The sequence below is a fragment of the Impatiens glandulifera genome, chromosome 2, assembly GCF_907164915.1.
Source record: "Impatiens glandulifera chromosome 2, dImpGla2.1, whole genome shotgun sequence".
In the NCBI taxonomy this organism is placed as follows: Eukaryota; Viridiplantae; Streptophyta; class Magnoliopsida; order Ericales; family Balsaminaceae; genus Impatiens; species Impatiens glandulifera.
The window spans coordinates 49,039,755-49,183,933 of NC_061863.1; the positions used below are offsets into that span (position 1 = coordinate 49,039,755).

The following is a 144,179-nucleotide window of genomic DNA, read 5'->3' on the forward strand; positions in this document are numbered from 1 at the left end:
CCTCTCTCTCTAAACCATCATTCTTTCACCTACACCATATCCTTTAAAGTCAAAGGGCAAATTAGTCTTCTAATTTTAAAACCAATTTTTTCCTAGTTTTTTTTATAAAAAAAGGTTTTTAGGATAAAACCAATATAAAACCCAAAAAAACAATTTTCTCAAACATGTCCTAAATCTGATAAAGAGATTAACAGCTAGTACTATATATATATATATATATATATATATATATATATATATATATATATATATATATATATATATATATATATATATATATATATATATATATATATATATATATATATATATATATATATATATATATATATATATATATATATATATATATATATATATATATATATATATATATATATATATATATATATATATATATATATATATATATATATATATATATATATATATATATATATATATATATAAATAATTAATTAATTTAAATGGTCATTGTCAAAATTGAATCAAATGTTATATATAATCAAGACAAAAAAAAATGCAAATTAATTAATAGTCAAACAAATAAGTTAATAACATAATCCCTCATCTATCTTGTTTGATCGACACCAATGAGAGGTTATAACTCTCTTCTTTTTTTTTTCTAAATCAAAGGCACAACAAAGTGCAACATCATTTGAAAATGCACACATTCTAGACAGCTCTCAACTATATAAAAAAAACACATGAAAAGTCTTAGAACAAATATGAAGAGCTTAGTTATGGCATGAGCTCATTATCCTCAATATGGGTCATGATTCATGAACCATCCATATCATCATGAAAAGAGGCTATATGACACACTTCTCCGAATTATATATATATATATATATATATATATATATTAAATAATGAATTATTTAAAAAGTAAGGTGATGATATTAAAAATATTATATGTTATCTAGGTAGCACGTCTTCATGAAACCAAAATATACTTCTATATTAAAGAAATTTTTATATATTTGAAATACTTAACTATTACACTATTTAAGATTGTTGATTTATTTTTATAAATTTATGTATTAATATATAATTGATATCACCAATAATTTTATATATAGAAGGTTATATATATATATATATATATATAATAAATTATATAAACGAATTTAAAATAATATTAGTTTAATTATTTAAAATGTTTAAGTTATATTATTATAAATGTCATGCGTTAATCAAATTTGAAGTTGATTTTAAAATATATAATGATATTAGCCTAGTTAGTTAAAGTGTTAAACTTATATCGTGAGGTTGCAAGTTTAAAACTTGTGTATATCACATTTTTTATTTAACTTTTTAAGCTTATGGGTGGGCGGGTCAACCCATAACCCGATCTAATTATCAATTTATTTTGACATATCTATCCAAATTAAGCCAAATTAAGCACAGTTCTCGACCCGACAATCTAAAAACTTTAAAAGTTAAACATTATTATATATATTTAGATTAGTATATAAAATGTTTAATAATGAATACAAAACTCTATTCTCACTTTCTTTTGAACCATAATTTATTCATATTTAAATTACAACATTATTACTGAATAAAATTTACAAACTTTTGATCTTTTTTTAAAAAATTATCTTCAACACACAAAATTTAAACTCACTAACTTTAACAACATTGTAGATCTGAAATACTTGTCTACATCATTTTCGTCTAACCAAATTAATTATATTTATATTAAGTAAAGTTGCTGATATAGGACGCATTTGATTCAGCGTTTGTTTAATAATTTGATATAATAATTTTACGTAATAAGCTAACAAAAAAATTATAATTAAATATATTTTGCGTTTAAACGCAATTTTATCTCTATCTCCTCTTCTGACGAATAAGCTGAGTATAAGTTGAATACTATTAAACGCAAATGAGAATAAGTTGAATAAACTAGAGCGAATAAGCTGAATTCTATCAAACGAAGGAACGAATAACCTGAATCAAATTTACCCATAGTCTTGTCTACCATCGTATCGCAATATCCTCCTTAGCCACCAATATTCTCACATTTAAAATGATGTAGTTTACTAACATTTCAACTAACTATAACAGTTATAAATTCATTAAGAACATTAAAATTAAATGATTTTAATTATATAAAAAAGACTTTAATAGGTGTGCAATCTCTTTCAAAGATGGTTTAACCTACACGTGGCGTCCTACTTGAGAGATGCAATGAATATACCAAATGATGAAAAAAAATAGCCGGTCTAATTATGCTCCTAATAGAGTCCGTAATCAAGTGTTTCGTCATAAGTGATTACATCTTGGAAATTATATCCAAAATGACCATTATCTCTTCCACATAACTTTTAATAATGGCATAAAATTTTACCTAACTTATATATTAATGAATCAATGTTAATTTTAATCTTGTTCAACATTTATTTTTCAGTCTAAAACCCATTTTACTCTTAAATCAGCACAAAATATTTGCTCATCAAATTTTGTTATTTATAAGGTATAGTTGTCTATACAATGATTAATCAATATCTTAAAATTTATTAATATGGTGTTTTTTTTTTATCATAAGTTATAGTATTTGATTATTTTTGGTAAAAAATATTTTTAAGAGAAATGAATGAGAGAGAACGAAGTGTTGAAAAAATAACAAATTTTATCTCTCTTCTTTCTCCTCACCTTTATCATTTTTTTCGCATATGATATGATGACACGTCATTCCCTCCCCGTTCATCCTCTCAAATTCTCTCCCCTTATCACTTCTTTTATTTAAAATGACATAATTAATAATTTTCATTAAGGTAGTTCAGTGATAAGAGTCGAATTAAGAGATCTAAATGTTACGTGTTCGATTCATTTAGAATCGTTTTGCGGGGTCATGGTCGTGGAAAAAAAAAATTAATAACTAGATGCTAAATCATTTATGGTAGTTGGGAAAAAAAATAAGCAAAGAGAGATAGATTAATAAATTAACCATATTATAAAATTAAAAAAGAAAATCTACATACCTAATTGGATGCTTGCTTACAGGAATTCCTATCTTTATTGAACTGGAATTTATCTCTCTCTAGGAAAAAGAAGAGATGGTATGAAGTTCGAGCTAGGTTCATGAATGATGAACATTATTAATTAAATAATTAATTAATGGTTTTGTAAATTAGTAGGTAATTGAGTTGAATAGAGCTCTATGAAAACGATGGGTTTTTTTAACTTATAAGGTGTGCATGCAGGTTGTGTGTTAATAAATCAATTAATAGACACAATTAGCCGTAGGTTTGGACTTTTTTTTTTTTTTTTTGTCTTTTTCATGATTGATGACAATTAGGTATACATGTTTTCTTATATTAGATTATAAAACCATCTCTTTGGTCCAATATTTTCTCAAATTGTAAAATTTTGCAAAAAAAAATGATTAAAAAATGTTAGATTTGGATAGTTGTGCAAAAAGAAAAATGTTATTAAGTACAACAAAACCAAATTAATTATGCCAATGTTTCTTTTGAGTAAATCATTACAATTGGAAACTTATTGTAAAACAATTTATATGACAAGAACAAAATTCATGCACTCATCTAATTTTCAATGTTCTATTGATAAAAATGTGTTATCACTACACTTTTATTTTAAGATTGTCTAATTTAAAATTTTGAACTCGTAAACTTATAAAAATAATTCTTTCAATAATAACCTAGACTTTCCAACTTTTGCACAAATAATTGGATAAAATAATTTATGAATACAAATCAAATAATATAAGAGTATGTTTAGATTAGAGTTGAAATTGAAATTGAAATTGAAATTGAAATTGAAATTGAAATTGAAATTGAAATTGAAATTGAAATTGAAATTGAAATTGAAATTGAAATTGAAATTAGCATTGTAATTCCAATTTCATTTGAATTGTCATTGAATTACGATTCAATTCCTATATTATGTTTGAAAACTATAGAATTGTAATTCAACCCCAATTTCTATGTTTGAAAAAAATATATTATAAAATTTTATTTTAAATGATAAAATAATAAGTTATTTTGTTTGAAAAACATAAAAAAAAATAATTTAAAATTTAGAATTACAATTCTAACCTAAAAAGAATAGAATTAAGAATTACAAAATTACAGTATATTGAATTTAATTGAAATTTTAATTCCAATTCTTAATTTTAAAGAGTCTACCAAATTTAAAAATTAGAATTTGACCATCGAATTTTAATATCAATTTCAAGCTTACCAAACACACCATAATTGAAGATAGCATCTCGTAGAAATATCACAAAAAAAACATTATAAGTTTTTTTTTTTACTTTTAACCATTTAATTCTCATTTCAAATATTTTTTTTTTCTATGGATGATAGATGCAGTCAAAATTTGTGCATTTACGATTAGTCAATGGAGAGTGTATGGTAAATAAGTGAAAATTGTATCTCACTTGTTTTTCATAACAAGTGACTGTTACTTACAGTATACTTTCGAATATAATTAACATTAAGTGTGTAATGCGTGCGTCAATCGTCGGTTGTTGAGATGTTTGGATATAACTAAAAACTCGGTTGGATTGAGCATTGACCCATATTCTGACTGGACTATTTTACTTGAAACAAATCGTAGTACATTCAGTGATCGCGGTCAACCGATGTGTTTACTCCACAACGCTATTATTATGACAGTAGAGAAAATCTACTCTGGAAAATCGTTAAAGGCAGTCAGTGAACTCATCAATCTTTAAGGATCTTCAAGCTCATTAACACTAAATTTTATGTTATGTTTATATGTTGCTTAATTTTTTTTACTTATTATTCATTGTTGCTCTCAAATGATTAATAATCTGAATTCAGATGTGTTTGGTGAAAAGATAAACCCTCGTATTTTTGTGTTGATTTTATCTTTATCATTTATATTATATTATATAAATTTTTTCGAAAAATAAAATCCCATTTATAATATTTATAGATGATCTTTAGGAACATACATATATAATTAACATGCATACTCAAAAGAATCAATATTTACTCAGATTGCGACCTATTTATGTTCTTTCTTTAATCGCTTTACATTATTGTACTTTCTTAGTCCACTTATATTTCATCACACCATTCACATGTTGCTTATGATGATTTGCGATTTGCGATTTGCTAAAGCCAAAGTCCTGTATATGGGTTTAGGGATTTAGATCTTTTGGAGGACCTCATAACTCGATAGCATGTACAATAAAAGTATTACTTGTTTTATTTTTAATTTTAAATCAGTTTATTTAGTTGATTAATTAGTTCATTTTGTTTTATGGTTATGGTAAACAACTAAGTTTAGGTTTTCAATTGGGATATTATTACTTGTTAAGAGATTCTATTACCTGCATTAATATTCAAAACATTAGCTCAAGAATAATTTTACTTTGTACTAAAATTAAAAAAAAAATTCACTTATAGTTTATAGCATAACAATATAAATATGGACGATCATTCAAAATTTTATGGATCCGCCAATACTTTCCCAAAAATATCTGATTTGTTGGTTATATTGCTGAACGTAGTTTTTATATTAAAATGTAAGGCCGAAATTGGATCGTTTTTCACCAAATGAGTTTGGAATTGTACATATGAGACTTGGTCGTTTTTCAACAAATGAGTTTGGAATTGTACATATGAGACTTGAATTATCACATTTAACAATTTGATATTTTGTCTAAAATAAACAAAAACTTTCCATCTTTTAATTTTAACATATCATTTTATTTTATTTTTCTTTTTTTAAAAAAAAATTAATTTGTCAAGTTTATAAATAAAAGTATATATTTAGAGACATTTTGAATTATTTTATTAGAGTAGATAGTACCTACTACGAATTTTAAATTATCGGAAATAGTTTGAGTGATGAGTAAAATAATGTTGATGTGAGGAAATATTTGGGAAAACTAGAATAGAGATATATTTGTTATTTATTTTTCACAAAATTTCGAAATGACATCACTTTTTATACCATTTGAACTTATTTTTGTTTTCAAAATTGAGTATATTTCGAGTTTCAAAATGTTGAAGCTTGATCCACAGGAAGCTCAAGAAACTCTTGAAATAGTAGAAGCTAATTTGAAGATCGCCTTTGGTACATAGAATTATTGCGTGAAACTGCGAGTGTAGGACAATTCACCTTGACTCGTTTACTTTTATCTATGTAGGGAGGAAAGAAACGTCTCTACTACAATTCTAGATATTCAAATATTGTACGTTCTAGATTAAATAGAGTAATATGAATTATTTTGTAGACATCAAAGAATAAGAAAAAACTCAATGAGACTCCTTCTTTCTTTAGAAATTTTTAAGCAGCACGATTCCTGTCCAATTTTTAATCCATTAATTTTATGGAATAGAATTTCAGGAGGTTCCATTTTTCTTAATTGGGTTCTCGGCATCTAGATAATATGTAGGAACATAAAGAAGTTACAATAAAATATGTAAAAAGAAAATAAATAAATAAATAAATCAAATTGCGGAAAGCTTATGTTTTTTGTCTAAAAGAATGTGTGAAAAGAATTGAGAAAATTAAAAAATTAGAGTGTTATTCTTTTTATATAAATGTGATAAATTAATTTTAAAAATAAATACTAGTATATACTAATGTTAATATATATATATATATATATATATAACTAAAATTATAGTAGTTAGAGCTTTCATATGTCAACATTAAAAATTTGAACCAACAAAAAAATATATCTTTTAGGGCTATATATATATTTATTCATGAGAATGATGACCTTATTTGATCCTTATTTTTATTTATTTATAATTTTGTTCAAAAGAAACTTTGTTTGTTAAAGACAAGTGGTTTAAATTTTAATTGGTTTATTTGTTAAAATGCCTTTTAGTATTTAGAATTTAAATTTAATTAAGATGAAATGCAATTTGATGATTATTACTGGTAGTGATGTAATAGAGATAATTTTTTGTAAAAGGTATAAAAATTAAAGCTAATGAAAAACCCACATAAAAAAGAAGTCTTATTGGAAATGAATTCATTATCTTTCTCAATTTACAAAAGGGAAGCAGTACTATATGCCAACTTGTTGGGATGATGTTCATATGTCTCAATCATCAATCTGACATACCTTCACAGTGAAGTAAACTCACTCATTCTCCCCTTATAGCAACAATTATAGATATCATCTTTTAGCACCCAAAATTGAATCTAATAAGCTTCCCTAAGTTCAAAGCTGAAGTAGATGTTGCAAATACCAAACAATTAAAGAATATCATTTCAAAGTTAAAACAAAAATATTCACATATGTACAATTTGAAGTTCATCTTCAAAGCTAAAATGTAGGAGACAGCCAGCCCTGGTAGAAAATCAATAAATAATAATCCCCATAAAAAAATTACCAGTCTTCTTGGTTTATAATCAGTATCAGAAGCGGAAGAACCTCTTCTTTTTCTTCTTCATCTTCTTCTCCATGTAATCCATCAGTTCTTGTTGCCTAACCACCGCATCATCAAGAGCCTGCATTTGTACACAAAAAAACATTTTCAAAAAAACCCAAGTTTAAATTTTGAATCATATTTCCATTTCATTTCATTTTACCTTCTTAGTTGATGAAAGCTGCTGCTCCAAAACATCAACACGGTTTAGAGCTTCATTAAGCATCTCCTCTTTCTCAACAGGCATTGAAGCAGTTTTGTTGCTAAGAACATTCGCCCTTTCCTCCAATTCAGCCATTCGTTTAAGAACTGTGAAATAATCATCGCTGGAGATTATGGCAGAATTAGGAGGGGCTGGCAATCTATAAGGATTATGATGATTAGAATCCATGCCAAACATGTTTGAACCGGAACAGAGAGCAGGATCCATGAATTTCCTTGGCATATTTCGGGTCAAACGAACCATTGTCACAAAACCCATTACAATTGTCAACACCCCATTGAAGAGATGATTGCTTATTCCTTGAGATGGCTTGCAATGATCATCTTCTCTACCCAACATCATACCTGTTTTCATATATTTTAATTAGCCTCAATACAATATTAATTGGTTAATTGTGCATTTAGGAGACAGACCCTTTGGAGAGGCTAGTTTCTGTTTCCAATTTGTATCTACAGATTTGTCAACCATGGGAGGGATATATTTGTGATTCTCAATTGAACCACCAGCCTGCAGAGTGTACAAATAATACCCTCTTCAGAATTTTTATTTATGTTTTGAAAATTTATAAGTTTGTATTAGTAGTAGTAACCTACAGCTTCTTTACAGACTGGAGATAGATGATTATCAGATACCCTTCCTGAAGGGGAAGAATCACTTCTCTTTAGAACCTACATTATTTAGTAAATTATAATTAATTGAATTCGAACAAGGAATTAGAAGTTAGTGCTAGCTTTTTTATTCTTACATCTTGACAAATTGTCTTCTCGTCGTCGTTGATGGCAACCATAATCTTGGTTGAACATTTATGTTCACCATTTTCAACCATCTGTCATAAAGTTTTTGGCTCACTCTTTTTGGAAATATGTCAAAAAAAAAGTTAAAATATGAAGCGATTATAGAAGTAGAACCTTCATGATCTCAGGATCATTCCACGGTCCCTTGTCAGAACGAAGGCAGCCACCTTTGTCGGCACATGTGCATGTACCACCCAAGAAATCTGGTAGCTCACTGGAGCCAGATAAATTGCAATAAAATGTTTGATCTGATTTAAATAACTATTTATTAACAATTCATACCTAGCATCTATTACTTCAAGCAATTTGGCCTGATATTTGTTGCTAAGAACCTATGTAAATATAACCAGTTAATGATGATATCATTTAATTTGGGCAAATTGAGATGAAAGTATAGATAAGACCTGAATCTTTGCTGTTGTTTTTGGGTCCAAGAACGATTTAACAGTATTCCACAATAGCCTAAAGCCAGAGCCTGCGTTAATGATGTACATCCGGCACAGAGTCTGCAAATTGTTAAGATCATCATTCATTCATTCATTCAAATGTCTAAACCCCTTTATTTATTAACATGTACCTCAGGGTAACAATCGCCATCGATCTTTTGTAGAGACTGAATAAGTTCTCTAGCGGTTTTGCTGAATTGTTTGAATCCCTGTAAGTTTTATATAAGAAGATAATTAATATTAAGACAAGAGAGGGGCGATTAGTTGAACCAAAACCACATACCACTCCTTGAACATCAAGAATAGTCGTGCTTTGATCAATGTGTTTCTTGGCTGCAATTGAGCATGCTGGGAATTTATAGACAAAAGTTCTTTCAAATTCCTTGACATGGTATCTCACATAACGCTCCATAGTTGTGACTTGCAGAAGCTTGACTGCATCAATCTTCCCCAATCTTTCAATGTAAATAGGCCGTCCATCCTTATCTACTCCGTGATGTCCATGTGGATAGTGTTCCAGCACCTCATTGATTTCCTTAAAATCAAAATCCTATAAAAGAAATCAACAGTTAAGAAATATCAATTGTCTCCTGTCCTGTTTATCAGCGCCAGATTCCTTGCAATACCTCCATGACTGTGTCAGCACCAAATTCTTTCCTCCATCGAATCATATCTGTCCACATTTGCTTTGTTTTCTCCAAATCAAATTTCCTAGCCTTCAAAAACCTGAGAAACCAATTTAAACAATAATTCTCAATATCAAATGGAAGATATTGAAGGATTAAGGTACCTTAGCATCATATGATAATCGTCATTCTTTGAAGGTAGTAATTCGTCCAAGATAAGAGATTGACGAAAGGCATCTACAGCTTGTAACTCCTCAGCGTCACGCTCATCTTCATAGGAAACAGACATAACTCTGCTATGTCTCCTACCTCTTTTTGTCAAAGAATGTTTGAATTTGCTTGAGGCATTGATTGCCTTTTGCTTAAGAGACCCAAGTCTCGTCTTCCTATCATCGTCATAATGCTCAATATCATGCTTTGAAAGTCCTGCATCCAAAAGAATACAACTCTCAAAAACATAGGAAAAACCGATAATATATTTGGTCCGTCCAGAACAAGAACATACCCGTCTTTGCAGTATTCTCAATTGTTCCAAGTCCAGGTCCAGGTCCAGGTCCAGGTCCAGACATATTTGGTCTCTACAAAGTTATTAAAACAGGTCAAGGTATGGGTAATTTGACAGATAATTTTTTTTTAACAATGTTCTAAATTTGGACAGAGATTTCCAAAATCAGGGATAAGAGAAGGGAGAATCATTAAGCTCAAATATTCCTATAGTATTCAGCGAATCTTGTAAAAGAAAAGGTTCCGTGAAAGAGAAAATCAAGAATTGAGGAGAAAGGGATTGATTGATTGATTGATTACCTGAAAAAAGAAAGAATGTCGTCGGAGTAAAAGAGAGAAGGAGAGAGGGGGTTGAGGTTTTATATGAAGAAAGTTATCCCCTCCGAATTTGCGGCCTCGAACACGAGTTATGGGCTTGAAATAGCGGTGATGATGATGATGATGATGATAACAGATCCCGCGAATTTAGGTCTTGAGAGAAACGCGATGAAGGGATTTGATCCGATGTTATTAACTCGGTCTTTTCAATCGCAAAGCCACCATGAATGATAATACCATAAACCCAGAGAAAAAGTTCGCGCGAAATCGAAGCCACTCCGTTCAAAATCAAAATCAAAATCAAAATCAAAATCTCTGTTATTTATTACTCAAATTTTAAGCCCAAACAAGGAGAGAGATCCGGGTTTGCGATTGCGATTGCGATTGCGATTGCGTTTTCAATAAACAAAAAAAAGTTATTATTATTATTTTAATTTATATAACATTGTATTCAATTCAATTTAATATTTTAATTGAGAATACAATTTAATATTTTAATTGAGAATTCAATTTATAATTTGTGATCTATTGAATACAGATTCTTGCATTGAGTTATTATTATTTAGGCATCAATTATTAGTTGCAATATAATTGTATATATTTTTAAAATTGTCACCATATGAGTTGGTTTAGCGGTTTAATCTTCGTTAAACTAATTAATTCAATCGTTAAGTTATATTTAACATTTTTTATTTTAACGTGGGATTTATCATGACACTCTACTTTCATTCTAGTTAGGTTTATTAAAAAAACCTTACATCATTCAATTTTAATAGTTTACTCAATTTTTCTTCCACCATTACATAATAAGATGGATAAACATTTGATCAACCTTATTTTGCCATACATGCCTATAAAAAAAATTATTCAAACTCAATCAAGATATGTCTTGAACATATAAACCTAAATAAATTAAAATATGAGACATTAAAAGTTTATTTTTTTTTAGAATCAAGAGTCTTGTCCAAGATACATTATAGAAATTAGGAAGATTCTCGTGCGATACACACGGATACAAATATATTGTTACAACGTTCTCGCGTTCATCAAATTTGGTGTTGAATTTAAAATATAAAGTATTATTAGCCTAATTAATTATAGGTTTCGTTATATTTATTTTGTTAGGTTGCGAGTTCGAAACATACCTATAACATTTTTATTTTTAACCGTTTTAAGTTTATGGGCGGGTCAACCAGAATTCGACCCAAATATCCATTTACTCTCACAGTCTCCATATATATCCAAATTAACTACAACTCTCGACCCGACAATTCGAACACTTTCAAAATTAAGCATCATTATGTATATATAGATTAGGAATGAGAGTATTTTCCAAAAATATTTATTTAGTCTTTTTAATATAGGCTAGCTTTTCCTTTACCAAATTCATTGTTGGAAGTCACCAAATTCATTTTAAATACTAAAACTTTTTAATTGTTATGAAGAAGTTCAAACTCATACATAGTATTATAATCTCCTCCAATTATATTGCAGTTTGTGCACTTATTTATTGTCTTCAACTTGAACATTTTTTTTTCTTTAGACTTGTTATATATCTTATTCTTCCTTTATTCTCAAAGCTTCCTCTTCTTCATTTTTCTTAATTTTTTCTTTCAAATAATAGATCACGCCTTCAAGCGCGATCTCATGTTGCTCGCTCTTCAATAATTGTTCTGCTATTTCAGCCGGAGTTGCCATAGCCATCTCCAATACAAAGTTCACGTCGTCGAATAAAGGATGTTCGATCAAGCCTAAGTAATTCTTAGCTAGAATTTGGAATCCACAAAATGTGCAATAAGACATGTGGACGTGCAAGTCCATTCGCCCAGGTCGTAATAGAGCTAGGTCCAACCGATCTTTGTGATTTGTAGTGAAAATGATGATCCGCTCGTCCCCACAACTCGACCATAGTCCATCAACAAAATTTAGAATACCCGACAATGTTACCTAAACAAAACAAAAGAAAATGAAAAAAATAACTCTTAAGAATTTGTGATATATAAAAGAGATAGGGGAGGAGGCTGACTTGGTTGGTCTTGTGGTGCTTAACTATGTTAATAGTCTGAGCCTGAGTGGATTGAATCGCCTTCATCATCCTCTGATCGGCCTTCCTATCCTCCACATCAAGGCTACAATCGATATCCTCCACAACCAGAATCGACTTGTTCGCTGTCGAAATCAACAGTCTCCTCAGATCCGAATTACCATGAATAGAGGTCAGCTCAAGATCATAGATATCAAAATTCAGGTAATTCGCAATCGCAGCGATCAAGCTGGTTTTTCCAGTGCCGGGAGGACCATAAAGCAAGTATCCTCTCTTCCAAGCCTTCCCTACCGTCCTGTAAAACTCCTTCCTCCTGATGAACATATCCAGATCTTCGATTATCATCTTCTTCATGTCTCCATCCATGGCTAATGTATCAAAAGTTGCAGGATGCACCAGATTAACCCCGGTCCAGGGACTACCATCGCTCGAGAATCTTCTGGTGTCGTGATTGCCGAGAGTAAAAATCTTGAGATTCTTCCTCTGTTCGTTGAGTTTTCGGGATTCTTCAAGGAGGAACGGGAAGTAGGAATCGAACACTAACTGTTTGTGTTTCTTATTGAAAACGAGTCTATAATATCTAATTCGACTCGATGATTTCCCCTCTTGCGTGACCTGCCTCCATTTGAATTTTGCGCCGTTGAAATAATCCAACATCTTCCGATTCTCCGCCATTGAGGTGTAGATATTGGTGTCCTTTTCGGGCATGGTGACTCTGAAAGTTGAGGTGGATTGGAAGATCTTAGAGCCTAAATAGATTTCAGCTGCCTTGTAGAGCTGATTGAAGCCAAAGCCGTCGAGTTCTTCGATGATTAGTGTGATTTCGGAGGAGATTGATTTGTAGATTGTTGCGATGCCTAACCTGAGATAATAGCGGAGTTCGTGTGGGATTAGGTCACGGGAAATGGAGCGGATGAGGACGACAGTGGCAGCAACAGAGGCTGCCGTGGAAATGGCATTCTGCAGAGAAAGCTGGAGTTTGATGTCGGAGAACATGGTGAGATAACTGATTTCTTCAACATATATATTAATAATGGAGAGGGCGGCGGCTGTTTATGGATTGGAGGAGAAGAAGAAGGACAAATGCAAAAGGTTGCATTAATTCAATTTAACAAGTATTTATAAACAAGACTTTTTAACTTTACATGTCTTCATTGCTTCACTTTTGTCTTTTGTTTCTTTGTTTGTGGAGTTGGTAATATTTCAATAAATATATAAAAAAACAAAAATATCATATTTAACCTTTAAATTTCAACATGGCGAAAACATTTGTGCTTGGTTCGGCGAATTTTAAGGATTCTTTTGCGCTGAAAAATGTTTTTTCTTCCCCATTTCTTCCTTAGCCTGCAGAGACCATTGTTCGTCTCTTCCACTCAGTGTCGAAAATGGCATGCCTTCAAATTCGAAAACCCTTCTCTATGAACAAGTTTGTCTCTTCCTCTCTGTATTGCAAAAATAACAAGTTTATTTTTTATTTTTCAGGAGGATATCATTCTTGGATATGCATCCAAGTCTGTCGAAAACATTTAAAGATAAGTTAGGTTTATCGGCCATGTTCGGGACTTTTTTCATAGATTTGGTTGTTAGATTACATTGTTAAGGTTTATATTATTTTGATACTACTTTTTTTTTGGGTTGTTTTGACGCCAAACATGGCATTGTTATGTTGAAAATAGTCCATAAAAATTTCCGAGACATTTTTCATGTTTAAATTAACTTTTGTTCCAATTCTTTATGGAATGCAGATTTATGAAAAACTCCCGAACATGTTATGTTAATATAAACTTGAATTTCAAACCTGTAGTCCATAAACAATTCCTAAACATGGTTATGTTCGGGACTTTTTTCATGTTCAAAATAACTTTTGTTCCAGTTCTACATTCCACATGAAAAATTTCCGAACATGGCTTTTTTATGTTAATATAAACTTGAATTTAAAACCTGCATTTTATAAAAAATTCCAAAACATGGCAATTTTTCTGGATATTTTTTATGTTAAAAAATATCAGTTTTCAGTTCTAAAATTCATACTAAGCGCCTCATAAGGGCATGTTCAGTGCCTCATAAGGCCATGTTCGGGACATTTTTTATGTTAAAAAAACTTCAACTTTTCAGTTCTAAAATCCATTACAAAGTCTCGAACATGACCATGTTCGAGACTTTTTTATGTTCAAATAAACTTGAATTTCAATTCTAAAATTCATTAAAAAGTCAACCCTCTAACGTTTTTGTTGGAACAACTTAAATATGTCTTGAGTGTAGAAGCTTTGAAATTGCCTTTAACATCATAGTCACTAACAATTGGTATAAGAGAATTAAACGATTGAAAATCCTATTTATCTTATTTCTCAATATTCTTCAATAAAGTCTTATCATATTGCTCCACGAATTGTTTGAGGGATGTTTTGAAGTGGACAAAGTTATCAAAAAAACATTCATACTTTCACTCCATTGAGATGTAAATATTCTTGCCCAAAATTTGTCTTTCAATTAAACATGTATCAATTTTCATCTTTCCAAAAATAAAGAATTCAACCAATCATTATCTTCTAGCTGAAATATTCTATTAGTCTCGTCCAATCATTTTTGCATTGTTGAATACAATGTTTTCAGCATTTCTTTATTAGTTTAAATTCAGAATGACTTCCAAATTTTGTAGGAAGTTTATTCATGATATGCCACAAATAAAACGACAATGAGATTTAGAAAATACTTCTCAATTGCAATTGTCATGGACAGACATTGGTATATGATTATGGCATTTGGAGCTCGACCAAGCATACATGTCAACCAAGTTGTGAACAACCAAATGAAAGACTCTGAATCTTCACTTGACAATAAGCCACATCCAAATAAAATGGATTGACCATGATGATTGACCCCGAAAAATGGTGCAAAGGGCATGTCATAGGAATTAGTCAAATAAGTTATATCTAAAGTGATAACATCAATGAAATACTCATAGGCACCTGCACATTCCATCTGCCCAAAATATGTTTCTAATTCGGGGTTCCTCATCCAAATAAAGCAAGTAGAATAGTTAAAGTTCCTAGTTTGTATTCTTAAAAATAACTACTAAGTGCTTCAGCATTCTCACTCCTAACCTCAACTTTTGAGCTTCCGTAATGTAATTTCTATATGTTCTTTCATCAAAAGATATGTTATGATACCCTCCAATTTCCACTACAAATGATTGAAAACTTTTGGCAAAAGTTATTATAGCTTCATCATTTAAATACAATTTTCTCTTTGCATTTTCGTCTATTACTTTGTAGGATTTAATATGTCGTATCTTCACAGGGCTTAATGTATGGTTGTGCACAAGACATACACTTGTTATCACAAAATTCCCTTCATTCTGAATGACTACATTAATCTTAGCTTTACCGGTTGTCTTAATTGTAAGTCTAGGTTGTAAAATATTTTTGGACATCAATGCTTTCATACCACTTTTGGCACAAATAATGATAAAGTATTTATGTTTACTATCTTCACCATTTTTGGTCCCTACTTTTCAAATGCCGAATCCAGTTGATTGGGCATGTGATTTATAAAATTTACGAACTTCTTCTTAGGAGAAAAATGTCATTCAAACATTGAGAATTTGACTGCGAAAAGGTCATTCCTAATTAGTTTGAACTGAAAAATAAAAGATTTATTTAAATAATCAACTATCTTATTTAAATAAATTTAAAAAATAAGTTTTTTTGAAAGTTTTCCTAATGGCCATATTTGAGACATTTTAATGAAATTTAGAACTGAAAAATATGTATTTTTGAACATAAAAAGTCTTGAATATGGCCATGCTCGGGACTTTTTAATGGAATTTAGAATTGAAAATTTGAAGTTCTTTTGAACATTAAAAATGTCCCGAACATGGCCTTATGAGGCGCTAAAATGACTGTATGAGGCACTGAACATGCCCTTATGAGGCGCTGAACATGGATTTTAGAACTGAAAAATTAAAGTTTTTTTTAATATAAAATGTCCCAAACATGGCCTTATGAGGCATTGAACATGCCCTTATGAGGCTCTAAATATGGATTCAGAACTGAAAAAAATGAAGTTTTTTAACATAAAAAATATCCTAAACATGGCCTTAAGAGGCGTTGAACATGCCCTAATGAGGTATTAAACATGGATTTTATAACTTAAAAGTTGAAGTTTTTTTAACATAAAAAATGTCTTGAACATGGCCTTATGAGGCGCTTAACATGCCCTTATGAGGCGTTGAACATGCCCTTATGAGGCACTAAACATGAATTTTTGAACTGAAATTCAAGTTTATTTGAAGCCTAGAGGTGCAAATAACCAACTTTATATGTATTATCAACCTTTGTATAACTCTAGATCTGCCTTCATGGACGATGAAAATGAAAGGTTTGTGCATTTATTTTATACAATACTTTAGTTTATCTTCTATTTTGTAAAATTATTTAGACGGAGAATAATAGATATTAATTGTTTTTTTCAATTGGAATGACTATAAATTAGTTATAAACCATGGAGGAACACTCCATAAGAGTCTTGAAGCAACAAAATATGTTAATGGGTCTAAATTTGTTACATACGTAACATATTTGGATACATTTAACTATTTAAAAATAACTAATATTGCTTTCAAGCTTAGCTTAACTCATATTTTATTGTGCACCAGGTCTTAGTTTATTGGCGGGACTTATGGAAATCAATGACGACACAGACATATTATCAATATGTTCAGTGTTGAATGAGTACAAACAAATTTAACTCTATATGATTCTTCAACTAGGAAACCTTTATATTGTGACAAGAAAACTGATGTTATATTTGGAATCAATTATACCAAGTCAATTGCCAAATGATGGTGATGGTGAAGGTGAAGAAGACGATTCGACATATGAGCCATTTAATGAAGGATTTGTTGATGAAGAAATTGATGATATGAGTAATGATTCGGATCATGGAAGCTTTGAATATGAGGTAGGAGGTGAAGATATAGATTATGATCATTTCGATTTGGAGAAATTGAATCATGAACCAATTCGAAAATCTACTAGAAGTCTAACTTAAATTTCAAATGATAATAAAAATAGGTTTATATATGGAATGACGTTTAAGTCAAAAGAAGATGTGAAAATGGCTAAAAAAAATATAGTTGTGATTAAAAATTGGTTTTGAGGTTAAACGTTACTAGTAATAAAAGAATTCAAGTTATATGTAATAAGGGTAAATGTTCTTGGATCATGTAGGTTAGTAGGGACAAAACTTATGAGACTTGGATGATCAAGATCATTCAATCAGAACATACTTGTTATACTAATAACAAGATTGACTTAGTTACTGCTCAATTTATTACATCAAAATTGAGAGCAAAATTAAGATTAATCTGTCAACGACACTTAGAGTTCTCAAGGAATTATGCAAGACATAACTAAATGCTAAAGTAACTCTCTCGAAGGTTGCTAGAGCTAAAAAAACTTATCTTGTAAAAAATTAAAGATGACAGTTTAAAAAAGTATCAAATGTTATTTGACTATGTGGAGACACAAAAATCTAGAAATTTTAGTTCAACTCAATAGTTGAAGTTAAAGAGAGATGAAGACACAAATGAGGTACATTTTTAGAGAATTTATATGTGTTTTGATGCAAGCAAAAATGTTTGTTGTCGGTGCAGGCTTATTATAGGAGTTGACGGTTGAAAGGGTCATTTGTTGTCTACAATTGACCGAGATGGAAATAATCACTTTTACCCTATCGCATGAGTGGTGGTAGAAACAGAGAGTACAAACTCATGAAGATGATTTTTTTTTATCTTCTATCCAAAGATATTTGATCGATTTTCATTGATAATGTTGGATTGACTATAATGTCTAATATGCAAAATGTATTATTGTTGGTAATTATTTAGATATAAATTTTGTTTTTATATATTTAGTTAATTATTTATTTTTTAAATGTTTCTTATTATTGTAGAGACTACTAGTTGTTGTCCAAGATATTTTTCCAAGAGTTGAGCACATATTTTGTGCAAGGCATTGATATGTCAATTGGTCTAGAAGATTTAGAGGTGGTGATTTTAAGATGCATTTTTGGAATTGTGCAAATTTTACATTTCTAGAAGAATTGGATGCCAATATTCGAAAGTTGGATACGTTAATGGAGGGTGCTACAAAAAAATTTATTTCAGTATTAGAAAAGGCTTGGACAAAGGTTTTTCAACTTGAGACAAGAAAATGTGATAGCATTGAGAACAACATGTGCAGAAGTTTTAATTCAACCATTCTTGTTGCTAGGGAGGCCCTTATTTGCACGATGTTAGAAATGATTAAAAACGCATCATAAAGATGAGAAATGAAAATCTTATATCAGTTCGTAAGTGACCTCACAACATCTCACCTCGTGCGAAAAATTACTCGAATTGAGTAAATCACAATATCATAATGGTCATGTGAATTTTTGTGGCGGTTCTGGTTATGAAGTAACCCAAGGAGATTATAGGCATACAATTGATCATTTGGAAGAAAAATATCCTCGTAAACGGTGGAATATCAATGGCATTTCATGTGCAGATGTTGTTAAGGCAATTATTGATTGTAATAATAACTCATTGGAGGATTACGTTTCTCATTGGTACAAAAAAAAATATGCATATCTCAAAGCATATTCATCTAACATAAATCCTTTAAGGGGGCCAACTCTTGGAACAGTGATATATATATATATATAATGATGCTTAATTTTTAAAGTGTCCGGATTGTCGGGTCGGGAGCTGTGGATAATTTGAATATATATGTGAGAGTAAATGGATACTTGAGTCGGATTGTGGGTTGACCCGCCCATAAACTTAATATGGTTAAAAATGTTATAGATATGGTTTGAACTTGCAACATAATAAAACAAGTATAACCCTTTAACCAACTAGACTAATAACACTCTATGTTATAAATTCAACACCAAATTTGATGAACGCGGGATATTTTAAAAATATAATTTCAACTTTTTAACTAACTAATCTATATATATATATAACGATGCTTAATTTTTAAAATTTCGGATTGCCGAGTCGAGAGCTGTGGTTAATTTGGATATATATGTGAGAGTAAATGATACTTGAGTCGAATTGTGGGTTGACCCGCTCATAAATTTAAAACGGTTAAAAATAAAATTAAAAATACTATAGATATTTTTTTACCGTAATATTTTTTCACGGTTTTTTATATTATTACTCGTGCAAATGCACGGAATACATGCTAGTTCAATTAAATAATCTTCATTCAAAAGTAGGAAAGTAAACTTGAAGACCGAAAAAGAATAGAAGACGACCCTGAAGAACCGAAGTCACAAGAAAAGATGGCTAAGAGAGGAATTATGATGCATTGTTCTATTTGTGAACAAGAAGGTCACAACAATTTTTTTTTATCAAACTAGAGATAATGCAGGTTATCAAAATGCATGTTAATATTTTTTTTGTTATTAATGTATATAAGATGTAACCACAGAAAATGAATGTTCGTGTAACTATATCCATAGAAATGAATGATAATGTAACTATATCATCACATACCACATAAATTGAAGATGACATAAATATATCAATACAAATTTTATTAGTAGGTATAGATAGTACTACTACATCCACACAAATTTTATTAGTAGGTACGACAAATGCAACTACATTTAAATTGAAGAATAATATAAGATATAAAACTTTGTTTAATATATGCATTCGTAACATGTATTCGTAACACATCTTTAATAGATGGAAGTGGAATTGAAAGAGGGAGAGGAAATGAATTCATTGTAGTTTGTGCAAACGAGTTACAACATGGTATCAGGCCTCCGAGCCTAATGTGGATAGGTAGAGAAGCATTGTCAACTCGACAATTACAAGAACAAGTAATTGAGAGGAAAATACAATTATAAGAAAAGGTGAAACAAAGAAAAAAAATAGTTGAAATGTGGGTTGATTTAATGAGCATGTTTAATTTTAGTGAAAACAATGTTAACTTTAATTTCAATGGTTATGAATTTTTTGAGTTTAAGTTCATTAGAAACAATGTTTTTGGTTATGATAATTTTGAAACAATGTTTAAGTTCATGAAACAATATAAATGGAATGGGTGGTTATATGGTTGGTTGTATGGAAAATGGTTGGTTTTCTTTTTGTGCTTTGGTTATATGGTTGAATTGTAGTATTATTTTGGTCAATTAAGTTATGTGTATATGATTGTAAAATTGTTAGGTGGTTATGTTAATTGCTCAAACAAGCTCTTAATAATGGCAATATGATTTTTAGTTATTTGAATTAATTAGATAGGAATAATCCTCTCCACCATGAATTTGCATATATATATATATAGAAATTATTTTAATAAATAAATTATATCATCATTTTGTACTATAGGTTCAAGCTTTGTTTAATCTTCTAAGTGAATTGAACATATCTGTGCATAATAATCAATTAATTAGTTAGTCATATCTTTCTCTTTAGTTAGAATAAGTTAAAGTGAGGAAATAGTATATTTGTAGTTCTTATTAGATTTGATTATGCACTTAATAATTAATATGTTATCACAATTATTAACTATAAAAATAAATAATTGTGACAATTTAAAGTATATGGGGCAAACTATTAATTTAAAGAAGGTTGGTTAAAGTCGTACAATAACAACAAAATTTAGACAATTGTATTACAAAATAAATATCTAAACGAAGTTTTGATAGTTTATAACTTATAACACTTTAATCAAATACACAACACATAAAAAAAGATAAAAATATTTGACAAAGTTTATCTTCACTTCAATCTTCAATGTGTTATTTGCATATTCTAATTGATTTATTTTATCCAATATTGCTTGCAACCCATACTCTAATTCTTTAACTCTAGTCTATAACATCTTTAGTTAATTGATTTGTTTCATCTCATTGATTTGATTTTCGTGCTTTATTATCAAGTCAAAGTATACACATCCAGTATCATTCTAAAAACAAATGAATTACAAACGACTATTAAATTCAATAATTAGAGCATCCATAGAATTGTAATAAAAATGAGATTAATCAAAAATGTATTTACCTTGTCATTAGAACATCCATAGAATTTATTGCCAAACCCTTGTTCTTTCTTGATTGTGCATATTAGACTTTTCAATCCACAATAATAAAAAACATTGCGAAATGTGAAAAAAACATTGCGAAATGTGGAAAAAGACATAAATTGCATTGACGAATTAGTTGATTTGATTGTCTTAGATAGATCTTTAACCGAAAAAAATAAAAATATCATAAACATTAATGGTCAAGTATATTTTTTGCATTTGCACATTAATAATAAGACTAAAGTAGCCTATATAAAATAATATATATTTGCATTTGCACTGATATAAATGGAGGTGAAGTATGATGAAATCTGTCATAAAACTTTAAAAATAGATAAACAACCGGACACCCGAAATGATTCAGTCACATCCCGCTGATTTTTGTCATCGAGTTGACGAGGATCTGGTGCACTAATTTGTGGTTTTAAGATTCCATCCTCTGATTCATCAGCTCCTATTCCTAAAAAAATGAAAAAACTTACATCTTTCTTCGATCCATGATTCACTTTTACCAGTAACTAAACTTAGTGAATGAACACACTAGATCCACATCCACATCTTAATGGGGAATAATGTTTCAAAATGACTTGTAATGGAAAATAAAACAACTGAGGAATAGATGGAAGAGAACCTTGGACCCCGGAGATACGAAGTGGAGGAGAGGAAGGCGCTCCAAATAAGTGATAGGAGAGGAAGGCGCTCCAAATAAGTGATAGAAAATGGCTAGAAACATTTATTTGACTACCGACTCATTGAGAAACTCAGAAGAAATAAGAAAACAAACTATTCTAAAAAGAAGAAGCTAAAATTGAAGTGCAAAAATTGGATACGTAATGAAGGACGAAAAGATGTTTGTCTTTTTGAAAAATGATTATTATTACTTATGTACGTACGAAATATCACCTATGGCTTTTCCTTTGAAGCACCTATTACTGGAATCAGAACCTAGAAAAATTTCAATCAGGTTAGTATGATAATATTATGCAGTGTAGTAATCTATAGATGCTTAAAGATTACTCATATCTGTAAGAAATATATAGGTAAATCTGATTGGTCGTGGAAGAAGAACCGTAGATGAAGAGAATAGTCGATGAAGAAGAACAGTCGGCCATGTTGGTTGGATGCTGGATTGAATATCAATGGAAAAAAGAAAAAAAAGAAGAAGTAAGTATTGAGGTTTTATTTATTAAAAAATATAATAAGGAAAAAAATTAATTAACTTTAAATAAGTAACAAAATTTAGTAAGGTTATAAATATAACCTAAATAAGGTAAAAAGTTCTTTAAATGACCCAATATTATAAGTAAAAAGTTTTTAAATGACCAAAATATTATGAGAGTCCTCAATTTAATTTATTCATCTTAATTTTAAAATTTTTAATTTGTTCCAACTTGTATCCAACCAAATGTTTCCAGAATTAATTAACCAATGGGTGGAGATCAATCGTGGTGTTCAAGGCAGGATATATTAAATTGATTTTTTTTAGAGGAGTGATATGGATAACATCATCTCATTTGTTGAAAAAAAAAGGAAAAAATGGAAGAGGAAGAGAAGAAATAAATTTTTATTTTTGTTAGTCAATTAAATTGTGTCACGTCATTCTTCTTTATTCTTTTTTCAAATTTTCTTCCCCAATCATTTCTTTTTTTAAAATTCATTCAACTGAAATTAAATTCAACCCAATCAAAACTTAACTTAAATCAAATTAACTTATATATCAAAATTAATATTTTGAATTTGGTATAAGATTGTTCAAACCAATATATGCTGGATTAAACATAGTCTCTAATGGTTTTTAAGATAAATAATTTTTTTTATGCTAAGTTAAAAGTCTATCATCACATCCTTACATTAAGTTTAAACCTACTATAATTCTAATTTCTTGTTCTAAGAAAGATTATTTATTTAACACATCATTAAAATCTACACCTTACTTAATAAAGTCTTAAAAAAGTTAGTAAAGCCTTCAAAAAGTATATGAGTATTGAGTTCAAATATGTTGTTTCAGATTTGTGTTCCACTGTGTATCACTTTTATAAAAATTGGTCATTTTAAAAAATGAGTCAAAAGTAACGAAGAGAATTAAAAATCAACTTATTTTGTAAAGGTGGTAAATAGTGGAACACAAAATCTAGAAGAGTAGATTTGATCCATGATTATTATAATATGAAAACATTAAAAGCCTGATTTTAGGGCTCGTCATTGAAACTTAAATGACATTCAATTTCTTTCTATTACATGCATCATTATCAAATTAGACTAATATATATTAGACTAATATATATGATCATGAATACAGTTTTTACATTCCTTTTTATTATAAATATTAAAACTTTTTATTTTATTTTTATTTAGAAAACCAATAATCCCAATCATAACCCCACCTCACAAAAGTTACTAAACTCAAACAAATATATTCCTCCACTTTGCTTCTCATTACTCATTGAGTATCACCAATTGTAATATTGCTACTAGTGCACTTAGTGTCCCCAACTTGGGCATCTAATTTTCTTTTGAGTTCATTCTCTTCTTCTTCCTCCTTTATTCTCATAACTTCCTTCTTTTCATTTTCCATAATTTTATATTTCAAGAAATGGACTACCCCTTCAAGAGCTATCTCGGGATTTTCGCTCTTCAGCAATTGCTCTGCGACTTCAGCTGGAGTTGCCATAGCCATCTCCAACACAGAGTTTACATTGTCGAATAGAGAGTGTTCGGTCAAACCTAAGTAATTCTTAGCTAGGGTTTGAAATCCACCAAATGTACAATAAGACATGTGGACGTGTAAGTCCATTCTGCCGGGTCGTAATAGAGCTAAATCCAACCGATCTTTGTGGTTTGTCGTGAAGATGATGATCCGTTCATCCCCACAACTAGACCATAATCCGTCAATAAAATTTAGAATGCCCGATAATGTTACCTGAAAGAAAGAAAAAATACTATAAAATCATTTGATTAAACATATTCTAAATACATCTAACTTAACTATTTTTCAAAGGTGTTCTTTATTACTACAATAGTTCTTGGGAGATACCAGCATTATAAACTCCTTTTAATCAAGATGTTATTTTAATATAGTTGAATCTAAAATGAAAGTCCTAGCTAGAGTAACTGTCAGAGAGTTTTGGATCCTCATTCTTCTATTCTTATTCTATGTCTTTCATTCATATATGTAAATAATATTTGTTATATTTGTTTTTTCTAATGAAATTTCATTTTTTTTTACATAATTAATAGATTGTTAAACCATTTTGAGTTAGGGGCGTTAACAGTTATGTTCGGGTCGGTTTGAGAAAACAATTTTAATTTATTGCTCGATTCGCTTTAATCGGTTACAAAGTCGATTTTGTCAGTACGATCTATTTTATTTGTTCGTCCATAATTATTATTAAATAATATAGTTATACATAAATTTTATTTTGAAAAACAAATATCAAATATTTGCTTAAAAAATAAAAAACAACAATATATATTATAATTTAAAGTAACACAAATATGGTCAATAAATGAAAATAAATGGATTTGGATCTAAATTTAAATTTAAATTTAGACAATGAAAAATATTAATAAGTTAATAAATATATATTTAATTAAATTATAAAATACTTATTCTAACAAATATTTTCAAATAATATTAAGACTAACAATACACTAAGGCCTGGTTTGATTTTGGTTATTTAACACGTGACTTGTCATTTATGCTGGGGAGAGAAATAAAAAAAAAAGTATATTAAATAAAATTTATATGCTGGGGAGAGAAATAAAAAAAAAAGTATATTAAATAAAATTTGAAAAATGGTCATATTCAGGAAAATAACATGGTTAGGTTGAAATAAATCCCGAACATATAAAATGGTGATGTTCGAAAAAATGACTTTGTTATGTTGAAAATAAATTCATAAAAAGTCGTCAGAGAAAATGACTATATTTAAAAAAATGGTCTTATTATTATGTTGAAAATAATCCATAAAAAAATCTAAAATATAGGCATGTTCAAAAAAATAACCATATTTGAATAGAATGCGGTTGTTAGGTTGAAAAAATATATATATAAAAAGTTTATAACATTGTCATTTTTTTTACAATTTAATAATTTTTTTTAGACATTGTTTTATTATTTCTTTTATGAAAATTTATATAATTTTTGTAATATTTTTTGTTGTTTAAATTATTTATATTTAAATAACTCATAAAAATCAAACATCATTTCATTCGTTCCCCTTCTATCAAATCACTTAATTAGTTAATTAAAATATTAAAATATTTTTTATTTTATTTTATATATAATTATTTTATAAAAAAAATATTCTAACTCCTCAAAATATAATTTTCTTTTTCTTTGACCTACCGAACCAACTCTAAAGTTTCCAATATATATTTATTTTTGTAATAAACTTTTTAATAAATTTTTCTAAAAAGTTATATTTAAAAACAGAAAATAAAAGAAAGAGATAGACTGACCTGGTTGGTTTTGTCGTGCTTAACTATGTTAATAGTCTGAGCCTGAGTGGACTGGATCGCCTTCATCATCCTCTGATCGGCCTTCCTATCCTCAAGATCAAGGCTGCAATCGATATCCTCCACAACCAGAATCGACTTGTTCGCCGTCGAAATCAACAGCCTCCTCAGATCCGAATTATCATGAATAGAGGTTAGCTCGAGATCATAGATATCAAAATTCAGGTAATTCGCAATCGCAGCGATCAAGCTCGATTTCCCGGTGCCGGGAGGACCATACAGCAAGTATCCTCTCTTCCAAGCCTTCCCTACCGTCCTATAAAACTCCTTCCTCCTGATGAACATATCAAGATCTTCAATTATCATCTTCTTCATATCTCCATCCATCGCTAATGTATCAAAAGTTGCAGGATGCACCAGATTAACGCCGGTCCAGGGACTACCATCGCTCGAGAATCTTCTGGTGTCGTGACCGAGAGTAAAAATCTTGAGATTCTTCCTCTGTTCGTTGAATTTGCGCGATTCTTCAAGGACGAACGGGAAGTAGGAATCGAACACTAACTGTTTGTGTTTCTTATTGAAAACAAGTCTATAATACCTAATTCGAATTTTGTGCACCTCTTGCGTGACCTGCCTCCATTTGAATTTTGCGCCGTTGAAATAATCCACCATCTTCTGATTCTCCGCCATTGAGGTGTAGATATTGGTGTCCTTCTCGGGCATGGTGACTCTGAAAGTTGAGGTGGATTGGAAGATCTTAGATCCTAAATAGATTTCAGCTGCCTTGTAGAGCTGATTGATGCCAAAACCGTCGAGTTCTTCGACGATGAGTGTGATTTCGGAGGAGATTGATTTGTAGATTGTTTTGATGCCTAATTTGAGATAATGGCGGACTTCCCATGGGATTAGGTCACGCGAAATCGAGCGGATGAGGACGACAGTAGCAGCAACAGAGGCTGCCGTGGAAATCGCTTTCTGCAGAGATGGCTGGAAATTCACGTCGGAGAACATGGTATCAGTCTTCTTCAACTTTTTCAGACAGAGTGGTTAGGGTTTATAAATAATTGGATTATGAGAACATGATTCAGTTTAACAAATATAAATATATATATATAAAAAAAGATTTAGAATATAAGATATATAATATAATATATATATATATATATATGTATATATATATTTATATTTATATAAAAGATATTATATAGTATAGTATTAACTATTTATTTTATTTTTATTTTTTTAATTTAAAGGTGATATAGAAGAAAAGAATTAAAGTGTTACATTATAGTTTTAATTTATAGGCTTAGATTAATTTAAGAAAAAATTACAATGTGGTAAGAAAGTTATTTAATTTCTTTAAACAGTATACTAGGGTTTCCAAATGGATAATCCATCATATTTCTTTATTTAGTTTAAATTAATTATTTTTTTAACAAATATAAGTTATTTTCTATTAATATTATTTCTTTAACAAATATAGGATATTTCTCATTAAAAAATTTAGAAAGATTTTTTTTTTTTTTAGTTTACACGGTTAAAAATATAAATTCAATATTATATATAAAATTACTATTATTTAAATGAATAAATTTTGATTTTTAAAAAAGAATTTAATGCAAATTTAATGTAAATATAAATTTGTAAATACATCAAATATCTAAAATTCTATAATAAAAATAATATAAGTTTAAAAAACATTAATTATTTGAAAAACACTTCAAAAATATAAGACCAGTCAAATAAATTAACAATGTAGAATAAAGTCTAAACATAATTTCAAACAATAAATTTTGTACCAAATTTATCAATAAAATTATATAAAGTTGTATGGGTATATTACTTATTATTATGCTTGTTTTTTTCACTATTTATTAAGTTCGGATAGAGATTTTTTTAAAAATCTAAAGGGAGAAAAAAAAAATGATTGATAATGATTTTAAGAAAGTAATGATTATTTTTAGTAAAAAAATTTAAATAGTATTGATATATATAAATAAAATAAAAAATAATAATTTAAAATAAAGAATATTTTAATATTTTGGTTCATAAAATAAGTGATATAATTGTTGTGAAGTGATTGATTGAAAATTTGATTTTCGTTGAATTTTTTAAAAAAACTCAAAGAGAATAAGGCTACAGATTGTATTAAAAGATAATAATTAAAATAATTAATAAAAAAAATTAACATAAAAACACAATTAAAAATTACATATTTAAATTATTTGATTTTAAATCAAATAAACATTTTTATTTCTTATTAGAACTTTGATTTGTTTCGAGTATTGAAAATACTTATATATTTTGTTAGGGCTTGTTCTCTTTTCTCTTTGGGTTTTTAAAAAACTCAACCCAGATCAATTTTCCAATCAACCACTCTTCAACAATCACATCACTCATTTCATTAACCAAAATACCAAAATACTCTTTATTTTAAATTATTATTTATTATTTTACTTATATATATCAATACTCTTTTAAGTCTTTTTATAAAAAATAATCATTATCTTCTCAAAATCATTAACAATCATTATTTTTTTCTCCTTTTACGTTTTTTAAAAAAAAAAAACAATTCGAATACGGCCTTAAAGATTTGAATCATCATAACTCAGGTAAAAAACACAATTAAGTATATATTCATCTAACTCCACCAAAATATATATATTTATAAAAATTTGACAAGATAGTTAGAAAAAAAATATAGCATAGACTTGGTATAAATAGTAAAATATGTGTTATCTCACCATCATGTTAAAATAAAAATAACATAAAAATATATAAATATTAAAAAATATTTCATATTCATCATTACAAACTATACAGGAATCACCATATACATGTGAAATAAAAAACTTAAATACATTTCATTTTAAAAAATAATTAAGTCAATAAAATTAATATTATTATAATAGAAAATTACACCAATGTTAAAAAAATATTTAAAAATGATATATATTTAAATAAAAAATATGTGGTGATTGATATTTTTCTTTCTAAAATTGAGTCGATTTTAAAAGTATATATAGGGTGTTTAATTCTTGTTATTCTACAAATAAATTTAAAATACATATGAAAATAACTTTAAAATTTATATAACATCCTTATCTTTAGTTAAATGTATTTTAATTTTTTTTATTTAGTTTAAATATTTTTAAAATTTTCTATTTATTTATAAAATTAGTTTTATTAAATATTTATTATTTATTTCTTTAAATTTAGTCTTTTTAATCAATAATATGTCATGTTTTTGTATTTGTTTAAAACGGTTTTCATCAATTTTAATATATAAATCTTTTACAAAAAAATCTATTTTATAATTATTTTTATAATCTTCTAATATATAATAATCATATATTTTAAAATATTCTCTTCTTTTTAGACCGGCTTATTTGTCTAGTTCCTTATTTAAATTATTATAATTAGCTGGGAATCCTTATACAAATAATATATTAATGAACCATATATATATATATATATATATTTATATATATATATATATATATATATATATATATATATATATATATATATATTTATATATATATAAATAACAAAATAAAATAAAAATAATGAACAAATATAGATACCAAAATTAATATATTCTTATAATATAACAAGATATATATATTTTTTCTATTATTATTTTTTATTCCCTAATTTTCTTCTATATTTATAAATTATAGTATCAAATTAGTATTTTATATCTTCTTTGGCATACAACTTATTTTATTAAATCTTATATTATTGATTATTGGATCTTCCGACCACAACAAATCAGATCAAATGTAAAGACTAAACGAATAGGTTTAACATATTAATTAATCATTACTCATTAGAACTAGAGTTAGGGATACATGATCAATAAAATTTTAAAGAGTAAATATATATTGGTTACCTTTTAAATTAATATACAAGTTAAAATAATAATAGTGTATAAATTGGTATATCGTTCATAAAGTTGAATGTGTGTACACATGATTAATAAAATCACAATTAAGAGTTTGAAAAAAAAATATTCTTGTACCAATAAATTAACCAAAATATCAAATTTATAAAAGGTAATGAATCTTATATAAAATAGAAATAAAATTTAAAAAATTTAATAAAAAATTTGTATAATACATTAAAAAATAAGGTATATTATTAGTATACAATAACAAATAAAATAATGTTCAACAAAAAAGTTAAACTAAAAGTAATAGTTAATAAATAATATAAAAAATATAAATATAAATATAAATCAATTTTCTCATAAATAAAATAAACAAATAACAATAAAGTTAATAAAGAATTATGAGATAATAATTATCAAGATCAATTTTAAATAAAAACAAACTTTATTCATTAACCTAAAAGATATTATAATTTGACTTATTAATATTAAAAATAAATAAGTGTATTTGTCAAACAAATTTTAAAACTAACAAAGAAAAATTTAATATACAAATTAAATTCTATCATTATATTAGATTACTCAACTTCTTCTTTACAATTACCTAAACCTTCTTAGGGTAATTCGTCTTTAAACCATGAAAGTGTAAATATTTAAATGGTTCTTCGGTTCTAGTACGAAGATTGAACTTGTGTGCATAAATTATAGAAAACAATTAATATAAGAAATATGTATTTGTAACCAATAATCCGATTTTCGAAAGCATCAACATCAATATGGAAGTAGTGTTAGACTTGTATGTTAATTATTGTGATAATAATAATAAATTTTGATTTTTTTTATGATATATATATATTATTTGTCAACATTTTTCATATACATACGATTATAATAGTCACCACCAAGGCTATCAAAATCGAGAGTTTGCGTAGAATCGTTAACTAGTTGTAAACTCGTAAAATCTAGAGTTTACGTGAAATCGTAAGAGTTTAATTTGAGAAAATAATAATTATATATTATTAATATTTATATATATAATTAAGTATTTTGTACTTATCCAATTTTAAAAAATTATATATTTTAATATAAAAATAATTAAAAAATAATAATAAATAAATAACACTATAAAAATTATATTTACAAAATTAATTATATTAATTAATTAATTTAAATAAATAATAACTTTAATTTTTAATTTAATTAATATAAAATTGTTTTTTTAAGTAAAATCGTATAAAATCGTAAAATCGAAATTATTTATAAACTCGTAAAATCGTAAAATCTTATTATCATAAATTTAAAATCGTAAGAGTTTACCTATTTAAGAGTTTATTTAAAATCAGACTCGTTAACCATATGTGAAATTGTAAAATCGTTAGATTTTAAGAGTCAACTCGAGATTTTAACAGCCTTGGTCACCACGTTTATAAATATTTGTCTGATATTGTCTTCACAAAAATTGTCATTTAGGAGAAGTGAATAATTGATGAATCACTTGATAAATCATAAATAAGCATAAAAAAAATTATAATTATATTAATAATTCACTTTATATATATATATATATATATATATATATATATATATTATGTGAAAATTTTTAAATTATTTAATACATTTGTTCCAAATTACCGAACTTACATTATAATATGTTTCTTATAAATTTATATCTCAAAAAAATTATAATTAAGAAAATAATCAAATTAAAAGTTTTACTATTTAATCTGTAAATATCATCCATAAAACATACTTATCTCATATTTCTCTTTTAAACGGTATCTTAGATAAATTAAACGATAAAAACTCAATATGTATAATCTAATATATACTAAGCGAAAAAACAAAACAAATAAAAGAGTTTATATATGTCAATAGAAATTAAAGACAAAGAAACTTTATAGATTTGAGCCATTTTAATAAATGAGTTGGTTCAGCATTACAGTCTCACATCACATGTTTTGTATAGTGGCACCACAAATTTCTTTGGGTAGGATCACTCATTTCTTAAACCAACCATAGGATTGTATAAGTTGGTTCAGCATAATAGTCTCACATCACATTTTTGTATAATGGCGCCACAAATTTATTTGGGTAAGATAACTCATTTCTTAAACCAACCAACCATACATACACAATATCATTGAATCAAATAATCAATAATTGATACGAATTCAGACTCCTTTGGCAAACACCTAAAGACACAAATGCATTAATTTCTCCATATTAGGTATGCACGTATGCCATCTCTGTAGAATGTAAAAGCAAATGATATAGTAATATGTATTGAGAGGGCACTTGGATCTAATGTATACTAAGTGGAAAAACAAAACAAATAAATATTTATATTTCAATAAAATAAAGAAACTTTATAAATTTGAGCCCTTTTGACTATGGTACATCCATATGTAGTTAATAAAACAGAGCAATAGCCTAACAAAGATATGCATAATGGTATTGTAATTGTTCATGTAAAAATTGATACCAACCGCGCTACGTTACTGATTCAGACCACCATTGCAACAAACCCTTCGATAGCCATTTATTTCTTTTAGAAGAGCTATGACAAAACAATTACACATATTATAAAATTTTTGAAGTTAACATAAATCTATACTACCTGAAATAAGCATATTCAAGAAAGTTGAAGACAAACGTGGTCAATCAGATCATAGAGCTAATGATGGCCTCTAACCAGCAACAAAGTCTTTCAAAGAGTGTCTAGATATATCTGCAACGACAATCAACAATCAAATTCTAAAATCTTTGTATTTGATAATCAAATATTTATGGCATAGTTATCCAACGTGTCATCATATATATATATATATATATATATATATATATATATACCATAAGGGAAGAAATCACTCATTTCCTAAACAAACCATAGGATCAGACTCTAGATTTTGTGAACATGTACCTATACAAGTATAGAAAAAATTGTGTCGGCAACCTATGCTAATGGCTTGAATAAGTTGGTTCAACATAATAGTCTATCACATTTTTGTATAATGGTGTAACACATTTTAATCAATCTACATCTTCAAACTGTTCTCGTGGAAGACCACTAAAGGCTAGACATTTGTATAATGGTGTAACACATTTTTTAGGTAGGATCACTAATTCCTAATCCAACTATAGGATCAGGAAAACCCAAAAAAATGTTAGTTATAGATGTTGTGAACATTTACATATACAAACAACGAACCCTTAGAGAGCCATTGATCTATTTTGGAGGAGATGTGACAAAAAAATTACACATATTGTAAAACTTTTGAAGTCAACATAACACTATACTATTTAGCATATTCAAGAAGTAGTTAAAGACAAATGTGGTCAATATGATCGTTGAACTGATGATGACCTTCAACCAGCAACATTGGAAGAGTGTTTTATGTATCTACAAAGGCATTCAACAATCAAATTTTTAACTCTTTATATTTGATAATAAAATATTTATGGCATATCTATCCAACATGCCATCATATATCTAACATAAGAAAAGAAATTACTCATTTCATAAACCAACTATATGAACAGACAAACCACAAAAAGTGTCAACTCTAGATGTTAGAAAGACATCTAACTTCAGAGAATAAACATTCAGAAACAAATTTTAGACATCATCCCAACTTAGATGTTTAGTATCTGAATTTCACATATTCAATGCTACGAGAAATAGCAAAATGTCTATTAACCCTAAATCTGATAAGATAGAGAATGTGCGAAATGCAAGTCACTCGATTAGAATTAGCTCTTAGTTAGAAAATGTCTGAATTAGCTATTAGTTAGAAAATGTCTGAATTAGCTATTAGTTAGAAAATGTCTGAATTAGCTATTAGTTAGATTTCTTCTTAACATCTAGAGTTACACTTTTTTTTTTTTTTGGTTTATATATATATATATATATATATATATATATATATATATAATAAAATAAAAGATTATATATATTTTAATTTATTTAAAAAATAAATATTTTAAAAACAAATAACATCTCTCACCAAAAATTTATATATATTAATTTACCTTCCTAATTATTTTTTATTATTTTCTCTCTCATCTTATATATATATACATATAATTTTTATCTCAAATTCTCTCATGTCATTACTATATCTCAAATTCTCTTATATATAAGATGAGAGAGAAAATAAAAAAAAATTAATTAGGAAGGTAAATTAATATATATAAATTTTTGGTGAGAGATGTTATTTGTTTTTAAAATATTTATTTTTAAAATAAATTAAAATATATATAATCTTTTATTTTATTTTATTATATATATATATATATAAACCAAACCACAAAAAGTGTAACTCTGGATGTTAAGAAAACATTTAACTCAGAGCTAATTTAGAGAATAAAATAAACATTCAGAAATAAATTTTAGGCATCATTCCAACTTAGATACTTAGTATCTAATTTTCACATATTCAATGCTACTACGAGAAATAGCAAAATGTCTATTAACCCTAAATCTGATAAGATTGAGAATGTGCGAAATGCATCACTCCGTTCATAATATATGTATTTATTACTACTATAAATATAAACCTCATTCGTGTCGTGTGCGTTTGCCCTTTGCCGACTCATTTCTTTTCCGATAAATCAGCTTATTGTCGCCGTCCAGAATTCTAAATTTTGTCTACCCTGTTATTGTCGGTAAATAATATAAACCAGTTAAATTGTCTATCATGTTAGGATGAGAAATGAAAAGAGAGATTACTCTACCTATGTTATGAGTTTGATCAAGTTGAGAAAATGGTGGATGTCACTCTTCCGTTCCTTCTCATCATTCTTCTTCCTCGTCGTCTTCATCGCCATCGTCATCTCATCGGCGGAAGAAGACGATGCACTCACCGTCTACGATGTCCTGCAACAGTACAATTTTTTGGTAAGTCTTTTATCAAAACGTATAACATGATACAAGATCAATCAAAATGTGTACATTAAGGATACATGTAAGGATACTTGTAGGTACAATATTGAAGAGTAGTGAGAGACAGCGCAAAGAATGCCACATCATCTTGCCAATCGATTCCATCTACTTGCACAACCAGCAAATAAAAAAAATCGGAAACCAAAACCAGCAAAATCTATAAAATAATGCGGATTAATGTGGGAGGTATATATGTATAGATTATATAATAAGAGAAAAAATAAAAACGGAAAGAAAGATAAATTAGTAATAATAAAAGAAGAGATAAATTAATAAGTATGAAATAAAACTTAAATTAGTAATGACAAGAGAATTTAAGATAAAAATTGAAAAAATAGTAATTATGAAAGAAGAGATAAATTAGTAATTATGAAATAAGAGTTAAATTAGTAACTATATAAATTTTAGGTGAGAGATGTTATTTGTTTTTAAAATATTTATTTTTAAATAAATTAAAATATATATAATTTTTTATTTTATTAAAAAAAGTATAAAATTTATTTGTGTGATAATATGAAAAAAATTGTATTTATATAAAATTATTGATAAATGAGAATTATATTATAAATATTTTTACATACAAATAAAAGATATTTAATATTAAATATAAAATTATTAATAAGGTAATATATATTTTATATAATTTGTGTGAAAACATATATATTATATGAGAGATAAAATAAAATAAAAACTAAATAAGAATGATAAATTAATAAATATTGTAGGAGAGATAAATTAGTATTTATGGATATGTAATTATGATAGATTAGAGAAAATATGTAGAAACTCAAATTAATGTGGTGAGAGCTTGGATATCATCCTATTTTTTTTTTATTAAGCATCATTTTATATATATATATAAATAACAGGCAAATTAATAATTTACACAAAAATAGTATTATTTTTTTTTAGTAATTATTATATCATAATAACCTCATTAGCATGGGAAATTTGACGAAATGACTCTCATAATAGGGGTAGATGAGTCGGTGACCAGCGCATAATTTTAAATACGCTGGTGACCACTTCATATTTTTTTGACGAAATTGCCCATGTCGCGAGACGCAACCGCCGGATGCAATGTAAAAAGTCCACAATCGCGAGACGCAACCCCGGTTGCGAGAAGCAACCGTCATTCGCGAGACGCAAATTTATTTATTTTTTAATTTTTTTGGGTGGACTTATCAAAAATCAAAAATTCGTCTCGCGATTGCTAGTTGCGTCTCGCGAATGTCGGTTGGTTCTCGCGATTGTGAACTTTTCACAGGACATCCAATTGTGTCACACAACTGGCGATTGCGTCTCGCAACGGGGAAATTTTTGTCAAAAAAATATGAAGTGGTCAACAGTTCATTAAAAATTATGCGCTGGTCACCAGCTCATTTACCCCTATTATGAGGGTCATCTCGTCAAATTTCCCTATTAACATTACGATAATAATATAATTGTAAAATATTAATAATTATAAATAAAAATAAATAAACTAATCACTTCCCTATCACATATATAATAATTATTTTTTATATATAAATTTCTGAATTTAAACTTAATTTTGTATATACTAAAATGAAGATACAATAACGATTAATTATACATTATATATTTACAATGAGTTATTAATATATTGTATTGTTTTCAACTCTTATGTGGTCACTCATGGATGCTTTGTTTTTTTAACTTAAATTACTTATTTTTAAATAATTTATTTTCATTTAAAAAAGTTCGATTGAAAAAACAAGTTAACAAAGAAAAAAAAGACCAAAAAAACAAAGCACGAACGCAAACAAGACAAATGAAGAAATCTAAACAAACATGACAACTAAAAAAAATAAAGGCATAAAAAACAAATTACACCAAATATTAACTCTCTAGTCAATGTCTACACATTATTTCCTATAAAGATCGTCCAAGATATCAATGATGCACCCCGCTGAAATAGTCGATTTTCCACTTTGAATCTCCACTAAGGTGGTGATCAAATAACTTTGAAAAAATCTCACTAGACGAGTTTTTTTATTAAATATTCTTTTATTTCTTTCCATCCAAGCAATCCACCAAATAATGACCTATAAAGGAAACCATTTATTACTAAAAGACAACTAGCTATACAAATACGTTCAAGCTCCCAAAAGCTCACAAGTGTCTTTGACATAACATAATCAACCTTCAAAGAACACTAGAGTAAATTCTAAATAAGTCTCACTTAGTCATAGTAAAGAAAAATGTGTGGCGCGTTCTCCTAGTATTTTAAACACAAATGACATCGGCTAACCGAAATAATCCCCCTCTAGTACGAAGTCGATCATCTGTAAGGAGACCTCCATGTATAACACACCGTCCAAAAACGACATTTTAGATGGTGTTCTAGCGCTTCACAATGCATGCCAAGGATAATAAATTTCTGACTTAGTATCTTTTAAGTAATAACAAAGTTTAACGCTAAATGGTTCTTGATTGTTCTAGGCCATAGTGTCATCAATAGTGACATTCAAATATTTATCTTGAATTTGATTGAGCAGAACCCTAAGTAACAATGACTCATCGTAAACAAGTCTTCTTTGAAATATAATATTGGGTTGAAAATTACATCTCATGGTGTCAAACATCTCGTGAACTTACTTATCACTACATATGACAATTTCAAACAAACTTAGAAACGTCTTCGCTAAACATTTATCACCACACCATGAATCATGCCTGAAGCTAACCAATTTTTCACTACCAATTTTGAAGATCAATTTATCTTTAAGTCAATTTTTTTTAAAAAAGGACAAGGTTGGATCGGACAATTGTGGCTAATGTTTTTCCAAAATCCACAATCATATTTCCCTTGGACTTGTTTGGTGAAGCAACCAGACCCGTCATCACCATACTTATTTTTGATCACCTTAGCCCAAAGACTTTCTTTTAGTAGGTGCAAATGAGTTACGGGTTGGAGGCCTGATGTGGAGAGGTAGAGAAGCATTGTCAAGTCGACAATTACAAGAACAAGTAATTGAGAGGTAAAGACAATTAGAATAATAGTGAAACAGATAAAAAGAAATTTAAATAGTTAAAATGTGGGTTGACACTGGTAAAAAAATAACCTTTACCGACAGATATTACCGAAAGTTTTATAAAACTCTCCTAATTGATCCCGAGAGGAACAAATCTTTCGTTATTGAAAATAGATTCCGAGAGGGGTCTAAAACTTTCGGTTTTACTAATTAGTACCGAAAGTTCTACAAGAAACTTTCGGTTTTGACATTCCCAAAAATTCAAAAAAATTCTAAGTGTTTGGAGTTTGGTTAATTGCGAAGGTTATTCCAAAAACTTTCGGTTTTACCTTTCTTGAAATGTTTAAATACGAAGGTTTTCCATTAAACCGTCGGATTTGACTCATCCCAAAAAATTGAAAAAATATTCTAAGTTGGAGAATGATTAATTACGAAGGTTCTTTAAAGAACTTTCGGTTTTACCTTTTCCTGAAATTGTTAATTGTAAAGGTTTATCCTATAAATCTTCGATTTTGACTCATCCAAAAAAAGACAAAAAAATTTAAATCCCGTGATTCTTATTACCGAAGGTTTTTCAATAAACCTTCGGTTTTGAGAATAGTCAAAACCGAAGGTTTATTAAAAAACCTTCGGTAAATACCTTTATAAATACAAACCCTACCCCTTCTCTTTGGGATATCCCAAATTCTCTCTCCAAAGCACCCATATTTGGGTTGCTAATGTAGCAAACGCATAATTTTTTTTTCTTTTACATTTTAACCCTTCAATTTTTATTTTATCAATTTTATATATTAAACTTATTTATATAATTAATTTATATAATTAATTTATATAAGTTATTTATATTTTAATTTATATGTTTTTTTTTATTTATATGTTTTATTTGTTTATATTTTATTTTTTATCCTATATTTTATATTAAACTTATTTATATAATTATTAATTTAATTAATTTATATAATATATTTTATATAACATAAATTTATAATAATATTTTAAAAAACTATAATAATATTAAAAAATAAAATTACTTTAATATATATATATATATAATATTTTTAATAAATTTTTATAATTAATTTATATTTAAGTTTAAAATATTTGGATGATATTATAATATTGTGGTGTAATTTATAAGTTTGTAAAGTATATGGGTGATATTAAAAAGTTATAAAATTTGATGTAAGAAAGAATATTATAAGAATATTCTTTTGGGTTTGAGAATAGGTTTTTCGGTTGGAGAAAAATTACTGTTTGATGTGACATTTACACCAAAATGAGTTTAAAAATGGGTTTTTCGGTTGGAGATGGTCTTAGAACTTTGATTTGTTTCGACTTTCGAGTAATGAAAATACTTATATATTTTGTTAGGACTTGTTCTCTTTGGGTTTTTAAAAAACTCAACCCAAATTAATTTTCCAATCAATCACTCCTCAACAATCACATCACTCATTTCATTAACCAAAATATCCTTTATTTTAAATTATTATTTATTATTTTATTTATATAAATCAATAATTTTTTAAATCTTTTTACCAAAAATAATCATCATCTCCTTAAAATCATCACCAATCATTATTTTTTTCTCCCTCCTTAAAATCATCACCAATCATTATTTTTTTCTCCCTTTAGGATTTTTAAAAACCCGATCCGAATAAGGCCTTAAAGATTTGAATCATTGTAACTCAGATAAAAAAAAAAAACACAATTAAGTATATATTCATCTAACTCCACCAAAATATATATATTTATAAAAATTTGACAAGATAGTTAGAAAAAAATATAGCATAGGCTTGGTATAAATAGTAAAATATGTGTTAGCTCACCATCATATTAAAATAAAAATAACATAAAAATATATAAATATTAAAAAATATTTCATATTCATCATTACAAACTATACAGGAATCACCCTATACATGTGAAATAAAAAACTTAAATACATTTCATTTTAAAAAATAATTAAGTCAATAAAATTAATATTATTATAATAGAAAATTACACCAATGTTAAAAAAATATTTTAAAATGATATATATTTAAATAAAAAGGTGATTGATATTTTTCTTTCTAAAATTGAGTATATATATATATATATATATATGGTGTTTAATTCTTTTTATTCTATAAATAAATTTAAAATACATCTGAAAATAGCTTTAAAATTTATATAACATCCTTATCTTTTGTTAAATGTATTTTAATTTTTTTTATTTAGTTTAAATTTTTTCTTTTTATTTATAAAATTAATTTTATTATATATTTATAATTTATTTTTTAAAATTTAGGCTTTTTAATCAATAATATGTCATGTTTTTATATTTGCTTTAAACGATTTTCATCAATTTTAATATATATAAATCTTTTTAAAAAAATCTATTTTATAATTATTTTTATAATCTTCAAATATAATAATCTTATATTTTAAAATATTCTCTTCTTTTTAGACCGATTTATTTGCCTAGTTCTTATTTAAATTATTATAATTAACTGGAATCCTTGTTTACAAATAATATATTAATGAACCATATATATATATATATATATATATATATATATATATATATATATATATATATATATATATATATATATATATATATATATATATATATATATATATATAACAAAATATATATATAACAAAATAAAATAAAAATAATGAACAAATATAGATACCAAAATTAATATATTCTTATAATATACCAAGATATATATTTTTTTTCTATTATTATTTTGTATTCCCTAATTTTCTTCTATATTTATAAATTATAGTATCAAATTAGTATTTTATATCTTCTTTTGTCATACAACTTATTTTATTAAATCTTATATTATTGATTATTGGATCTTCCGACCACAACAAATCAGATCAAATATAAAGACTAAACGAATAGGTTTATCAAATTAGTTAACCATTACTCATTAGATAAACAGGCAAATTAATAATTTACACAAAAATAGTAATTTTTTAATTTTTTTTAGTAATTATTATATCATAATAACCTCATTAGCATGGAAAATTTGACGAGATGACCCTCAGGTAAATGAGCCGGTAACCAGTGCATAATTTTAAATGCGCTGGTGACCACTTCATATTTTATTTTGACGAAATTGTCCTTGTCACGAGACGCAACCGGATGCTATGTAAAAAGTCCACAATCGCGAGACGCAATCCCGCTTGCGAGAAGAACCGGCATTCACGAGACGCAAATTTATTTATTTTTGAATTTTTTTTGTGGACTTTTCAAAAAAATAAAAAATGGGTCTCGCGATAGCCGGTTGCGTCTCGCGAATGTCGGTTGCTTCTCGCAATTGTGAACTTTTCACAGGGCATCCAGTTGTGTCTCGCAACCGGCGGTTGCGTCTCGCAACGAGGGTATTTTTGAAAAAAAAAATGAAATGGTCACCAACGCATTTAAAATTATGCGCTGGTCACCAGCTCATTTACCCCTATTATGAGGGTAATCTCGTAAAATTTCCCTATTAGCATTATGATAATAATATAATTGTAAAATATTAATAATTATAAATAAAAATAAATAAACTAATCACTGCCATGTCACATATATAATAATTATTTTATATATATAAATTCCTGAATTTAAACTTAATTTTGTATATATTAAAATGAAGATTAATTAAACATTATATATTTACAATGAATTATTAAAATATTGTATTGTTTTCAACTCTTTTGTGGTCACTCATTGATTCTTTGTTTTTTTTAACTTAAATTATTTTTTTTTTAAATAATTTATTTTCATTCAAAAAAGTTCGCTTGAAAAAAACGAGAAGTTAACAATGAAAAAAAAGACAAAAAAAACAAAGCACCAACGCAAACAAGACAAATGAAGAAATCTAAACAAACATGACAACTAAAAAAATAAAGGCATAAAAAACAAATGACACCAAATATTAACTCTCTAGTCATTGTTAACACATTATTTCCTATGAAGATCGTCCAAGATATCAATGATGCACCCCGCTGAAATAGTCGATTTTCCACTTTGAATCTCCACTAAGGTGGTGATCAAATAACTTTGAAAAAATCTCACTAGACGAGTTTTTTTATTAAATATTCTTTTATTTCTTTCCATCCAAGCAATCCACCAAATAATGACCTATAAAGGAAACCATTTATTACTAAAAGACAACTAGCTATACAAATACGTTCAAGCTCCCAAAAGCTCACAAGTGTCTTTGACATAACATAATCAACCTTCAAAGAACACTAGAGTAAATTCTAAATAAGTCTCACTTAGTCATAGTAAAGAAAAATGTGTGGCGCGTTCTCCTAGTATTTTAAACACAAATGACATCGGCTAACCGAAATAATCCCCCTCTAGTACGAAGTCGATCATCTGTAAGGAGACCTCCATGTATAACACACCGTCCAAAAACGACATTTTAGATGGTGTTCTAGCGCTTCACAATGCATGCCAAGGATAATAAATTTCCGACTTAGTATCTTTTAAGTCATAACAAAGTTTAACGCTAAATGGTTCTTGATAGTTCTAGGCCATAGTGTCATCAATATTGGCATTCAAATATTTATCTTGAATTTGATTGAACAGAACCCTAAGTAACAACGACTCACCGTGAACAAGTCTCCTTTGAAATCTAATATTGGGTTGAAAATTACATCTCATGGTATCAAACACTTCGTGAACTTACTTGTCACTACATATGACAATTTCAAACAAACTTAGAAACGTCTTCACTAAACATTTATCACCATACCATGAATCATGCCTGAAGCTAACCAATTTTCCAAGATCAATTTATCTTTAAGTCAATTTTTGCAACAAAAAAAGGACACTGTTAGATCGGACAATTGTGGCTAACGGTTTTCCAAAATCCACAATCATATTGCCCTTGGACTTGTTTGGTGAACAAACTAGACCAGTCATCACCATACTTATTTTTGATCACCTTAGCCCAAAGACTTTCTTTTTTAATCGAATATCGCCGACACCGCATAAAAAGGAGATCGTTATTAAAAGACGAGATGTCCATAATTTCAAACCCTCCTTCCTTGATTCTCTTCTTGATCTACTCCACCGAATCAAATGTCTGATATGAGACTCTAGTGTAACTTATAAAAAAATTGCGCATAAGTCTCTCGATGTTAACTTCACGCTTCTTGGGATTCTGAAATAAATAATTAAAAAATGTTAATAAATTAAACTATAATCACCAAAAATCTACGCTTCAATTTATAATATTAAAATAATTATTTTTAATTTTAAATAAGTAAAATCAAAATAATTAACTCCATGGTCAAAACACATATTTTAAACAATTAATTAGAATTAATTAATGTGTTAATTAATCAAATTAATTAAGGGTTAAGGCCAAAATAAAAATATAAAATTATTTGGGATAAATGTTGTACCCATAATGTTTCAAATAATTTTAGAAAAATTAAAGGACAAAAATAAATAATTTTAATGAATTGTTGTATCTATTTGATCTAAAGAAAATTATTTATTTAAATCCTAAAAATATATCAAATAAATAAAATAAATTGGTAAAATATTTACCATATTTATTTTAATATTATGTGTATTTAAAAAGATCAAAATTAAAAATAAAAAGGGTGAAAGAAAAATCAATTTCAAATAAACCCTTAAGGTTTTAATAAAAAAATCAGTAATTCAGTGTAGCCAAAACCTAGAGGATTTGATGCAACAGGATTTACGGCCATCGAATGAACGCATGGTCTTCATCAAATGCGCTAGAGCGCTCTGCATATCCGGTTGTAACCGAAGGAGCGCACTTCCGGTTTACAGCGGAATAACTAGCGGAATAGCTAGCGGAACGCTAGCGATTGATAGACCGATGAGGGATCACCAACGAAATGCCAAAAACAGACGAAATGACGTTGTTTTTGGCTACGATCTTCTTCTTCATCGCGACGCCACGAGGATAAGCATGAAAGAGCTGTGAAGATTTTGGCTTTTTGGAACTCATCTATTTGTTGATGGTTTTGATTTATTCAAAGGTCAAAATGATCACTCTACGATGGTGATCATTCTCCCTACAATCGTAGGCCTCGTCACTGCCTACTCCGGCGAGTTGACTGAAGAACAGTCAAAATACCATAAATGTATGGTGGTTGATTGAACACGTGGTACATCAGGGCTTGAGAAGGTGAAGAGGCAACGATTTAGGTCAATCCCCCTCCCTAGATCGCCCCGAGTGATTGGCATTATCTTCTGGAACGTTGCTTCTTCACTTCGGAGTTTAGAGTGAGTTAAAAAAAACTTAATGAACCATTACTTTAATATCTATTAAACTAACCAACTTTTCTTAATTGCAAAAACCGAGTACGTTTAATTCGAGTAATAAGTCGCATGTTGTGTACAAGAACCATGTGGGCAACGTCTCATTTTACACAAGTCGAGAGGCAGAAGGTGCGTTTTATCATTTAATATGAAGTTTATAATTTTTTTCATTCTTACTATAATGTCTATTATTGAATTTGTACATGAGAGGACTACTGGACAAACCCCTAATTTTATTGTCCTATTTCTCCACACGCATACAAAAAACCAACTCTACATGATCTAACTCTAAAGGTCCCCGCTATTATTTCTGAGAAAGTTGTAAATCGTGTTTATAGGTTTAACTTGAAACCTATTTACATATGTATTAATCAAAATTTAATTTATGTTTGTAGTATGCATTGCGCACTACCATAGAATAAGATCCGAGTCAGAATGAGCTACAATTGACAGAGTACGCGTTCGAGTCTCAACGACATGGTAGAGTCATGGGTATGGGATCCGGCGTACATTCTACATCATTTAGAGAAGATGCTCGGGGAGTGCATCGAGTAGTCGGCGCACTTACACGCAGCAGTTACGCGATGAGAATTGGGCTCTATAGGAGGATGCAAAAAGAGCGTGAAGTTGAGAGACAACAGTCATGGGAGAGCGTGAAACTAATATACACAAGTTGAGGGAGTGGATGCACGACGAGTCGATGGAGCTGCACAGACAAATGGCCACGATATTATCCATGTTACCCAAATTATTGGTGATAGTATCAATAACGGTTTTTCAAATCTAGAGGCGTTATTGGTAATAGTATTAGTAACGACATTATCTTTAGAGAGTTGTTATATATATATATATCACAGTAATGGTATTACCTTTGGATAGTCGTTATCAGTAACGGTTAGTGGCGAATCCAAAGCCAGATTTCAACGGGTGCTTCAAAATTTATCAAGTATAATTTTTTTACTATACAGCACTTATATAAAAAAAATAAAAGTATAATTAATAATGATAATAATAAAGATACAAAATCACGTCGATACTAATAAAATATTTATCCTTTTACAATTCAACTACTACTAGATGTACAAACAAATTGAGACAATTGAGTTCTTCGGATTTTCATTTGTTGTAAAATTTGTTCGTTTTTAAGTATGGCAAAAATCTCCTTCTCGATGTATACTACCAAACTGTCGTTCAACCACTCATCACTCATTTTGTTATAATAAATTGTGATAATTTTGAGGGTAAAAATTTTTATTTTTATTTTCCAAAATGTGAATTGATGTTTAATTGGTTTTGATTATTTAAATAAAAAATAATATTGTATTTTTTATTTTTTAAAAACTTTTTTGTCCCATCATTTATTTTAAAATTAATGATAAAAAAAATTAATTTTTTGATTAATTCTAACAAATATGATTGATTTTGTTGATAAAATAAAAATTTTAATAATAAATATTAATCATTGAATCATTTAATTTATCAAGTAAAATATTGTTAATTTTATTTTTATTAAATTTAAATTTTAAATACAAAATAATGTTTTAATAAATAACTCATTTTTTTTATCAAACAAATATTTAAAAAAAATCCTAAATAAACCCAAGTTCAAACATGCCCTAAGTCCCACTCATGGACCACCATGTTTTATTTTATGTTTAATATTTTATTATTTAAAAAGTCGACATTTAATAAACCACCGCACATAAAAAGATTCCTCATCCTCATTTGCCACATGTCACTTGTCGAATATCATCTTTTCATCCACTTGATCATTTCAATCTCAAACAACTTCCTTTGAAACTCCGGCCCTTCGATTCGCCCTTGGTGACGGCTATAAATACAAGACCCGGCCCGTTACATCTATTAATATCAGTAACACGGTTATGATGTCGTTACAGATACTAATATATGTAATAATAACTTCAAATGTAGTCACGGATACTCTTTTGTATCAGTGATGGCAGTTTAGTGACGATGGTAACGAAAAATAAGATTGTTACTAAAACTGATCAGTAACGGTCTTTTCTAATTTTAGTGATGGCTTTAGCCATCGTTGATGCACATTTTCTACCAATGATCGTTGAGGATTAATCTATAATGAAACAATATATATTTTGACGAGGATAAACAAATTGCTTCTAATGATTATTTTTGAACAATGAGATCACATATGTGAGAGAGAAGTGGGGTCGCTTCGAAGAAATTGCACGACTCAATTCTAGACTCTCTTACGGAACCAGACACGTGTTCCATGGCCAAAACGGACACAACTATGAGAGTTTGACATGTATCAAAAAAATTATATGTGAAAATGTATAATCATTTACATAAAGGCAAAATAGTTCAAGGACATCGAGTTTACTAATTAGCTAGTAAATTATATGTTTTCACATAGGAATGTTCAAATGGTTACACCCAGGGGCGGAGCCACCCATGGGCTAGGGTGGGCTCCAGCCCCACCTAAATTAAAATCGTAAAAGAAAAATTGTTATATATGTGTTTGACATGTGAGTCTTAGCCCAGTTGGCTATGTTATTGAAATGTGAGTATGAGGTCAGGTGATCAAACCCTGGCCTCACCTTTAACTAATAGTGTTTTATATTTCTTAATTTTAAACTATTTTAAAAATTTATAAGAAAATATAAATTAATATTAATAAACAAGTTAAAATAAAGAATTTGATATCCCTACTCAAGAACTTAACAAATCTCCTAGAATTGATGTTGATGTAAGTTCTCTTAAACTTGATCCAACATTACGTATTCCGATATAGAAATATCTTTTTAATCAAAAGGATGAAATTAGACGAGCTTATATCAAGATGGGGTCATATCAACCTATTAAGGATGAGTACCCGCCGACCAAATTTGGAAATCAAAATCGACGGTTCCAAAGTCATTGGTTTAAGAAATTTACTTGGTTAGAATACTCTCCTTTGAAAGATGCTGCTTTTTGTTTTCCATGTTTCTTGTTTTAACATAAGCAACCCCCAAAACCTACATTTACAATAGATGGATTCAAATATTGAAAGCGAGTTAATGATGAGGATAAATGCTTTTTTGTTATGCATATAAGATATAATATTTCACCACATAATATGGCAGTTGAATATCTTGATAATCTAATGAATATCCTTGTCATATTGACAAAATACTAAATGCACAGTCTTCAGATGAAAAACAAAATAACAGATTACGGCTTACAACAATTATTGAAAGCACTCGGTGGCTTACTTTGCAAGCGTGTGCATTGAGAGGGCATGACGAGTTTCCATCTTCTAATAATCGTGGAAATTTTATTGAAAAAAAAGCGGAACATAGAAAGTTAAATCTGAGATGTAAGTTGGAGTCAGCCCCAGGTAATTTTTCATCCTGGCTCCGCCCCTGGTTACACCTACATCATGTGTAGCATTCAACTATTGAACATTTCACCGAATTAATCTTTCAATTTTCTTTAATGTGGGAGATTATTGAAATTTTAAATTAATTCATAAATTCCATTAATGAATAAAAATGAGAATTTAGGTACATAAAATCAAATAAAATTCAAACGAAATTCAAACGTGAATTAAAGTGTAAAATTTGATCCAAATGTATAATTTGAATTGATTAATTTGAATTAATTAATTTAAATTTGTTAATTATGTAATTAACATTTAATGGCTTGAAGAACAATTATTTCGGTGCAATTATCAAATTAAATATATTTAATTTTGTTAATTATTATGTAACTTTTATGAGATTATTGTTATCAATTTATTAGCAATATAGAAAATCATGCAACATGTCTTTTCTAATGAAGAGGAAATGTAAAGGGCAATGAATAGACAATCGAGGTCAGTCATTGGATCAATAATTAATGGTTAATTTTATTTATATGAAAATTTATCTTTTCAACAATATAAAACCCCTTATCTCTAATCAAAAATCTCACCACATCATTTTATCATTTCTCATTTTAAAAATCTAAAAGTTTTATCCTTATTTTATAAGTGTTTTTCGAGTTTTTCGCTTGATATTTTCCGTTGAAACCTAGATTTGTTGTACCTTAGGAGACAACTATTTACGATAAACTTCAGTACAAACGGAAGACGATGTAATTGTTTTAAGGGAAATGTGTTTAACACATACCTTAAATCAAGCCCTCTAAATGGTGATTTTATTTTCTGTAAATTATAGTTCATTTTTTTGTTGTAACATCGTATTTATATATTTTTGTAATTTTTTGGTGAACGACCAGGTTGGAAAAAAAATCAGAGAATATTTAAAACCAAAATAGGTCATTAAAGATTATTCAAAATGTCATTATCATGACGATGTCGGAAATTAAATCTGGAAAACTTGTGAGTTCGTGTGAAGACCTTATTATTCTACATGAAGATTTTGGAGTCAATTTATTGTTTTCCTATAATTATTATTTACTCTCATATTATATTTTATCATTTTGATTAAACAAATATTTCAATTAAATTGATCATTCATAAAAAAAAATATAAAAAAAATAATAGATTTTATTTTATTTTGTAAAATTGATATATATTTTCTTAGTAATAAAAATTGTTTTGTAAAATCACTATAGCTCACAGATAAAAATAAAAACTAATTGAAATTGAATTTAGCTATGTTTTAAATAATGTTTTCATGTATATAAGAGAGTAATGGCATGAGTATGTTAATTTTCCAAAATTCAAAAAACTAATAATAATTTAAATATATAGTTATAATAAGTTTTGGCTTCTCTAAGCTTGATTATACTTTTTTTTTTTTTTAAGCAACTCATTATTATGATAAAAGTCTTGCATATTCCAATAATACAATTTTTTTTTAAATAATGGAAAAAGATAAATAGACAAACTCAAATCTTAATTTCTTCTTCTTTACCGCAATTATTGTCTTCAACTTGACCATTTTTTTCTTTAAGTTTCTCATCTTCAACTTGGCAATCCTTTTCTTTAAGTTTCTCTTCTTCCTCCTTTCTTCTCATAGATTCATTCTCTTCATTTTGTGTGATCTTTTCTTCTAAGAATTTGATTAACCCTCTTAGCGCAATCTTAGAATCCTCGTTCTTCAGTAGTTGTTCCGCAATTTCAGCAGGAGTTGCCATAGCCTTCTCCAACAATGATTTCACATCATCAAACAAAACATGTTCACTCAAATCCAAATAATTTTTAGCAAGAATTTGAAATCCACAAAACGTGCAATATGACAAGTGGATGTGCAAGTCCATTCGACCCGGACGTAACAGAGCTTGGTCCAACCGTTCTTTGTGATTCGTGGTGAACACGATTATCCGCTCGTCCCCAGAACAACTTGACCATAACCCGTCAATGAAATTTAATAATCCCGATAATGTTACCTAAGAATAAAAGAAAAATCTATAATTTAAATTTCATTTCATTTATACTAAATAAATGCACTTAATTCAATTAGGTAAAAACATATATGAGCTTACTTGCTTTGTTTTGTCTTTCTTGACTATCTTTATGGTTTGAGGCGCTTCATTCGAGTTCACAACGCCTCGCTGATTGTCGTCTAGATCAAGGCTGCAATCGATATCTTCAACAACCAGAATCGATTTGTTAGCAGTCGAAATCAACAGTCTCCTCAAATCCGCATTATCTTGAATAGAGGTCAGCTCGAGATCATAGATATCAAAACTCAGATAATTCGCAATCGCAGCGATCAAGCTCGATTTTCCGGTGCCAGGAGGACCATAAAGCAAGTATCCTCTCTTCCAAGCCTTCCCCACAGTTCTATAAAACTCCTTCCTCCTTATGAACAAATTCAAATCTTCAATAATCATCTTCTTCATATCTTGATCCATCGCCAATTTCTCAAAAGTTGCAGGATGGTCCAAATTAACACCGGTCCAGGATTTACCATCGCCAGAGAATCTTCTCGAATTCTGGTTACCAAGAGTAAAGATCTTAAGGGTCTTCCTCTGTTCCTTAATTTTTCGAGATTCCTCAAGTAGAAATGGGAAATAAGAATCGAAGACCAACTGTTTGTGTCTTTTATTAAAAACAAGTGTGTAATAACTAGTACCCGTTTGCCATGAGGAGATATCTCCATCGGAACTGGACGATTGCCTCGATTTGGTCCTTGGCGTGAAATGTCTCCATTTGAATTTTGCGGCGTTGAAATAATCGAGCATCTCTTCATCCTCGGCCATTGAAGTGTAGATGTTGGAATCCTTGTCGGGCATGGTGATTCTGAAATTAGAGGTGGATTGGAAGATCTTAGAGCCTAAGTAGAGTTCAACGGCTTTGTAGAACTGATTGAAGCCAAGGCCATCGAGTTCTTCAATGATGAGGGTGATTTCGGATGAGATTGATTTGTAGATTGTTTTGATGCCTAGTTTTAGATAATAACGGACCTCGTCGGGGATTAAGTCACGGGAAATCGTTTGGATTAACACAACAGTAGCAGCAACCGAGGCTGCCGTGGAAATAGCTTTCTTCATAGAAGAAGATGAAGATGAAGGAGGAGGAATATTCATTTTGAAGTTGATGAATCAAAAACACAGACAGAATGATAATAATTCTATCCCAATTGCTAGTTATATGGGTTTAACTACCATAATTTTAGTGTTTTTTTTAAGCCAATAAACATTTGTTTCATATTTTAACCAAATAATTTTATTTTTTTAATTAATTTATTACATTTACACAAACAAAATTATTCAATATATTTTCACATATTACACATCTTTTAAGAATGTATTCGATAATTTTGATCGCGTATACTTAGAAAATACTTAATTTAGAACATAAATATGTCCAAATAACATGTGAAGTCGTTTTTAAGAAAAATAAATATAAAATTTTTCTCCATTTAAAAAAATTAAAATATTTCTTTAAATTACACATTTTTTTAGTTACCCAAACTAATTTTTAAAAAAAATTAAAAGGCGTAAATTTTAAAAATAATACTTAATTTTAAAAAATAGGTTCAAAATGTCTATAAATATCATTTAATATAAAAACGTGACAAATTAATTAAAAAAATAAAAATAATACATTAAAATAAGATAACACGTTTTTTCAATTTAAAAATGTATCAAATAATTAAAAATAATAGTTATTGACCAAATTCAAAGTTAAAGAATTTATATATATATATATAATTCTTAATTTCAAGTCTCTGGATTGAGCTTTCATTAATTTGAATATACACGTGAAAGTAAATATTTGGGTCGGTCATGACCTGAACATTCATAAACTTGAAAAATTAAATAAAAAATGTGATATACACAATTTCGATATCATAATATAAATTTAACATTTTAACATACTCGCTAATAAGAGTTTATATTATAAATTTAAATTTCAAAATTAATGAAGGTATGACATTTTTAACCATATAACTTTAACATTTTAAACAATTAAACTAATAATATTTTAAATTTGTTTATATAATTTAATATATATATATATATTCTCCTAATTATTTATATATATAACATTTCAATATATAATAAAAATAAGTCAAATTTGATTCTAAACTAAAAAGTGGCCATATAAATAATAAATAATTAAAAGTGAGGCCTTTGGGAAGTGAAAGAGACGGTGGGGGTGGGGGGACATTAATAATTAACAAAGACCTAGACTATTCTTCCTTTGTTTGTTACTTGCATGCTTCTAATGTCTTGGTCTTCCCTAATATTCAAATCACATTAATTTCCACATATTTTACTCTCTAATGAATGTAGACGCAAGAAAAAGGTTACTACTAATATTATTTAAATAACTTAATTATTTACAAAATAATGAAATGCGATAATTTTAAGTGATATTTTTTTAAAATAAAACGGTATTAATATATAATGTTAAAATAAATATTTAAAATATAAAATATTTTAATTAATGAATAAAATAACGTGATGAATAAGACGAGAATAAAATTATGTTTTTTGTTTTGGTTATTCAAATAACCTAAACCAAATAAGGCTTAATATTTGATTTTTTTTGGAATTAATGGAGAACTAGCATGACACCTCGCAGTCATGACACATCGCAGTCATGACACCTCGCAGTCATGGTCCCTGCTTAAACTCAAAGTGTTTTCAGATTGAATCGAACCCGTGATTTTTTTGTTTCTGAAACCGACTATTACCACTAGACTACCTCCTTTGGGTAATGTTGGTTATTTTATTCTCCCTTATTGATTTATTTTTATATTCTTCTACATAAAATTTAATATTTGCTATGCTGCCACTTTGTGACATACCATTTTTATATATCAAAATATTAAAATAAAATTCACATAAAACTCAAATATCTTGTTTGAAAAAAAATAAATTAATTTTAAGGGTTTGTTCCTAAGAAACACTTGTTTTATGAAAATAAATAAAAATAAATACTTTTAGGGTTTATTGATCAAAATACCCTTAAATTAATTTATTTTTACTCTCTTGGATAAATTAATTTTAAATAATTAAATAAAGAGTAATTTAATATTTTAAATAAAAATAGTTATTAAATGAATTAATTGATAGTTAAATTTTAGATAAAAATCTTTAAAAAAAACCTAAAACCTCAATAATCAAACAAGCTTGAAGAGTTAGTTTGATATTATGATTTTTTTTTTTTTTTTATCCAAAATTCAATGTCTGATTTCATTTCTTTAATCTCATCACTAATTTCATGAATCAAAATATTCTTTATTTAATTTTTTTCTCTCATTTATTTAAAGGGTAGAATGATCATTAAATTTTAAAAATTATTTTTTATTTAAATAAATCAAACAAAGAAAGAAAAACCCAAAATCAAATAAGCTAAGAAAAAGGCCATTGGTAAGAAAGGAAGCATTCTCAGAGGCATATTGGCTGATCTGATTTTTTTTTTAAATGTTGTTTTAGAGAATGAGCCCAATCCAACGGTACAAGCCCTTAAGAGTTCCAAAATCGGGCAGGGGGTGAAACAGCGGTTGTGGCACTAGGGTTTGCTAAGGTACAAGGCCTTAAACTATGTATTTATCTAAAAAAAAATGAAAAGGTATAAATTCAAGCCTAATAAAACGATATTACAATGTTTAAGCACATTTTTATTATAAACACAAAAATTAAATATTTATTTAGATAAATATTTAACTTTTAAATAAAGAGAACTCGCATAACATCTCAAAGTCATGATCACCGAGCTACCCTAATGTGTTAAATATGTACTTAGATGCTATATATATAAATAATTCGTACATATTTTTTTGTAAAATTTCTTATGTCGATTTGATTGAAATTTTCTTTTATTTAATTTTTTTTATAAGGAGTTAATTATCATTAATTCAAAAAAGAATTACATATGTAAAATTAATTTATAAATAATACAATATAACATCTAAACAATCAAAACGTTTAAATGATAATTTTAGAGAATAAATAATATATCAAATTTACAAAAATTAAAATTACAATAAAATAATCCAATAATCTTGCATTTTTTTAAACGAATTCATTTGATTTTTAAAAGAACGAGTGAGGAAATAGAGCAAACTAAACAAATCAATTTAACGGTGTCAGAAAAATCTCTACCAAATATTATGAGTGGCAATAAAAATTATTCTTGCTCGTGGTTGATAAACAATACAGAAAAAAGTTATGTCAAGTGACAATTGACTATGTATATATGGTCAAAAAAATAATGAAAAACTCATAAGAAACAAGTGATGATACTTGTAAGAGATCTTTAAATGGAAGATCAGTTCAAATAACTCATTATTGAACAAATGAGAAATAACTTCAAATTTGACAACTTCGTCACATTTACTTCTAACATTTACTTCTAAGAAGAGGATGAACACTTAAACTCAAGAAAATATTAAGCTAAATATAATGTCAAATCGAACCTCAAATATTAGTGGTGGTGGAAATAGAACAATGCACCCTCTCCAATGAGCCTTTTATCTTTTTTTAGAGTTTTTTTTTTCTTTTAGATTTATATATATTTTGGTGTGTACATCATAAACTCCTTAATTCAGAATAACAAAAAGAGACCACAATAATATCTAAACAATTGTGGTCAAGTGGTGAGAATCTTCTAGGGCATATTGAGTGTAGTTAAATTAGTTTCTATACATAAGGAACTCCGACCTAGATGGTGACATAATTATACCTTATAATACTCCAACTTTAAAATATACTCTTAATTTTTAAAACAAATTATCTAAATCTATATATAAACTTATTTTAATTTATCTCTAAGTAAATAACTTTCTTTATTTTTAAATGTATTTAAAGTTAGTCACTCCAATTTTAGTCTTTTAAACTTGTAAGTTGTAACACTACTTAATACTCAATTCGGTTTTCACGATTTGAATAAAAGATATTTCATAGTTTAGTATGCTAATTCCAAATAACCCATATAATAACTCATGTTCTTGAAACAAATTCAACTTTAAATTTTGCAAAATAAAATAAAAAAAAAATTCCAAATTGATTGTTGGGTTGTTGGCTGGCAATTCTCAATGACGCATGCAAACGGAAATATTGTTTTCATAGATATATGATGATGATATATAGTAATAGTATAGATGCTAATTGAGTTCCTGCATATATGCTTTCCATTATTATGAAGAAGAAGAAGAAGAAGTTGGACATCAAAATCACAACTTCTTCTACAACGACACCGAATCTGATTCTGTTTCCCATTTTCACTCTTTTTCTTTTTAATACAAGTAAAGGAAGAATAATAATAATAATAGATACATTTGTCATATATATAATTAACTTTTTTTACAAACAGGGTACAGGGCATAATTAACTACTAATAAAAAGTTGAAATTTATTAATTACTCTATTATAGACATGAGATGAGATTTGTGATTAATCTAAGGTTTAATTAACAGCCAAAGAATTCTCTTTGTTGACGGGCTATGAAATCCTCAACTTTCTGCTGAAACTCTTCGTTGCTCATCTCATCATCATCCTCTAGGCTAGGAACTTTCCGGCAAGTCTCCGACGTCAAAGTCCGGGTGAGACGACCGACAGGTTTCTGTCTGTTTAGTACTATTATGTTGTCTGATTGGCTACGTTCAATCTTCTTTCTTTCCTTGATCTCTGCCGCCGGAGCAATTTCATTAATGACCCCCCCTGTTTGATCTTTGATGATGGTGGTAGTCTGTTTATGCTGATGGAAATTTGAAATCTTGTGATTTCTCTTGACGTAATCATCGTAATAGTCGAGATTGGTAATCTTTTTATCTCCGGCGGCGGCGGAGGAGGAAGAGAAGGTGGCGTGGTCGCGGGAGATGAGAAAGAGGAGGAGGACGATGGCGTTTCCGATTAGGAAAACTGATCCGGGGGTGGGGGTGGTGAAGAGGGAAAGTGAGATTCCGGTGAAGTAGTCGGCGGAGATTCTGAAAGCGAGTGGTAATTGAGTGGTGAATCGGGAAACGACCATTATAAAGAGGAAAAGCTCGAAGAAACGGAATAAAGCTGCGATCTTGCGGAGACGGCGGTAGGTATATTGGATGGAGTTTGCTTTCTTCATCTTGATATTTGGTATGTTTAAGGATTCCATTAAAGTAAGAAAAATGAAAAGAATTGAAGATGGAGATGGAGATCACTCGAAAGGGAAGTGGTGAGGGAATGGGAATAGATCGGCGGCGGCGGCGGTGGCGGTGAAGATGAGTCGTTCGATGAGGAAGGAGATAGAGATGAGAACAGCCATTGTTGTCTGTGATATTAACATGGAGAAACAGAGAAAAACAGAGAAAGATAAAGATTAGAGAGAGAGAGAGCGGTTTGGTATTGGATAGAATTCCTTTTAGTTTTGGATTTTGAAGGGTACCGATATCTATTTATAGGACTGTCTGGTTCATAGTTTAATGGGATTCTTTTTGTCTTCAATTTTTTTTTTAATATTAAATCAAATGATTATTTTTTATTTTCAATTATGGAGAGCTTGTCTTAGTTGAACAAAAAAAAAATCTTGAAAAAACTAGTTAAAATTTGTGTAATTGAAAATTTAAATAATTTGTTTATATATATAATGGTAATAAGTATTAAGATTGAATAGAGTGTCTCAAGAGTCAAAGTTTGGAAGATGAAAGTATATTCGTTTTAATATTACATCTTATATTCTTTTTCATAATTATATTGTTTAAATTATTTATTAAATTAGTTTATTTAAAAAAAACTTTAAAAAACTATTATATATATAATTGAGTCTTTTTCTTCAATTCATTCTACACGTAGGTTATTTTGTGTTATTTAAAGATTGGGTAATTATCTAGGTATAGAATTAGATGAGTTTTTTTTTTAAAAAAAATTTAAATCCTATATTAAAAAGATGATCGATAAACTTAACGAAATATTCAACGAAAGCAGGTCCACGAATCCGACGTGGTCTGCAAGGTGTCCCCACGTCCTAAAAGTGCTCATTTCGGGTCCCGAAACCACTCATTTCGGGAAGAGAAAAAATATTTTTTTTTTACCGAAATAGCCGTTTAGGGTCCCGAACCACTCATTTCGGGTCCTGAAACCACTCATTTCGGGTTCCGAAACCACTCATTTCAGGTCCCGAAACGGTCATTCCGAGAAGGAAAAATATATATTTTTTTTTTCGAAATTGCCGTTTCGGGACATTTGAAAATTTTATCTCTCCTATCCACGTGTCATGTCAAGTTGATTCGTGAACTTACTTTCATTAATATTTTGTTGAGTTTATCATTTTTCGTATTAAAAAAATGTTATGATTTGATTTTATCTAAAAAAAAAAAAAAAAAAACTTTAAGTTGAAGTTGGTTGTGAGTTGTTTTATTTTATAAAATAATTACATAAAATATTTCTACCAACCAATATGTTTTTCATTTGTAATTTCAATATCAGTTTACATTATTTTTTTATTTAGGATAACAAAATGACACATCACAAATATATATTTATCTCTATTTTTTTTTCGCTCATTTGACCTTTTTATTTTAATCTCTTAGACTGACTTTTTCTACATAACAATCTTATTAGAGTTATTTTATATCTTCTACCCTAATTTAAATAACTGAATTTTAAACCATTAAAAAATAAATTATTTCTTAATAGAAAGAAAAGGAAAGAAAAAAGCTAGAATGGATGCAGACCTTTTTTTTATCTGAAAAATCTTCTTAAAGCAAATAACTTTGATCAATTTTTTTTTTACAGTCACTAACATTTATCTTTACCGACTTTTTTTATTAAAAAGTTGATGATAAAAAGTATGATCGATTTATTTATTGTTAACTTAATTAAAAAATGGTCATACCTAAGATAGAATATTTAAAATTCCTACTGTAATAAAGACATTGATATTGTTTATGACAAAGAATAAAGAGATGATGATGTTTGAGCTTGTTGAAGTAGTTCTCCCTTTGATTTTATTAGTTAAATTGTTTTCTTTTAAATACAAGATTTAGCAATCTGTGGGCTGTAACATTTGGTTGGGTGCTATATTTTATTATTATTGATGTTGTAATATTTTTTTTATAAATGCTTTTGCAAAGGTAAGACATTTTTTAAATTGATCTAATCACACAAATCAAGTTGTAATATAAACAATTAACATAAATTGAATTAAAACATTTCATATGAACTCAAGTATATTGATCATAATTCCCCTATACAAATCAAGCGCTTTCAAATCAAATCGAATCCAATATGAAATATTGTAAATATTAATTATCTCAAAAATAAATTTGAATGATTGAAAAAAAAAGTGCATTTCTCTTCTATTGAAAAGTTAGTAGATACTAGAAGTATTTGGGATCTAATTAAGGTTGGATGCCCTAATAAAAATGATTAGATTATTAACACATGATTAATAATTAAATCTTAGACAAGTACTTTAGGAGAAATATAATTATAATTAAGAATATTATTATGTTATATACCTTGATCTCCTTTTAGAAAATGGTTGTCCGAAAAGCAATAATTTCCCCCTTTTCGAACAGAAAAGTCTGAGGAAATATTCCAAATGAGAAATAAAATCTGAAAACTTTATTTGTTTAAAATAAATAAATAAATAATGGATAAGAAATATTCTTTGATTCTGAGCATTCATTCATGCACACGGCGGAACACGGTTGAATGAGTCGGAATTCCACTCCACAGTCCCCTCCTCTATCTCTCTCCTCTTTTATTATAGAATTAAGAACCATTCTTTTCTTTTTTTAATAATTCTGTCAATTTGATTCCAACTTTTAAATACAATCACGAACTTTTAACATTTTTTAATTTTAATTTTTTATAATGGTAGAGAAAGATTTTTTTTTTTTTTTTTTTTATAAATGTAGATTGAGTGGTCAATTATATATTTATAAAAAAATATACAAAATTATAAATATAAATCAAAAATTTTAAATGATATAATATAATAATAATAATAATAATAATAATAATAATAATCTATGTTTCAATTTCTTACTCGATCAAAAATATTAAAAAATTGTGATTAATATATGAGGGATGATACAAGAAGCGACATAAGGGGGAACGAAATGGTGAGCGAAGCCACCAGGTAGGTCAAATTTTAATTAATTTCATTTTCTTTTTCCACGTAGGATAATACCCCTCAATTCAAACTCCTCTCATTTCCTCTCAACCATTCTCTTTCTTCAATCTGGAAACGCTCAAAATTCTCTAAACAACCCTCTCTTCAAAAACTCACTCCGATCTCTGATCAACAACCATCTCTTCAATCTTCAATCTATCTCCTCCGCTAAAAATCACTCTCATTTCTGATTAACAACCTTCTCTTCAATCTTCATTCTATCTCCGCTAAAACTCACTACCATTTCCGCTCAAACCCACTCTCAAATCCGTTTAAACCCTAGCCTAAGTATCCGCTCAAACTCTAACCCTAAATATCCGCTCAAATAGAATCCGCTCAAACAATGACAGAGAAGAACAAAAACACTTTAGGTAAAAGGAAAAAGCCAGATAGAGATGCAGTATTAACTTCAGATAGAGATGAAAGGTAAGTTATCATTGTTGCACTATTTTCATTTACTGTGTCCCCTGTTCATTATGGATCTATTGCAGCGTTAACTGTCCCCTCTTGTTTAATCTTCATTGAATCAGTTCTTTATTTTTATATGATTAACTGTCGATATATCTATATCATTTTATGAAGCAGAGGTATTAGGAAATGATTAACTCTTTGTTTATGAAACAGAGGTATTAGGGAAATGATTAACTCTTTGTTTATGAAGTAGAGGTATTAGGAAATGATTAACTCTTTGTTTATGAAGCAGAGGTATTAGGAAATGATTAACTCTTTGTTTATGAAGTAGAGGTATATGATTAAATTTTTGAAATTTAGGTGAGCGGTATTAGGAAATGGAGAAGATAATAGAGTTATGATTAAAGCAACTGTTATGAAATAAGACAGGAAGAAAGACAGTTGATAAATATTAAGCTTAAATTGTTAATATTGTGTTGTCTTGTGTGTTAGACTATGTTGTCCTGTGTGTTAGACTATGTTGTCCTGTGTGTTATACTATGTTGTCATGTGTTTTTAGTTATGTTGTCATGTGTTTTTAGTTATGTTGTCCTATGTTGATTACAGTACTAATGTCTTCTTTATTATTTTGCAGAAGATTTAGTGGGGTGGTATATAACAGGAATAACAGGAAGGTTACTTGCTCTGACCCCTTAATAGTGCTTGCGAAGGCTGCTTCTAAATGCAAGACCACAACTCCAGCAAAAACAATACAACCTGCGAGAAGAAATACGATTCGGGTTAAAAGGAGCCCATAAACTTTTTCATTAAGAACCTACCCAAAAGGATTATACCATCTTGTTCGAGAGCTGACGGACTTACAGAAACAAGTTGTTAGGGATATAGGATTCGGCTCAATGCTCTCATTGAGCGTCTCTAAATGTCCCAAGAAATTGTCACTTCACCTCTTGAAAACTTTCAAACCCAACAAGAGTTGGTTGCCATTAAGCAACGGGGAGAGACTAAGAATAGACGAAGAGGATGTCTATAACGTTCTAAATCTCCCCCGAGGTGACATTGCAATCGAGGAGTCGATAGGGAAATATGAAGACTCCGAATCACCGGAATATATAAAAGTATTGAGGGCATGGAGGTCGAGATGGGTAGGGCAACCAAATAGAGGAGCTCCTTCAACAACAAGGATGCCAAATATTATTAAACAAAACCTATCCGCAGATGACAATTTCAAGCGTGATTTTGTCATCTATGTGGTATCGAGTTTTCTTTCCACCCATCAGAATAAATCTTGCAGGTAAACCTTAGTATTACACCATGTTGTCTTGTATTATACTATATTGTCCTGTGTACTACAATATGTTGTCCCGTGTATTACATTATGTTGTCCTGTGTATTTCATTGAGTTTTCAGTAGTGTTATACAATATTATCCCGTCTAATACTATTCTGTCCTGAAATTATGTTGTAGGTTCAAGATTTTGAAATCCCTGGTGAATGTTGATGAAATAAAGAATTTAAATTGGTGAAATTTTGTATACACCGAACTTATTGACAGTATAACAGAGTGGCAAGCGAAACCAACCTCGTACTTTACAGGGCCACTGACGTTCTTTATGGTAATGTAATTTTTTTGTAAACATCCAATTTAAACTAGTAAATACTAAACCTTTCATTTTTTCCTTCAGCTATGCTACATGGACAGAGTGTCAGAGTTCAGAACTAGACGAAAATACCACAGGATTTTCCCAATCCTGTCTTGCTGGAATGACGAGATGGTTAAAGAGAGAAATAGTGTGGAAAAGAAAAATGGGCAGTTCTGCCGAGGACGTATTATTGATAGGATTTCAATATGTGATACTGCTTCGGAGCACCAAACTAATGAAGGTGTCCCAACTGATCAAATGGCTGCTTGGGAAAGACTGTCCAAAGCAACAAATCAAATGGCGAGGGTTATACACGAGGTTGAAGATGTAGTGCAGCACTTGAGCACATTCTCTAACTCCTCTAAATCTGTCGGCGTGACTTTCATCCACGACAATTGTATCAAGCCCTTGAGCGAGGCTATAGAGAGGATAAAAGCCATGCACAATAGGTTCCAAGAACCATCTGAAAACTCAGAAGAAGCCGAAGAATTAGAAGAGCAATTCCATGATAACTGCACTGTGGGCCAGGAGGGAAAAAAAGAGGAGGACGTTAACATTGTTCATGAGGGGCAAAATGAGGAGGACGTTAACATTGTTCATGAGGGGCAAAATGAGGAGGACATTAACATTGTTCATGAGGGGCAAAATGAGGACGTTACCAATATCCAGGAGATGCAAAATGAGGAGGATGTTGATAATAGTGATGTAGATGAGGATTTTGATTACAATAATGAAAATGGTGATGGTGATGACGACGACGACAATGATGTTGAGGTTGATGATGACGACGATGATGATAATAATGATGAGGTTGATAATGACGATGAAGATGATGATGATGAGGAAATAAATGATAGTGGGAAGTCATTGGTAATGAGTGGAAACCCAATGATAATAGAGCCTATTTCAATGATATTGCCAACTCCCCAACGACCGAGGAGAGTCGTCACACTACCAACCCATTTGAGATCGCCTTATATTGTTGAGATGGAGGTTGAATTACCACACTTGAGAGTTAGGGACAAGGTATACGCGAACCTGGTATTCGCAGAAAAGACAGATCAAGAGGAGATTTTATACTTCAGCATTATGACTACTCTCAAACGCGGCACCCTAAAGACAATTCAGAAAGATAGTTGGCTGAATGCAGGGATAATCGATGCCTGGGCTCATGAAATGAATATCTGCGTCAAACACACTATAAAGCCAGGAGCACCTCGAAGCCGAGTTTTTTTCTCAACCATTCATAGTGTGAGTACTACACATGAACATTAAGTCTTTATATAATACTTTTTTTCTTGTCTAACATAAAAGTTCTTCAACAGGGTGCAACAAATTTGTCACAAAAGGACTATAATACTGTATTACTAAAGGAACTGACGGAGTTTGGATTAATGCTTGGAGACCTTGAAAGGGCTGAACTTGTAAGTATTTTGTCGTGTGTTTAATACGCTATTGTACTGTGTTTTGTACTGTGTTGTACAGTGTCTTACACTTTATTGTCCCTTGTCTTACATTAAACTATGTTGTCCTATGTTGTTACGGTGTGTTGTCACTATACTATGTTAACTTTATTGTGCTGTGATATTTGGATGCAGATTTTTCTACCCATAGGTTATGATTCTCATTTTTATTTGGTCGTTTACAATACGAAGTCGAACACAATGGATATCATTGACAATAGGCCACTCCCGAAGGGTATAGATATGGGTTCAAAGTACGCAGTATTGAAGACTATTGGATGCAAGTTTTTGAACTTTGTTGCGGATATGAAGTTGAGCATTTTTGACACACTCTTGAAATGCGTTGCGAGGCTATTGAAAATGACCTGGCAAGACGCAGGGAACTATAAGGATTGTGGAGTATTCTGTATGCTGCAGGGAACTATAGTATTGGTTTCTAGAACCGTTATAATTTTTGACACTAACGTTATTTCTAGAACCTGGTTTCTTCTTTTCTTTCTAAATGTAAAGTAATGATTTATTAAATTTCATTCATAAAGTAATGAATATAACATTTCTGTAATCGTTTTATTTTTCAATTAAATCGAAGTTAAAAAATAATTAAAACGAGAAATATATTATCCAAAACAAAGTTATCATTGGAAAACATATTATTAAGCAAAGTTATCTTCTGATGTTGTCCCCACATGAATTATCTTTGGGAAACATATAATCAGATACATGATGTAATTGACCCGACAACAATGAAGTAAATGATAGTTGAGTCGAGACTGGATGGGCGGTGAAGTGTTGATTCCATTCCTCTTGCGTTGATATTAGAGAAGGATTACTTGTTGCGGTAATATCTTAAAACAAAATAACAAACGAAGTATTAAAACATAGTGTAAAAAATAGGACAAGATAATGTAATACATAGGACAAGATAGTGTAATACATAGGATAACATAGTGTAATACATGGGACAACATGATGTAATACACGGGACAACATGGTATTGGACATAGGACGAAATAATTGTTGACACTAACCTTATTTCTAGGAACTGGTTTCTTCATTGCTTTCTCAATGGCAGACTGTTTCCGTTTTGTGGGTGGTCGCCCTCGAGCTCTTACCTTGACGGGCGAGTGGATAACTTTTTTGGTTAGTTCGGAATCCGTCGTACAATTTGGAGATATCTTGAACTTTTCTTTCATATCTTTCATCACTTCATCTAAAGCAGAACAATTAACTTGGGATTTGGATGCAAGTTGTTGAACCTCTAACATGATGGGAGTTAGATAGTTGTACCGATTTCTTTCAATTTCACACACATCCGAATCATAGATGTTGGTGAATATTTGGTAACTCTTCAGGTCTTTACGCCAACAGTCCAATATATAATATGCTGGCACCTGGTTCACTTTCATTCTATTCAAAACAGTCAATATATGCCCACAAAGCAATCCTCTAAACTCAAACATTTGACATTGACATTTCAAAGTAACCAACACTGAATTGTACTGTACTTTGTAGGAAAAATCACGCAAATGTTGTCCATTAATTCCAAGAATGCTCTCAAAAACTCCAAATACATAAGTTGTGCCATTGTATTCAATTATAGACGTGTCACAAAACATTAACCCTTTGATTCGTTCTGACACAACTTGAAGATGTCATTTGTGTAAACGCTTTGAAACTGCATTTCTAAAGAATAGCCACTTACAATTGGAATCACTGAATTAAAGACTGAAAATCCAGTTTGTTTTCAGTTTCTATGTTCTTCTTCAGTGCTCTATCAAATTGCTCAACAAACTGCTTCAGAGATATTGTCGAAGTAACATAATCATCGAAAAACGAATTGATGCTTTCACTTCTCTGGGATGTTGACATGCCTGCCCAGAAATGACATCTCACGTACACTGGAATCCACTTATGTCTTTCGATGTGCAAAGAGTTTAGCCAATCATTATTTTCCAAATGAAACTCATGTATCATTTTCTTCCAATTCTCTTCACACTCTTCAATTGTTATCGAGTTATAGACAATGTTATTCAACGCCTTCTTAATGCTTTTATATTCAGCGTGAGCACCAAATTTAGTAGGGAGCTTCTTCATTATATGCCAAAGACAATAACGATGTTGGGTGTTTGGAAAAACTATTTTAATGGCAATAGCCATCGATCGACATTGATCGGTAATTATTGCTTTTGGAGCACGTCCATGCATACACGTCAATCATGCCTTAAAAAGCCAAGTGAATGACGCCACATCCTCGCTAGATAATAAACCACATCCTAGCAAAATAGATTGGCCATGATGGTTAACTCCGACGAACGGAGCAAAAGGCATGTCATAACGGTTCGTCAGGTACGTTGTGTCAAAGGTCATTACATCAGAAAAGTAATCGTAAGAAGCCCTGCATCTTGCATCAGCCCAGAAAACATTCCTCATACGTGAGTCCTCGTCAAGATCAAAGGTGTAATGAAAATTTAAACATCTGTTTTGCATCTAGGAGAAATAATGAGAAACAGCTTCAGCATTGCCATTTCCTAACCTCGACCTCATAGCTTCTGAGATAAAATTCTGACATGTTCTCTCATCAAATTTCAAATTATCATACCCTTCAGCTTCAACTACAATTGATTGTAAACTTTTAGCCAATGTTATTCCAGCTTCATCGTTTAATTGCAATCTTCTCTGCGCACTTGGATCTAAAACCTTGTGAGATCTAATATGTCTAGAATTTGAAGGACTCAAAGGATGATTATGTTGAAGAATGACACTACTAATCTGAAAATCAAAATCATTCCTCACAACAATGTTGTTCCTGGCCTTACAATCGGTCTTGGTGGAAGGTCTAAGTTGAAATATATTCTTCCCCCTTGGCGTAAACGAACCACTTTTTGCACATCCAATAGAGAAAATTTTCTGTTTGCCATCTAGTCCATTCCTTGTTCCCAACTTTCGGACTCCAAAACCCATTGATTGTGCATACAATCTATAAAATTCTCGAAGGTCATTTTCAGAAACAAACGATATCCCAAACTTAGGAATTTTGTCTTAAGTACATTGAGATGATGGTTCATCCATAGAGCTACATAAGAATACAAAAAACAGAAATCAACACATGAACAATCACAAAACAACAGAAAAACGGGAATCTCTTGAAACAAACAATAAAACAATAAAACGCATTAAAATATAGTTTAAAACACGGAACAACATATTACAATAATACAAATGACAATAGAATATTAACATTTCGAGTAACTTAAATATTTACAACACATGACAACAACGTATACAAATACAGGACATCATAGTTTAGGACACGGGACATCATAGTATAAGACACGGGAAAACATAAAACAAAACAGAGGACAACACAAGCCAACAAAAATATTAACAGATTTACACAGGTTTTTAAAAACAACAGAATATTAACAGTCTAACTACATAAACAACAAAAAGATATACCTATTTATGTCCCCAATTGTTGGTAGGTTATTTTCAGAAATGAACGACATCCCAACATTGGGAATTTTGTCTTCGGTACATGGTGATGATGGTTCATCCATAGGACTACATAAGACAAAAAAGAGAAATCAGCACAAAGAATACATGAACAACATATTACAGTAATACATGACAACATATTTAATTAAATGCAGGAAGACATATTGGATAAAACGCATTAAAACGAAAAAAAATATAGTTTAAAACACTATTCAACATATTACAATAACACAAATGACATCAGAATATTAACATTTAGAGCAACTTCAATATTTACACGGGACATCATAGTTTAGGACACGGGACATCATAGTATAAGACACGGGACAACATAAAACAAAACAGAGGACAACACAAGCCAACAAAAATATTAACAGTTTTACACAGGTTTTTAAAAACAACAAAAATATTAACAATTTTATACAGGTTCTAGCTACATATTGGTTCCTACACATAACAATCACATAACAACAGAAAAACGTGAATCCAAGAAACAAACAGAAGAACAATAAAACAAAGAAAAAAGTAAGCTATGATGGCAGAGAAGATATACCATTAGAAGAAGAAGCTAATCGGACAGTCGGACAGTGACGAAGACGAATCTAAACAAAACGCAAGGAGAAGACGACGATGATGAAGACGAAACTAAAGAACGGAAGGGCGACGAAGATGAAGACGCAAGAACAGTAAGAAGTTAAACGACGAGGATGAAGACGAATCTAAAGAATGTAAGGAGAAGAAGCTAGACGGCGCGGATGAAGACGAATCTAAAGAATGGAAGGAGAAGATGATAAACAGCGTGCCGAGGGTGAAGAAAATGGAAGAAGAAGAATAAGGAGGGTTTTGTTTGATGAGCGGGAAATGATCTAAGGGTTTGCTAAAGAGGAGATGTAATTTTTTTCTCTTTCCTCTGTGGCATGCCAGGTGGCTTCGCTTCCCATTTCGTTCCCCCAATTCGTTCCCTATATCATTTCCCATATATATATATATATATATATTAATATATATATATATATATATATATATATATATATAAGTAAATAAATATTTTGGTAGGTCAGATTGACGGAAATAAAAGAAAATAATGTGAAACCATATCATTAGATGAAAAAAAAATATATCTTATTTTTTATCAAATCAAATTATCAATTTTTATTCTAAATTTTCTCCTAAAATCATTTCTCAAACTTAAAATAATATAAATACTTAAACAATTATGCTGATATATTTAATTTATCATAAATTTTGATAAGCATATGACACAATTTTTTAATTAATTAAACTAATAAGGTTGTATATTTTCAATTCAACTTAAAGTTTAATAAATGAAGGTTATAGAGTTGACATAATTTTAATTTTTTGTATTAGTTTTTTATAAAATGATTTTAAGACCTAAATTATATTTTATTATTTGGATAACACGTTATTTTATTTTATATTTATAATATATATATATATATATATATATATATATATATATATATATTAATTTATATATTTTTAGTAATGAGTATAAAATACTCAATTTTAGTTTGAATATTAGTTGATCGAAAATTTACCTATAATATATATATACAAACACACAAAATTAAAAATTAATTAATAATTATAAGTGATCTGAAAGTTAAAATATTTAAATTCATATTTGAGATAAGACTTATATATTAGTGCAAATTTGAAGGAATTGAGAGTGAAAATTAATAATGCATTTTCGAATGAGAATGGATGGTGCTACATGTAGATGGGAATCTATATATATATAATGATGCTTAATTTTTAAAGTGTCCGGATTGCCGGGTCGAGAGCTGTGGTTAATTTGGATACTTGGGTCGGATTGTGGGTTGACCCGTTTTTAAATTTAAAACGGTTAAAAATAAAATTAAAAATGCTAGAGGTATGTTTCGAACTTGCAACCTAACAAAACAAATACAACTCTTTAACCAACTAGGGTACAAAGACTTTATATTTTAAATTCAACACCAAATTTGATAAACACGGGACGTTTTAATATTAATTGCCGGGTCGAGAGCTGTGGTTAATTTGGATACTTGGGTCGGATTGTGGGTTGATCCGTTTTTAAATTTAAAACGGTTAAAAATAAAATTAAAAATGCTAGAGGTATGTTTCGAACTTGCAACCTAACAAAACAATTACAACTCTTTAACCAACTAGGCTACAAAGACTTTATATTTTAAATTCAACACCAAATTTGATAAACGCGGGACGTTTTAATATTAATATAAGTTCAACTTTTTAACTAACTAATCTATATATATATATAATGATGCTTAATTTTTAAAGTGTCCGGATTGCCGGGTCGAGAGCTGTGGTTAATTTGGATACTTGGGTCGGATTGTGGGTTGACCCGTTTTTAAATTTAAAACGGTTAAAAATAAAATTAAAAATGCTAGAGTTATGTTTCGAACTTGCAACCTAACAAAACAAGTACAACTCTTTAACCAACTAGGCTACAAAGACTTTATATTTTAAATTCAACACCAAATTTGATAAACGCGGGACGTTTTAATATTAATATAAGTTCAACTTTTTAACTAACTAATCTATATATATATAATGATGCTTAATTTTTAAAGTGTCCGGATTGCCGGGTCGAGAGCTGTGGTTAATTTGGATACTTGGGTCGGATTGTGGGTTGACCCGTTTTTAAATTTAAAACGGTTAAAAATAAAATTAAAAATGCTAGAGGTATGTTTCGAACTTGCAACCTAACAAAACAAATACAACTCTTTAACCAACTACGCTACAAAGACTTTATATTTTAAATTCAACACCAAATTTGATAAACGCGGGACATTTTAATATTAATATAAGTTCAACTTTTTAACTAACTAATCTATATATATATAATGATGCTTAATTTTTAAAGTGTCCGGATTGCCGGGTCGAGAGCTGTGTTTAATTTGGATACTTGGGTCGGATTGTGGGTTGACCCGTTTTTAAATTTAAAACGGTTAAAAATAAAATTAAAAATGCTAGAGGTATGTTTCAAACTTGCAACCTAACAAAACAAGTACAACTCTTTAACCAACTAAGCTACAAAGACTTTATATTTAAATTCAACGCCAAATTTGATAAACGCGGGACGTTTTAATATTAATATAAGTTCAACTTTTTAACTAACTAATATATAATGATGTTGAGTAAATGAATACTTGGTCAGGATTGCCATGTCGAGAGCTGTGGTTAATTTGGATACTTGGGTCGGATTGTGGGTTGACCCGTTTTTAAATTTAAAACGGTTAAAAATAAAATTAAAAATGCTAGAGGTATGTTTCAAACTTGCAACCTAACAAAACAAGTACAACTCTTTAACCAACTAGGCTACAAAAACTTTATATTTTAAATTTAACACCAAATTTGATAAACGCGGGACATTTTAATATTAATATAAGTTCAACTTTTTAACTAACTAATATATAATGATGTTGAGTAAATGGATACTTGGTTCGGATTGTGGGTTGACCCACCCATAATATTAAAACGGTTAAAAATAAAATTAAAAATGTTATCTGTAATTTTTTTCACGGTTTTTTATATTATTACTCGTGCAAATGCACGGGCTAAATGCTAGTTTGAAATAATAATAGTTTTATCTTTTGACAGACCTTGCCTAATTTATAAATATTTAAATATATACAAACCACCAATATAACCATTTTAACTTAATTTGAGTTGAATGTGGGTGTTATATTAATTTTATTTAATTAAAAAAATATAAATTAAAATATATACAGTAACATTATATACTATATATAAAAAAACATTTATATATTATATATTCATTATATATAATAAGAGATCAAAGAATACTTCTCTTCTAATTAATATGGATATATACATATTCTCTCATCATTAATATGTATATAAATATTCTCTCATAATATATTTTATTTATACATACTCTATTTATATATACATACTCCCATTTTTTCCTTTCCCTCACACGGGAAGGAGTAACAAAGTATTTTTATAAAAAAATAAAATTAAAATTAAAATTATTCCAATTTTACTCTCTTAAGCTTTATTTTCTTTGTTTTTTTTTAAATTCAATCAAAATCAATTTTTTAATTAATTATTTTACAATAATTACATCACTAATTTCATTAATCAAAATATTAAAATATTTTTTATTTTAAATTATTATTATTTATTTTATTTATATATATAAATATTTTTTAAGTTTTTTTATCAAAAATAATTATTATTTTCTCAAAATAATCACCAATAATTATTTTATTTTTTTTTATGTTTTTTTACTGCCGATCCAAACAATGAGAAAACAAAGGGATAAGAGGAAAGTTGAGAATAGAGAACCTAAATTCATATATATTGTTGCCTGTTTTGGAATTCATGTTCCCACCTATTAGAGGGCCAAAACAATAATTTTTTTTTTAAAAAAAAAAAAAATATTGTGTTGTGGACAGCATATCCAGATATTTAAGTATTTAGTTCTTATATTTATAAATATTATTTTTTATAACTATTAAAAAAATGATATGCACAGCACCTTTATATAATATTTATTTACTTAATTCGATAAAAAGAGAAAAAAAAATACAAGAAAAATAAAACTATTTTTTATCAAATATAAGTGTACAAAAGTATTATATATATCACTTCTCTAATTATTATATATATAACATTTTATTTATAATAAAAAATAATATCTCTATCTAAAATTAGAAAAAATATATCAAAAATATTATTTTTTTCATATTTATTTCTTAAAATATAATATTTATATAATATATATAATTATTTACTCATTTTCATTAATACATTTATAAAATTTCATATAATAAAATAAATTTATATATATATATATTCTTTTTTTTTATATATATATATACATATTTAAAAATATTTAAAAAGGATCAATTATTATATTAAATTAAAAGAGAAAAATTAAAAAAGAATAATATATCCTTTTCATTTCTTTTTTAATATATAATATTTATTTATATATATAATATACAATAAAATAATTATCTTTCATAAATAATATATATTTTATGTGCATATATATATATATATATATATATATATATATATATATATATATATATATTTATTTAAAAATAAAAAAATAAGATAAATAATGTTTTTTATTAATAATATTAAAAGCGAGAAAACAATATTTACTCACATTAATTATTAAAATAATATATATAATATTTAAATACATAAATTAATATGATTTAAAATATTTCAAAAAATTATATTTTGTAATATATCAAAATTTTCACCTACAACTTTATTTAAAAAATATTAGTTACTAAATTATTTATATATATAAAATAATTTTATTTATTAATTTTTAAAAAATTACTCATATTTATTGATATATATATTAAAATAATAAATAATATATATTATTATTATTTAATATGAAAATGATTATTTTATTAATTTTAAAAAAACTAATTACTCTTTTATCTATTTTTCCTTCTCTCCTTCTTTTCTGTAGGTGGCGGCTCAACGCCTTGTATATTAATATTTATCTCTCATAATATTTATCTACTTATTTTCTTTATCATTAATTGTATATTTATATTTGTTTCTCATAATACTTATGTATATACATGTATTTTCATCATTAATATTTATATATAATATATATTACATTTATACTGATTTTTCTTAATTAAAAAATAAATTAAAATATATACAACAATATTCTATAATATATATATATATATATATATATATATATATATATATATATATATCAAGACAATATACAACAATATTTTATAATATATATATATATATTCATCATTAATATTTATATATAATATATATTACAACTTTTCTCTTCAATATACATATTCTCTCATCATGTATATTTATATTTATCTCTCAAATATTTATATATATATATATATATATATATATATATATATAATTCCTATAAGAACTTAACACATACTTACCATATTAAGGTAAGATATTTATAAATATTCGTTCTATATTTATATTTATCTCTCAAATATTTATATATATATATATATAATTCCTATAAGAACTTAACACATACTTACCATATTAAGGTAAGATATATTTATAAATATTCGTTCTAAATATATATATATATATATATATATATATTATATATATATATTTTATTTATAATAAAAAAATAACATCTCTAACCATAATTAAAAAAATATATTAAAAATATTGTTTTTTCATATTTATAATTATTTATTCTTTTAAATATATATTTATAAAATTTCATATAAAAAAAAAATATTTATATATATATTTTTCTATTTTTTTTATATATACATATTAAAAAAAACAAGTTCAATTATTATATTAAATTAAAAGAGAGAAATTTAAGAAGAAGAATATATCCTTTTTATTTATTCTCTAATATATAATATTTATTTTTATATATAATATACAATAAAAAATTATCTTTAGTATGTTTTATTTATAATAAAAAAATAACATTTCTAACAATAATTAGAAAAAATATATAAAAATATTATTTTTTCATATTTATTTCTTAATATATAATATTTATAATTATTTACTCTTTTAAATATATATTATAAAATTTCATATAAAAAAAGAAATATATATATATATATATATATTTTTCTATTTTTTTCTATATACATATTTTAAAAAAACAAGCTCAATTATTATATTAAATTAAAAGAGAGAAATTCAAAAAGAATAATATATCCTTTTTATTTCTTTTTTAATATATAATATACAATAAAAAATTATCTGTTGTATATAAATTATATATATATATATATATATATATATATATATATATATTTATTTATTTAGAAATAAAAAATAAGATGAATAAAGTTTTTTTATCATTAATATAAAAAAAAAGTAAAAAAATAATATTTACTTGCATTAATTATTAAAATAATTTATTCAATTCATATATAAAAGAATAAACATAATTAATATATATTCAATTCATATATAATAATTAAATACAAAAATTAATAAGCTCTATAATTTTATTTAAAAAATATTAGTTATTAAATTATATATATATATATAATAAAAATATAATAATTTTATTTATTAATTTAAAAAAAAAAATCCTCATATTTATGGATATATATTAAAATAATAAATAGTATATATTTATTATGAAAATGACTATATTATTAATTTAAAAAAAAAACCTAGTTACTCTTTTATCTAATTTTCCTTCTTTCCTTATTTTCTTTAGGCGGCAGCTCAGAGACCTTCCTCTCTTCCATTGGCAACTATTCGTAACCCTAATTAGTCGATTTCAATTCTTACTCTTCTTCAACATATTTCTTTGCTCCCGTTCACAGATCTATACAGGCAAAAGATTCAGCAACACTGATTTTACCGCGTTTATCGATTCCAACCAGTTTAATCGCGACTTATCAGAAACAGAATGGCCGAAGAGGGATCAAAGAAGAAGAAAAGAATGTTGCTTCAGAAAGAGTCGGAGAAAGCTGAAAACCGTGGCGTTTGCTATTTGAGTAGGGTTCCTCCCCACATGAATCCTCTCAAGCTACGTCAGATTCTTTCTCCCTATGGAGAAATTCAAAGGATTTACCTCACTCCTGAAGGTCTTTCATGCTTAGACCATCTTTTTCTTTATCAAAGAAAGGAACTGTTTGCTATACATTTTTGATATACAATTTTGATTGAGTTTCTTGTGTTTATGATCTTTTCAGACCCTTCTGCTCAGCTTAAACGAAAAAAAGCTGGTGGATTTAGAGGACAAGAGTTCTCTGAAGGGTAATTCTTCGTGTAGCATGATTGTTTTGAATCAAACTGCTTAGTTAGTTCCTAATATTATAAATGTGACTTGTATATATGCAGGTGGGTTGAATTTTCTGATAAACGAATTGCGAAGAGAGTGGCTAACATGCTCAATGGAGAACAATTTGGTATAATATTGATTTCTACATTCTGATCCTTTTGTTTTTCGAACTTGAAACACATCTCATAAGTGTAAGAGAGGCGAGAATGAGTGATAATAGAAGCATGCTTAGCCATGTTGAAATGTGTCTTAATCTAATATTTCATATCTTCATTCATTATTTAGGTGGAAAGAAGAGGTCATCCTTTTACTATGATATTTGGAATATCAAGTATTTGAGTAAGTTCAAGTGGGATAATCTCACTGAAGAGATAGCTTACAAAAACGCAGAAAGAGAACAGAAGCTTGCTCTTGAATTATCTGCTGCAAAAAGAGAACGAGATTTGTACATGAGTAAAGTTGATCAGTCTCGTGCTCTTAGTTCTATAGATGAAAGATTAAAGAAGGTAAACAGATTGTTTCAGAAAAAAACATTCATTGTGATTACCATTTGTTAATTTATTTCTGCGTGTTCTGTATTGTATTGTATTTATATAGAGGCAAAAGGTGAAGAATGTGGAGAATCAATCAGAAGAAGAATTGCAACCAAGAAAGATGATTCGTCAATTCCCACAGACAAAACCGTTAGCCAATGATGGAGATGAGAAACCTAGCGGGTTCTCAAAGAGTGTTCTGGCTGGGGTGAGTGATACGAGTAACTAGCTAAATGTTTCTTTATTCTTAACTCTTGGTTATGTATCTTATCATATATATATATTTTGTAGATATTTTTTGGAGGCCAAGGTTCTTGATTACCAGACCAAGTATGATGACAGAAGATACAATCACTGTATTGCGGGCTATAGACATAGTCAAGGTTATAATACAATTTTGCTAGTTCCTGAATGTATACAACATTAAACTAAAATTGTATTTTTGTCTTCTGTTAGCTTCCATTTAGTTTATCTAAGATCTGCCCAGTTGAAATGGTTTCCATTGGACTTATAAAAGCTCATTGTTCTTCCCTTATATGCATTTTAGTTGTTTTGGTTTGTGTGCTGATGATTCGAATTTTTAGGTCAAATTTTCATAGAGACACTTAATGTCTTATTCCTTGAATTAATAATATTTGTGAAGGAAAACATGAAGCAGTTATTGTATGTTCACCTGTAGAATCATTATACATTTGTCTCTTAATGTATTTGAGCTGAACTAAGTTTATGTATATTAGGGCTTATTTAAAAAAAATAATGTTTTGCATTTGATTAATGATCTTAATGTTAAGCCATTCATAATTTTGTTTTAAAATTTTGTCCTCTAAGATAGTTTGTATTTTTTATTTGGAGGTATATTTGCCATTGAATTCTATATCTTCTCATTTGGTGTGGATGGTTTTGGATTGTATGAAAATTGTAATTTTTTGTTTAAATTGTAGTTTCATAAATAAATAAAAAATTATCATATTTTTGGTCTGTTTATAAATTTTATTGATGGGGGATAATTTTAATAATGTTTTTTTTTTTTGGACAAAAGGATCTAAAATATATTAATATAAAACAAGGAAAAAAATTTAGAATGATAAAAAGTATTCGAGTTAAACGTTGAATAGTCCCTGAAGATAGTCACTAAAAGTTTGAATATTAGACTATTTGGTTCCTGAACCAAAATAATATAACCCGTTAGTCTCTGCCGTCCAAAACTGTTAGTCAAAAGTTTTTTTACTGTTAAATAATGACCATTTTGCCCTTATCTTTTTTTAAATTAAAAACAAATTAAATTAAAACTTAACCCAAATCTATTCTAACCTAATCACAGTGCAAGCGATCAGGATTTAAAAACAAACTAAAGAGATCTCTAGTCGAACCCCTTCTCCCAAATCGGGATTTGAAGACGAATCCACAGTGCAAGCAATTGACGACGACCTGGGCGACTGAGGCAAGCGAACGAGCGACTGAGGCGAGCGACGGAATCCACAGTGCAGGCAGCGAGCGAACGAGCGACGAAATCTGCATTTTGCTGTTACAAAGCTCGTAACTGTTACAGAGCTCGTGGACCTGTACATCCTTATACCAGAGGCTGCTCCGTCATCGCTCGTTGTCGGAGGTAATTGATTATTTAGATTGTCTGTTTGTTTGTTAAATAAATCTGCATTTTGCTAGAACTGTTTGTTCAAGGTATAATGCGTTTATCTGTTAAGTATGATATCTTCATCTGTTGTCGAATTCATTCGGATCTTCATTTATGATGTTATAGTTTGTATTGTAAAGAGGGCCACAATAAACGAGGTTGTCAAGGGGCTCATATTAGAACTAATAGAAGACAAAGGGGAGGAACTTCTGTTCAAGTGGTGGGTTACTGTTAAATTAGGTCTTCTTGTTTCGTGTACTTGAACTTTAATTAATGTTATTTTTATCATGATGCAGGGTAGTGGGAGACAAGTGGTCATGGTCAAGTTGAAGGCTCTTCTTTTGGTGAAGACCACACATAACAAGGACCTTCGAGTTAGATGTTAGTTTAAAGGAGGTTTTTAACATCATAAATGAAGATCCGAATGAATTCGACAACAGATAAAGATATCATATTTAACAGATCATAAACGCATTCTACCTTGAATCAGTTCCAGCAAAATGCAGATTTACTTCAACAAACAAACAGACAATCTAAATAATCAATTACCTCCGGCAGCGAGTGATTGCGGAGCAGCTTCTGATATAAGAATGTACAGGTCCACGAGCTCTGTAACAGCAAAATGCATATTCCGTCGCTCGTTCGCTCGCCGCCTGCACCACTGTGGATTCCGTCGCTCGCCTCAGTCGCCCAGTCGAAGTCGCCCAGGTCGTCGTCAATCGCTTGCACTTTGGATTCGTCTTCAAATCCCGATTGGGAAGAAGGGGTTCGACTGACTTCGACGGGAGATCTCTTCGACTGTGGATTTAGGTTAGATTAAATTTAGTTAGTTATGTTTTAATTTAATTTAATTTGTTTTTAATTTAGAAAAAATGTAAAGACAAAATGGTCATTATTTAACGGTCAAAAGACTTTTGACTAACAGTTTTGGACGACAGGGACTAACGGTTCTATTATTTTGGTTCATGGACCAAATAATCTAATATCCAAACCTTCCGAGACTATTCAGCGCATTTAATTCAAAGTATTTTAATAGTTTAATTAATATATTGAATGATAAGTTTTGATAAATAATGATTAATTATTATTAAATAAAAAAATAAAAATGATCATATTTTGCTAAGTTTTCTTCCAATTTGGATAATATTAATTTTTTTTGAATTTAACAGTGTTTTCAATTGAAAGCTAATTTATTAATTTAAGAGAAGACAATGATTATAAAATAGAAAAAAAAATTAAATAATTAATTAATTGATATAAAAGTTTTATAGAAAATTAAATAAAAGTGAGACATTACTAACCTTTACAAAAATAATAATTATTATTATAAATTTTATGTAACTTAGATGCATTTAAAGTTTAAAAATATTATTTAATTATCAAATAAATAAGAAATCAAAATTAGCTTGATAATTGTAACACTTTTCCATACAATATTTATTTGTAAAAAAAAAATAGAATTAAGCAGAAAATTCAGCATAAGCTATACAAAACCCTAGGCTAGGGTTTGTATGACAAAATCATATTAATCCATTTTCTCATTTGTCTTCCTTCCTGCTCTTCAAAGTTCACTGCTTTCTCAGAGTCTCTCTCTACCGATCCTATGGTAGGTCAAATTGTTAATACTGATTAGTATGTTATTTCGCAAAAACCTTGAAACTTATCTTGTTTTCTGTTTGGTCACTTATCGTTTTCAGGCTCCAAAGAAAGAAAAGGCTCCGCCGCCGTCTTCCAAGCCCGCCAAATCTGGCGGTGGAAAGCAGAAGAAGAAGGTCAAGAATTCATCTTCTTTCCCTTGAATTTGCATTGCTTTTCGTTGTTTTTGCTTGCTTTGTTTTAATTCTACGAATTGTTGTTGTTAAAACTTGCAGAAGTGGAGCAAAGGAAAACAAAAGGAAAAGGTGAACAATATGGTGTTGTTTGATAAGGCTACGTACGATAAGCTTCTCGTTGAAGCCCCCAAGTTCAAGCTCGTTACTCCTTCCATTCTATCTGATCGTCTCAGGGTATGCAATTCTCTATTTTTCATGTTGGGTTTTGCTATTTCCTTGGTTGATTGATAGATTGAATGTGTTTCTTGGTGATAAATCAATGTGGGTAATTCTAAACTCATCTAAATCAAGCTCTTTTTCTGGTTTGTTTACAAGCAAAACTATTGGAATTCCATCATAAGCTACCCATAGCTTAAACTTTGATTTATTAGATTTGATTCAGGTTAGATTCATTAACGAGGAGTTTTCCATAAGTAACCTTAATGCAAAGTAAATTTGAGTTGTGCAATCTAACTTAGGGTTTAATTCCTTCAAATTGAGTTCAAAAAAGGTAATTATATGGGCTGGATTTCCAATTGGTTCGCCTCGAAAGATTAATCTGGATTGAATAATCACCTTGAAGTGTATCATCTAATAACAGAGATAAGCAAATGGGTTTATTCAGCCCAGTCTATACCAACAATAGTTTAGGTTTTAGTTCAAACACATCTTGTAAATGGTTAACTGAAACAAAATTCGAAGTTTTAATGTAAGTTGCAATGTTTAAAGATGTTAATTCTATAAGTCTGAAATTGTCTATCTTGTTTAGGGTGTGTTTACTGTGTTTGATTAAATTACAATTTCAAGTGTTGAATACCAATTGGTTCACCCTTAAGATTATGTTAGGTTGGATAATCATCTTGTAGTGTATGTATGATCTAATCAAAGAGTTGAACAAAATCCAATGTTCTAATGTAAGCTGCAATGTTTAAATATGTTAATTCTTTAAACTTGATACATTTTCAATATTCTTTTCTCCCTACGAAGAAGACTGGCATGTTGCAATGAACACAATCTAATTAGTTCACTCATTGAGAAAACTAGCGTAAATTAGTTTCTTTGAGCTAAGCTATGTGCTTGTTTCATGTAATTATTGATAATCTCCAAACAACTTGATATGATTTATCAATGTGGATTCACAGGTCAATGGATCACTTGCAAGAAAGGCGATAAAAGAGCTGATGTCTAAAGGTTTGATCAGGTTGGTTTCTACCCATTCCAGCCAGCAGATCTACACAAGAGCTACTAACACATAAGAAGACTCTTGTCAGTTGCCAATCAAAACCTTTCTAAAATTGAGCTAGCATGTTTTTTTACATTGAATCTTTCCTTGCATTTCTTTTGAATTCTGCATCCTCTTAATCTATTCTAGGGTTAATTTACATTTCCCTATATTTTCTGAAGGTATTATTTAATTATGCTACCAACAATCACATTTATTTTCATCTTTTATACTGAGTTTTTCTCTATTGGCCCTTTTAATTCAGAGATCCAACTTCAAATATTTGCTCTTTCAAGTAAGTTCTTTGGACTTAGTTGGTATTGAGATATTTATTTAGTTGCCTTAACTATTTTTTAAATGATTTTACTTAACAATAATTGAACTTTTCTTAAAAATAATAATTGATTTTAAGTCAATTTGATAGAAAACCAATTGGTTGTAAATGTAAATGGTGGTGTATATGTTTTATTGTTAATTATATTAACTATATATAATACATGTAAAGATTATTATATATAACATTGAAATATATCAAAACATGTATTAAAATAAAAGTAAAAAAAATTATTTTCATAGTTGTAAAAATTATGGGATTGAAATTCAGAAAGTGTAATAATTGGTGGGTTGATCCGCCAACTTAAATTTTTTTTTGCAATTTTAGGACCCTAACATCCAAATTTCCACCCATGTTTGAGATGGGGAATTTGAGCATGTGACCCTAAAAATAGGGTGAATTGAGGGGAGTGAGGGTGAATAATTTAAATAGCGGTGACCCTTTTTTTTTTTAATGACAATTATACTCTTGCGTAACGCAACTCCAGTTGCGTGACGCAACCGATTTTTTTTTTCTCGTCTCGCGGTTGCGTGACGTAACTGGGACATTTTCGTCCAAAAAATTTCATAATTAAAATTTTTTGAAAAATAAAAAAATAAAAAATTGCGTCACGCAACCTGAGGATGCGTGACGCAATAGGGACATTTTCGTCAGAAAAAATAAATGGGTCACCAGAACTATTTAATTTATTCACCCTCACCAAAAGCAATCCATCTTATTTTTAGGGTTTTGCTCAAATTTCCCTTTTAGATCATTAATAAAGTTGCAATTACTTTCAAATATAAATCAATAAATACTCCATTTTATTATTATGTCTTCTCAATAATAATACTCTAAATATTCTTTATAATTATGATTGAATACATTTTGAAAATTCCACAAACCTGTTTAAAATAATTGATAACAATAATTTAAAAAAATATATATGAAAAAAATGTTTAAATAAGTGCTTGATATTATAATTAATCTCCCCCGCCATCTTCCAAACCTGTCAAATCCGGAGGTGGAAAGCAAAAGAAGGTTAAGCATTATATTTTTTAAATAAAAATTCTCTTTTTAGTAATATAAATATATATTTAAATAAATATTCTCTCTTTTTATTTAATTTTCAATATAATATTTATAATATTTATATAAGTATATCTCTCCATAATAATATATTATAAAATAAATATTATATTTTAAATATATTATCTCATATAATATTTGTATAATATAAATTTATATAAATATATATATACATTCACTTTTTTCTTTCATCCCCAAATAGTAACTCCAATCAAACAACACAACACAAGTTACACAACACAACACAGATTTTTACCTAATGGATTCATCATCGCAGAATCTGAATCATGTGATCCAATCCATAGAGAAGACGCTTGTCCTCATCCATCAGCTCAACCTTACTGTCTCTTCTTTCAACAACGTTGCTTTTCAACTCCCTCTACTTGAGCATCTAAATTCTCTAGTTTTGGAACTTGATAATATGACAAAAATGTCGGAAAAATGTAGCATCCAGATCCCGACAGAGATCCTCAATTTAATTGACGATGGGAAGAATCCGGACGTGTTCACGAGGGAGATCTTAAACAATTGCATTGCCAAAAACCAGATAACTAAAGGTAAAACGGATTCCATTAAAGAACTCAGGAGGCATCATCTACAGGAACTTGATCAAGCATTTCCGGATTATGTGGAAGCCTATAGAGAAATTAGAATATCTGAGACTAAACGGCTTACCCAAGCACAGAAGAGCACAATGCCTAATGCTCATGTAAAAGTGTCTGAGCCTTAAGACAACCGTTCTGTTTATGATGAATTGTAATTTTCTAATGATTTGTTTTAAGGTTTTCGTTCTCACTTCTGCTAATGTAATGTATTAGAGATATTAAAGTTTCTACTGGATAATGATAATGAAGTATAATTGATATTTTTATTAATTTAATGTTGAAATAATTGTTAAAAAAATATATTCACTTTTTTCAATACAAATATATATATATATACCATATTAAATAGAAATGTTTTTAAAAAAATATTTTTTTCCTAATTTCTTTCTTAATATAATATTTATATAATATAAATTTAAATAAATATTCTCTTAATTTATTTATTAATATAATATTTATTAAAATATATATATATATATATATATATATATATAATATATATATTTATATATTAGGTAGATATTCTTAAATTTAAGGAACAAAACTAAATATATTATATAATTGGTGTGTTTTAATATAAATGAAATAAATATATAAAAAAATTGTGTGTTTTAATATAAATGAAATAAATATATAAAAATTAAATGCATTTTTTATTAAAAATATTTATTATCATAATTATATATTTGATAATGTTTAAATAACTATAAATTATAATAAATTTTGATTATACAAATAAGATCTTCTACTTTTTTTTCTTTTTTTTTTCTTCTTTCACATAAAAGGTAAAACAGTCATTAAAAATAATAATATATTATTTATTATTATTTTGTCATTCCTTTTTGTGAAAGGGAGTAAAATTTGATAAAGAAATATATATTTTTTTAAGTATTTAGTTATAAATTTGAAATTGTTTTATTTTAAGATATAAAAAAAAATATTTGGGATGATTTTGAGTAGTTTGAGATTTATTTGGTAAAATTATTTAAAAAGTAGTTATATATAATGATTTTTTTTAAAATATAAGAATATAACATAATAAAAGAAATAATTAAAAAGTTGATTTGAATTTAACAGTGTTATCAAAATTGAAAAGCAAGTCTAGTACATTTGTATGTTTATGTAAGGAGAAGACAATGCTTATAAAATAGCAAGAAAAATAAAATAGTTAATTGATATCAAAATTTTAGAAAATTAGAAATAGTAATAATAAAAATAAGAATTATATAAAAGTGAGACATTACTATCTGAGATCTTATTAACTTAAAAATAATAATTATTATTATTATTATAATTTTTAGGTAACTTAGATGGATTTATAGTTTTAAAATATTATTTAATTGTCAAATAAATACAAAAATTAAAATTAACTTGATAATAGTAAGGGTGAAAAAAATGACTGATATTATAGGTATATCAAAAATATGGTATCACAATTTATAAAAAAATATTAATTTTTAAGATATACCTGATACCAAAATTATTGGTACCATAACTATATGAGATTTTTAAAATTTTGGTATATTGAGATATACCGAAATAATATTTACACATTAAAATATATTATATATATAATATTTATAAGAAAATAATTAAATTGATTTGATATTAATTTAATTATAAAAATATATTTGTTTTTGAATGATATTCAAATATAATTATATTAAAATATTATTTTATATATGTAATTTTTTATATATTTTTTTTTAATTTAATATTTTTTTAGTATATTATACTTACCAAATTAAAGTATATCAAAATAAAATGTAAGATAAGTATATAATTTTTTTTATACCAAAATTAAGATATACCGAAATCAAGATAAAGTAAATGTACGAATTTTTTTACAAAGTGTACCGTATCAGTCACTCCTACATAATTACAAGAACTTTAATAAAATATTTATTATTATAAAAATAGTTTGAAACTTAAAAAGAGGAAATTTAAATATAAAAAATAGAATTAAGCATAAGCTATTGAAAACCCTAGGTACGTTCATATGAGGAAATCATATTAAATTATGAATCTATTTTCCCATCTATCTTCAAAGGTCACTGCAGAGTCTCCCTCTCCATCGACTCTATTCCTATGGTGCGTAAAATTGTTAAATTATGAATCTTATCTAACGAAACCTTGAAACTTATCTTGTTTTCTGATCGGTCATTTATCGTTTTCAGGCTCCAAAGAAGGAAAAGGCTCCGCCGCCATCTTCCAAACCCGCCAAATCTGGCGGTGGAAAGCAGAAGAAGAAGGTCAATAATTCATCGAATTGCTTGCTGTTCCTTGCCTCTGCTTGCTTTGTTTTAATTCCTCGAATTGTTGTCGTTAAAACTTGCAGAAGTGGAGCAAAGGAAAACAAAAGGAAAAGGTGAACAATATGGTGTTGTTTGACAAGGCTACGTACGATAAGCTTCTCGTTGAAGCCCCCAAGTTCAAGCTCGTTACTCCTTCCATTCTATCTGATCGTCTCAGGGTATGCAATTCTCTATTTTTCATGTTGGGTTTTGCTATTTCCTTGCTAGATTGATAGATTGAATGTGTATCTTGGTGATAAATCAATGTGGGTTATTCTAAACTCATTTAAATCAAGCTCTTTTCTGTTTGTTTACAAGCAAAACTATTGGAATTCCATAATAAGCTACCCATAGCCTAAACTTTGGTTTAAGAGATTTGATTCAGGCTAGAATCATTAACTAGGAGTTTTTCATAAGTAACCTCAATGCAAAGTTGTGCAATCTAACTTAGGGGCTGGATTTCCTTCAAGTTGAGTTCAAAAAAGACAATTATATGGGCTGGATTTCCAATTGGTTCGCCTCTAAAGATTAGGCTGAGTTGAATAATCACCTTGAAGTGTATCATCTAATCACAGAGATGAGCAAATGGGTTTATTCAGAGTTTAGGTTTTAGTTCAAACACATCTTGTAAATGGTTAACTGAAACAAAATCCGAAGTTTTAATGTAAGTTGCAATGTTTAAAGATGTTAATTCTATTAGTATGAAATTGTCCATCTCTTTAAATAAATGTTATTGTATAATGCGTGTTTACTGTGTTTGATTAAATTACAAGTTCAAGTGTTGAAATACCAATTGGTTCACCCTTAAGATTGGTTTAGGTTGGATAATCACCTTGTAGTGTATCCTCTAATAAAAAAGATGAACAAAATTCAATGTTCTAATGTAAGCTGCAATGTTTAAATATATCAATTATTTAAGCTTGATACATTTTCAATATTCTTTTCTCCCTATATGAAAAAGACTGGCATGTTTCAATGAACACAATCTAATTGGTGCACTTATTGAGAAAACTAGCATAATTTTGTTTCCTTGAGCTAAGCTATGTGCTTGTTCTGTGCTGTTATTGATACAATCTCCAAACAAACTTGATGTGATTTATCAATGTGGATTCACAGGTCAACGGATCACTTGCAAGAAAGGCAATAAAAGAGCTGATGTCTAAAGGTTTGATCAGGTTGGTTTCTACTCATTCCAGCCAGCAGATCTACACAAGAGCAACTAACACATAAGAAGAGACTCTCGTCAGTTGCCAATTCTAAAATTGAGCTAGCATGTTTTTTTACATTGAATCTTTTCTTCCATTTCTTTTGAATTCTGCATCCTCTTAATCGTCTCGAATGGATAGTTTACATTTATTTAATTATGTTACCAACATTCACATTTGCTTTTTCTTTTATCCGGTTTATTCTAGCATGACCCCTTTAATTCAAATATTGAACCTTTTTACCCTTTTAGGTAAGATATCTGTGACTTAGTTGGTTATTTATAACATATTTGCATTGAGATATTTATTGCTTTAGCCTATTTTTATAAATGATTTCACTTAACAACAATTCACCTTTTTTTAAACATAATAATTGATTTAAAGCCATTTGGGTAGGAAACCAATTGATTGTAAATGTAAATGGTGGTGTGTATATGTTTTATTGTAACTATAAGCTGCTGGAGCGATTAGTGTATTAAAGCGTTTATCGATTAATTTGATACTGTGGGTTCTCTTATTTTTTCTGTTTTTCATTTGGGTTTTAGTTCAAAAATCAGTGGACTGAATTGATTTGCTTCCTTTAACTTGAAATAAATAATTGATTCATGTGTCTAATAATAAGTGTAGATGAACCAACGGTCACCCTTTCATGGACTGAAGATATCACAATCATCCCCACTTAATCTTTCATCATCAAGTGTTCGTCTTCTAGCTAAGGCCTTTCTTCATCTGTCTGCTCTATCTTTTCATAAACATGTCACTACATGCCTGCTTTCCAAATGCTTTAAATTAACAACAAACCAACAATTTTCGATTTGACAATAGCTAAATAACACCTAAATTTCCACACCCCTGTTTCATATCATTATTGAAGTTGCAATTACTTTCAAATAAATACTCCATTATGTTATTATATCTTCTCAATATTTGTTTAATCAAATACACATGTTAGTTCTTCAGTCTCAGAGATTATACATTTGGTGGTGTTTTATGTAAAGAGGGACACTCCTTGTTGTAACTGCTTTCGAAAAAATCAACATAATCGAAATACTCCAAAATTGATATTGTGATTTGGGTTTTTTTCATAAACTGATTTATAACCGTTCAATGAAATTGTTTTAATTGATTAATTATTATAATATTATTAAATTTTGTATAAATAACATATATTATTTTGATGTTTTGAATGATTTATTAAATATAAAATAAATATTATAATTTTAAGGTCTTTTCGATCTGGATTGTCTATATATATAATGATGCTTAATTTGAAAGTGTCCGAATTACCGGATCGAGAATTGTGATTAATTTGGATATATATGTGAAAGTAAATGGATACTTGGGTCAAATTTTAGATTGACCCGCTTATAAACTTAAAACGATTAAAAATAAAATTAAAAATTCTATAGGTATGTTTCGAACTCGCAACCTAACAAAAACAAGTATAATTCTTTAATCAAATTATATTTTAAATTCAACACCAAATTTGATGAATGTGGGACGTTGTAACAATATTTTCCTATAACAATATTTTCCTAGTTTAAATAACGTCACTCATTTTCTCATTAATCAAATCACTAAATTCATTAACTAAAATATCTTTTATTTAAAATTATCATTTTTTTATTTTATCATTATATATTAACATATTTTAAGAATTTTTGTTACACAAAATCAACACCAATCATTATTTTTTAAATGATCAATTTTTTTTTTTGAAAAATCTCCATATGGAACAAGCCCTAAGTCAAGTTTGAATTTAAGTTAGGAAAAGTTAATTAATGAATGAAAAAACTTAAAAAAACGTATTAATATTTATAAAAAAACATAACTTTATAAAAAAGAAAGATGTTAAAATATTTAAATAATCCTTATCATCAAGATATAGTAAAAAAAAATAAAAAGTATCGAGCTCGGTGCCAGTTATTATAGTATATAAATTTGAGTATTTTTTTTTTTTATATAGTTGTCAGTCTACATTTTGGCTGTTAATGAACGTTGGACAAACGAACCCTTAACACGTGGATGATGTGATTCAGAGATCTCAGCCACCTTCTTTCTTGCATTGCATAACTGTTGTTGAGTTTTCTAAAAGTGAATGAGAAAGACTGGTAATTGATTGATTTTCGCAATACCCTTTTACTTGATTTTAGTGATTATCATAATCGCCAAACTGGTTCATTTATCGTGAGTTTACAAACCCAATAAATGAAAAACAGCTAAGCTGTCACCACCACCACCACCGTCAACCTCTCATTTCATTTCCTTCTTCTATTAATAATATCATCACACTCTACCCAATTGTGTATCAGTTTCTGAAAATATGTACTTCAATACCCACTTGGCAACTGTGAGTAATTTGGAAAATGGGTTTTGGGGACAAAGAAATTGGTGTCAATTGGGTAAAGGCTTGAGAAGTGGCAAATGGGTGAGGAAGATTGAGTATGGGATTTCTTGTTCTGCTGTTACATCTGAAAATGGAAGGAATATTTTGGTATGTATGTCTGTTTACTTTATATGAATCATCATCATCATCTGGGTTGAGTTTTAATTAGCTGATTGTTTTTTCAGACTGTTCAAACACCCCCACTTGAAAGACAACGAGTAAACCCAAAAAATGTTGCTGCAATTATATTGGGTGGTGGTCAGGGGACTCAGCTATTTCCTCTTACACTTAAAGCGGCTACACCAGCTGTAAGAATCTTGAATTTACTTAAATGTGGAGGAGTTCTTTGAATTGATAATGAATGATCTATTCGAAATGATACAGGTTCCAGTTGGAGGATGTTATAAACTTATTGATATTCCAATGAGTAACTGCATTAACAATGGAATAAACAAGATATTTATCCTCACTCAATTCAACTCTGCATCTCTTAACCGTCATATTGCTAGAACATATTTCGGAAATGGTGTGAGCTTTGGTGATGGATTTGTGGAGGTAAGGTAGTAGTTTGGAAACTAGAAGATTTACAGAGTTAACAGTTTATTCATGATTTGGTTAAACAGGTTCTTGCAGCTACTCAAACAGCTGGAGAAACTGGTCTAAAGTGGTTCCAAGGAACTGCAGATGCTGTGAGGCAATTTAGTTGGGTATTTGAGGTGGGTTGAAACTATTCTTTCGACAGCTTTCAATCTTAAAAATGTTTAAAAGATTCACGAATTGAGATTTATTTACTGTAGGATGCCAAGAACAAGAATGTTGAACACATTCTTATATTGTCTGGTGACCATCTTTACCGTATGAACTATATGGACTTTATCCAGGTACATCTTCATATCATGTCTATCTTTTAACAATGTTTATTTCTTAGATCTTCCCATTTGATTTCTTCTTTCCATTTTCAGAATCACATCGACAGAAATGCTGATATAACTGTTTCATGTGTACCCGTGGGAGAAGAGTTAGTTTCTGCTACTGCTTGTTGTTCTTCACTTCAATTATCGCCACAATTTTTTAACACTGTTTTGTGTCCTCAGCCGGGCATCGGACTATGGATTGATGAAATGTGATAGTAATGGACGAGTTGTACAATTTACTGAAAAACCAAAGGGTGATGATCTGAAAGCAATGGTGGGCTAGCTTTTACTATCTTATTTTTACTATTTTTTGCAGACTTGTAGTAATTCTAGCTTTTCATTACAGAAAGTGGATACTTCTACTCTCCACGGCTTGTCTCCAGAGGAAGCTGCGGAAGCTCCTTATATTGCTTCGATGGGTGTGTATGTGTTTAAGGCCGACGTTTTATTGAACCTTCTGAAGTTGAGATATCCAACTTTCCATGACTTTGGATCAGAAATCATACCTTCTGCTGTGGACGAGCAGAATGTTCATGTAAGTAATAGAAAGCTGTTTATTTACACTTGGAACAAATTAACTCATTTTCAAATTTTCTTAACTGTCAGGCATATGTGTTCCGAGATTATTGGGAGGATATTGGAACAATAAAGAGTTTCTATGAGGCTAATTTGGCCCTAACAAAAGAGGTTTGAATTGTCTTACTGTTTTTTTTCATGTTTGCTTAATCTTATTGATTGATATTACATTGCAGTTTCCAAGTTTCCAATTCTATGATCCAACTACGCCCATATTCACATCGCCTAGGTTCTTACCACCAACCAAGATTGATAAGTGCAAGGTATAGTTATGTCATAATAAAGCTGTCTGTTTGTTTCCATTACTGCTACATCTAAAACAGTAGTTCAACAACCATGCAGATTAAAGATTCAATAATCTCACACGGTTGTTTCTTAAGAGAAAGTTGTAGCATTCAGCATTCGATTGTTGGTGAAAGATCGCGTATAGACTTTGGTGTTGAGCTTAAGGTGAGAAGGAAGAACCATTGCATTTGATTGTTAAGAGAGATTCTTGTCTAACACTTATTTTTAGGACTCTTTGATGATGGGAGCTGATCATTACCAAACTGAATCAGAGATAGCCTCTTTACTTGCAGAGGGTAAGATCCCAATGGGCATTGGCAGCAATACCAAAATCAGGTAGGTTTTGTTTTTATAGCAATATCAATAGCAATATCAATTTCAATTTCAGTAATTAATGTTTTCTTTCATGTACTCTGTTATATCTAGCAAGTGTATAATTGACAAGAATGCAAAGATAGGGAAAAATGTCATTATCAAGAACAAAGATGTGAGTTCAACCACCAACCAATCTCTTATTCTGAAAACTAACTGAATATCGCCAAAATATAAAATTGTGTGTTTGTGTCATTGTCTGGAACATTTCAGGGTGTTGAAGAGGCAGACAGACCCGAGGAAGGATTCTATATTCGATCAGGAATCACCATCATACTAGAAAAGGCTACAATCAAAGATGGAATGGTTTTCTAATTTCAACATTCAACTCAATCGGAAAATCAAGAAGAGGACGTGATGAAGCTGTGTATGTATATTCCTTTCTTGTATCTTGTATCTTGTATAAGAAATAATATCCATATAGCTAATAATAGGTAGAGAGTTATATATTCCTCCTACTTATAAAAAGTTACAAGAATAAGCTGATATTAGCATATTTGCAATAAATAAAATGGCCTGTTGAAATCACTTAATTATAGTGTACTAATTCTAGATCAAGATATCATTTTTCTAATTATATAGAGATGTCATAAAAAGGGTTTTGATCAAAAATATAAAGAATTGATCAATCCTGTGCACATGTATAAAATATAAATAATTAAATATCATGTACATTGATGATGATTTCTGAAATAGTGTGGGAGAAGCTCTAAGTCAAGCTTGTCTTGATTTGAGCAAGCATAAGTCTACTATTGATAAATGCTTGGGCCTCATATTTAGACAAACTTCTTGACCATTTTACCCTTCTTCCTCTGTTTGCCCCTGCCCCATAGCAATTGTACTCTCCATAATATACACTTCTGTTAACAAAACCAAACCAAAGGACAAACCGAATCAATCCACAAACTAAACATAAAACTTTTCATTGTATTAGGTCCTACCTGTGCTTGTTTTGGTCTTCCCAATCATCCCAGCCCTGTGGAAGCACCACTTTAGACATATAAGTAAGGATAAATACCACCCTGGAGTAAGCCCCCCATGGCCTTCCTAATACAGCGCTCCCGGAACCAGTAATTTTACACCCAAAGAAGGTGAACCCTGTTTTCTGCCACCGCCATGTCCTCTTCTGAGCTGTGATCGCCCCTCCCACTTTCGAAACCGAATGCAAATGGCACCCCTTAACACATGCTTAGAAGTTAGAACCATCATTTTGTCATTGTACTAATAACACTAGCTAGGTACTCACTTGAAAAAGGGAAGCCCCGTTGCCACAAATGAAGTCAGTGGCTCCTTCAATGTAACAGTTCTTGTAGTAATGCTTTCCTGATTCATCAAATAGAGTGTCTTGGTACGAGAGGATCCTGCAATCGTAAAAGGAAGCCCTTTCCGCCTTCACTCTCAGTGCCACTGCCTTGTCTTCACTTCCATAAGTGTTCTACCATGATCAAAGAATTAGTTAAGTTGGTAATTATTAACCCCACCACCACCACCCAAAATGGAATATATATACCTGAACTGTGAGGTAGCGGCAGACGAAATCAGAAGCTAGAACTGTAACAGTGGCGGATTCTAGAATGTTCCCACCTTCATTCCACGTTATTATGGTGTTAGAAGCCAAAGTACCGCTAAGAGTAATGAAAGGCTTGTCAGCTGGAACAATAATCTTCTCTCTGAAACATGAACACAAATTTACAAACAAACAATTCATGAAGAAGACAGTTATCATTAGAGAAAAAAAAAACCTGTAAACTCCTGGCTTAACCCAAATGAAAACAACACGGTTGTTGTTATGAGGAACAGCATCAATGGCGTCCTGTATCTTCTTAAACCCTCCTTTCCCATATTGATCAACCCGAAACAGAACTGCAGTAGATTTGGCTTCGGCCATGAGCCAGCAGAATACTATTACAATCCCCAATGCTGAAACAGGAACAAGAACACCACCACCACCCCTTATAATAACAATCCCCATGGATCATTAACCTGTGCTTCTTTGAAGAGAGAAGTACTGATCAATAACACTACTGTGTTGAAGAAGTTCAAAAGGTGGAAGTTGAAATGGGGGGAGGAAGGTCATGAAGATGAAGAAACCTCTGTTTTGATTCTTTCTTTTTTTAGTATTGCTTAGACGGGTAACACATTTTGGTGCTTGCAAGTAAAGCAAGTTGAAAAAGCTCAATTATGAACACTTCCATTTACTATCCAGCCATCCAGCCAGCCTAGACAACACAAAATGATTTTGAACCTGATTCGAAACATATGACAACATGTAGTTTCTTAATTCTTATTATGTGTAACCAAAGTTACCATCATTACAGTATGTATAAGTGGTTATAAATTAAACAAAATGGCCAATAACACTCCGTACGAGAGTATGCATGTTAGGCTTTAATAAACATTTTCTGAGCTAATCAAATCTTTCAATTGGATGTTATGAATTATGATAGTTTTAATGACAAAATGTAAAGGGTTCAATTTATTGAGGGAAAAATACTAAATTTTTATTCATGAAATTTGAACAATTTCTTAATTTTATTCATCAAATAAAAATTTTTGTGTGTAAATGTTATGTATTTTATATTAATATTATATAAATTTTACCGTTATTGTTAGTGGAATCATGTAATTGTCCACTACTTTATTTAGTTAAGGTTAATGGAGACATGTAAATGGTAACCGCCATTATTTTATTTATATATATATATATATATATATATATATTTATATAATGTAAACCAGAATACATAAAATATAATAATTTTTTTTTTCTTATTATGAAGTGATTTTGTAAATTATCTCATATTTATTTAGTAACTTTTTATTGAAAAAATAAAAAATAATTTTATACCTGCATTATTTCATCTTCTTTGTCCTTAAAAATAGAATAAATATGGATTCCGAGAAAAGATCAACACAATCAGAAGGTACGTGCAACAAAAGACCCACCAATGATTGAAAATATTATTATGATTATAAAAATTCGAGACAAAAAAATGAATTCGACTAAATAGGATGTCAGATCGGACAAAATATAACATTAACTCAAATTTAAGTGATGAAAAAAGAAAAAACAAAACACATTCCAATCAAAAAAATCATTAAAAAACCAATAAAATTTTGATTTTTCAATTCTTTTTAAATTTTTCTAGAAGGAAAGTATCTAAATTTAAAGGGAGATATTTTAAATTAATGTATAAAAAACATTATATATATATATATATTATTACATCATTTATTAAATTTTAATCATCTATATATATATATAATGATGTTTAATTTTTAAAATGTATGGATTGTCCGGTCGAGACCTTTGGTTAATTTGGATATATATGTGAGAGTAAATGGATACTTGGGTTGGATTGTGGATTGACCCGTTCATGAACTTAAAACGGTTAAAAATCGGATTGTCGGGTCGAGAACGGTGATTAATTTGGATATATATGTGAGAGTAAATGGATACTTGGGTTGAATTGTGGGTTGACCCGCTCATGAACTTAAAACGGTTAAAAATCGGATTGTCGGGTCGAGAACTTTGGTTAATTTGGATATATATGTGTTGTTAATTTGGATATATATCTGAGAGTAAATGGATACTTGGGTCGGATTGTGGGTTGACCCGCGCATAAACTTAAAACGGTTAAAAATAAAATAAAAAATGTTATAGGTATGGTTCGAACTTGCAACATAACAAAACAAATATAACTCTTTCACCCACTAGGTTAATAACACTTTATATTTTAAATTTAATACCAAATTTGATAAACGCATGACATTTTAATAATATAAGTTCAACTTTTTAACTAACTAATCTATATATAATGATGCTTAATTTTTAAAGTATCTAGATTGTCGCTCGAGAGCTGTGGTTAATTTTGATATATATATATGAGAGTAAATGAATATTTGGGTTGGATTGTAGATTAACCCGCCCATAAACATTTTTATCGTAATATTTTTTTCATGATTTTTTATATTATTACTCGTACAAATGCAAGCATACATGCTAGTTATATTAAAAAAATAATAATAAAGAAGGGCTGTAATTTATAGGGAAATAAAGTGATATATTTAAAGTGGATTGAATTGACATGTTTAATGATCATATATTTTTCGCTCTCTATCATTTCTCTATATTAAAATATTTTTATAATTTTTTATTTAAATTCCATAAAAAATTCATAATTACCTCAAGCAAATCTATATCTATATTTGCATCAAACAATAAATCAAACTCTTTGCTCACCCGGTACGTCACTTCTTCCTCACTCTTCTTATCTCATTTTCATCATCAAAATCTCTACCCTACTCCAACATTGAAACATACAATTTTATTAATCTAAATGTTATTATTCAATCATTATCTTATTTGTAGTTCTTGAATTACATAAGAGAATTCATTTAAAATTATTATTATTATACTAGTCTTTTTACCTAATTTTATTTAATTAATGGTTATAAAATTAGCTAAAATATTAATCAGTAGCTGACATAATAACCGTATAGACTGTTTATTTTTTCATATGTATAAATATAAGAATATTTGAACCGTCGGTCGAAGAAAAGAAATGCAGAGAAAGCGCGCTAAAGAGAGCACGGGCCGCCGGCGACGATTATGGTGCTTATTATTTCAGATTGATGCCGCGATTGCGATTACGATTACGATTACGATACATCCGATTTCATCGCAAGAAGGCTGTTAATTCTCAGTCGTAAAGCGGTTTGAAGCATTATCCAGAGAGCGCAGGCAAAATGCATCAATCAAACAAGGTACCTTTTCTAAACAGTCCTTTCAACCTTTTATTCTGAATAAGACTTGTAGATTTAGGCCTCGTTTGATCTTTGGGTTTTTGGGATAAAACCCAGGTTTTATCCCAAAACCCAACAATCCCATCATCAATCAAATCAACACTTTTATTAATTAAAATACCCATATTACCCTTACTTAAATATTTTATTTTATATTTATAAATATATATATATATATTATTTTATTACATTATAAAATTTATGTTTATATAAATTAAATTAATAAATTATATTAATTATATTAAATAAAAATAAATACACAATATAAATAAAATTATAATCTATTATATTATTTTATGTAATATTTGAATTATAATAGTAGTTATTTATAAGTATTTATAAAAAAATTATTTATATATTAATAAAAGTTAATATTAATATATATATATATATATAGTTTTTTAATATTTATTTTATTATATTTAAAATTTTATTTAATATAATATTATTTTATTATATATATATATAGAGGGAGAGGAAGAGAGAGGGGAGAGAGGAAGAGAGAGGAAGAGAGAGGAAGAGAGAGGAAGAGAGAGGGAGAGAGGGAGAGAGGGAGAGAGGGAGAGAGAGGGAGGGGTATAATAGGAATAAAATTTAAAAAATCTGGTTTTTTATCCTTTTCATCACACAAGGGTTATTTGGAAAAAACCCAGACTTTATCCAAATAACCCATTCATCAAACAAGGCCTTAGGGAATTTAGTTTTGGTTACTCATATTTTGAACAATTTAATCTATGTGAGAGAATCTGGCTGTTTTGTTCTTCTTTTCATGAGCACGGAATCAATGAATTGAGAGAAGTTATATATTTTGAATCATGTTATGTATCCTATACAATTAACAGAAGAAAAACAAATTAAAGAAGAAGAATTGTAACTGTACAGAGGCAAGAACAAGGACCTTTGTGCAGCCTGTGCCTCTTTTAGATTGATTGATTGATTGACATTGTATTAGGGTTGATTCCTTTTCATGTAATCTTGGTGGTGGAATGTAAATATTTTATTCCATAATGATCTTTAATACAATATGCTAATCTTTATCTCTAATATTCTCATTTTTATCTGACTGATGTTGACTTGGCCATGTCACATTGTTCTTTAATATTGACATATTAGAAGATAATGCTCATTTTTAGTCAATTTTTCGGCCAAACAAAAGTGTTATCTAATGAGTTTGGAAGCAGTTGATTCGGTTACGTGTAGAATATAATGCGAAAATATCCATAGGGAAAACATGACCATGTAATGTCTTAAGCCTATTAAGAGGTCCAGAAGTGGAACTCTTGTCAATGAATGTGAGAGTGCTCAGGAAATTGTTTGACAACCTAGAAACCACATGTTCCTTTCCATCAAACGATCTTTTGTTAATCCACCTAATGTTGATGAGGATGGTATTGGTATCCAATTCATATTGAAGACACCCCAAAGAAGGTGTCAAAGTTCAACTAAAATTTAGTCTAAACAAAAGGTTTCAACAAAATATGACATAAACTAACTAAGACTTAGGACACTCCAAAGAAGGTGTCAAAGTTCTTTAGCATATGATTGAGAAATGCAATCTGACACTGTTTCTTTGCAAGCACAAGCTGCATCTACCACCTAAGGAAGGACCTTTCCTTTTTAGTATATCATGTGTGAGATTACTGATTTTGAGAGACCTTCTTGCTAAACCAACCCCTAGAATCCATCCCTTTCTTGGCCCGAATCCCTTTTTCCTATAGAAAATTCTTCTCCTTGAAAAAACTCAAGCACCATTTAGACATGTCATTCAAACCAAGCCTCTCCAAAAACAGGTACTTTTATTGACTGATCAGAAGGCTAATGTCTGTACCTCAATTCAGTTATTGGAAATTTATTTGTACAAGTTAGAATGTATATGCTTTGGACTACTGCATGAGCGAGAGAAATGAAAATTATAGTTTGATAATAAAATTGTTTTACAAACAGGAGAAGATAAAATTACTGGATAGTTCATGGTAGACTTGGTAGTTGTCTAGCGACTATAGCCAGTTGATTCCTGTTAGTCAGTTTGAATTGCAGCAAAATATCTATCACCTTGTAAGGAAACTACTCTTGTTCACACTTAAAGCTTTCTTTACATAGTTGAAATTAGTATTTCTTAGCCTTACTGGAGCATGGATGTGAAAAGTCCACGCTAGCAAAAAATGGACCCGAGAAAGAGAAAAGACATAAATCACCTATCACCATCGACTTTCAACACAGAGAATCAAAGAAGATCTTGCCTGTGGATGGGCAGGACCCATCTCTCTCTCTCTCTCACACACACACACACACACAATGTTGCATATGGCCTGAAAATGAAATAAAAGTAATAGGCTCTTGGCTGACCTAAAACAAGTTGGCGCAGGCAGCTTGTGGTCCATTTCCATTAAAATGTGACATGGAAATCTTCAAGGGAGAGAAGAGTGCATGCTAAGGTAAGGTGCCTTAACCTTAATCCAGTTAAGATGCAATAATATTTGCATCTTTCTAATGTTTTGTTTAGTTTGTCATATGGGTATTGAATATGAACGTACTTATTTTTTGTAGTTGAAAAACATACAAGTATATAAGAAATTAAACATAGCCAATTGAGATTGTCTAGTTATCAGTGTCTAAATAAGCATGTCTCTTTCTGTCCCCAATAAAGCACTTCAAGGTCCACTAGTCGACTGCGTATGTTTACGGTCCTTCACTCAAGTCTACTCATCAATACAGCCCCTCTTGTTATTTTTCCCTTTAAATAATGCAACATTGATTGATATCTCTATTTCTTGTACTTGAAATTCTCTGATTTTTCATCTTTTTTTTTTCTTTCTGGTTTCCAGTTGACTGATATACAGTGGTATCTCATTAAGAGCAGGAACAGGAAACTTTGATGATTATGAAATTTTCCATTGCCTTTAGATATGTGAACTCATGTCGTCCCTCATTTGTTGGTAATGTTACTGTACCACTATGCTCAAAAGATAGAATGCTTGAAGATAGTAGTGTAGAAGTGAGTGGGCAGTATCTCATTCTAATACTTCTTTCTCTAGATAATAGTGTAAATACAACTATACATTTTTATGTACTCGCTCAACAAGAACAAAAGATTAATGCTAGAAGGTGCTTTAAAAATAGTTCTGGTCCATTGATTAATTGTCACATCTCTCTATCTTCATACTTGCTTCACTGAGACCTGCAAATGAGAGTAGCGTATATCTTTTAGATCTCAAATACATGTCCCATTTATAAAGCCTTGTTTGATCTTGAGTTATTTAAATAACCGGGTTATTTGGGGTTCTATTACCAAATTGCCCTTTCCAAATATAGTTTTTTTTTTTATTTATAAAAAGTTAGAGGTTATTTTGATTGATGAAATGATTGTGATGATTTGATATTAATCTCAAATATTAGGTTATTTATGTGATTTTTTCCCCAGTTTGTAGTATAGAGTTAGTTGAGTAAGACGTAGCTGATATGTTTTGCCCATTGAGGTCCCAAGACAGTACACGAGTCCTTTAGTCACTTTTTTTTTTTCTATTTGAGTTCATGGTGGAAAAGGTGATTTTTCGGTGGACGATGAATATTAAGATATTACCATTCTTGATATGCATTAACGAATGATACTATTATAATATATCCAGTTCACAAAAAATATTATAGTTATTTTGTCTCCTCTGTTATGAGAAACAGGGAGATAAGGTTTACCTGTGAATTGTTGGCATGGAAACATTGGTGTGGTTGTCGTTCTTCCCTGTAGAAACTCCATGGCATAAATGTTGTGTAAACTAGCATCCCATTCGGATAACTGGAGAGGGATGGTGTTCTGTAAATAGAATACAAGATTTAGCATTCCATGAGTAAGAAAGACTTAACAACTCTATAGAAGGGGATGATATTTACATTGAAAAATGATGAATCAAGAATTGTTTCTTGAACTGATACAGGAGGAGTGTTTATCGTTCTTCTCAATCCAATATCAAGTGGGTTAAGTATTCCCATGTCCATACAACTGCTAGTTGAGACCATTTGTGTAGGATTGGATTGGACATAATTGTGATTAGCAATTTCTGGAGTCATTTCGAATGCTGGGTAGCTTGAAAATACCTGTGATGGTGGTGGTAGGAGGATTTGAAATTTAACATTGGATTAGGAAAACAAAAAGGACAAAAACATAGTGGGTACTGTATTGTTGTTTATTTTTTACCTCTTTTGGAAAGAAGCTGTCGATGTTGAAATCCAGGCTAGGATTCACAGAAGCTAGTTTCATTGATAAAAACTGTTGGTTTTTTTAAAAGGCAAAAAATAAAGGATTAGCTTCATTTTATTTAAAGAAAGAAAGAAAGATGGAGAGATGATTGGTTTGGTACCTCAACTTGTCGTTGAAGTGATTGTACATAATTTATGATTTCATCGAGCATTCCAGCTTTTCCTGTGATCTTATTGCACCCTGGCACTAAGTCTTGAAGATATCTCATTCTCTCACTGATCTTCTCCCTTCTAACCTGCATACATTTAGACAAAATTAAGGAATAGGAAAGAAACTGATCATGCATGTCTCATCTCCTGAGTGATTCTTATTGTATATATAACATTAACAGAGAATACATACTCTCTCAGCCAGGCTATGGCTGTCTGTGGCCTGACCGCGACGTGCTCGAACATGAATGTAATCTGAGGAGGAGGCCTTGGATTTATCAGCAGCAGCAGCAGCAGCAGCAGATGTTTCTTTGTTATTCTTCTTCTTAAGCTTCTTCTTGTTGCCATTGGTGTCACCAATATCATCACTGTTTTGATCTGTTATTTTGGACTCTCCTTCTGAAGAAGATGTTTTAATCTTCTTCTTATCCTTATCCTTATCTTTACTGCAGTCCTCTTCCACTAACACCTGAGTTTTATATATGTTGGTTAATATATGGCATTTTTGTATATTACATTAATTATATAAACTAGACAGACCTTAAGGACATTGCTAACAGGTCTTCTCTTCCTACCGGCGAGAGTCAACTTCTTGGCATCAATGGTTGTTTCCTCATTGGGCGGCATGGCTAATGGGCAGCTCAACGTGGTAGAGTTGATACCATAATTCATGTCAATCATCCCTGTCCCAGAACCGAACATCCCTAGATCAGGCCAGCTGATGTCCAAATTGGCTGGGTCGGGCTTAATTGGCTGAGTCTTGAAACCGGTAGGAGTGTTTAGTAGGTCCTGAAGTTGCTGGTGGTGGTGGTGAGATGGGGTTGGACTTGTTGAGAAGATGCCAAATTGGTCGTCATTGTAAAGATGATAGTGATCATTATTATTAAGTTGTTGTTGTTGGTGGTGGTGGTCTTTCTGCCATTTGAGTCGAGCTCTCTGTCTGTCTAGGACGCTCATGTCAACAGTGGTGGTGTGAGCTGAGAGATTTGCTGGGCAGTTTATCATCTCCGGCAGTGCTCTATTCATATTATTGTTTTGTAGGAAGAAGATGTAGTGTTTTATTATCGTATGGCTGGAGAATGAGCAGGTCTAAGTGTAGTATATATATATATATATAACAGTAAATGAATGAATGAGAGGGATTGGAAATTTGCAAGTAAGGGGGTAGAGAGTCAAGGAAACTATCCATAACTAAGGGCCATGGGCTGTGGGGTCCCCACTGACATGACCGCCACGTGGGTTTGTCCGTATAACGGAAAACGGGGAAGTTTCAAACCGTCTATGGCTATAAGGGTTTTTTCCCGTTTTATTATGTTTTTTTTTTAATGCTCAAACGCGGCGACCACTAGTCTGTCACATCAGTAATAATAATAATATTATTATTATCATTACTCAAAATCCAATTTATTATGTTTTGTGTTTGAATAGAAGATGATATTAGCTATAATTAATAATATACATGCCTTGAGGAAGATCTGATTAAGTAATAGCTAGCTAGGTAGGTTAGTTAGTAGCTTTGATTTATAACTCCATACATATTAAAAAAAAACATTATTGTGTTTTTCAAGATCGATTCATTTTGTTAATTAGTAAATCTGGGATGATGAATGCATGGGGGTTGAGCAGGGAGACATCAATTTACAACACTATATATTCTTCCTTTGTTAATTAGTAAATATGTCAGAGGTGTTTTTTAGAAAGAAAAAGGAATCTGTCAGAGATTTCCAAAAATAGCAATTCCTTGTCTAGCTAGCTAGTTAAACATATCTTCTTTAAGCTAGCTAGCTTAGCTAATATGTGCACACGTTTCCTGACACTAGTGCTAACAAGCTAGCTAGCTAAGGCTTTGTTTGGATTAATAAATAAATAAAAACATTCCACTTGCAGAAAGTGATTGTATAGCTTTATTTTTTACTTACAGAAAGCTACTCTTTCTTTTCGATACAGAGATTATGGGGATATAAAGATACATAAAAATGGCTTCTTTCCCTTTTGGACGGAGTGCCATTCTCGTGCACAGATACCTATATACAATTCTTCTATTTTTATTTTTTTTGAATTGGTGCATGGCATATATATATATTGTCCAGAGGATTCATATTGAGTTGTACTATTACTATTAATCATGGAAAATTGGGGAGGGGCCTTCACTTTTTTTCCACCATCCCCTTGTGCTTTTATTAATACAAATATGACTGATTAAAACAATAAAGGAAACTGCCCGGTCCGGGCCGGGCCTGATCACTATCTCTATCATATTTTCATCCATCACTTTTTCATTTTTTTTACAAATAAAGTGTTTTTGTTAGTTTAGGGTTTATTGAAATCTTCATGCTTGTATTGAAATATCATGAGGTAAATTAAGTCAGCAAAAGAGGCAAGTTTACAACAAAATACAAAAATATGGTGAGATCTGTTTGGGGTCTTTGATAAAATATTGGGCTTTCCACACACCCAAGACTCATTTGATATTTTATTTTATTTTTATTAATTAATGTTATGATTTAATGAATTGATATGATCTTTTGTATGAGTAAGAATAAATATTGGTGTTTTGTAAATAGTTTTTGTGTCATTCCATGAGTGAATTATTAATCTAATAATAAAATGAATTTTTAAATTTGTATTCCACTTTCTCTACAAAATTTTCCTAAAAACATTAATTTGTTGAATTTAAATAATTGATTTTTTTTATTTATAAAAAATTAGTATATATATAATAAACACACATATATATATATATATATATATTAATTAATGTTGAAAAGAAGCATTATGAGTTAGATACATTGAACCAATGGGTTCCCTTGTCTTTGTCTTTAAGCACAAAATCTTGTGTCAGGTACTCTCCTTCTATGGTCTTCTTCCTCTTGCAATAACTATTCCCGTTAATATAGTTATTATTAACATATATATATAGTATATATATCATATTACATATAGAGAGAGATAAAGATTGACATTCAAGGCCAGGCCAGCTAGTTGATATATTGGCTGTCACGTGATGTGGGTTTAAATGATTCACGGTTAATTTGTAAATCAATAAATAAAACCTAGGATCGATTTGGAGATCCATTTTTAGTTAATTTGATATCATGAGTTGGCATGGAAATTAATTTTGTCATTAATTTCTCATGTATAATATTACCTGCATTGCATGCAATATGCATATATGCTAGCTAGCTCTACTAAATGAAATTATTATTAATTAATTAATGAATGAAACCTTTGGTGAAAATTAAGCTCTTGTTTTCAAATAATATATTAAGTAGAAAAAGGAAGAATAGATTAAATAAATGGGGTTGGAGGACATGGATGAATGAATTAAAGTATATATATATATATTATAAAAAAAAGGTTGAGTTTAGGGTCGGGCAGATAGACATGATAAGATCTGAAGACTGAAGATGGATATGATCATACAATTTAAATAAATAAAAAAATGTGTTATGATAAGAGCCAATTTGTTCTTGATTGATTTGACCATCTTGTTGTTGGTGCTGGTTGAGATGTGTTATAATAATAATAATAATAGATGAGAATTAGTGATCATATGGGTATGTCCCATTTCATCAAGCCAGGAAGGCCACCACTTCATTCAACCAAAACCCTAAACCCAACAACAGCTCATTCTTAGCTTTTCTGTGTTATGTTCCCCTCTCCCAACCCCATCATATATATATATATATATATATGTAATGTTACCTACCCTTCATTAGAAGGGACCCCCACATGCCTGCCCCCCTTTTTCATCTTTTCTATTTTCACCTTTATTATTACTTCTGTCTTTGTGCTTATCCACAAACACAGGTTTCTATACACACTTGACCTTGTTTGCTATTCTTCATAAGTTATACATGTGCATGTATCTAATTCTTTGGAGATGATCAGAAGATCTTATTTTTCTGAAAATTAATGTAACTAAATTATTTCAATGTCAAACACTCATAAGTGTAGGAAATTAACATTACAAATAATACCAATTTGATTTTTTTTTGGGTTTGATTGAGTTTTCTAATTAAAATAAAAAATGAAATGGCATCTCCTCCAGTTGTCCAGAAAAGTATGAAACACAAAATTGACAAGTATGGAGGGAGTAGGGCATGGATAATAAATTATCTTTGTAAGTTGTGTCTGCATATATAATTAATTAAGATCACTGTTGATTATATATAAAAATTATTATCACTTATTTTCCCCTATCTATCATCTAGCTACTAGTCTAGATTAATGCAACTTCAATTATAATATTATTGATTATTTGATCTACTATAACCAATGCAATGTCAATTCCAACTTCATTTAAGTTGACCTAATTAATCATATATATATATTATATATGATCGATGTTCTTATATGTAATGTCATACATACTCTAAATTTACATCTCACATAAATGAAAACATAATGTCACATTCACATTAGACAATAAATGAAATGAAAAATGTATCATAAATTAATTATTAAAAAGAAAAATCTCAATCCAGTCAATATGTAGAATGATGATGCTTTAGGTGGGAAAAGACTTGAGAGGGAAAAAAGGAATTTAAGGGGTAATTGGACAATAATGATATAGAGGAGAAATTGGATGATCCAACTGTAAAGTTATAATTATTAATTAATAACTATATTATTGTAATGGTTGTGAAGATTCCTTCAATTTAGTCAATCTACCATCATATATAAATTATAACTTTTTTTCATTGAAAACTGATCAATCAAAGTGAGATGAATAGTTCATTAATACATAATTTTTTTTATCACATTATATATAGATATGACCGTTCGTTTTCAAATAGCTAGCTAGGCTCAATGAATATTATGAGGGTTAAAAGTTACATCAATAATGGACTAAAAAGTGATATTTCATTCATTATTTACCTACTTTCCACTTCTTGCATCTTCCATATGTTATTCTTTTTTTTTCATTGAAAAAAATAGATAATAATCTTATTAATATTAATATTTAAAAGTTAATAATTTTATTTTAAATAAAAAATAATTTGATAACATAACAACTTAAAAAGTGATCGAGTAGTATTAATTAAAGACGGCAATGAGACGGTTTGGGGGCGGGAATGTATTTACCATCTCTGCCCGTTTTTAGTTTTGGAATTTTTTTAATACAATTTTCGCCGTTCGATTTCGTGGAATCCCAACATGGCACCGTTTATAAAATATTTTTTAAAATTAAATAATTATACAATAAATTATATAAACGAATGTTTTAATATAATATATATTATAATATATTAAAATTTTATATTATTATAAAAAAATAAACTTACCACTCTTATAAAATATAATAAATAAATATATTGATGAATTTATATATTTAATTGTGTTTATAGTGTTAGGGACAAAATCAAGATGAAATTGAAACGGAAAACACAAATACCATCTCTGTCTTATCCCCGTTCAGTTTCGGAGAAAATTGCCCAAACAGGATAATTTGATTCGGTTATCACGGGACAGTTTCAAATTGTATTAATGATTTTCTCTATAATTTACTGTAATAACTTAAATACAAATTTAATTTGTACTAAAAACATATTAATTGGAATGGAGTGGGCGTCAAATTAGTTTTTTTTATAAAATAATTTTTTATTTCAATAAAATTATTAATAATAATAATAAAACAAACACTATTACACTGGTAAAAAAATGACCTTTACCGACAGATATTACCGAAGGTTTTATAAAACTCTCCTAATTGATCCCAAGAGGAACAAATCTTTTGTTATTGAAAATAGATTCCGAGAGGGGTGTAAAACTTTCGGGTTTACTAATTAGTACTACAAAGAACTTTCGGTTTTGACATTCCCAAAAAATCAAAAAAAATCTAAGTGTTGAGAGTTGGTTAATTGCGAAGGTTATTCCAAAAAAACTTTCGGTTTTACCTTTCCTGAAATGTTTAAATACGAAGGTTTCCATTAAACCGTCGGATTTGACTCATCCCAAAAATTGAAAAAATACTCTAAGTTGGAGAATGATTAATTGCGAAGGTTATTTAAAGAACTTTCGGTTTTACCTTTTCCTGAAATTGTTAATTGCGAAGGTTTATCCTATAAACCTTCGGTTTTGACTCATCCCAAAAAAGACAAAAAAAATAAATCCTGTGATTCTTATTACCGAAGGTTTTTCAATAAACCTTCGGTTTTGACTAATCTCAAAACCGAAAGTAATATTAAAACCTTCGGTAAATACCTTTATAAATACAAACCCTAACCCTTCTCTTTTTCATTTGCCTCTCTCCTTTCTCTATCTCCCGCGCCGCTTCTCTTCTTCGTCTTCTCCGTTCCAGGTTAGATTTTTTTTTTTAATTATTAGATTTAGATTTGTTATCATTTAGTTTATATTATCTAAATTTATGGTAGTTTAGATTATTTGTTTGGTAGTTTGATTTAGATTTGTTATTGTTTACATTAGATTTAGGTTAGTTTGTTAAATATATATGATTTTGTTAGATTTGTTAAATAAATGATATATTTTGGTTATTGTGTTTGATTTAAGTTATACTAGATTTAGATTACGGTTATTTTGTTTGATTAATATATATATATATATATATATATATATATGAAATGCATTTAGGATGGGTGAGTCACGACAAAGTATTCGGCGTACATCAGAGAAACTGTCCGGTCATACCAGAATTTGCTAGCAGCATCAAAAACTGCGGCACGTGAGGAAGATGTGAGAAAAATGACGCTGAAATTGGAGCAAATCCGATTGAGGGATGCTGAAAGAGGCCAATTGTTTACTGAAATTAAAGCGGACATGGCTAAAATGACACAAAAATTGGAGAATCTCGAACAGCAAATTGAATTGTTGAAGAGGTCGAATCAACCACCCCTCCTCCCCCCATATATACTAATTTATAGATTATATTATTTTATTAATTATGTGTTATCTTTTCCGTACGAATGATGACATTTTGGTGTGTTTTGCTTTCATAATTATGAATTATTATTATCCTTTGGTTTTAGTTTATTAATGTTGTTTATGAATTCTTTTCCTTTATTTATTAGATTGCCTTTATTTGAGAAAAAAAAATAGGGTAATTGCGAAGGTTTATTGGAAAACCTTTGTTTTTTGACCCAAATTCTAAGTGTTGGGAAGGTTCAAAACGAATGTTTTCAAATAAACCTTCGGTTTTGACTATTGTTTAAAAAAATTGGAAAAAATTTTAAGTGTTGGGAAGGTTCAAAACCGAAGGTTTATTTGAAAACCTCGGTTTTGACCCTTGTTTTAAAAAAGCAGAAAAATTCTAAGTGTTGGGAAGGTTCAAACCGAAGGTTTATTTGAAAACCTTCGGTTTTGACCCTTGTTTAAAAAAAGCAGAAAAAATTCTAAGTGTTGGGAAGATTCAAAACCAAAGGTTTTCAAATAAACCTTCGGTTTTGACCCTTGTTTAAAAAAGAAGAAAAAATTCTAAGTGTTGGGAAGGTTCAAAACCGAAGGTTTATTTGAAAACCTTCGGTTTTTTACCCTTGTTTTAAAAAAATCAGAAAAAATTCTAAGTGTTGGGAATGGTCAAAACCGAAGGTTTATTTGAAAACCTTCGGTTTTGAACCTTGTTTAAAAAAAGAAGAAAAAATTCTAAGTATTGGGAAGGTTCAAAACCGAAGGTTTATTTGAAAACCTTCGTTTTGACCATTATTTAAAAAAAATAGAAAAAATTCTAAGTGTTGGGAAGGGTCAAAACCGAAGGTTTCAAATAAACATTCAGTTTTGACCCTTGTTTAAAAAAAGTAGAAAAAATTCTAAGTGTTGGGAAGGTTCAAAACCGAAGGTTTATTTGAAAACCTCGATTTTGACCATTGTTTAAAAAACAGAAAAATTCTAAGTGTTGGGAAAGGTAAAAAACCGAAGGTTTTCAAATAAACCTTCGGTTTTGACCATTGTTTAAAAAAGTAGAAAAAATTCTAAGTGTTGGGAAGGTTCAAAACCGAAGGTTTATTTGAAAACCTTCGGTTTTGACCCTTGTTAAAAAAATAGAAAAAATTCTAAGTGTTAGAAAGGGTCAAAACTGAAGGTTCAAATAAACATTTGGTTTTGACCCTTCCCAAAACATTTTGTTTAAGGTCAGGACCGAGAGGTTTATTCTAAACTTTCGCAAATACTTATTGTTAGATAAATTCATACCGGTTCGAATAAACCTAACTTAAACAACTTCCCATGCAGGAACAAGAAACCGGACCGGATGAACAAAAGAAAAACCAACTGAAGAAACCGAACCGGTCAAGTTACCATACCGATCAAAAGCATTCTGAACGTGACCGCACAAAGGATCGGCCAAAGCTCAAACCGGAATCATCATACAGCCGATCATCCATAAGGCAATCATAACCGGAAGAAGTCCGTTACTTCACTATCAAAAGACATTCGGCCAAGTCAAGTGGCCAACCTAGGCCAAGTCAAGTGGCCAACCTAGGCCAAGTCAGTGGCCGACCTGTACAAGAAGACACTTGGGTATCTGTTGAGAATGATACCAAAGGAACAGACTGAATACTTCCATATCCATGCAAGTCTGAGGAAAGACTGTAGGCTGCAGAAAACAGTACTACCGGATCCTTCTACTTCGGGATAAGCCAGAAAGGAAATCTTCAAAGTACAGACAACTGTCCAAGCAGACAGTGCCTACATTGCTAAAAGACAAACCCAGCAGGTTTGCCTTACAGACCGGCAGGTCTGAACAGGATACCAGGTCTCAGATTGACCGTCAGGTCTGAGGAGACGACCGGCAGGTCTGAGACACTGAATCACTGCATCTCTGATCAGCCAATCAGATTCAATGCTTCGAAATATGACCGTTGGCATATTTCACCTATAAAAGGAGGCAGTTGCAGAAGAGTAAATGCAGTTACTAAGAGTTACCAAGCGGGACATTAAGTAAGACAAGTGAAGCGTTGAGAGCATTTACTACAAGTGATAACAGTGTGGTATTCTAAGAAAGCCTAAGTGCTAAATTCTAAGTGTGTGTTACAATTTCGGTGTGAATTGTAAGAGTGTTATCGAGCAGGAAATAAGTCTCGATCGGATTGTATTTGTATTCCTTAGTGAATATCCTTCTCGCGGTCTCGAGAGGAAGGGGTGACGTAGGAGTTTTATCTCCGAACATCCATAAAATCTGTTGTGTTATTTACTTTCTGTTGGCTTCATTACATAACCGACTAATTTATCCATACCGCCCCAAACCAACTCCATACTGACCATACCGAATATCCAGATAACCGAAACCGACCCACCATTCCTCAAATCTTCATCATCCGAAACCGATTCCGCCTATCATACACGTGTACCGCTTCAACTTGAAAGCAAACCTCTTCCGCGCTTGAACCTAGTTCAAGGGTTTGTGACAGGTTGTGTAGTATTGAAACCCCGGTGTTAATCTCTAACCGGATTAATCACCACCCTACGAGTGAGTACCGCTAACCGGTCCAACCCCCGGTCCACCAGCGGCGACCTAGATCCTAACAATTGGTATCAGAGCAGTTAGTTTCAATACTCAAGTAAACATGTATCAGGATAGGCCTCCAATGCTAGAAGGTGATGATTTTGCCAACTGGAAGGCACGCATGCATCTACATCTAGTCACCTTGGATGATGAAATGGAATCCATTCTGACCGAAGGACCGATATTCATTGATAAAGATAGAAAAGAATGGACGGCTGAAGATAGGAGAAGGAACAATCTGGACAACCATGCAAGAAACCGGATCTCCAACAGCGTGGACAGAAATACATACTGCAAGATCAGAGATTGCAAAACCGCGAAGGAGACTTGGAACACAGTCATCCAGATCTTTGAGGGAAATGAAAGAACAAAGGAGAACAAAATAATGGTGGCCACACAGAGGTTTGAAAGCATCAAAAATGAAACCAGGGGAAACTATGAAAGAATACAGTGACAGGTTCACTGGTGTATTAGATGAGTTAGCAAATCTGGGCAAGAGTACGACAACAAGAGGTCATTATGAAGGTCTTGAGATCTCTTCCGAGTGCTTGGGACATAAAGACGATGGTCATGAGAGAATCAAAGAGCCTACGTAAGATGAAATTATACGATGTATTCGAAGATCTTAAGGCATATGAGTTCGAAATGAATTCCAGAACTGAAGAGGAAGTCTCGGCCTCAACGTCAACCAGAGCACTAATCACATCTACGGAACCGGCTGCACCTGTTCCTGCCCCTATATCTACATCTGCACCGGTACCGACTCCTGCACCTGCACCGATCAGAACGCCGAACAGTTTACTGAGGACGCCATGGCAATGCTTGCGCAGAAGTTTGGGAGGTTCATGAAAAGGAGCCAACCAACAAACAACTACTATGGTGACAAATCCAATGTAAGATGCTATAACTGTAACTGTATGGGACACTTTAAGTGGGAATGCAGGAAACCAAGGAGAGATACACAGAAACCAGACTACCAAAATAACCGAACAACTATCAACAAATCGGTGAAGGAAGTGAAGTACCGAAAGCACTGATAGCCGATGATGGAGGAAGCCTATGGGCTCACAGTGACAGTGACGATGACCTCACATGTCTCATGGCGAATGAGGAACAGGTATTTGACTCTCCCTGTGAAGAATTTACTAAAGATGAGTTATACAATGCATTGAATGACATGGTAGAAGAATATAAGAACCTATTGACCATGTTACCTAAGCACCTCAATATCAAAACCGATCCCATAGTACCTATCCCAGAAGAACCAGAGGTACCCATCATAACCGAACCGGAGGTCATACAATCTGATAATACTCACACCCTAGAAACCGAATTAGACCCTAAGATCGAACAACCTAGTGAGTCGACTAGAGAACTAACCGAGAAAGAGAATGCCAGATTTCAGTATACGATGGCCGCCTATAGGAGATCTAGCGATATAGTAAAGAACCTGAATAAAGAATACAGGCATCCACGTTGTAAGAATGGCCTAGGATACACAGAGAACAGATCTAAAAACCGAAAATCCATATGGAAAGCAAAGCTTACAAAAGGAAACCTTCCCTTTATAAAATTCCTTAAGAGCACCTGCACAGCTGAAGAAGAGGAGATCGCATATTATAGGGAAGAAAAGACAAAGTATGACTATGTTGGCCCAACCGATTCATGGCTTGACCTTGAGAAAAGGAAAGCAGAAATCCTCAAATATAAGAAAGACTTCCCTGAACCGCGTAGGTCAAACTATAGATCATCAAACCAAAGACCACCATCATTTAGGTCATCTGTAGGGAAACCGAAATACACCAGACCAAGTGTGAGGAGAACAGTTGAAACTTTAGCAAAGAAGACCGTTCGGTTCATCAAGGTTTGGGTACCTAAAGGACTAATCGCATGTGGACCCAAGTAAACGTGGGTACCAAACAGTTGTAAATATGTACATTTTGCAGGATCCAAAGAAACGGCTAGGAAACTCCGAATGGTTCTTGGACAGCGGTTGCTCCAGACACATGACCGGAAATGGCAATCTACTAACCGACATTAGATCAGTAACCGGTGCTCCTATCACCTTCGGTGACAACTCTAAAGGTAAAACCGTGGGCAAGGGTAAGATTGTCCATGGTAACCTAACTATTGACAATGTACTTCTAGTTGAAAACCTACGTTTTAATCTACTTAGCATTAGTCAGATGTGTGATGCTGGATACATGGTAGAATTCCTTAAACATGCATGCTTAGTTAAGAACTCTCAAGGGATAGTACTACTAACCGGAAATAGGATAGGTAACATCTACAAGGTAGACTGGAAAACTAGAGTAGAACACCCTATATGCATGATAGCTAAGACTGATCAAACCTGGCTATGGCACAAAAGACTAAACCATCTAAACATGAAAACATTAAACTACATTCGTGGTAAGAAACTAGTTGAAGTCATCCCGGATATAGTATTTACCCAGGATAAGGTTTGTTCAGCATGCCAAATGGGTAAACAAACTAGGTCATCGTTTAAGAGCAAAGGAAATCTCCAATCTAGCCGAGTCCTAGATCTTCTTCACATGGATTATTTGGACCAATTCAGGTCATAAGCCTAGGAGGTATGCTTTACACCATGGTAGTTATTGATGATTACTTCTAGATATACATGGGTAATATTCTTACCATCTAAACGTGAAACGGTATCAAACCTAATAAACCTCCTTAAGCGTTGCAAAATGAAAAATCAACTCGTATTAATTGCATTCGAAGCGATAGAGGTACCGAATTTACTAATAGCACATTAACTGCATATCTTGATGAATCCGACATTAGACACGAGTTGTCTAGTGCCAGGACTCCTCAACAAAAACGGCCTGGCCGAGAGAAGAAACCGGACTCTCAAGGAAGCCGCACGGTCCATGATAGCCGACTCCGGCATTGCTCAGAAATATTGGGCTGAAGCTATCAACACTGCATGCCATACACAAAACCGGTCCTTGATTAACAGATTCACAACAAAACACCATATGAGGTTTATTTTAAACAGAGTTCCTAAACTTAAATACCTCAGGATTTTCGGTTGTAAATGTTATATTCATAATAATGGTAAAACTCAACTCACTGCTTTTGATGCAAAGACCGACACCGGCATTATGCTAGGATACTCGTCAGTAAGTAAAGCATATAGAGTATATAACAATAGAACTGCGACCATGGAGGAAACAATTCACGTTGTTTTCGATGAATCGGTTGAAAGCAATACTGCTTCATGCTTTGATCTACACAACAGACTGGAAAATAACGATATTCATTCTGATAGCGAAGATGAGACCCCGGTCTTCAGGGGATTTGTCCATGACCTAATGGGTAATATTGATACCCAGCCGGATCAAGCTGTTCCACAACAGGAAGCTGACACTTCGGTCCAACCCGAGGAAGCCGGTCGGTCTGACAATCTCGGTCAGCCTACCGACATGTCTAGCCTTGATCAAATAAACGGTAACTTGGTAGACACCCCTGAGCTGAATCTCAGAAGAAATAGTAACATCCTCCTGAGCAAATTATAGGTGACCCTTCAGAACCTGTTCGAACTAGGAGTCAACTTCTGGAAGGATATTTTAACTCTGCTTTTATATCCCAGATTGAACCGAAAAGAATAGATGAAGCATTGTCAGATCCGGATTGGATCTTGGGAATGCAAGAAGAACTAAACCAGTTCGAGAGTAGTAAAGTCTGGTACTTAGTTCCCAGACCGAAAGATAAATCGGTCATAGGAACAAGATGGGTATTCAGAAACAAAACTCAATGAGGACGGTTTGGTCACGAGGAACAAAGCCAGATTAGTGGCTCAAGGCTACAAACAGGAAGAAGGCATTGACTTTGAAGAGTCATTTGCTCCTGTAGCCAGGATTGAAGCCATTAGGATTTTTCTTGCATTTGCTGCTTTCAAAAATTTCAAAGTCTTTCAAATGGATGTTAAAAGTGCATTTCTGAACGGTGATATACGTGAAGAAGTGTACGTTGAACAGCCACCCGGTTTCAAAAATGCTGCATTTCCAAAACCATGTATACCGGCTGAACAAAGCTTTATACGGTCTAAAGCAAGCACCAAGAGCCTGGTATGATACGCTAACCGCATTTCTATTAGAGCATGACTTCACCATCGGTTCAGTGGATAAAACCTTGTTTAAATTTGAAAAGAAGGAACATATCCTACTTGTTCAAATTTATGTAGATGATATTATTTTCGGTTCCACCGATCCAAAGCTCTGTGACAAGTTCTCAAAAATGATGACTGACAAATTTGAAATGAGTATGATGGGAGAATTAAGTTTCTTCCTAGGTCTTCAGGTTAAACAACTCAAGGAAGGAACATTCATCAGTCAACCTAAATATACCAAGGAGCTTCTGAAGAAATTCGGTATGGACACATGCTCATCGGCTGCCACTCCAATGAGTTCATCCATTAAACTGGACAGAGATGATTGAAGGCCATCAGTAGATCAGATTGCATACCGGGGCATGATTGGCTCCCTATTGTACCTGACAGCGAGTAGACCGGACATCTTGTTTGCAGTTGGTGTGTGTGGGAGATTCCAAGCAAATCCAAAGCAATCCCATTACACAGCCGCAAAGAGGATACTGAAGTATCTAAAGGCACACCTGATGTCGGCCTGTGGTACCAAAGGACTCATCATTCAATCTAACGAGCTACTCAGACGCAGACTATGCAGGCTGCAAGATTGACAGAAAAAGCACTAGCGGAACATGTCAGTTCCTTGGTGACCGACTGGTATCATGGCATAGAAAGAAACAGACATCGGTGGCTACATCAACCGCAGAGGCTGAATACTTGGCGGCCGGAAGCTGCTGCTCTCAACTTCTCTGGATCAAAAGCAGCTGAAGGACTTCGTATCATTGCCGAAGAGTCCCCAATCTTCTGTGACAACACAAGTGCCATTGCGATTACCATACAACCCGGTTTCTCCATTCCAGAACCAAGCACATCGCCATAAGGCATCATTTCATTCGAGAGCATGTCACGCTGAAGCATATCCGGGGCTGAATACGTACCGATCGACCAACAAGTAGCCGATATCTTCACAAAGCCTCTACAGGAACTAAGTTCTCTCAATTTAGACTTACTCTCGGTTTAACCGACATCAGTCAGATCCTTCTACAGGATACTTAAAAGGAAATCTGGCTTCGACAGATAAAACAGGTAGTTCTTCTTAAGTTGTTGACTTTTGAATCTCAGATACCTATGGAAGAACCGCCCAGCTCAATCAGAAAGAGTAAACCGACCGGCTACTTGGTGGAAACACCAACTAACCGCATCGGGATGTACAACTGATGACTGACCGGTTCGGAAGCAGGTCATCCTAGATTATTTGAATTTCACAGATGTGGAACAACTACAATGTTGTAGATATCTGTTCTAAAATGTTGCCTTTTTAAAGAAAACTGGTCGCGCTAAAAAGACGTGAAGATCTTTTGATATCTTTCATGGTTCAGGCCTATGACCGACACCTAGTACTGCAAACATACCCATTTTGGTGAAAAACCTTTTATCCTGCAGTTAATACATGTCATTCCATTATAGTGCCTGACAATAGGTAGCCCCTAAACTAGTATTTAAGAGAGGGAAACACTCACCACAAAACTCACAAGTCACAAGAATATCCTCTCACTAAGGCAAACTAACCATGTCTCAATTCCCAACATCCTCCAAGTAGATTTTGAATCCTGTACCGGTACCGAACACTATGAGGTGTATCGATGATTAAGAAATTAGAAGACACTGGTCTCCAGTATTTTCTGGATGATAAGCAAATCATCTACCCTGCATCCGTCATGGAATTCTACTACAATGCCAGGGTATTCGGGGCACACCCCATTTTGAGACCCACATCCAATCCAAGGTTGGGGGTGTAATTTTCGATTTCACCGAGCAGGACTTTGCTCGGTGTTTCAGTCTGCCTAAGCAAGGGATCACAGATCTCAATCCTCCTGTAGACATTAAGGCTGAGGTATCCCTAGCCTTTGCTCGGTCGGAGAGCCTGTCAATGATCATGGATCTAAATCTCTCTTGAGGGCTGAGTACCAGCTCCTCAATGATGTGTTAGGAAGGGGCATCTTTGGAAGAGATGTCACCAATACCTATTGCGTGGCAAGTTTCAATATGATGGCCGCCATCATTATTGGCACACCGGTAAACTGGTCCCGGGTGCTGTTCGACACCTTAGTTTGGATGATTAACGTCCAGTCAGTCGGTCTCATTCCCCAAATGAGCACCCTTCTGGTGGAGCTCGGCAGTTCCAACTTGTCCTGGCGAAGGCCTGAACCAGGCTCAGGTGCTAACTAGGGAAATGACCGACTCTTTCTACAGTCGGTTTGAAAGAGAATGGAGGAGGAGGAACTTCAACCCCCCTCGCTAAGTCACTTCGTCTGGCATCCGGTCGTTTTGCTGCATGTACCGGATGTATCATTAACCTATTCAACTTTGACCATATCGGCCTCATCCATGTCCATTTCGGTTTATTTGTACTTTTCTTAACTTCATCATTTCTGTATGTCAGTTTCAGCATTGTCTCTACAATTTTCGGTCTCATCTAATTAATATCGCTTAAATGCATTTAATGTGATAATCCCGATTAATGCAATTAACAAGATAACTCCAACCACCCGCACATTTAATTTCCAACTAATCTGGTTGCTTTCCAACGAACACTTACCTCGGGCTTTGCAAACCGCCGCTTCCCCATGCACCTTGAAAAGGAAAAGATTCTCTTCCTTAATAAAACAAAACTGACCATCAATGCACAGATTTTCCCTCCAAAACCGATCCTATATAAGGAGCATCCTCTTCTTGTTTCATCACATCCAAAAGTACAAAATCACTTTCCCTCTTGAATCCCGTTTCTCTCTCTCAATACCGAAATCATGCCGAGCAGAACTCTGGGAAATTTTCTATGCATCGATTTCGACTCGTGCACGGACATAAGGGATTGTTAATTCTAAGACAAGAATCATGTATGACTCCCTTGTATCATACCGGTCTCAACCGTTCTTGAAGAGGCCGGTCCCATCCTTCTAGATGATGTCAAGGCCTTCTTTCGAAGCGCCTGCATCAGGGGAAGTACATCGTCTCGACTGTCCGAGACCACACATTCTGGATCGACGAGGATGAATTTTCTTCACTCTTCGATCTACCCGCTGAAGGTTCTCTGACTTCCCGGCTGTTCAGGATCCTGCGGGAACTGAAACCGCACTTTACCTGTCGGCCACTCCTCTTCCAGTGGAATAGTTTGGGCCAAAATCCCAACTGCTAGTCACGGTCAGCTCTTGCTCGAAATTGTGACCAGGTCAATACTGTGTCAATCACCCAATCAAAGGTATTCCAAGAATACCTACATATCATGACCAACATTCCTTCGCGAATCGCCATTAACTGGTCATCGGTCATCTGGGAAAATTTGAAGGATAGGTGCTGACCAGAAGGGTCTCGGGTATGCACCGCATATCAGCAAGCTGATTCTTGGGTATCGACCGGAGTTCGGACCAGGCACCCGGCTTCCTCTTCAAACATCCTCAACAGTGGTTCGCAAGAGAACGACTCTGGAGAATGCCGTTGAATAGGCTATATTTTTCGTTGTTTCTATATGCCTATTCCCTGTACCGAATCTTATAATCGGTTTTCTCCTTCTGATATTCCCTGAATTTCATTATCATTTCAGTTTAAATGACCGAGTCTTCTTAAATTCCTTGAACACTTATCTAAGTAACCGGTTTCTATCTATAACCGCTTACTTGTCCGGTATTATAAATCTGCTTAAACTGTTAAACACCGATCCATCAAAATATCTGATAGGGCTACTTAGAACGATCTACCATTCGGTTTTCAAAGAAATAGATTGTGTCATCCATGACATAGACGGGATTTTTGGAGGGAAATCTCCCGCCCAAAGATGCCGCACCCCGTTTCGTACGTAACCGCCCATAGTTTTGCGTCCTTTCGTTTGGATGGAAAACTCCCGCCCATTCATGATGGGACGGTTTGGCTTCCAACCGTGCCTATAAAAGGGGCCTTCGTCATATTTTCATTTTCACACAAATTCACTTTCTCTCTCTAAGCTACTAAACTCTCTGAAGCCGAATTCTCTCATTCTCAAACTCTTCAAACATGGGTCGTGATTCGGTATTGTTCAAACTATACTCTCAAGTGGACTTTGAAGAGATTCGGCGAATGGAACAACCGAGGCGAAAGAAGTAATTGACCGACTGATTAAAACCGGTCTGGGATATTTAGCGGGCCCTCACGTAATCTACAAGGACGCGGTCGAAGAGTTTTTCAGAAGCCGCAACTAATCCTACGATAGAATCCTCGCAACGGTTTTGCGGTTCCCAAGTTGAGATCACCGAAGCAGTGGTGACCGAAAGTTTGCGTCTCCAACTACCGCATGGACGCAATGGCAGAGATGGCGATGATACTTTCAAAACCGCTTGCCGATCTTATCAGCAACCAAAAAGCCGGTTACCACATCCGGAAAGAAACAGATGCTGAAACCGGAGCTTATCCCGGCATGTGACGTATTTGCCAGGGCGATACTGGCGAGGGGAGGGAATTTCAGCAATCTGACAAGAGACAAAATCAAAATGATTTTTCGTCTGATGGAAGGAACAGAGGTGAACTGGGACAAGATCGGTATTCAGCAACCTCATGGACATGGTAAGATCAGATTCAGCAGGTCATGGGGGTATGCCGTACAACTCGGAAGATCTTCTTACACTGAACATCAAAGTCGGTCCCGGTGTGGGATAATAAAACGTTATCATTCGTTCGAGGCAATTTCTTCCAAGAAAGCAGTCGGCCTCCAGTTCCTCAGGTGGCCGAAAGAAGAAAGCCGCAAAGAAAGATACCCCGGCAAAGGCAAACACCGGATGGAAGAGAAAAGAAAAGGTTAATTTTCGAAGACCCACCTCAACAAACAGGATGAGGAGTGGGTCGATGAGGAAGCCGACAAGAGGGACCGAGGATGGAACGGACCATGACGACGATCTTTCGGCTCGGAGGTCCGAATAATACCGAACATAGCATCAATCCTGAGACCACCGAGGGTGAGGACGGGGTTGACACAGGTGCCAATGATGAAGGCCTCAGCAGGGAAGAAGCGATGAGGCCGAGGCCGAAAGACTATGCGCAGAATATTTTTCGGTATCAACAAACGGGACGAGGACGTCATAGACTTATATCTGAGTGACATGAGTACCGTATTATACAAAGTATAAAGACATCCTATCAGACCTCTCGCAAGAAAAATTGCATCGCCAGATTGGAGGAAGTCGAGAAGATGATCTTAAGCCTCACAAAATCCAACACCATTCATGAGGTACAATGCCGAACTTGCCTACTGATACCGAGAAGTCATCTTCGGAAACTGAGAAGGCGCATCAGAAAGATTAAGGAAGAATATGCCGAAGGGGGATCGGTGTCTACAGTAGCACCGCGAGTATTGGAAAAGCTTGAAAAAGGCAAACTGGAAATTCGGCAAGAAATAGAGCGGCTGGAAGCCATATGCAATCAGAAACAAGTTCCGGTATATACCGCTCCGGTCATCGACGAATTTCCAATAGACTGGACAACAACTTCAAGAGAGGACACTGAGACACCAAGGGACACTGAGACACCAATGCCAGAAGATGATGAGGTACCGACTTCGAAAACTGTTGAAGGCCAAAGTTTAGAGGATGTCGAGGTACCGATCCTGGAAAATGCGGCATTGAACTTGGAGGATGCGGTTACATTGGAACCTCCTAAAGAAAATGCTGCACTGATGGACTCCGGTGAGAGAGCCGATCCTGATCCGACCGAGCAGTCCCCTCCCACTCCACCACCGGAAGCCACCGTTTCAGTTCCTCCTAAGGAATGGATTGAGGACCGGCTCCAAGAGTTTGAAGCATCCGTCTCTGGGCGGATTGGTGAGCAACTTAAGAAATTTGAAGTGTCCACATCGGGGCAAATTGAAGATCGGCTTCAGAAATTTGAGGCATCAATATCAGAGCAGATTGATGACCGCATACTTGACCACAACGTTTCTAAGCTTCAACCGCTCAAGGATAGATGCGAGAACATATTCGATACGGCCATGCAGTTCGCCGATGTGACAAAGAAGGTTGTGGATCAACATCAAGCACGCCTAGCGGAACTCAGCACCGGACTGTGGGAAGAGGCCGGTGAGCGAGCAAACTGTGCTCAGCATATTGTAGCTCTAGAGGATATCACTTCGGAATTAAAGAAGGATTTCGACCGGGTCGACATGACAATTGACCGGGTGTCAGCGCTAGAAAAGTCAAATAAGACTCTCGTGTCCGAGGTAAAGGCACTTACAGAACAGATAGCCGAAATCCTGAAGGCTAAGGAAGTCGCGGATGCCGCGGCTATAGAGGCCGATGCTCTGGTTGCTAAGAGAGTCCAGGAAAGGCTGGACGCCGAAGTTAGCAAGGACAAAGAGGCGCCGCGAGCGACTCAGCTGACCGAGGAAGAAGTAGAGGCCGAAAGAATAAGAAGGGCCGAGCTTTTATATCCAGGATATGCTGAGCAAATGGCAAGACAAGCTGCGGATGATGCCGCGCGGCTGGAGAGACAAAAACGTGGGCTGGAAGAGTTTCTCCGAAGCAAACAAGAAGAAAAAGAAGTGGCCGCCTCCGCTTCAGCACCGGTCGCCTCCTGCGTCAGAACCAAAGAAAAGACAGAAAGCCGGCTCCTAAGAAAGTTCGGATTGGGAGATGCTCAATACAATTTCTGACCCGGTCGAGACGGGTACTTCGCAGCAAGAAGACCAAGTCGAGGATGAATTCGAAGAACAGCTGCGGTACCGATCTAAACGACCACGACACTCCACGCACAGCCAACCGCAACCGCCACCGCAACCGAAGAGAAAGAGAGTGCCTACGAATTCACGGACTCGGAATAGGGACTTATCTTCTTTTACTTGTACCTTAGTATTTTTGCTTAGTCTTTTCCGGTTATATATATATATAAAGTATTTTTGACATACCGGCCTTATTTGGCATTTCTACCTGCTTTTTGATAATTTTAAATAAAATAATCAAAAAGGGAGAAAATTGTTAGATAAAAGATAGAGATTCCTTCCAAACTCCTCCCTCAAAATTTTTCTAAGCCTTTTTCAAATCGGCCAAACAAAACAACCGGCCTACGGTTGCAAACTTACATGATTTTGATAATTTTAAATAAAATAATCAAAAAGGGAGAAATTGTTAGATAAATTCATACCGGTTCGAATAAACCTAACTTAAACAAACTTCCCATGCAGGAACAAGAAACCGGACCGGATGAACAAAAGAAACCAACTGAAGAAACCGAACCGGTCACGTTACCATACCGATCAAAAGCATTCTGAACGTGACCGCACAAAGGATCGGCCAAAGCTCAAAACCGGAATCATCATACAGCCGATCAATCCATAAGGCAATCCTAACCGGAAAGAAGTCCGGTTACTGTCACTATCAAAAGACATTCGGCCAAGTCAAGTGGCCAACCTAGCCAAGTCAAGTGGCCCAACCTAGGCCAAGTCAAGTGGCCGACCTGTACAAGAAGAGCACTTTGGGTATCTGTTGAGAATGATACCAAAGGAACAACTGAATACTTCCATATCCTGCAAGTCTGAGGAAAGATGTAGGCTGCAGAAAATAGTACTACCTGATCCTTCTACTTCGGGATAAGCCAGAAAGGAAATACTTCAAAGTACAGACACTGTCAAGCAGACAGTGCCTACATGAGTAAAAGACAAACCCAGCAGGTTTGCCTTACAGACCGGCAGGTCTGAACAAGGATAAACCAGGTCTGCAGATTGACCGTCAGGTCTGAGGAGACGACCGCAGGTCTGAGACACTGAATCACCTGCATCTCTGATCAGCCAATCAGATTCAAGGCTTCGAAATATGACCGTTGGCATATTTCACCTATAAAAGGAGGCAGTTGCAGAAGAGTAAATGCGGTACATTAGCAGTTACCAAGCGGGAACATTAAGATAGACAAGTGAAGCGTGAGCATTTACTACAAGTGATACAGTGTGGTATTCTAAGAAAGCCTAAGTGCTAAATTCTAAGTGTGGTTACAATTTCGGTGTGAATTGTAAGAGTGTTATCGAGCAGGAAATAAGTCTCGATCGGATTGTATTTGTATTCCTTAGTGAATATCCTTCTCGCGGTTTCGAGAGGAAGGGGTGACGTAGGAGTTTTATCTCCGAACATCCATAAAATCTATTGTGTTATTTACTTTCTGTTGGCTTCATTACATAACCGACTAATTTATCCATACCGCCCCAAACCAACTCCATACTCACCATACCGAATATCCAGATAACCGAAACCGACCCACCATTCTTCAAATCTTCATCATCCAAAACCGACTCCGCCTATCATACACGTGTACCGCTTCAACTTGAAAGCAAACCTCTTCCGCGCTTGAACTTAGTTCAAGGGTTTGTGACAGGTTGTGTAGTATTGAAACCCCGGTGTTAATCTCTAACCGGATTAATCACCACCCTACGAGTGAGTACCGTTAACCGGTCCAACCCCCGGTCCACCAGCGGCGACCTAGATCCTAACACTTATCAAAACCGAAAGTTATACCATTAACTTTCGGTTTTACCACTTCATAATTTGTTAAAATAATTGGTTTCTCACCTTCAAATCTAGACTACTACTAATATATTTAAGTGTGTGTTGTTTTTTAAAAATTAAGATTGTGTTTAATGTTAAAATGTTTATGATTGTGTTTGATTATATAAAGAAATGTATATGTATGTTTGTGTTTGATGATCATATGAATGTGTATAAAGTTTGATCATAGGATTGTGTAATTTTTAAGGTTATCAATGTGGTAAATTAATGCTGTTCAAATCATTAGAAGATTAAAAACCAATTCATTAACAATTGTGAAATGGTAATTCCGAAAGTTAATGTATAACTTGCGGTAATAACCATCAAAACCGAAAGTTTTCTATAAAACTTTCGGTTTACCACTTCATAATTTGTTTAAAATAATTTGTTTCTCACCTTCTAATCTAGACTCTTAACTAATATATTCAGTGTGTGTTGTTTTTTAAAAATTAAGATTGTGTTTAATGTTAAAATGTTTATGATTGTGTTGATTATATAAAAAATGTATTGTATGTTTGTGTTTGATATCATATGAATGTGTATAAGTTTGATCATATGGATGTGTAATTTTTAAGGTTATTAAATGTGTTAATTAATTCTGTTCAAAGTCATTAGAAGATTAAAAACCAATTATTTAACAATTTGTGAAATTGTAATTCCGAAAGTTATGGTATAACTTTGAATACCATCAAACCGAAAGTTTTCTATAAAAACTTTCGAAATTGACCATGGTCAAAACAAAAGTTTATTGTGAAAACTTTCGGAATTGACCATGGTCAAAACCGAAAGTTTTCAAATAAACTTTCGGTAAGGACCTTTATAATAAAAAACCTTCTTCTTTCCCCCGATTCCCTCTCTCTATCCGATCCCTCTTTTTCTCCCAAGCCCGCTGACCCTCCCGCGCTGCCTCTCTCCCCAATCCGACCACGCCGACGACGACCGACTATTGGAGACCCCCGACGCCCGACACCAACGCTATTGAGACCACCGACGCCGCCTCCTATTGAAGACCCCCGACCCACCATCGACCTGCTTCAACCCTGCCGCTGATCTCGTTGTCGCTGGCTTCAACTTTCAGCTGAGGATCTCGCCAACCTACCGTCAATAACTTCACCTGTCGGACGACTCCACCTGCAGCCTCCCCTACCGCCGACGACCAGCCGCTCCGCCGCTGCCCAGTAAAGGTAACGTTTTTTTAATTTTTCTTGGATTAGTTTAGTTTGAATTGGATTATATTTTGTTTGATTTAGGTTAGATTTTGTTTGAATTATGTTTGAATTGAATTACATTGATTTAGGTTTGATTTTGAATTGAATTGATTAATTTTTTATTTTGAATTGAATTGATTTAGGTTTTATTTTGAATTGAATTGAATTACTGTAGGTTTGATTTTGTTTGAATTGAATTGGATTGGATTTTGTTTAGGGTTTATGTTAAGTTACATTTTTATAATTTTGAAGAATCTTCTACCCACAAGAGACGGGGGAAGAACAAGAATATTGTGCTATCTAAGAGGTCAGCGGAGACAAGGATTCCTTTGACTTTTAGAGGTAGATGGGAGGCCCGGTGGTGCTGACGAGGGAAGAATAAGGTGGTCTAGACATGTGGGTTCGGTTGTGCGGAACCCCTCAGGCGTCTCACACCGTCTTCTGAAGTGGAAGGCATTAAGTGTTGACCAATTTGATTACATTTGGACTGCTATGACGGTAATAATTATTACTTAATTATACATTAATCATTCAATAAATTTTTTTTTATAACATTTGTATGTTTTTATTTTCAGGATCCGTTCGAGGCTATTAATGATCCTATTGATTCTTATCGAAGGACAGGATTGGGACACGCCCATATATGAGATAGATGACGTTCGAATTTGTACAAGGAATATATCCGCGTCCATCAAGGAGACGAGACGGCGGTACTGACCAATCCTCCACCAGACTACGATCGAGATGATTGGGATTTTGTGTGTCGCAACCATTTTTCACGGAAAAATTTAAGGTACGGTTTCATAATTAAATAAAATCTGATATTAATTATTCTAACTTCATTTTTTTATTTGAAATTCAGAAATACAATAGTACAAATATTGTTAAGAGAAAGAAGTTGAAATTCCCACATCATACGGGAAGTAGACCGTTTGCTCAAGTTGAAGAAGAGTTGGTTAAATACATATTTGTAATAACTTAATATGAAGATTGTTATTAATTATATTAAATTATTTATTTCAACAGGCGCTTGAAATGGGACGGGCACCATCTGTCAATTGAAATATTCAAGAGGGACCCGTACCCCAAAACCGACAAAAGAAAACCAACCCCCGTACCCGGACGAACGCATGCAAAAGAAAATTGTAAGTATTATATATTGAGAAATAAATGAGTCTAAAGAGATATAATTTTTTTTATATTTTATATTATAAATATTATATATTAAAAAAATAAACGATGAGATATAATTTTTTTTTATTATGATAAAAGGTATATAATTATTTATTATATATGTCAACTAAGTCAATAGTTAGTTGAAGACTTGAAGTGTCCAAATAGTTTAAGAATTTTATTTAGAACATTAGGATTCAGAGAAAGAATTGACATAAGTTGTGAGATGATTTGTTTTTAAAATATTTTAAATGTTAAATGTGACATAAGTTTGTGAGACGATTTGTTTTTAAAATATTTACAATATTAAATATAAATAATCAAAGTAAATATTACATGTAAATAATCAAAGTAATTGAGAAGGTCAATTAAATAATTTGCACATATAATATAATATCAATATAATATAATATAATCAAATATAATCAGTTGTTTAACACTTTTTCATCTTGATTTGGATTTAGTTTTATTTTTTTATTATTAAAAAATATACGTAAATTTATATATATATATATAGTAATAATACTATAATATATAATCAAGTTATATTTAAAATAATATCTCAAAAAATTAATGATCTGAATAAAAATTTGACAACAAAAAATATTTTCAAGTAAATTTAACATTTTTCTGTTTAAATTCAAACTCAAACAAAACAAATGTTCCAATAGGCCCTAATGCCCTATATAGAATGTATAATTATCAAATGTGGTTATAGTACTAATCGAGCCGAAATTTGCTTATTATTATTCTAGAGTAGTCAAAATTATTTCTACAAATGTTATTTTTTTTTATTATAATTTCAAATTCAACAATAAAGATTAACTAATACACATAAATCTCCAAAATCGAATAAACTCAAATTAATAGTAGAAACTAGAAAGTCTATCTAACAATATTTTAAGTGAAATAATAAAACTGACTACAACATTCTTTAAAGCCATCAAATTGAAACCGATAAATAATAATCTGAAATCAACGTCCGTTACATGCTAATTTAATTTGAAATTAGTACTTTCCTTGATGTTGTTTTATTTTTAAGGATGGTTGATGACAAACAAATATGTTGATGGGCTAGTAGGCCTGATTAGATGAAGATCTATTTTTCCAATGGAATTGAGAATCTTCTTTATCGTCCTTATTCTCAGCCATGTAGAGAGGAAAATAAAATCATTTGGATTCTCTTGTCTTTCATCTTATAAATTCTTTATTAAATTTTTTAACTAATAAAAATTTATTGAAATTTCACCAAACTTCTCAACAATGTTAGAATATTTAAATAATATTTAGGTCATTCAATTGACAAAAATAATGTTTAAGAATAAAAAAAATCCACATGCTCAATTTCAACGTATAACTTTTCAACCCAAGATTATTTAAGTTAGTTGAGGGATCATACTTACAATTATTAAAAGCAAATTATATTGAGGACAAAAGAAAAACTTAACTAACCTTGATTTGATATTTGTGACCAAGAAGTTGGATATTTTGTAACAGTAAATTAATAAGTAATATATGTAAAATTTGAATTAATTGAACACTATGATTTTTTTTTCCATTTTCTTCTTCTTAAATTGGTGAGCGTTCCTACATTTTATTTATTTTCAATCATTTGTGCCATTAATTCGTTTTGTTTAACTCTTGTATAGAAGAATTACATGAATTTTGAGCTTGATTCACTTCTAAACAATTTGTCCAAATAAAAAAAAAAATAGTCCTGCCATTAAGTGGTTCCATTAATTTGTCAAAATTTAGGAGTTCTGTTAGGAATATTTTTACCACATTTAGTGCCTCAAATTTAATCTAATTGCAACTTAATTTTACTTTTCTAGAAAGCTGATTTTTCCTTCTTTTTCGGTATGTAATTAATTCCCGCGGGTAAGTATATATATCCTGCAAATCCACTTAACCAAGCGAACAGAATTTTACATTTAACCGGGCTCGAACTCAAAATCTCAAAAAAAAAGATAGAGATGTCTATCTTTTATACCGCTAGACTTAAGAGAGAATATTATAACTTAATTTTGTTGATTAGATATTAACCTTTTCTAAATATAATAATAAATAAAAATAAGGAACTAGTTAGTATGTAATTAACAGGAAGGGGTCAAATTCATTATGATAAATATTTATAAATTTATTATTATATTATTAGTTCGCATCCTAGCTAGCTAGCTAATTATTATTCATCTTAATATAATTATATTATTAGTTTACGGTTCACACTAATTTAGTCCCAAGTGATTAGATCTAATTACATCAATTCGTCACTATATATTGCTGGATATATATACTTACTTCTGTCAGCCACTTTGTATTAATTAATTTATTGTATTTGTAAACATAAATAATTTGCTGCATGACTCAACCTTTAGGCACGTATGTTAATATTCTATTTTTCAATTTAAAAAATTCCTGCAAAAAATATGAATATGATAGGGAGTTAAAAAAATTAGAGCAAATGAGTCAACAAATACGTGACATTATATATGTCACGTTAGAAATAGTTAGTGTATCAATTTCTCTCTTTGATTTTAAATTGTATAAATTGCAATTTAATAATTTCTTTCTCTTAATTTTTTATTATTTAATATTTTTTCACTCTTTAATTTTATTATAAAATTATTATAAATATTCACATAATTGAAATTAAAAGAGATAAATTCTTAATTTTCAACTCAAAATATAATTACTAATAATAATAAAAATAGAATTTAAATTACTAATCTTAAAGAGAAAAAGTTATAATATTAGGTAGAGGGTGAATTTTTAATATATATCTATAAGAAAATTAAAAAGAAAAAAAAATGAATGAGATTTTAAAAAGAAATAAAAATGATAAATTTAAAGAAGGGAAATAATAATTTAATAATTATATATATATATAATTTTTATTTTATATATATTTATAATTTAATATATATTTTAATAATTTACGTACATTTATATATTTTATTAATTTGATTTATTCATTCTCCACAAGAAAATTAATAGATAAAAAAAAAATAATTAATTAGATTAAAAGAAATTAATCATATTTGTATTTAGCTTTTTATTCTTTTTTATATATATATTTATTAATTTTTCCAGCTATTACTTTTTAAAATATATAAATAAATTAATTAATTTAAATATATAATTATAAATTAATAAATAAAGAAAAAAATATATAAATAAGAAGAGAAAGATAAATTATTAATAAAAATAAAAATAAATAAATATTTGAATTAGGACTTAATTATCAATTTTAATAACTTTACACGTTGTTTACTCTGAAAATATATATATTAAAAATAAAAAATCTTGAAGAGAAATGTAACTTTCTTTTTTCCAATAAACCAGTGGGCCAACTACAAAAATTACTTAAATCTTATACAATATTGGTAAGCATTTAAATTCAACCTTGCTAGTTATACATTTTAATCCGAATAAAAATATATTTGATTTATGGAATATAAGATCAGGTTTAAAATATATAAAAAACTGAATTAAGAGTTGAATAGATCTATTTTAAAAATCAAATAATTCATATATTTATTAGTATATGAATATGCAAATCAATTTTAAATATATATAATATGAATATTAAAATTTGCAAATTATGCTTTTAGTTAATTAATATTTATAATATTTAATTAGTTAAAACTTTTTGTTATTATAATTTTTGTAATAAATATGTATACGAATAGAAAAAATATTAGACTTTAAATGTTATATTTGTTAAGTAATTTAATTGAAAGACTTTATTTATTTTTTAATTATTATTTGTGATTCTTTTATTTATTTGAAAAAAAATATTATTATTTTAACTTTTACTTATTTGTTTAATAAGAAATTAGTTTAAAATTGTTATTTATTTTTATTAATTATTTACAAAAATGTTAAATAAATATGATTGAATAAATAGTCAAAAATAATTATAAACAGATTAAATATTTATATTCAATCAGAAAAATATAAAGTGAGATGTAAAATTTAAAAATAATATAATCAATATAATAAGGTTTAATTAATTTAAATTTATCCAAAAATCGACCTAATCTAATCTCTAATCACCTTAATGAAATTACCAAAAAAAAAAAAAATATTATCAAAAGAAGTACATTTATATAAATGTAACCAAAAGGTGATGCACATCAAAATAAATTTAAAATCATTTGGATTAGATCAATATTGATCCTAACTTTCTTGATACTTTATTTGCTTATTTAGTCTTTTTTTTCATTGAAGGTCGAAATTTAATAAAAACAATTCTCAATCTGATTTAATTTACTTATTTCCACTATATTTTCTTTTTACTTTTCAGTTTCACAATTTTATTTTTATCAATAATGTTCTTTTTTTTTATTTCAACTACTTTAATTTTTTATATTTATTACCGACCTTCCTTCACAAAGTTGGCATCCACTTAGCATGTAGTCATCCCAAATTTCCATTACACTACAAAAGAAAATTTGATTTTGTAATGCATATATTGCTACACAAATAGTAACGTTTACAAAAAAAAAATAGGTACAAATTCTCCCTTTTTTTTCCTTAAAAAAAATATAAATTCGAACTATCATTAATAGATAACTAGTAAGATTCCCGTATGATACAAATGAATAAAATATAACCAGAAAAAAGTTAATAAAAAAATTATAATAATATATATTCAATGTTTAAAATTCCACGAATAATATATTAAAATAAAAAATAAATTAAAACACTCACATTTCACATTTTATTCACTTAGGTAATACAACTCATGTAATTCTCACATATTTTTTCTCAATCTCATCTTAAGACTTTACACTTTCACTTTGGTTAATCAAATATTTAATTCATATTTTTTAGCATTTAGTATCGTGATCTCACACTTTAACAAATCAAATATTAATTGATTCATATTTTTTAAGCACTTTCAATTGTTACTAGTCTATTATTCATTAGCAAACCACATCTCAATCACACTTGGTTACAAATTGTACTTATTTTGTTAGGTTGAAAGTTCGAAACATATACATATAACAATTTTAATTTATTTTTAACCATTTTGTTTTATGGACGGATCAACCCAAAATTCGACTCAAGTATTCATTTATTCTTTTATATATATCCAAATTAATCACAACTCACGATCTAACTATCCGAATATTTTAAGATTAATTATTTATATATATAAAAGTTTAAAGTATATTACATGCATTTTAAAATATAAGCATTGTATAATGCGTAACATGTGATAGTTGGTAGCAGCCCATCTCACTCAATAATATATATTTTTTGTTTTTTTTCTTCTTAAATTAATAATATCTTAATTAACCATGATCTATAGTTTATTTTCAGCCGCCACACACATTAGCCTCGATCAAACTCACAAAAAAAAATATATATTATTTTTCTCAACTATCAATATGACTTTAAGAGTTATCAATTTTTTTTTTTTACTTTGATTATAAAAATTTACAATGCAATAATATATCCTCTAATTAGCCTCCAACAAAACTCTACAAGGTTAAGTGGATTTTATGTCTCATTTCTTTTTACTAGGGAAATAAAATTATTTTTTAGAATAGGCTATTCTATACTATCATTAATTGATCGTCATTACTCACTAATAATTTAAAATATTCTAATTCATTCACTAACTTGCACATAGATTAAAATATTTTGAATAAAAATCGAACATATAATAGTGTATCTCATACGGTTGAATTCTCATATTAATTGGACGTTGATTCATGATTTGTCACTTCCTATAGAAAATATATATTTTAATTTATTTTTGATGGGAATAATTTATTAATTTCTAGTCAAATTTAGTAAAAGAGAAGTCTCAAAAAAGTTTATAGTATTAACTAAAATAAGAATTTTTAATTGTAAGTAAAATCAAATTATTCATCTTATTATTTCAATTATTTTAATGTTTATATCAATATTAGACTCTATTAAAAAAGCAAGCTTCTCCAAAAAAAATAAAAAAAAATAAATAAAGAATCCAAAATCAATATTTTCAATTAACAACACTTGAACACGGTAATTAAGTAATAATAGAGAAGTAATATATAATCCATTAAGGTATCTAGCGTGACAATAATATTACTTAAGAGATCAAAAATTGTATATTTGATTCTCACTTAGAAAAAGTGTCATGACATTTCTTTTTACTAATCTTCACACAAATTTTTGTGATGTAAAAAATAATTTAATTCTTGATAAAAAAAAACTTGAGAAAAATTTGAACACTTAGTACAATTTCAAAAGGCTGTTTAAATTAAATAATAATACATTAAATGATATAAAAAAGTATCATTTAGACAATTCAGTAAAATTATATTAGTTGGAAAACAACCCAAGTTTATGTCATCCCACTCAAATGAAATTGTTTTAGCCATAATTAAGTAAGTTCCAAGTAACAAAATTTTTATTTAAGTGATCAATATTGTTAGTTAAACATATAAAATAAGTCATATATATCATTGCAATTTCACACTCATGAATAAACATGATAAAATGACATTTCAAAATAAAGTCATTAATAATATATTTACTTTAATTAATTAAAAAGACCAAACATATTTTCAGTATATTACATTTTTAATTATACATCTATTAAACAAAATAATTATACAACATACTCAATTTATAGCTTTTCTTATATTTTTTTTTTTGTAATACATCTAATTTTATTTACAATTTATACCATATATAAAATGTAATTCATACAAGTGACCTTATAACTATATTAATTTAACTTATAGAGTAATTTTTTCAACCAAAATTAAAAGTAATTAGATTAAACTGTATATTATAAAGATAGTTGGTAAATTATAAGTATATAATAGTATATATCCATATATAGTAACGAAAAATGATTTGTGCAATGAAGTTTTAACGAAAACAATACCACGAATTTGACGTGGTCTACTACATGTGCAAGAGAGATAAAAAAATACTTTTTTTGTTTTGTTTTTCGAGAAATTACCTTGTTCGGTGTTGTAACCCCCGGAAAAAGGTTCCGCTTTACGAGGCATCCTCATAGCTTAACATGTGTCGAGTGATGCATGGCAATATAGGGAGAATTTCGAAGTGGCTCGAGTTTCGATGTGTTTTAACATTGGTTTGCGTGCCAGACATGTTTTTAAAAAATAAAAGATTAATTTTTCAAAAAATTTTGGCAATACCTGAGTGTTTTTGAAATTAACTATATAAAAATAATTAATTTTATCCAACTTTAATAATATGGGAATTTGACTTGTAATATGGTTTAAATTAATTTAACATGATTAATTCAAAAATAATTTATTTATTTGAAAAAACAGAGTCGTCAAATAATTTTAGAAAAATCATTAAAAGGTACGTTTACAAACGTACTTTATATTAGAGTTTTCATAAGGGATTCGTTATTTAGTTTCGTTATAAAGTAAATGTTTAACTATCAAAAGTTTTATTTCCTTTAATTAGTAGTTTAGAGGTCTTAAACAAGGATATGTTTAGATTACGTAAATAATTGTACAAAATTATTTAGAAGTACGTACATCTGATTGCGTTGATATAAGATTAAGTATAATACTTGAAAAATATCAGAAAAAGTATTAGAATTTAAAATAAATTCCAAACGGGGCCATAGTCAAAATATTTGTTTGGGAAATATCTCAAAAATATTTAAATATAAATTTTTAACAATTTTTTGGGAAAAACGACTTAACGTCATTTCATTAAAATTTCTCAAAAACGGGAAAAAAAACAAATGAGTATCTATATTTCCTAGACAAGCCTAGGAAAATTAAGTTCGTTACGGTCTAAAAACAAATGAATTACAAACAATTATCGGAATTACAAACAATTTATATTGCGTTTATCTCGCTAAAAATACGTCTTCGGTGATTTCCGGATATTATACCTTCTAGTTCCTGCAGAAGTTCAATTCTGTTCGTTTTTCGGGGCTCTTCTTCACGTCTGGATGTTCGCGCTACACTCAGTTACAATATCATCCCAAGTTTGCTCCAGACTTCTTCGATTCCTCGAGAATTCCCTCGCGATTCTCTCCCGCTAGATGTTGTAAATTGTTGAGCTAAATCCAAATTTGAAAATCTTTGACTTAAACATTGTGCCCTTTGCTTTCTTCACAAACACTTCCTTGATTTCTTTCCAGTCTCTCAGGAATCTGGTCATCTCCATATTTTTTGTAAATTTATTCCAAAGTTTCGAGGAAAATGAACAGTTCTTGAAGAGATGATCAAATGTTTTTCCTTCACACATCAGACATCTTAAATCTAGAATTTCCATATATACTTCCTGACGCGATCTCTCGTGTTTAGCCTTTCCCAAAATGCAAGTCATAGGATGAATTAGTGTCTCGGGATAACCTTTGACGACCAGACCAAATTAGCTCAATCTACTGTTGTTTTCCTCTCTCGGATGGTGTTCCATACTTTGCTTGAAATCATCTTCCTGTTTTCCTCGGCTTTCCAACGGTGTATGTCTGTTCTTTCGTTGAATTGAATGTTACTGATATGTTAAAGAATGCGCCGCCCCACCGGTATTCGTCTAAGGAGCGAATTTCATAACCCGTCTTTAATGTCTCTAACCTTGGCAGCTAGGCAGTCCCGTCTGATCCTCATGTTTTTGAATTCCTCTTTATTGATTAACGGTTGGTCCTCATACTAGGGATCATGCCAAAACAATGTGTTTCTGTTGTCTCCCTAGCTAATGTCAAAAAGTCCTACAATATTGTTTCTTAGCTTAAGGATTTTTTTAACGACCATCTCATACATTCGCTTATAAAATTTTTAACCTTTTAGGATTATTTGAAAATGAATTGGGTTCCAAAATTACAAAAATAATTTTATATTTTGAAAAGTGGAACCAAACAGGCCTTAATTATGACCGGAGTCCTAGGACTTGGGTCCATTTTTTACCGATCTAAGCTTGGACGGGATCGTTCTAGACTGAAGGTGGTTTGGATCAGGGCTCGGAACACTTGGTCAAGGGACCGGGTTCGACCTTGAGGTTCGGGAGGATCGGTCCTGAACTCAGGTTGTTCGGTCCTAGGTCTGGGAGTCTCGATCCCAAATCTAGCTTCCTTGGTCATGGACTTGGGAGTCTCGGTCCTAAGTTAAAATCATCGGTCGGATTCCTAGGTCTCGATCCTAAGTCAAGAACACAGGTCCTTGGTCTCGGTCCTAGGTTAATTTTACCAGTCCTTGGTCTCGGCCAAGACGAAAGATTCTCGGTCCTACTTATCGGTCCCGGTCCTACAAGACTTAGTCATCGGGGACCGAGTGTTTTTTATTTCGTATGAAGAATTTGCAGGTTTGTATCTATTGATACAGATAATAAAATCATGATCTATAAATTACAAATAACTCATATGAAAGTATGGATCATAATTCATAACCCTAAACACGATCAATCGAACTCAATAACAATTGATTATTCAAAAATAGTTTTTAGGGAAAAATTTAGGAACTTTTGATTTAGGTCGTCACATGGCATAATTCTTATTCTAAAAGCTTTCAAATGATGTTTATAGTCGAACACAATCAAAACAAGAACATCAATCAAGCTCTATAACAATTTTTGAAACTGAAATTCAAATCCATTTTTTTAAAAATTTCAGTTGAATCAAACATGATCGGGATGTTGAATTTATGATTTAGAAATCATCCTAACATATTTACAAACATGTTTAGAAGCTATTTGGATCATAAATTCAAGCTTAAAAGCTCAAGAACACAAAATTCAAATTTGAGTTTTTCGATTTAGGTTGAATTGATGAAATCTCTTTCGACGGAAAGCTTAGAAATCATCTAGGGAATGATTTCAAACAAAAAAAACACAAAATTGAACCTTAAATATGATCAATCGGATTAAACTTAGAAAAATATAATCTCAAATCACAATTCGAATTACAGTGAGTCTGAAAGATTACAAACGATTAGAGAACATTCCAATGATGTGTAGGAAATTTTCTCAAGCCCTTGATCGAAGCCTAGATCGCCGAAGAAGATTTCTACAAAAATTAGTTGGCCGGAATTCTTCAAGATCTTCAATCAGACAATAAAATTGGGATTTTGTTTGATAGATTGGAAGAAGATCACCTAGAGACTATTTATATCAAACTAGGTCAGTTATCATAGACGAATTTCACTTCAATTTCTCTTCTGAAATCCTATCTACTAAATTTGTTTTCATCTTTGACAGCTTAGCTAGGGTATATGTTTTGACTATTGATCTCAAGGGAATTGAATGCGAGTTGAAGGCGAGTTAAAGACGTGCACGTTGGTGAAAAAATGGAGGGATATGTTGAGTAATTGAGGAGATAGACCTTCTAGAATATCGTCGGCGTCGAGCGCGGCCTCCGGAGTCCGCGAAGAAGAACAAAACGATGTCGTTTTGTTTAATCAAAATGCGTTGTTGTGTTCCGTTGGCGATCCGTCAACGTTTAGACGATCAGGCTAATGGGGTTAGCGTCCCGTTAGCATTTAATTTTTTTAATTCAAGGTTTAATTATCACCATAAACATAAAAATATCATATTTGGAAAAAATTTATGACGACCACATCATATTTGTGTTATTGTTTTCATATTCAAGATCATACTCATACTAATGAATTATGTCTTATCTTCTTATACCCACTCACCCTTTTCAGTACATGCATGCACTAGTACTAATTGAGGATATATATAGCAATTATCATGGGGTCTTGGTGGAATATTTATGTACCAATATTAAGTGGTGGTTGACCGTTGACTTACAAAAACAAAATGTATCTGGCTCTAAACTTACTTCATTAATCATGCATTTTATTATTATTGTTATTTTTACAAAAAAATATTAACTTACAGAATCATATAATCACAAGTACCATAGATCAACATAATCAATTAATATAATTGAAGTTATGAGTACATATGAGTTGTCATAAATTTATTAAAAAAAAAAATGAAAGTAAAAATGTACATCATGATCAATCTAATTAAATCATACAATTTATTGTTAAATAACTTATTATAAATTTAAATTTTATTATTATAAAAATAAATACTAATAAAATTTATAAAAACAAATATATAATAGCCAGTTGTTTGATTTAGTTGGGATTATTTGAAATTATCAAATTAATAAGCTCAAATTTTAAATAACTCAATTCATTAATTACATGATAGTCATCCAAATTTTGAATCCAGATAATAAAAAAACATCATATATATTGAAGGATTTTATTTCTCATATAAATTTTAACATATTAAATAAACTGACAAATTTATGAATATATTGTTTTTTTTATGTTTTTTAATATTTATTTTCATTTCAATACTCATATCCAATTATACTTTGGAGGATTAATTTCCCCGTACTTCAAAAGAAAATAAAAACAAGTGTTGTAACTATTTACTTATATTTTGCCCTCTCCTGATCATCATCATCATGTGTGCATGTTTTATTTAAGAAACAAATTATTACAATCAATTTAAGTCTTCATTAACTCTAATTTTTAACTTCATCCTTACTCTCAATATATATATGATAGACAGAAAATTCGCTTGAATTATTTGTTTGTTTAGAATCCTCGATCTTTATAGTTAATACAACAGTAATCATTGCGTTATATTGTTAAAATATATATCTTAAATCAATTCGAATATACAAAGCCAACATAGTTGTAACGTTCATGAATTAATCTAAGTCCAATTGGTTGCAGAGAAAATCATTTATTTTTAAATAAAACGGTCAGGCATGCCCTTGTATTAAGATCTCAGATTAAGATTCCAGTCAATAGATGCTTTAGAACCTTACAAATTGTTATTAATATATATATAAGAGTAATTAGAAGTGTATAAATTAAAATAAATCAATTAATTAATTAGTCTCATTAATAGTAATAAATAAATAATGAATGAAAGTAAAGATGCATTGACATGATCAGTGGGTCATGACAGCAAACCGGGTTGATATGAACACTCATTAGGTTGGATTGTACGCAACTCCATTTCTTTTCTTTTCTTTTAAAGATTGAAATTTCATCATTAAAATTATAAAGTTAGTAGATGAAAATTATTAATTATGACAAAAAAACAAAACAAAATGAGCATCAAATTAATTTTTATATTTTTTTTTCAATTAGAAGTTGTTTATATTGATGTTTCAAACTAACTAATTTGAAAATAGAGCTCAATATTGTGATATTGTTCTATTGTCTTTTTTTTATTGAATATTTTGCAATACATTTTTTTATTTATTTTTATTTTAAAAGTTTGTGGTGTTTCATTGTTAATGCAGAAAAAAACGAGCCATGGGAAATGTTATCATTGGGCTCAAGTCTTTTGACTTTTCATTTTTTGAAATCCAATGTTGACTTGGTCTTTTCTAATGGAATTCTCATTTTCAAAAAATAAATAAATAACTTAAATCACTATGATAGCTAGTATTAATTTCATAAACTTTTAATGTACATATATATATTATATATAGAGACAATATTACAATCTTATTAAGGTTAAACAAAAGAAAGAAAAATAATGAATTAGACATGTCAATGTCTCTCATAGTCACCATTAACAATTCATTTCAGCTTTAGTCAAGTATGCAAATATTGGTTATGATGTTATATCTCTTCTTTAATTTAATTGGTTCTTTTGATAGAGATTTTGTGAGAAAAAAATAAATAAAATTAAAACTAAGACATGAGAAGGGTGAAAGCATTCTCATGTATGTGACGATAGGTAAAGAAAATATTGTTATGGGTTTGGGATATGTTAACTAAAATTGAATTTAAAATTTGCTTCTCTAAATTCTCTTTTGTCCAAATTCACTTAAGAAAAAGTTTTTGACCTAAAAAAAATATATATAATTCAAAGTAATTATTTTCACTACATCTATGACTGGGTTGATCGTCATAAGGCCTTGTTCGTGTTTAGGGTTATTCAAATAACTCAAACTCAAAAATATAATATTATTCTCTCTCATATATTAAACATTACTCAATTCATTACCAAAAATAAAAAATATTATCTATTTTAAATTATTATTTTTTATTTTAATTAAAAAAAATGTGGTCATAAAAGGGTTAAACACATAGCCTACAAACACTTAATTATTTAACCAGACACAGAATTTACCGTTTGACGGACTCGAAACCCGGACCTCACAAAGAGGCTGTCGATATCACTATATATTAATACATTTTAAGTCTTTTTTACCAAAAAAATCCATACATTCTCAAAATTATCATTAATTATTATTTTTAAAATAATCAAATTATTTAAATAACCCAAAACCGAACCAACAGTAACTTATTAAAGAATAAATTATAATTTAAAAAAAAAAATCATAATCTAAAAATGAGTATAGAAAATCCAAACTCAACCAATAGTTTTGCCCCCCAAAAATAATAAATTGGGTCACTTGTTTCAACTCATTGCATATAGCTTATTTTTGTTGTTAATATATATATATATATATATATATATATATATATATATATATATATATATCCAAGACATGTATTTATTTGATGTTTAATGCAAGATGTAGTTTTCATGTCACATAAAATACATTCTACTACTACAAATCTATAGTAGTTATTTATTGTACTTTGGTATCATAAAAATATGACCAAGCATTCATTATGGAAAATTAATTCTCCCCTGTCATCTGGTTGGATGAATAAAATTTCCCAATTATAGATAGAGCCATAGGGAACACATTATACAAGGGTGTCATAAATACATATTTGACTTATTTTGTGACCAGTTATTCTTTCTTACTTAGATTTTTTAAAACATTTTTACTCATTTTAGTTTTCAATTTTATTTTGATAAAAAAAAAAGCAAATTATTTGAGATTGGTGTATGATGAATTATCATAATGTCTTTAATTATGATTTAAATTTTAATAAAAGTAAAATAAATATATCTTAATTGATGATTAAAATAATAATTATGTTATAAAAATATATTAAGAAAATATATAAATAATTGAAAAACCCAATATCAATTGAATTTTAGTAAACAAACTTGTATTTTAATTTTAAAAATAGATTTGATTAAATATTAATATAATGTTAAAACTATTTTATTTAATAACTCAATTTTTGATAACTCTAAACCAATTAAGATTATTTAAATATTACTTATTTTTTATAATATGACGGATGACAATATAATTTTATTTTATGTCACTGAACTTTTGGACTTGTTTGACGTGGGTTAGTTAAGAGTTTTTATTCAATATTTTCAAAAACAATTATTTGATAAAAAAAATATAAGTTATTTGAGTTTTTAATTAAAATTTTATATAAATATTTTTATTAATAAATTAAATTATTTGATAGTTAAAATATATATGAATTTAGTATAAAAAATCTCTATTGATTTATATAACCAATATAACTTAATGAACCGCTGTAAATGACAGATATTTGAATGACTATTCAGCTTCTGCATTTAACATACATCTCTCCTCATCAAATATTTAATTTAATTTATTATACATTTTCATCTTTTAAGATCTATTTATATTTTTTTATTTCTATAAAATAACAATCAAATTATTTAATTATATTATTATTTTACTTTTAATAAATTTATATTTTAAATAAAATAAAAATACTTAATAATTGTCTTTAAAAAATCGATCCCAAATTACTAAATTTATTTTATCAAACAAATAATTAATTTTTATCTATAAAATTCCAAAAAAAAACACAATTCAGTTTTAAATCGATCCCAAATTACTAAATTTATTTTATCAAACAAATAATTAATTTTTATCTATAAAATTCCAAAAAAAAAAAAACACAATTCAGTAAGGTAACTCAAATAAAATAAATCTCAAGGAAGTCATCTTGATGGAATGATTACTCTTTTTTTTAGAGAATAAGCTTAAGTTTTAAAAAAATAGATAATTGTAATTTAAAGATGATAATAAATAGTTAATGAATTGACTATGTCACATTTCTTATTTAAATTAATTTTATACATTAAGCTTAATATTTAAGCTATTTGAAAAATATTTCAATAAATAAATTTGAATAAGAAACAATTAACATAGTTATACAATTTTGAAACAAGTTAATTTGTTAATATATTTGCTAAGAAATGAAAAACTACAATAAATGTAGGAATTATGTAAAAGGTTAGTTGTGTTTTTGCCAATTTCAAGGTATAAATCACAAGGTTAATTAATGGATGGAACTAATTATTGATATAAAAAAATGAAAAAATATTTTATTTACAAAATAATAATAAAATAATAAAAATATAGAATTATGTATTTATTTATTTTTGTAAATTACCCGTTTGGTTGTAGGTAGTAAAAGGTATATATAACACTATTGGTATAATATAAATTATACCAACAATGTTTTAATATGGTGTTTTGTTAGGATTTTACATTGGATATTTGATATAAAATTGTAACTAGTCCCCTAGGTACAATATTTTTCTTATATCACTTAATTTTTAATCTATAATTATAATCATAAATAATATTATATATAACTTTATTATTATATTTAATTATTTTAATATATATATTTTTAAATAGTTCAATATTTTAGATAAAAAATATTTATTTATTTTTATAATAATAATTTTATTAATTATTAATTTATATATTTACTTATATTATAAATAATAATTTTATTTTATTATAATTATTAATAATATTTAAATTAAATAAACATAATTTATCGTTTATATTATAACTAATTTTTTATATGTTAATTAAATTAAATTAATTATTAAATAATAGTACAATAATTTATAATAATAAACAATATTATTTATAATATAAAATAATAATTAAAATTAAAATTTTAAATTAATATTTATACAACTTATATTACATTCTTATACTATATACCAAACACAAAATTATAAACTATATATAATTTATATCATTTCTTATAATTCATACAAAACATCAATAACCTATACAATTTATATTATCCTATATTATTTATACTCCTTACAATTTATATCTATATACAACTTATACCCTATATAATTTGTATTACGTACCAATATCACATAGAATTTCTTAGACCGATAATTTCATATTTAATTGAAAATTGTCCAAAATAACATTTAAGCTTGCTTGATTTGTGTTGAATTCAAATAATTGAACATTTTTTTTATAAATGATCAGAATGTAAAAACAGGAATCAAATGATATTATGACATTAATTCCACACAACTATATCAATTTTTTTAATTATTATTAGATACTATTTTTTTGGCCCAAATTAAAATAAAGAAGTATTATTATTATTATCTTACATTTTAAAAATAATGAATATCATATTTAATTAAGGTTCAATTAAAATTTAATTTATTTGTTAGATATTATTATGTATTATTTATAATATATATATATATATTAATAAAAAATAATTTCATATCTTAAAAAAGACAACTACACAAAATTATTATTTGGAAATATTCTATTCTTAAAATAATTAAAATCAGTTGTTTTGAAAGTACAATATGAAAATGATCAAGTTCTACAAAATATCTACAACGGGTAGGTAGATATCATTAATATTAAATGTGAGAATAAAATATAGCAAAAAATATGTGAAAAAATATATTGTAATATTAATTTATATTAGTTCACTCAAGTCAATACCAACATTATATGTAAACCCACTAACAAGCTTTGGAAAGATGATCATTGTATCAAAATATTATATAGTAGTATTCAAATTAACATCAAATATGCTACAAAATATATATACACTTTATTGCACATATTTTAACAATGAACTTCATCTATACACAATACCAATCCCTGGCAATTGAAGTACCCTAAAATATCACAAGCACTTTATTAAAAGTACAGTGTTAATCGATATCAAAATAAAAAATATTAATGTTAATCGCACTTACAAAATATTTCTGAAAAATGTTGGTTGGCCCTAGAGGGAAGAGAGTGACCCTAGTCGGTCAATTAATTTGTCTCACACTAAGGGATGTGCAACAATATAATAAGTTATATACAAATTAAAGTTTTCGAGAGTTCATCAACAAAAGAATTTATATTTGCCATGAATAATTGTTTTACATTTGCTTTCAAACATGTATAAGTTCATTGTGTGTGGGTTATATTGAATCTTGATCTTGAGGTAGACAAATCTAGCTTCCGAGTTTAACCTCTCTAAATGATGGAAAATAAAAACAACATAATGAATGAGGATTCATTCCAATAGGGGGACATTTAAGTTTGGGAACATAAACAAATAAGGATGACTTAAAATGTACTCTTACAATACTATAGGATCATTTCGAAAAGAATGATATAGATATCTTCTCAATTTCGTCTCTCATTTCCGAATTCATAATAAAAATACTTAAATAATGCTTTTTTTTTCAAATAAGACTCATTTGATTTTTTGTAGGATCAATGTGAATGAATGTGGTCTCATTTATTAATGAATATAATTAAAGTAAATTACTCTTATAGTAAAATAATATTTTTGGTATTAAAAATTGAATATATTGTTGTAATATTGATTAAAAATAGATATACTTAATTTTGTTTATTTTATTTCTTTCCAAATTCGAAAGAAATATTATAAATTTAACGCGTATTTTGTTTTCTTGTTTTGAATTATTAATGTATCTCACTCAAAATAGATAAAGTTTTTATATAAATGGTTAAAAACATTTTGTTTATTGTTTATATGATCTAATAACATAAAGACAACATTAACATAAATAATTCACAAAAGCATCAATAGTAAACAAAAATAAATGATATAAATATATAATTTGATAAATAAATAATATATTCTAACCCAATAAAAAAATAAACTTCTAAATAAATAAAAATCCATCTTCTAATTTGAAAATAAAAGGAAAATAAATAAATTATAAAAATTCAAATAAGAAGTCACATCATCATGGATTAAAGAATTAATATTATTGAATAACATCTTATAAAATGTCAACCAAACAATTAGTTGAATGAAGATAATAATTAGATATTTAAGTTATTACTTTACACATAATTATATATTAATAACATCATATACCCTAGGGTCAACAAATGAATTAACAGGATATATCCTAAGGTCAACACATGAATTTGTATTTGTATGGTTTGGTAATTTTGGATGACTTTTTATTTAATTTTATACTTCTTAATAATAATTTTTCTTTGTTTGGCTGCTAGGGGCATATATACAAACAAATCAACATTGATTTATTTGTTTTGTCACTAAAAAAATGGAGAAAAATACATTTATATATACTTAGCACTAAATAGTAGAAATAAGTAGGTAGATGGGTGGATAAGGGGATGGGTGGTCTTATTATTTTGTTATGATATTCTTTAAATGATAAAACATACATGTTTTTTCATTATCACTCCTCCAACAATTCAGTTATGAGAATCCCCACAATGTTCCATTTAATTTTGTAGACTTATATATAAATATATAATAAAAAATTGTATTATCCTACATATATTTTGTTTACATAGATTTGAATTATAATATACATATTAAAACATTATTTTAACTCAATAATTTTTTTTATTCTTAATATTTTTAGTATAATGTATAAAATAATATATGTTGGTGTTTGGTGACATTATATATCAATAAATGATTATAAATGAACCATCTCATTTTGTTTAAATAATAAATAAATAAAAATACAAAATATTAATAAAAACTAACAACATTCCCAAAATCATCAACAAAATAATAAAAAAGAAAAAACAAGATTCATAAAGAAAAATACAAAAAGGAACACTAAAAGTGAAAATACAATTACATATCCTAAAAAAAAATTAAGATCAAGATAACTTTCTTTAGTATCTATTTTATTTTATTTTTAAATAGTTCATATAGCCTGATTTGATTTGGCTTATTTTTATAACTTAAATTAAAAAAAAAAATTATTTTACTCCTCTTATTTATTATATAACTCAACTCATTAACTAAAATATAATTTTTTTTAAAATATATATATATTTTTATCACACTTTAATTTTTTTTTACCCAAAAATATCACCTCTACAGAATTATTGCCACTCTATATTTTTCAAATAACTCATTTTTTTTTAAACCCAACAAGAATATCACTTTTACTACTAAATTAAATAAGTCTGTAAAAAAGAGCATTTATTAAATAAAAATGAATTATAAAAATGTATGAATTATTTAAAAAACAAATTTAAATTTTGAGAGAGGGACAGGCAGGCAATTCTTTTACTTGTACTATAAAGACATGAATAATTGAATTTTATGCTTAAAAAAGTTATTTTCTCCTTTTGTATTATTAAATAATATAAATAAAAACAAAAAGAAAAAACAAAAACAAACCGTAAAGGGCCAGATCTATAGCTGTAAGATGGCGGGGTTTCCGGAGATGAGTCGGCCGGTGGTCTGACTGACCCAATCGCAGTCGCCGCCGGCGAAGAAGGGCTTTAAAAGCGAACTACTTACTAGTTCCAGTCAGGCGGTAACGTCTAAAGTTAAACGGATCAGAAAAATATACACATAAAAAGCTACTTGCCTTTTGTTTCCCCCCTTCATAAATGTCATTTTACCTCTTTTTTTATTTATTTATTGCTCTAAGGGTTGAGAAGATGTTGAACAAGAACTAGCCCAATCACTTTCTCTCTAAAAACCCACAAATTTGACCCTTTTTATTCTTTGAATTCTGTATTCAAGTATTCAACATTCTCTTTTCGTTGTCAACTGATGGAAATGGAGATAGGCGGCGGGATATTGGGATTATGGAAGTGAAGAAGCTGCTACCATTGAAGAAGAATCCGACCCAACTCATTATCAGGGTAAGAGAGAAAAAAAGGATGATGATTGATGAGTGTATGTATGTGTTCACCATGATTTATTATTCCTTCATTACAGTTGAATCAATCAGCACATGGGTTTCTTTTCTTTCCCTCTATGAATGAATGAATGAAATGAGGATTCGAGATTGATGAATCAATGTTTATCTCTCTAATCATGGTGGTGGATCGGAAAGTTTCAACATTTTTATGCATTGTTTGTATCTTCCTACTGATTCGGACTACATTGGAACAAACAGTACGAGTTCGGCTTCAATCAAGAAACGAAAGGGTGGCTCTGATTCAACTCAGATCGTCATTAGGTTTAAGGAGCCGAGAATGGCCGATAAAGGGTGACCCTTGCTTAAACTGGGCTGGGGTTGTTTGCAAGAATGGCCGTGTCGTTGAGATCAACATTTCAGGGTTTAAGCGAACGAGAAAGGGTAGTCAAAACCCTCGATTTGCTGTTGATGCATTAGCGAACTTGACTCTATTGGAATCGTTTAATGCTTCTAATTTCCTTCTTCCGGGTTCAATTCCTGACTGGTTTGGTCAAAGGGTTTCGTCTCTGAAGGTTCTTGATCTTCGTTCTAGTTCAGTCATAGATTCAATCCCTTCAAGTATCGGTAATTTGATCAATCTCACTGCTCTTTATTTATCTCATAATAGTCTTACTGGAATTATCCCTTTTAGTATTGGTCAATTATCGAGCTTGTCTGTTCTTGATCTTTCCCAAAATTCACTTACTGGCTCCATTCCTCTGTCATTCTCGTCTCTTGGAAACCTGACCTCCCTTAATTTGGCTTCCAATTTTCTATCTGGTTCGATTCCTTCAGCTATCGCCGCTATTTCTAAGTTGGAATCACTAAATCTCTCAAACAATAGTCTCTCTTCTTCCTTACCTGCTCAAATGGGTGATCTTCTTAGATTGGTTCACCTTGATCTCAGCTTCAATTCTCTTTCTGGATCACTGCCTGAGGGTTTCAGAACATTAACAAGTTTGAGGAGACTGGAAGTTAAGAACAACTCATTTTCAGGGTCACTGCAACCTGACATCTTTTTTGCTTTGAGAAATTTGCAGTTTATAGTTCTCTGTCATAATCGATTTGCTGGTAATCTTCCTGATTCATTGTGGACACTTCCAGGATTGATTTTTCTGGACGTCTCTGAGAATAACTTCACTGGTCTTCTTCCCAATAATGTTACTTCAAATGCCAATGGCTCTGGCTCTACAGTGTTGAACATTTCTTCCAATCAGTTTTACGGAGTTCTGACATCTTCGCTCAGTAGGTTCAGTTCAATTGATCTCGCTGCCAACTATTTTCAAGGAAGAGTTCCAGGTTATCTAACTCAGAATGCTTCTTTCAGTTCGAATTGCTTAACAAACGTATCAGATCAGAGGAGTCAAACCGATTGTGCTGCATTTTACACTGATAAAGGTCTCACTTTTGATAACTTCGGACCTTCTCCTCCTTCTTCACAGAAGAAGAAGAAGATTAACAGGCGTTGGATCATATTAGCAGGAGTATTGGGTGGTTTGGTGTTTATTGTGCTCTTGATAGTTATTATACTCTTACTGTTCTTATGCACCAGAAGGAGAGCATCAACTAGTCCAAGAGGAGGGGGCGACATTGAGCCAGTAACTGCCTCGGGTGGACCTGCAGAATCCCCAAACGGTTTGATAGGAGAAGCGTTTAGTTATCAGCAGATTCTTCAGGCAACGGATAATTTCAACGATGTAAACCTGATTAAGCATGGGCATTCGGGTGATCTTTTCAAAGGAATGATGGAAGGTGGAATCCCCATTGTTATCAAAAGAATTGATCTTAATAATACAGTCAAGAAGGAAGCTTACATTTCAGAATTGGATTTGTTTACCAAGATTTCTCATACACGTTTGGTTCCGTTTATTGGGCATTGTCTAGAGATTGAGGACAATGATAACCTCAAGTTGTTGGTTTACAAGTTTATGCCCAATTCAGACTTGTCAAGTACATTGTATAGGAAGAAAACTAATTATGACGACGATGGTTTACAGTCGTTGGATTGGATAACGAGATTGAAAATCGCAATTGGAGCTGCCGAGGGTTTGTCTTATCTTCATCATGAATGTT

General features: G+C 30.0%; 14 protein-coding genes across 15 annotated transcripts in view; 6 read left to right on the plus strand and 8 right to left on the minus strand.

Moving 5' to 3' along the window:
• Positions 1-7,201: 7,201 nt before the first annotated feature.
• On the minus strand, positions 7,202-10,552 carry LOC124925598 (phosphatidylinositol/phosphatidylcholine transfer protein SFH3-like). The gene is made up of 14 exons (XM_047465644.1): positions 10,285-10,552; positions 9,986-10,058; positions 9,645-9,906; positions 9,481-9,580; positions 9,138-9,404; positions 8,986-9,063; positions 8,813-8,914; positions 8,691-8,740; positions 8,523-8,622; positions 8,360-8,440; positions 8,208-8,282; positions 8,028-8,121; positions 7,555-7,958; positions 7,202-7,473 (listed from the first exon to the last, which is right to left on the minus strand). The coding sequence occupies exons 2-14, from the start codon at positions 10,047-10,049 to the stop codon at positions 7,381-7,383; spliced, it is 1,770 nt and encodes a 589-aa protein (XP_047321600.1). The 5' UTR covers positions 10,050-10,058; positions 10,285-10,552; the 3' UTR covers positions 7,202-7,380.
• Positions 10,553-11,859: 1,307 nt separating this feature from the next.
• LOC124924815 (protein HYPER-SENSITIVITY-RELATED 4-like) lies at positions 11,860-13,342 on the minus strand. Its single transcript, XM_047464805.1, has 2 exons — positions 12,329-13,342; positions 11,860-12,249 (listed from the first exon to the last, which is right to left on the minus strand). The coding sequence occupies exons 1-2, from the start codon at positions 13,340-13,342 to the stop codon at positions 11,860-11,862; spliced, it is 1,404 nt and encodes a 467-aa protein (XP_047320761.1).
• A 10,377-nt stretch (positions 13,343-23,719) lies between these two features.
• On the minus strand, positions 23,720-26,981 carry LOC124926109 (AAA-ATPase At3g50940-like). The gene is made up of 2 exons (XM_047466276.1): positions 25,891-26,981; positions 23,720-24,349 (listed from the first exon to the last, which is right to left on the minus strand). Exons 1-2 carry the CDS (start codon positions 26,896-26,898, stop codon positions 23,870-23,872), a joined length of 1,488 nt encoding a protein of 495 aa, XP_047322232.1. The 5' UTR covers positions 26,899-26,981; the 3' UTR covers positions 23,720-23,869.
• Positions 26,982-48,743: 21,762 nt separating this feature from the next.
• On the minus strand, positions 48,744-50,571 carry LOC124926778 (AAA-ATPase At3g50940-like). The gene is made up of 2 exons (XM_047467073.1): positions 49,458-50,571; positions 48,744-49,361 (listed from the first exon to the last, which is right to left on the minus strand). Exons 1-2 carry the CDS (start codon positions 50,502-50,504, stop codon positions 48,861-48,863), a joined length of 1,548 nt encoding a protein of 515 aa, XP_047323029.1. The 5' UTR covers positions 50,505-50,571; the 3' UTR covers positions 48,744-48,860.
• Positions 50,572-54,840: 4,269 nt separating this feature from the next.
• LOC124924816 lies at positions 54,841-55,521 on the minus strand. The gene has a single exon (XM_047464806.1). It carries the CDS (start codon positions 55,519-55,521, stop codon positions 54,841-54,843), a length of 681 nt encoding a protein of 226 aa, XP_047320762.1.
• An 8,730-nt stretch (positions 55,522-64,251) lies between these two features.
• Positions 64,252-64,998, minus strand: LOC124924818 (protein FAR1-RELATED SEQUENCE 5-like). The gene is made up of 2 exons (XM_047464807.1): positions 64,571-64,998; positions 64,252-64,513 (listed from the first exon to the last, which is right to left on the minus strand). Exons 1-2 carry the CDS (start codon positions 64,996-64,998, stop codon positions 64,252-64,254), a joined length of 690 nt encoding a protein of 229 aa, XP_047320763.1.
• A 7,766-nt stretch (positions 64,999-72,764) lies between these two features.
• Positions 72,765-74,398, plus strand: LOC124926937 (pre-rRNA-processing protein ESF2). The gene is made up of 6 exons (XM_047467272.1): positions 72,765-73,133; positions 73,242-73,305; positions 73,390-73,457; positions 73,616-73,836; positions 73,928-74,071; positions 74,155-74,398. Exons 1-6 carry the CDS (start codon positions 72,956-72,958, stop codon positions 74,179-74,181), a joined length of 702 nt encoding a protein of 233 aa, XP_047323228.1. The 5' UTR covers positions 72,765-72,955; the 3' UTR covers positions 74,182-74,398.
• Positions 74,399-76,961: 2,563 nt separating this feature from the next.
• Positions 76,962-78,776, plus strand: LOC124927353 (40S ribosomal protein S25-2-like). Its single transcript, XM_047467757.1, has 4 exons — positions 76,962-77,102; positions 77,194-77,268; positions 77,368-77,502; positions 78,450-78,776. The coding sequence occupies exons 1-4, from the start codon at positions 77,100-77,102 to the stop codon at positions 78,561-78,563; spliced, it is 327 nt and encodes a 108-aa protein (XP_047323713.1). The 5' UTR covers positions 76,962-77,099; the 3' UTR covers positions 78,564-78,776.
• Positions 78,777-80,190: 1,414 nt separating this feature from the next.
• Positions 80,191-80,661, plus strand: LOC124924819 (mediator of RNA polymerase II transcription subunit 10b-like). Its single transcript, XM_047464808.1, has one exon. It carries the CDS (start codon positions 80,191-80,193, stop codon positions 80,659-80,661), a length of 471 nt encoding a protein of 156 aa, XP_047320764.1.
• Positions 80,662-82,506: 1,845 nt separating this feature from the next.
• On the plus strand, positions 82,507-83,078 carry LOC124927354 (40S ribosomal protein S25-4-like). Its single transcript, XM_047467758.1, has 3 exons — positions 82,507-82,627; positions 82,714-82,788; positions 82,875-83,078. The coding sequence occupies exons 1-3, from the start codon at positions 82,625-82,627 to the stop codon at positions 83,061-83,063; spliced, it is 267 nt and encodes an 88-aa protein (XP_047323714.1). The 5' UTR covers positions 82,507-82,624; the 3' UTR covers positions 83,064-83,078.
• A 3,265-nt stretch (positions 83,079-86,343) lies between these two features.
• On the plus strand, positions 86,344-89,096 carry LOC124926238 (glucose-1-phosphate adenylyltransferase large subunit 1-like). The gene is made up of 14 exons (XM_047466432.1): positions 86,344-86,529; positions 86,607-86,729; positions 86,806-86,976; positions 87,045-87,137; positions 87,219-87,302; positions 87,384-87,439; positions 87,516-87,609; positions 87,682-87,870; positions 87,942-88,022; positions 88,088-88,174; positions 88,254-88,361; positions 88,426-88,532; positions 88,623-88,683; positions 88,782-89,096. The coding sequence occupies exons 1-14, from the start codon at positions 86,359-86,361 to the stop codon at positions 88,881-88,883; spliced, it is 1,527 nt and encodes a 508-aa protein (XP_047322388.1). The 5' UTR covers positions 86,344-86,358; the 3' UTR covers positions 88,884-89,096.
• An 89-nt stretch (positions 89,097-89,185) lies between these two features.
• LOC124926239 (putative pectinesterase 11) lies at positions 89,186-90,661 on the minus strand. The gene is made up of 5 exons (XM_047466433.1): positions 90,311-90,661; positions 90,079-90,238; positions 89,815-90,003; positions 89,510-89,745; positions 89,186-89,428 (listed from the first exon to the last, which is right to left on the minus strand). Exons 1-5 carry the CDS (start codon positions 90,538-90,540, stop codon positions 89,278-89,280), a joined length of 966 nt encoding a protein of 321 aa, XP_047322389.1. The 5' UTR covers positions 90,541-90,661; the 3' UTR covers positions 89,186-89,277.
• Positions 90,662-96,385: 5,724 nt separating this feature from the next.
• Positions 96,386-98,867, minus strand: LOC124928165 (transcription factor HBI1-like). Its single transcript, XM_047468693.1, has 7 exons — positions 98,316-98,867; positions 97,969-98,244; positions 97,727-97,861; positions 97,564-97,635; positions 97,260-97,463; positions 97,065-97,182; positions 96,386-96,552 (listed from the first exon to the last, which is right to left on the minus strand). Exons 1-7 carry the CDS (start codon positions 98,799-98,801, stop codon positions 96,509-96,511), a joined length of 1,335 nt encoding a protein of 444 aa, XP_047324649.1. The 5' UTR covers positions 98,802-98,867; the 3' UTR covers positions 96,386-96,508.
• A 42,719-nt stretch (positions 98,868-141,586) lies between these two features.
• The window catches only part of LOC124925768 (probable LRR receptor-like serine/threonine-protein kinase At2g16250), a 4,324-nt gene continuing 1,731 nt past the window's right edge, over positions 141,587-144,179 (plus strand). The window contains exon 1 of one of the 2 annotated variants that reach the window (XM_047465853.1): positions 141,587-144,179. This exon is cut by the window's right edge and continues 19 nt beyond it. In XM_047465853.1, the coding sequence (XP_047321809.1) occupies positions 142,226-144,179 (1,954 nt within the window). In that variant the 5' untranslated portion in view covers positions 141,587-142,225. The other variant, XM_047465854.1, reaches the window with a different exon arrangement.

Coding starts and splice junctions, on each gene's coding strand:
- LOC124926778 (XM_047467073.1), bottom strand. CDS start 50,504: ATGAATATTCCTCCTCCTTCATCTTCATCTTCTTCTATGAAGAAAGCT. Junction 49,362..49,457: donor AGAAAGACAAAACAAAGCAA/GTAAGCTCATAT, acceptor TTTTATTCTTAG/GTAACATTATCGGGATTATT.
- LOC124926109 (XM_047466276.1), bottom strand. CDS start 26,898: ATGTTCTCCGACGTGAATTTCCAGCCATCTCTGCAGAAAGCGATTTCC. Junction 24,350..25,890: donor AGCACGACAAAACCAACCAG/GTCAGTCTATCT, acceptor TCTTTCTTTCAG/GTAACATTATCGGGCATTCT.
- LOC124926238 (XM_047466432.1), top strand. CDS start 86,359: ATGTACTTCAATACCCACTTGGCAACTGTGAGTAATTTGGAAAATGGG. Junction 86,730..86,805: donor TTAAAGCGGCTACACCAGCT/GTAAGAATCTTG, acceptor GAAATGATACAG/GTTCCAGTTGGAGGATGTTA. Junction 88,023..88,087: donor ATTTGGCCCTAACAAAAGAG/GTTTGAATTGTC, acceptor ATTACATTGCAG/TTTCCAAGTTTCCAATTCTA.
- LOC124928165 (XM_047468693.1), bottom strand. CDS start 98,801: ATGAATAGAGCACTGCCGGAGATGATAAACTGCCCAGCAAATCTCTCA. Junction 97,636..97,726: donor CACTTCAACGACAAGTTGAG/GTACCAAACCAA, acceptor AAAAACCAACAG/TTTTTATCAATGAAACTAGC. Junction 97,183..97,259: donor TTGATTCATCATTTTTCAAT/GTAAATATCATC, acceptor TTCTATTTACAG/AACACCATCCCTCTCCAGTT.
- LOC124925598 (XM_047465644.1), bottom strand. CDS start 10,049: ATGTCTGGACCTGGACCTGGACCTGGACCTGGACTTGGAACAATTGAG. Junction 9,581..9,644: donor GATTATCATATGATGCTAAG/GTACCTTAATCC, acceptor TTGGTTTCTCAG/GTTTTTGAAGGCTAGGAAAT. Junction 8,623..8,690: donor CTTGAAGTAATAGATGCTAG/GTATGAATTGTT, acceptor ATCTGGCTCCAG/TGAGCTACCAGATTTCTTGG.
- LOC124927354 (XM_047467758.1), top strand. Junction 82,789..82,874: donor GTGGAAAGCAGAAGAAGAAG/GTCAATAATTCA, acceptor TAAAACTTGCAG/AAGTGGAGCAAAGGAAAACA.
- LOC124927353 (XM_047467757.1), top strand. Junction 77,269..77,367: donor GTGGAAAGCAGAAGAAGAAG/GTCAAGAATTCA, acceptor TAAAACTTGCAG/AAGTGGAGCAAAGGAAAACA. Junction 77,503..78,449: donor TTCTATCTGATCGTCTCAGG/GTATGCAATTCT, acceptor GTGGATTCACAG/GTCAATGGATCACTTGCAAG.
- LOC124926937 (XM_047467272.1), top strand. CDS start 72,956: ATGGCCGAAGAGGGATCAAAGAAGAAGAAAAGAATGTTGCTTCAGAAA. Junction 73,134..73,241: donor GATTTACCTCACTCCTGAAG/GTCTTTCATGCT, acceptor TGATCTTTTCAG/ACCCTTCTGCTCAGCTTAAA. Junction 73,837..73,927: donor TAGATGAAAGATTAAAGAAG/GTAAACAGATTG, acceptor GTATTTATATAG/AGGCAAAAGGTGAAGAATGT.
- LOC124924818 (XM_047464807.1), bottom strand. CDS start 64,998: ATGGGTTTTGGAGTCCGAAAGTTGGGAACAAGGAATGGACTAGATGGC. Junction 64,514..64,570: donor TCAGAAGCTATGAGGTCGAG/GTTAGGAAATGG, acceptor GATGCAAAACAG/ATGTTTAAATTTTCATTACA.
- LOC124924816 (XM_047464806.1), bottom strand. CDS start 55,521: ATGGAATCCTTAAACATACCAAATATCAAGATGAAGAAAGCAAACTCC.
- LOC124924815 (XM_047464805.1), bottom strand. CDS start 13,342: ATGTTCTCCGACATCAAACTCCAGCTTTCTCTGCAGAATGCCATTTCC. Junction 12,250..12,328: donor AGCACCACAAGACCAACCAA/GTCAGCCTCCTC, acceptor TGTTTTGTTTAG/GTAACATTGTCGGGTATTCT.
- LOC124924819 (XM_047464808.1), top strand. CDS start 80,191: ATGGATTCATCATCGCAGAATCTGAATCATGTGATCCAATCCATAGAG.
- LOC124926239 (XM_047466433.1), bottom strand. CDS start 90,540: ATGGGGATTGTTATTATAAGGGGTGGTGGTGGTGTTCTTGTTCCTGTT. Junction 89,746..89,814: donor ACGGGGCTTCCCTTTTTCAA/GTGAGTACCTAG, acceptor GCATGTGTTAAG/GGGTGCCATTTGCATTCGGT. Junction 89,429..89,509: donor GAAGACCAAAACAAGCACAG/GTAGGACCTAAT, acceptor TTTTGTTAACAG/AAGTGTATATTATGGAGAGT.